This window comes from Mustela lutreola, chromosome 10, assembly GCF_030435805.1.
Source record: "Mustela lutreola isolate mMusLut2 chromosome 10, mMusLut2.pri, whole genome shotgun sequence".
Classification (NCBI taxonomy): Eukaryota; Metazoa; Chordata; class Mammalia; order Carnivora; family Mustelidae; genus Mustela; species Mustela lutreola.
Genome location: NC_081299.1, coordinates 45625976 through 45770154, shown reverse-complemented (window position 1 = coordinate 45770154; position 144179 = coordinate 45625976). Strand labels below are relative to the sequence as shown.

The 144179-nt window shown below is 44.1% G+C and overlaps 2 protein-coding genes across 2 annotated transcripts; one reads left to right on the top strand and one right to left on the bottom strand.

Annotated features, from left to right (window-relative positions):
* Nucleotides 1–24964: 24964 nt before the first annotated feature.
* Nucleotides 24965–67636, top strand: C8B (complement C8 beta chain). The gene is made up of 13 exons (XM_059137381.1): nucleotides 24965–25272; nucleotides 25364–25531; nucleotides 32766–32922; nucleotides 35714–35855; nucleotides 37630–37771; nucleotides 43802–43934; nucleotides 45932–46129; nucleotides 50313–50553; nucleotides 52357–52485; nucleotides 55127–55290; nucleotides 62279–62432; nucleotides 65064–65132; nucleotides 67320–67636. Exons 2-13 carry the CDS (start codon nucleotides 25440–25442, stop codon nucleotides 67469–67471), a joined length of 1773 nt encoding a protein of 590 aa, XP_058993364.1. The 5' UTR covers nucleotides 24965–25272; nucleotides 25364–25439; the 3' UTR covers nucleotides 67472–67636.
* An 8659-nt stretch (nucleotides 67637–76295) lies between these two features.
* On the bottom strand, nucleotides 76296–142935 carry C8A (complement C8 alpha chain). The gene is made up of 11 exons (XM_059137464.1): nucleotides 142769–142935; nucleotides 125822–125924; nucleotides 120341–120485; nucleotides 119203–119350; nucleotides 114958–115147; nucleotides 112332–112532; nucleotides 110164–110404; nucleotides 87518–87649; nucleotides 85972–86129; nucleotides 81760–81982; nucleotides 76296–78035 (listed from the first exon to the last, which is right to left on the bottom strand). Exons 1-11 carry the CDS (start codon nucleotides 142843–142845, stop codon nucleotides 77884–77886), a joined length of 1770 nt encoding a protein of 589 aa, XP_058993447.1. The 5' UTR covers nucleotides 142846–142935; the 3' UTR covers nucleotides 76296–77883.
* Between the last annotated feature and the right edge of the window lie 1244 nt (nucleotides 142936–144179).

The following is a 144179-nucleotide window of genomic DNA, read 5'->3' as shown; positions in this document are numbered from 1 at the left end:
CTCTGTCAAATAAATAAATAAAATCTAAAAAAAAAAAAAAGTTAGATTCCTACCTCATACCATATTGTTAATGAAATTCCATATAAATGAAATATCAAATGTATATAGACGTGAAAGTGTTTGGGAAAACATTAATATTTATATAAGGGTAAGAGAGCTACCATAAGTATGCAGAAAATTTAAAAAATGAATATGCAGATAGATTTAACTTCATAAAAATTTATACTTATGTAAAATAATGCCATAAAGAACATTAAAAGACCTTAGAAAATAAGGAAAATATTTATACTATAAATTATAAACAGAGCCTTATTGTCCTGACTATACAGAAAGTTCCTAAAACATTTAGAAAGAGTTTATAGAAACACTGGTAAACAGTTTGAACAAATAATTCCTAAGGGAGAACTACAAAGGGCTCATAAACAATAGCTAGATACAGAGAGCAACTTAATGTTTCAGTAGGGAGCCCATTAACTGGATGATGGTATTATGCAGCATTTTTTTTTAAAAATGAAGCAAGTCTAAATATATGAAAAAATGTCAAATATACATAAGAAGATTGGGTTTGGTAAGTTCCTGTTTCTATTAAAATATAAGAAGTATGCATGTAAGTGCTTATGTTATCCATAGAAAATATTTATTATGGTATTCAGGAAACTTCTCATTTATTTAATATATATTGAGTGCCTGCTATGTGCTAGGCATTGTTCTATACACTGGGGAAGCCAAGCCCTCACCCTCATCTAGCAATGTTAGGCAGATGCTAACCTGGGGCGAGGGTGGCAGGGGGCTGGGGGGAACTTAAGGGGAAGAAGACAAACTTCTCATCTAAACCTAATTGCACTTTTTGAAATGTTATATTACTAAACACTTTACGTTTCCAATATTGCTAATGGTCAAAAAGTGTGTTTTAAATACACACATTTTTGTAGTAAAAGAAATTCAAATTAAGTCAGGTTCATTGTTGGCTATCAAATTAGCAGTGACTAAAAAGGTGATTGGTAAGGGTATGAGGAAACAGACACCCTCAAATACTTGGAGTGCTTAATTCAAAGATATTTTTAAATCGAAATCAACATGGTAATGTTCCACATGGTAATTCCGTGTGTGAAACTGGAATTTTAAAGATGGGAATTCCCATGGTAATGAACAAATGTGTATGAAGATGTTCTTCATTTTTGTAATATATAAGGGAGAAATACTGGAACTCTAAATCACCAGTGCTATGAGACTGTAAATGTTATATATGCCCAATGGGATGCTGTTCCCAAATGATCAGTGATAAGCTCCTTGAAGACAGGAGCCATATTTCTTATCTTCAACATCAGTAATTAAAAGTTTATGAATATGGACTGTGCAGTCATTAAAATAATGTTATAGAACCTGTATTTTGTCCTAGGGTTTCCCATGCCACCTTTTTTATTAACAATTCAGTATAACAGAGTATAAAATCATCTATACATTATGATTCTAATTTGGTTGTATAAGTATATGCATTCACATACATTCATAAAAAAAAAAAAAGACAGCCTACAAAAACGCAGGTAGTAGGACTACATATAACTTCCATTTTATCCTTTGTGCTGAATGTTTTTGTTTTATTTTACATTTTCCCGATGATGAATATCTCTTACCTTTTTAAGGATAAACAAATAAATTTTAAGAAACAAGGAGACAATATGTGTTAAAAGCAGGCATCACCATAATGGGTACTATTAGGTACCCATTTTTGCTTTTGTTTTGTTTCAGAGACAGAGAGAGAGGGCAGAGGGAGAGAGAGAATCTTAAGCAGACTCCATGCCCCGTGAGGAGCTCAATCTCTTGACTCTGAGATCATGACCTGAGCCAGAATCGAGAGTCAGACCTTAACCAACTGAGCTACCCAGTCACCCCATTTGTGAATTTTTACCTTGTGCCAGATACTATGTGAAATGCTTTACTTAAATGAGTCCATCATCCTCACTAAAGCTCTGAGGTTTAAATTCCTATTGTTTGCATCTTTCAAATAATGACAGTAGGTTTAAAAAGAAAGCACCCAGGTTACAGAAGCAGCTGTGTAAAATTCACACCCAGAGTCTGACTCCAGACCTCGAGCTCTTAGTGATACCAGCTTGACCCTTCACTTAGCATCAGTACAGAAAGTACCCACTGGACTTTTCAGAGGTGGCTTGGTGATGTTGGACAATATGGAGGAATAAGAGGGTTTGGAATCAACACAACTAAGTCAAGCATGTAAGCAATCTTTCACTCTATGCTTCAAATCACCCTAATGAAGTAGTTGCTTACAATCTGTTCATCCTGTTCTCGAAGAAAGCTGATCTTTGGACAAGGTTTGAATGACTCATGATCATCCTCTGAACAGGTTCAAAGATGCCATAAGAATGACCCAGCCCTCTGCCCTGCATGCATTCTTCGAAAAGGTAAGAACAGTTTGGGGAGGACTGGGCCAATGCGTATGTAGCCAGCCATGAGTGCTAACACAGCACACACAAAATTCCACTGTGAAATTCCTAAGAGACGGCAGCAGTGGGTGAGTTGGAAGAGGATCCAGAGGTTTCTATTCCCAAGCAGCCACCATCTGCCTTTCTTCTCATGGCTGTCCTAGTCCTACCACCACCTGCCTCCCCCCACCTCAAAAAGCCATGCCACGATCAAGGGAAAACATCTAAGTCAATCTATGGAACCCATAATTTATGATTTACAGTTTCTAACAACATTCTCTTTCTTTAGCATATACTCTTCATTTTAGTAAATATAAAAATGAAAAACACAGTAAAGATAAAATATGTAACTATAAAGCTTGCTTCTCACCTGCGCTCACTGCCACCCTGTTTTGCTGTTTGTTTGTTTTTTTTTTAAATTTTTTATTTTTTATAAACATATATTTTTATCCCCAGGGGTACAGGTCTGTGAATCACCAGGTTTACACACTTCACAGCACTCACCAAATCACATACCCTCCCCAATGTCCATAATCCCACCCCTTTCTCCCAAACCCCCTCCCCCCGGCAACCCTCAGTTTGTTTTGTGAGATTAAGAGTCACTTATGGTTTGTCTCCCTCCCAATCCCATCTTGTTTCATTTATTCTTCTTCTACCCACTTAAGCCTCCATGTTGCATCACCACTTCCTCATATCAGGGAGATCATATGATAGTTGTCTTTCTCTGCTTGACTTATTTCGCTAAGCATGATACGCTCTAGTTCCATCCATGTTGTCGCAAATGGCAAGATTTCATTTCCTTTGATGGCTGCATAGTATTCCATTGTGTATATATACCACATCTTCTTGATCCATTCATCTGTTGATGGACATCTAGGTTCTTTCCATAGTTTGGCTATTGTGGACATTGCTGCTATAAACATTCGGGTGCACGTGCCCCTTTGGATCACTACATTTGTATCTTTAGGGTAAATACCCAATAGTGCAATTGCTGGGTCATAGGGCAGTTCTATTTTCAACATTTTGAGGAACCTCCATGCTGTTTTCCAGAGTGGCTGCACCAGCTTGCATTCCCACCAACGGTGTAGGAGGGTTCCCCTTTCTCCGCATCCTCGCCAGCATCTGTCATTTCCTGACTTGTTGATTTTAGCCATTCTGACTGGTGTGAGGTGATATCTCATCGTGGTTTTGATTTGTATTTCCCTGATGCCGAGTGATATGGAGCACTTTTTCATGTGTCTGTTGGCCATCTGGATGTCTTCTTTGCAGAAATGTCTGTTCATGTCCTCTGCCCATTTCTTGATTGGATTATTTGTTCTTTGGGTGTTGAGTTTGCTAAGTTCTTTATAGATTCTGGACACTAGTCCTTTATCTGATATGTCGTTTGCAAATATCTTCTCCCATTCTGTCAGTTGTCTTTTGATTTTGTTAACTGTTTCCTTTGCTGTGCAAAAGCTTTTGATCTTGATGAAATCCCAGTAGTTCATTTTTTCCCTTGCTTCCCTTGCCTTTTGCGTTGTTCCTAGGAAGATGTTGCTGCAGCAGAGGTCGAAGAGGTTGCTGCCCGTGTTCTCCTCAAGGATTTTGATGGATTCCTTTCGTACATTGAGGTCCTTCATCCATTTTGAGTCTATTTTCGTGTGTGGTGTAAGGAAATGGTCCAATTTCATTTTTCTGCATGTGGCTGTCCAATTTTCCCAGCACCATTTATTGAAAAGGCTGTCTTTTTTCCATTGGACATTCTTTCCTGCTTTGTCGAAGATTAGTTGACCATAGAGTTGAGGGTCTATTTCTGGGCTCTCTATTCTGTTCCATTGATCTATGTGTCTGTTTTTGTGCCAGTACCATGCTGTCTTGATGATGAAAGCTTTGTAATAGAGCTTGAAGTCCGGAATTGTGATGCCACCAACGTTGGCTTTCTTTTTCAATATCCCTTTGGCTATTCGAGGTCTTTTCTGGTTCCATATAAATTTTAGCATTATTTGTTCCATTTCTTTGAAAAAGATGGATGGTACTTTGATAGGAATTGCATTAAATGTGTAGATTGCTTTAGGTAGCATAGACATTTTCACAATATTTATTCTTCCAATCCAGGAGCATGGAACATTTTTCCATTTCTTTGTGTCTTCCTCAATTTCTTTCATGAGTACTTTATAGTTTTCTGAGTATAGATTCTGTGTCTCTTTGGTTAGGCTTATTCCTAGGTATCTTATGGTTTTGGATGCAATTGTAAATGGGATTGACTCCTTAATATCTCTTTCTTCTGTCTTGCTGTTGGTGTAGAGAAATGCAACTGATTTCTGTGCATTGATTTTATATCCTGACACTTTACTGAATTCCTGTATAAGTTCTAGCAGTTTTGGAGTGGAGTCTTTTGGGTTTTCCACATATAGTATCATATCATCTGCAAAGAGTGATAATTTGACTTCTTCTTTGCCAATTTGGATGCCTTTAATTTCCTTTTGTTGTCTGATTGCTGAGGCTAGGACCTCTAGTATGATGTTGAATAGCAGTGGTGATAATGGACATCCCTGCCGTGTTCCTGACCTTAGCGGAAAAGCTTTCAGTTTTTCTCCATTGAGAATGATATTTGCGGTGGGTTTTTCATAGATGGCTTTGATGATATTGAGGTATGTGCTCTCTATCCCTACACTTTGAAGAGTTTTGATCAGGAAGGGATGTTGTACTTTGTCAAATGCTTTTTCAGCATCTATTGAGAGTATCATATGGTTCTTGTTCTTTCTTTTATTGATGTGTTGTATCACATTGACTGATTTGCGGATGTTGAACCAACCTTGCAGCCCTGGAATAAATCCCACTTGGTCGTGGTGAATAATCTTTTTAATGTACTGTTGAATCCTATTGGCTAGTATTTTGTTGAGTATTTTCGCATCTGTGTTCATCAAGGATATCGGTCTGTAGCTCTCTTTTTTAGTGGGATCCTTGTCTGGTTTTGGGATCAAGGTGATGCTGGCCTCATAAAATGAGTTTGGAAGTTTTCCTTCCATTTCTATTTTTTGGAACAGTTTCAGGAGAATAGGAATTAGTTCTTCTTTAAATGTTTGGTAGAATTCCCCCGGGAAGCCGTCTGGCCCTGGGCTTTTGTTTGTTTGGAGATTTTTAATGACTGTTTCAATCTCCTTACTGGTTATGGGTCTTTTCAGGCTTTCTATTTCTTCCTGGTTCAGTTGTGGTAGTTTATATGTTTCTAGGAATGCATCCATTTCTTCCAGATTGTCAAATTTATTGCCGTAGAGTTGCTCATAGTATGTTCTTATAATAGTTTGTAATTCTTTGGTGTTAGTTGTGATCTCTCCTCTTTCATTCATGATTTTATTTATTTGGGTCCTTTCTCTTTTCTTTTTGATAAGTCGGGCCAGGGGTTTATTAATTTTATTAATTCTTTCAAAGAACCAGCTCCTAGTTTCGTTGATTTGTTCTATTGTTTTTTTGGTTTCTATTTCATTGATTTCTGCTCTGATCTTTATGATTTCTCTTCTCCTGCTGGGCTTAGGGTTTCTTTCTTGTTCTTTCTCCAGCTCCTTTAGGTGTAGGGTTAGGTTGTGTACCTGAGACCTTTCTTGTTTCTTGAGAAAGGCTTGTACCGCTATATATTTTCCTCTCAGGACTGCCTTTGTTGTGTCCCACAGATTTTGAACCGTTCTCTAGTGCACATGGAACATTCTCCAGAATAGATCACATCCTCGGTCCTAAATCAGGACTCAACCGGTATCAAAAGATTGGGATCATTCCCTGCATATTTTCAGACCACAATGCTCTAAAGCTAGAACTCAACCACAAAAGGAAGTTTGGAAAGAACCCAAATACATGGAGACTAAACAGTATCCTTCTAAAGAATGAATGGGTCAACCGGGAAATTAAAGAAGAATTGAAAAAAATCATGGAAACAAATGATAATGAAAATACAACGGTGCTGTTTGTTTTTTGAATATGACAATAATTTTAACATTATGGAGAAAACTAACTCTTGACCATGCCCTTCCATCCTTGATCCTTTCCCAGAGAAAACCAATTATTCATTCAGCCTACTCTTCTAGACTCTTCTAGGTATTTATACTCACAAATGTTGACTATAGAAACACATAGTTTTATCTCATAGGTGTTTGCTTTTTAAATATGTAAATAGTATGCTATGCCTGTAACTTGTTTTTCTTCACTGAGCCATGGATTTGGAATATCACCTTTCATGAACACCTAGATGAATAATGATAAGTGCATACATATATGTGTGGGGGGGAAACTGAGGCACAGTGTTCCTACAGTAAAGCACACAAGTCTTCAGTATATGACTCAAGTCCCAGCTGCTCAGATCTGTCACGTAGTAGCTCTATGACATTGGGTGAGTTAACATCTCTGAGCTACCATATTGTCATCTGTACAATAGAGATGGGAATAGCGTTCTAATGAGGAACAAATGGGCTGGTATCTGTCAAGGGCCTAGCATATGCCAACTCTACGTTCATGCCTGTTATGTATTAATGAAGCACCTGAGGTCACGGTGAGGAGCAAAGGTCGATTTGTTCTTGCAGCCCTCCCTGGCTGCTGGTGCTCCTTATGCTCCATTAAAAATTCTCTCTCAGAAGCAGGAGTGGTGACCAAGCTCACCCTTCCTATGGGAAGCAGGAAGTGGCTTGAAAATCAACTATGGAGTGAGCCAGTGTGATCTCTCCCACCCTCCTTCCAAGGCTCTGCCTGGGCCACCCCATGCGGCCTGCTTCTCAGCCTTACCCCTTCTTACAACCCCAGTGGGCTTCTCCATTGCAAGGAAAAGTAGGGTGGGGATAGCAGGCCAGCCTTTACAGGAGAATTCTGGCAATTCTCCTTGAGCACTTGAGCACATGTGTCCTTCTGTCCCTTCTCCATCCCGCAACCACGGCAGGATATGCCTTCTGAGTGGTCACCTTGTCTTTCCTTCTAAACAATGTCTGATACATGTTAAGTGCGGCTCTGCCCATTGAATCCAGTCTTCTAAGAGCTTCCGTGGTTCCATGTTGTCTGTAGGAGTAAGTCCAGAGGAGTCAAATATTTCCACCGAGGCTTTCAAAGATAGAAGAATTAAAATCACCATAAGCGGTAAGGTTTCTGGAATTTCAACATGAAGCTATACCCTGAGCCATTGCTGAGTCTCCTCCTCAGATGTCCCAGAAGCTCCCTTAGCACCACCCTGCTGGGCACTCAGCCCGTTCTGACCACAGAGGCCTGTTTATTAGGGGTTTGGAGCTGGCTTTGCTATCCAGTCATAATGGATCCCCTCAACCCCTTCTTAGTCAGGTCCTGGACACGAGAACCCATTGCCAGTAGTGGGGTTTTAGTTCCAATATTTGATGCCTACACCAGTGCTGCAAAGAGACTGGAGTCCTGCCAGGGTGGCAGCCAGCCTGCTTAGTGTCCTGACATGCTTACCCGACCCAAGCCTCTGATCCCTACCCCCGAGAGACAGGATCCCATCCTGTCAGGATGGAGGGCTGCTTCAGGTCTCTCTTCAGTCCCCTAGAAATCTCCCTCTAACTCATTCCGAGGTAGGGCAGACCCAGTTGTCCGCTTCCCCTAGATGTGGTAATTTGACCTCGGCCATCAGCCCCTTCCAGCTCCTCACCCTTGAATGTCAGCCCGGAGTCTCTTCCTTGGCCAGTTTGTTAGTCATCTCTGACATCCATGTGTCCCCTTTACCCCAGCCCTTCTTCCCTACTCCTCCTTATGATCAAGTCTTTTTCGTAGACACCGGTATTTGGGACAAGGGTTAGCCTACCCACATTTTTGTTTTGTTTCCACACAGCTCTCTCAGATGAGTGTTCTTCACTAGCATTTTATAAAGGCAGAAACTGAAATTCAGGGTCAGGAAGCACCCCTTCTTATACATAGAGCAACCGGGATTTGAACACTGCCCCCACAGGCTCTTTCTATCTATGCTTCCCGGGGAAAGTGAGAGTGAGGTGACTGTCTTTCCCCTTCACCCACCTGGCTTTCAGGAGGCTCCTTGGCCATGGTTGGCTCTGACACCTTTCTCCAGTTCTTTCCCATTTACCTGAACAGAGAATGGGAAGAGCTTAGCTAGTAACTGTTACACTCATATGTGAGATTCACCACTAACAAGCCAGGTTCTCTCAGTGGAAACCTCTGCCTTATGGATCATGAGGAAAAGGTTTTATCAAACTCTGCACAAGCTTACCCCAAAAATAATATTCTACAAAGCCATCCACGCTCTACCCTGATAGCGTTTTAGGTAGAGCAAGGATTGCATTTTGCAAATGGTGCTCTAATTTGCAAACCAAGTGCTGCACTGGAAACCATCATCTCAAGAAAAATGTGCCGTAGCAGGTCTGCTTAGCAGAATCCTCGCAGATTCATTCTCCACTAAAAGAAAGCTGACATTGCCAGAGACACAAAGAAAGTGGCCAATGAAAGTATCTCTGCAACTGTGCCAATTTCAAGTTAATTTCATTTTGTGGATGCTAGTGCTATCCCAAGAAATAGGGAGGAGTGTGGCAGGGGGAGTTTGTGAGGCTGAAAACTACAGGAGGGAGCCTTTATCAAGAAAGCAAAAGACAGATTGAGAAGAGCCTCATGATCACACAGGAAAGCTTGGGTACAAAATGTCAGGTGGAAGAGTCAGACACTCCAGAACAGGGGGCAGAATGTGGACAGAAACAACTGTCAAAGTCAGAATACAAAGTGTTGGGTTCGGAATCAGGGGCATAAGGCAGCTCAGCACATGTGAGGACAGAGGAGCGTTCCTGAAGGAACATCTGCCGGCCTCTGTGACACTTTGGAGATAGTACCTTGGGGGATCAGTGGGGAATATGTTTTCATGGATAGTTAGATGATGTGGGGATGTGGCTTTGCTCTTCTACTAGACTGTAAAGCTGGTGGAGTAGGGCTTGGGAGAAGGAGCCATGGCATGTTAATTCCATTGTCCTATACATAGCAAAGCCCAGCACATAGTAGGTGAGCAGCAAAGGATACCAAAGAAGCAGGACCGAGAGAAAGGCCCAGGACCCAAGTAGGAGTCCTGAAGTTGATGTGTAACTCTCTGTCTGCGCCACCGGCTCGCCTTGGCTCAATCACTGTAGCTCTCTGAGCCCCAGGTTCTAAAATTAAGCACAGAGGTTGGATGGTGAATGTAATGTGTTTCCATGTTATACCATAGTCCTAGTCTCTGAAGAAATCCGTCTGTGGATGACAAAGGCTGGTTTGATAGGGTTGTTACCATTCTTACCAACAAGGCAGTATCAAAGCCAGACTGCTCTATAAGTGCTCCAGGTATCAAGTGAATGAAGACATGTGCCTCCCCTTAAAAGAGTGAACAGGTGGAGGAAGGTGCAGCAACAAGTAGCTAAGGAATTCCAATCCAGTGTCCTAAAACCTGTTCTAGAGATAGGGCTGTGGGGCCAGAAGAGGAAATGGTTTCTTTTCTTGGGCTAGTCAGGGAAGGCTTGGCAAAGGAGATGACCTTGGAGGTGGATCTTGAAAAAAATGGACCTGAGCTCCGGACAGAGAATGAAGTTCTGAATAAAAAGTCAATCTGAAAAACAATCCGAGGGTTTTGAAGGGGCGGGGGGTGGGAGGTTGGGGTACCAGGTGGTGGGTATTAGAGAGGGCACGGATTGCATGGAGCACTGGGTGTGGTGCAAAAATAATGAATACTGTTATGCTGAAAATAAAAAATAACTTAAAAAAAAAGCCAATCAGACAGAAGGCACCAGGATTCAAGCCAGAATAGAAAGCATTTTCTCATAGAAGGAAGGGAAGGGAGGGGTAAGAAAATGTCCTTTGATGCCATGGGTACATTTGTTTTTGTCTTACCTACATTGTTGAGTAAACTGCAAGAGCTGAGAAAGTCATCACAGAGCATGGCAGTGAATTTCAGTTCTGGTGCACTAAAGCTATAGAATATGAGTTCTGGAAGAAACTTAAAAATCACCCAAACTAACATTTCCTAACATGAGCATTTCTTCTTTCTTCTGTGCATCCTTCTCCCGCTGCCTTCTTCTTCCTCACCCTCATTTTTGAGATTAGAAAATGGGGGGCTGGAATTTAAGTAGTTTTTTGTTGTTGTCATTTTTGTTTTGTTTTTGTTTTTATTTTAGTTTTTTAGTTTCCAGCTAAATTTGGGCTGTGAAACACAAATTACAGGTGAACGCTTTCAATTTAAACCGGAGAAAGCTGGTGCCTGATTAAAGGAACTTACTTTCTCAAGGCCTCAGAAGTAGTGAGTGGCAGGGCTGGGAAGAAAGCCTCAGACCCTCCACTTCCTTGGCTCAAGGCAATGATCCCCATAACTTCTCCAAGCTACAGTGAGAACATCTGCACTCCTCACCAGCCTTTCACAATGGAGGGCACTAGTATGGGGAGGATGCGTCCAGGGTCTGGAACTGTACCACTGTAGGCCAATTCCCAGACCAGTGGCTGGAATCCTGCTCTAGAAAGATTCCAGGATATTCTTACGTATCCCATGGCTCTTTTTTTTTTTTTAAGGTTTTATTTATTTATCTGACAGAGAGAGACAGCAAGAGAGGGAACACAAGCAGGGTGAGTGGGAGAGGGACAAGCAGGCTCCCCGCTGAGCAGGGATCCTGATGCGGGGCTCCATCCCAGGATCCCGGGACCATGACCTGAGCCAAAGGCAGACACTTAATGAATGAACCACCCATCCACCCATGCGACTCCTATGGCTCTTGTTCTTTACCCTTTGTTTTTTACCCAGCGCCCAAAGAAACTACCCAGGTGTTCCCCGGAAGATCCTTTGGTTTATCGCCATTCCCTGGGGGTTTAAAAGTTGGGGAAAGAAATGAGAGAGAGGGAAAGAAAAACCAGACCCTAGTTTCTGTCCAGCAGAGGAGAACTGAGATTTGGCATAAAGCTCTTGGCTAAAATCCTACCTTTATTTTATAATTAATATTACCATCATTTTAATAGTAATAGCTAACATGTATTGATCTTCTGCTATGTGTCAGGTGCTATGCAAGTGGTTTACCCACGGCATCTTTAATCCTTACAAAGTCCCAGGAAGGTTTCATCATCTCTGTTTTGTTTGTGAAGAAAGGAATGGGCCACGGCTTGCTTAAAACCCTCAGCCAATGGTGAGTGCTGTGAAGTGTGTAAACTTGGCGATTCACAGACCTGTGCCCCTGGGGCTAATAATACATTATATGTTAATAAAAAATTTTTTTAATTAAAAAAACAACAACAATAAAACCCTGAGCCAAAGTTACCCAGTGAGCAACTCGGCCGTGTCAGGATTTGAGTACAGAGGCCCCCGACTCCAAACCTTATTTTTAAGAGTGGTGTGACCTTGAACGATGCAGGTTCCTCATCTGTGACACAGTGGGTAATAATAAAAATTCATGTGGTGGAAAGACTCACAGAACAAATAAATCAAAATAAATACAATAACTCCTACCTATCAGGACTGCTGTCGGAATTAAATGAGTTGATATGGGAAAGTGCTTTGTAAACTGCGATACACCATACACATTTTACCAGTATTATTATTTCAAAAAAATATGGCTGCTCCCATACAATAAAGCAGTCCACGGCATATATTTATGACAACATGCCGAAGAAACAATTTCCATTCTGATGGGTTGCCTCCCTATCATGTTATTAAAAGGTTAAGGAAAATGAACAACAGAGGATTAAGATTAGATCTTTCACACATGAAACCACAAAATCAATAGAGCCCCGGTAATCCATCCGGTGATAGGAGGAAATATACCCGAGGCGCCAGGAACGATTACTCAGAGAAATGTCAACAGGTATTGACAAGAAATCTGGCAAGACAGCCTTGGCCTGGGCGTAGCCCCTGCCTCCCTCACTCTAGCACCCTCCTGGCCACCGGAGCCTCAGACTCACCTTCCGGAAGCAGAGCCCTGAGGGGACTGGGGGAGAGGGGGTGCTATTCCTGGTTCTGCAGAGTTGGTTTTTCTGCAACTGGGTCAGAGCCGCTTGGGAAAAATGACAGCCTGAGAAGCCGCGTGGGGACCATGTGATTACACCTTCTCCTGGTCGCTGGGAAGCCCAGTTTTTGAGCCTGCTGTGATTATCCTGACGCTTTGGTGTCATTATCACTATCATTCTTATTCAGTCTTTAGAGGACAGCGGCATTCTTCCTGGACACCTGTGGGATTCGGGTCCATGGCCGGAAACTCAAAGCAGCAAGTTCTCTCCAGAGGGTTTCTTCTTCCTGCCCAGCTGCAAAGCGATGCCTGGAGATCGAAGGAGAAGATGGAGTTCTGGTGAGTGCTGTGGTCAGGTTTTCTGTCTAGTCCGAGATTTGGCTGAGTGGCCGATCGAAGTCTGGTCCCGGGGTACCCTACGGCAGGGTGACCTGTTGATTGACCTGTGTGGCTGTAGGATTCCGCATCTGTGTGAGCCCCCTTGCACCGTCCTGGTGGAGGATAGGTCGTTGTAGATGGTAATTTAGTAATGGTTCCAGTAGGAACAGCAGCAGCGCGTACTGAATGCCTCCTGCACATCCAACACCGCAAAGGAAATTTACTCAGATTGTCTCAACCCTTTCAACCCCCGTACAAGTACTGTCCTCTCTCCTTTATGATGGAGAGGGCCAGAGAGGTAAGGAAAGCTGCCCACAGTCACATAACCAGTGAGTGACAGATCTGAGATTCCAGCTGAGACCGTTGTGCCTCCGACAGCCACCCTTTGCCTACTCTTTGGCACTGCCTCTCAAGAGTACAGATCCTCAGAACAGAAGCAAGTGCTGGGACTGGGCTTCGTACCTGGGCAGAACTGACCTCTCAGCAAAGGGACAGCAAAGCTCACGTGTCCGTGGGCAGTGGAAGTAACAGGAACAGACGCTAAAAAGAGCAGAGGTTGAGAGCAGATTGGAGAGGCCTGGGATGATTCTCGAGGGCTTCAGAAGGAGCCCTGCTACCGAGGGCTGCATGGGAAGGACAGGGCAGACTTGGGGGCCCGCTTACTAACCCTTAGAGCCCACTTGCCAGCTGTCCTCTCAGCCTCTGGGAACATAGTCTGGTGGATGTAGGGATACAAGACAACCGAGGCACTTGCTCTGCAAGCCTGTGAACACAAGACAGCTGGTGGCCAGCCTCTTTATGGCTTTGTGTCCCTTGGGCCCCATATCTAGTGGCTGGGCTCCAGACCTCACCTACTTTCAAGTTTCTAAGGGAATCCAGGGGACTCTGGCTCAAATGCCTGGACAGGTTTGCCCCACCTCGGTGAGTCTGCCTGGATCTGCAAAACCCAGGTGTCCTGTCCATAGGACGTTTCATACATACCGTGCAGCTGAGAACCTGAGACTAAAAAGGGACATGCACGGGGGCATGCAAGTGGCAGGAATGAGTCCCAAGTCCCATTCTCTAGTGCAAATCCCAGGACTTTCCCTCCCCCTCTGCTCTGCCTCATAGAAGAATCTCAAAGCTGGGGCTGGCCTCTAGGCATTGAATGGAACTCCACCTCTGGAAAGGGTCCCCTTGCTGTCCCTTTCACACGTCTCCAGGGAAGTCCTTGGAGTTCAACGTCAGGGTCCATACAGGGGAGGCCTGGGGACTGGGGTAAACCCCTACATTTGATGTAGAAGCTGAATAATAATAATGACTAATACATATAAAAGGTACTCATCACATGCCATGAATTGTTCTAAATGTTCTACATCATGTTAACTCATTCACCTTCAGAAGGGTCCTATGAGGGAAATACAATTAGCCCCATTTTCCAGACAGGAAAACTGAAGGGAAGAAGCATAGCTAGTAGGTACCAAAGTCCACTGCCATAGACTGAACGTCTGTGCCCCCGTCCCCCCAAAAAAGTAATATGCTGAAAGCTAATCCTCAGTGTGTTGGTACTTGGAGCTGAAACCTTTGGGGCATGATGAGGTCATGAAGGTGGAGCCTTCTGGAATGCGATTAGTGCCCTTACAAAGGAGACCCCAGAGTGTTCCCTCATCCTTCCATCATGTGAGGACCCATGAAGCTGGAAAAGGGCGGCGTGTGATCCAAGAGGGAGACCCCCATCAGACGCTGAGCCTACTAACACTTGATCTCAGACTTCCAGCCTCCAGAACCGGGAGAAAGAAATTTCTGGTTTTTCTTTGCCACCCAGCCTGTGGTATCTTGGTTTGAGCAGCCCAAGTAGTCCAAGACCCCCGATGCCCCACTTTTGCCCCAGGCAGGTCTCTTGCAGAGTCTGTACTTCCCACTGCCCCACAGGGCCCTTTTCAGGAGACAGGGTATGCCCCCACCCCTGGCTCACATGTTGGGACTGTGACGTCAACAGCCGGGGTCCTGGGAGCGTCTGAGAAGGGACAGTCACATACCTCAGGGAATGCAGCTATTCAATGTGGGTCCAGAGCTAACAGTCTCACGTACTCGGATGCATAGAAACTTGCAAAGCAGTATCTGGAATCATAATCAAAGCCGTCTATCTACATTCACATAGGATTCCTAAAATATCTTATTTGTACATCAAACCAACATTAAAAAAAAAATGTGTTGGGTTAGTGAGTCGGTATGACTTAGATACCCAGACGATTCAGCCTTGACATCGACCCTGGTGTTTATCAGCCCTGTGCAGGCAGCTGAGCTCGCGAGACCAGGCTTTTCCTGTTCGGTAAATGCCGCAAGGTTTCATGCCGGCTGTACGTTGACAGGTATTCCTGGCCCCTTCTGAAAAGAGGGCTGCTATTCTGCTTTTGCCCCTCCGGGTGCTAAAATCTTCACATCGATGGGCAGATATGGTGGCCCATCCAAGTCAAATAGCTAGCTGGGAAGATATATAAATTGGAAATTATGAAATTAACAATATGAATGTTAGCAGTAATGATAGTAAGAGATAACATTTATCAAAATCCTGTTCTATGTGGTGCTATGCTAATAAGCACCTTGGCAGAAAAGGGAGGTAGCTTGACACAAGGCCACTTACCCGGTGAGGAGAAGAGGCAGACTTTGCACATTCTCTTTCTTAACATGGATAGAACGGGAGCCTAGGATTCCATGTCTTGTCAACTATGCAGTTCAGTGAAAATATGTAGAAATGACTATGGGGATGCTAGGCTGGAGTTCTGATGATGGAACAGACATCTTCCTCAGCTAGGGGTCCAGTCTCTGTCCAGGGAGGACCAGGTCTCCTGCTTTGATTTACTTTTAATCTGTTGATTCACTTCGGAGTGTCCTTGCTCTTCTCCCCCATGCTCTGTCTCACGATTGGCATCATTTCCATGGATTGGGGTCCTTAAACCCTTTGAAGGAATATCTTGGCCTTTACACCTGCCGATTCTCAAAAGCCAGTGTAAGCCCTGATCCCAAATGAGACTGGAGACAGTGTTTCCCTGTGGGTGCTGTTACACTGGTGTATTTAGATCTTGGTTCAAAAGCTCTGCCTATTTCTAGGAGCTGTATTTATTTTCCTAACAGGAGTAGTTAAAGAAAGGTACTTCCAGACTCTTTGGGGGGAGAAAGAGGCTCTTCCTCATTAAGACTTCTGTTTTAAAAACAAACAAACAAACACCTCATTTTTTCTTTTAAAGATTTTATTTATTTGAGAGAGAGAGAGAGAAGCATAGGGAGAGGGAGAAGCAGACTCTGTGCTGGGCAGGAGCCTGATGCAGGACTTGATCTTAGGACCCTGGGATCCTGACTTGAGCTTAAGGCAGATGCTTAACTGACTGACCAATCCAGATACCCCCCAAACCAACCTCATTAAACAATGTCACTTCCTGAATATGGTACCTGGTCTCCAAAATGGTTCCCAATGAACCACACCTCCCTGTGTTCATACCCCTGTACAGCTTCCCACACTGAATCTGGGCCAGCCCTGTGGCTCACTTTAACCAGTAGAATGTGATGGAAGCAGCGTCACACAGCGTCACACCCAGCTCCAGGCGAAAGCCTCAAGAAGGTCTGGCAGCTTCTGCTTTTATGCCTTTGGGAACCCTGAGTTGCCACAAAAGAGGTCCAGCCAGGTGGTGGAGAGGCCTTGCTGAGTAGCCACCTGGGTAGGCAGAAACCCTGAGGAGGACCAAGGGCACAGTCACCCTGACCCAGCCAGCCCTGAGCCGTCCAGCTTCCCAGCTGAGTCACCAAACTTCTGAGTGGTCATCTCTACCACCCCTGTTGTGCCACCTTCAACTTCTTGCCCTAGAGTCACAGTAAAGTAATTGATATTTTCAGCCACGAGTGTTGGGGTTGTTTTGTGTGGCGATACTGGAGAGCAGAAATGCCCTGTGACCCTGTGTCACTTCAGCAACTCAGAAGTCTGACCGTGCCCTCACTTCCCCCTTTGGTTTAGGGCTTCCAAGTGCAAGGGAATTTCCCAGAGTTCCTTCCCTCCACCCCAGCCCCCACCCCCACAATGCCATCAGCAAAGTCTCCTTTATGACTTCAGGTTACTTAAGTCATCATTACAGGTGGAGGTGGGACTCCTTGTGCGTATTTCTTCGATGAAACCGGAAGCTGCACGAGAGCTGGGAGCCAAGAGCTGTATGTACCTCTGCGTCTCTCACTTGGGCACGGTCGGCAATGAAAATCTAGACATCCGAGTGAATACCAGTATTGGTGTGAAGTCCAGAGTAGCCGAGATTGAGAAGTCATTCATTCGCCGGGCTGAGGAGTTTGTGCGTGACCCACTAGGGAGGGAATGAACAGATGAGCGGCATGGCTGAATTGGCCTATTTGCCACAGTTAATCCATAATATCAATGCAACTACATAATCCATCAGGTTGTCCAAAGTCCCTCAGGTAATTAGTTGCCTGGCACATTGCCAGGTGGAATCCCGTTTCCCTGCCTCACGTGTTTCTAGCATTCCTGGAAACATCTGATGCAGAAAATGAGAACTCAACATTTTATTTTTAAAGAATTGCCTGCACTTGAATATCACAACATTTACAGCAACGGGCTGCTCCACGTTAAACTCAAGATGTTTCCTTGCCAGTGCCAATGAGACCAACAGGTGACCTGAGGTCAGTAAAAGATCCTAAGACGGCGAGAACCAAAAAAGGTGTTTACGAGAAAACATGATGGATAGACCCTGGGAACCACAGGTGACCTGTCACTCACCCACCTTGCCCACTGTGGCTTCATGGTCCATGCCTGAAAGCTTTCCCCGGTTTGGGAACTCTACTAAGAGCATGATTTTCACCACTGTCATGGCTTTCCTGTCTTCTGCTGTGTCTTCTTTACCCCTCTCCTCACACATACTGTGGGGTCCTCTCTGATCAGCACCCTGGTCAGTGACTGGGAGCCAAGGGACATGCCCACTCTAGGCCCTCAGTCACCAGCACCAAATCAAATGGCACCTGAAGGGCTCTCTCCCTGGTCTTCCCAGTTGTATTTGGCAACAGCCTCCCAAATGACGGAGACAAAGCCTGCAAAATCACTTCTCACAGCATGCTGGCTCTCCCTCCGTCACCTAGGAGCACACTGCCGGCCTCTTCTGCCGACCTCTCTTCACAGTGCTGGCCATCATCCTCGTTGCTGCTCAGCTGTTCCTGGTACTCTTTCTTTTTTGTCGTGAACTGCGTGCTGCATACTTAGTGTCCTGTATCTGTGCCTTCCAACTTACAGCCAGAGAGAAGTCTGTATCTTCAGACTGAACTTCAGACCGTACGCTATATGCATATGCCTGTACGACAGGAGAAACATGACACCTGCATGTCTCTGTGCAGAAATACATATCCATACTTGCATAGAAAGATACACATGATAGAGGGCATAGAATTCCCTCATCTGTCAACACAAAGGACAGACAAGAACTTGGAAGAGACCATGAGCCTCCCCTGCTAAGAGGATGCCGTCTCTCTGCTCCTACTAGCTGTGTCATACCGTGGGCTGCTTGGACGACTGTCTGGAGCCCCAATTCCTCCAGCGAATGCTGGCCCATTCCTTGGAGTAGGGAATGAAGATGGTGAGGAGGGTGTATCCGTGTAGATAGTGCTAGCTGCCATCACAGGGAGATGCTGGAATGTCCACAGCTGGAACACAGGAGAAGTCTAATTTTCATGGAGGCATGTTGTTCTGAGCAGGGAGTGCAATGGACTCGGCTCCACATGGTGATGCAGGAGCCCAGGCTGCCAGATGGTCTGCCCTCTAGACACCAGCTTCCAAGGTCACCCTAGAGTCCCCATTCAGCAGGCAGACTCGGGGAAGAGAGGGTCAGATGGACAGGAGAAGGAGTAATGGCACACCTCGCTTCACTTCTCCCTGTATTCCACATGACTTTCATCACAGGGCCAACTTGAATCACCGGGGGTGCCTTGCAGGAAAGGTTAGGGACCCCAGGACAGTTATTCCATTTACCACAAAACAAAGAGACTTTTCATTCATTTTGCTGGCTCTTTTCCCCCCTGTGTTATTCCTCCCCTTTGGAAATAGAGGTCTTCTTTTCTCCTTTGGATTGTTTTCTCCCACTTAGTCCTCCAGAGACCTTGCTGCCTGTGCAACCTGCCCACCTTCTTTCTGGCCCATTTTTTAAAAATTTTTTATTTTTTATAAACATAGAATATATTTTTATCCCCAGGGGTACAGGTCTGTGAATCGCCAGATTTACACACTTCACAGCACTCACCATAGCACATACCCTTTCCAATGTCCATAACCCCACACCACCCTCTCCCAACCCCCCTCCCCCCAGCAACTCTCAGTTTTTTTTGTGAGATTAAGAGTCACTTATGGTTTGTCTCCCTCCCAATCCCATCTTGTTTCATTTATTCTTCTCCTACCCCCTTAACCTCCCCCCATGTTGCATCACCACTTCTTCATATCAGGGAGATCATATGATAGTTGGCTTTCTCTGATTGACTTATTTCGCTAAGCAGGATACCCTCTAGTTCCATCCACGTCATTGCAAATGGCAAGATTTCATTTCTTTTGATGGCTGCATAGTATTCCATTGTGTATATATACCACATCTTCTTTATCCATTCATCTGTGGATGGACATCTAGGTTCTTTCCATAGCTTGGCTATTGTAGACATTGCTGCTATAAACATTTGGGTGCACGTGCCCCTTCGGATCACTACGTTTGTATCTTTAGGGTAAATACCCAGTAGTGCGATTGCTGGGTCATAGGGTAGTTCTACTTTCAACATTTTGAGGAACCTCCATGCTGTTTTCCAGAGTGGTTGCACCAGCTTACATTGCCACAAACAGTGTAGGAGGGTTCCCCTTTCTCTGCATCCTTGCCAGCATCTGTCATTTTCTGACTTGTTAATTTTAGCCATTCTGACCGGTGTGAGGTGATATCTCATTGTGGTTTTGATTTGTATTTCTCTGATGCCAAGTGATGTGGAGCACTTTTTCATGTGTCTGTTGGCCATCTGGATGTCTTCTTTGTAGAAATTTCTGTTCATGTCTTCTGCCCATTTCTTGATTGGATTATTTGTTCTTTGGGTGTTGAGTTTGCTAAGTTCTTTATAGGCTTTGGACACTAGCCCTTTATCTGATATGTCGTTTGCAAATATCTCCTCCCATTCTGTCAGTTGTTTTAGGTTTTGTTAACTGCTTCCTTTGCTGTGCAAAAGCTTTTGATCTTGATGAAATCCCAATAGTTCATTTTTGTCTGGCCCAGTTTTGAACTGCAGCGGTGCCCATACCCTGTCCTGGGGAAGGAGCTCCAGTGCATATAGCCTCCTCCAGCGAGGCTGTCATCACAGCAATTCTGCCATGGGCTTTTTGAAATCAGGCTCCCAGGGCCTAAGGAAAAGCCTGCAAGTGAAAATCCTAGAGATCAGGGGATCCCAGACACTGACTAGGACTCTGGAACAGTAGGACACCCCAAGCGGTCCAGGGAAGGTGAACCTGGAATGCACTTTAATCCACAAGACCCTGAGTGACAAAGAAGGAAATGGGTGGCTATGTGCCTGTTGAGCAGCTGCCAGGCTCAGCCCTGGGGACTTTATAGACCTTCCTTAACACAGAACCATTATATCAGTCATAATGACCCCACCCGTGCCAAGCAGCACTGTCCACAAAGCCCTTTACAAATAGCGTGTAATTTACTTCTCTGGACAGCAGAATGCAGACATTAGATGCATGCCTTCCTCCCTGGTGGCTGCTGTTGCCCAGGGTCAGCCCCCAGCTCCCTCAGCAGATGGTCAGAACCACCTTCCAGCCAGGCTCTCTGCTCCAGTTCCCTCCCTGAGACCCATCCTCTGCACTGCAGCAAGAAGCAAGGGTAATCTTCCTCCCAAAGAGAACTGTCCCCTTCCCTCCCCTCCCAGAACTCTTCAGTAGCTTCCCTGGGCACTTAGGATACAAATCCGTATCATTAGCACTGCCCATGTGGCCCTTTGTGCCCTGACTCCTGCCGGCCTCCAGTCCCATTGCCTCCTGCCGCTCAGGCTGATCTCTGTGCTCCCACGACACCATGTGGCAGATGGTTCCCTGAACGCTTGTGTCTTGAATTTGCTGGCCCTTCTCCCTGGGAGAACAAGTGCCTTCCTTTGGTTTGCTGACTTGTCCTCACCCCTGAGGGGCCAGCTCAAACATCACTTCTGAGAATTCTTTCCCTCTGACCACACACATGCACACCCCCACACTCAGATGCACACACTTGCACATGCTCATCCACACACACTGTCCCATGTCCATGCATGCACACATTTGTGTCCATGTTATACACGAGGGGCTCGAGCACCACTTTCATCGCACTGTGCTGCCCTGATGTATTACTGTGTCTGTTTCTCTCGCCACGCTGTCAGCTCTTATGGGGAAGGTTTATTACGTATTCATCTTTCTACCCGGGCACCTAGCATTGTGCCTGACATGTAGTAGGCTTGCAATAAATGATTATTGAAGCATTATTTCAACAAGCCTGCATTTTAAACTAGGGAAACTACTGCTTGGAGGGCTTAAGGGATTTGTCCAGGATATAACCTCATAAATGGGAGAAATGAAATGCTAATCTAGGTCTGGCTGATGCCTCCAACACTTGCAAATGCTCCACACTCCCTCTAAAGGGAACACATGATTCTGGGAGCTGAAAAAGTTATCTCTCTTGAGGGAATTTTGCCTTTTTGTCTTGTTTTTACTTCTTTAGAATCTCAGGTTTGTTTGTTTGTTTGTTTGTTTGTTTGTTTGTTTTTTAATATGAGGAGACCTGTGGACTTTTTTCCTCAGAAAATGTACATGCACACCAAATTTGGTGAAACAGAGGAGTGCTGTCAGTCAGAATAGGGTAGCTATTGCTGCAGTAACATACAAACCACACAACGTCATTGACATAACACAAGAAAAGTTTAATCCTCAGTCCTAAAGTTCTCTGTAAGGCAGCAGGGGCTCCTCTCCAGCTCCCTCAAGACACTTACCTCCACACATGCTTCCAAATCACAAGGACAAGAGAAGAGAGAAATGAAGAAGTCGCAGCTTTTGTGGGAAGTCACCTCTCTGTGGCAGACTGCAAAATAGCCACAAATTCCCTCCAAGCTTGTCTGCACACCCCTTTGCAAAGTGACTCTGCTCTTCCGCCTATCAACGGTATGATCATTGTCTCTGTCTCTTGAGTGTGGATTTGGCCATTGCTTTGGTGAATGGTACATTAAGAAATATAATTCAAGCAGAAGCTTACAAGTCACTGTGCCTTGGCATCTGTCCTTTCTTGCTGCTCTTTGGAACCATGAGATCACCATGAAGAAGGCTGAATTAGTCTATCTGGAGACCTGTGGCTCCTTGACGCAATCATGTCAGTCAACAGCCAGCATGGTAAACAGAACGGAGGAATCCTCAAGCAGGTAAGGCCATCCTGTGTCAGGCCAGCCCCCTGTCAACACACCAGCTGGCTGAGGTTGCATGAGTGAACCCAGCAAGCCCAGCAGAACCAGCCAGCTTAGCCAAGGCCTACTTGATGACCCAAAGAATTTTGAGCCAGTAAATGACCATCAATTTATGGTACTAAGTTTAGGATTACTTGTCATGCAGCAAAAGCTAACTAATACAAAAAAGGGTACAGGCTTGGGGGGTAGAAAACTGCCATGATAAAACCTAAAACATGTGGAATTGATGATGGAAATAGAGGATAGGAAATTAGTTATCAAAGACTGAAAAAAGTGATGTCTTTTTCGTGGATCCATAGACCTAAAACTGCGGATATTTTTTCATAATCATTTTTGAAAGCTCTCTCTTGCTCAGAGAAGAAAGCTATGGCCAGAGAGTGGTGAGCTATGGCTATGGTGCTGATCCTGAATCCATCCTGGAACCTCCTAAGAGGAGGGCAAAGCCTTGGAATTACAAACAGAAGAATTTGGGAATCAGGGGGAAAAATTGTATATGCCCATAGATTTGCTACTTAGCAACCTTGGAATCAGTTATGGAACCCCATCTCAGAGACATGAAGGATGACCCTTAGTTTTTAGCTTATTGTCAAGCTCAAACAAGATGATATATGGGAAAAACTGTTAGATTCTAAGAACTGCCCATGAAGAACACATTTTATCATTGAGACCTGAGGCCACTGTTCTCCTGGCCTGTCGGCAGGTGAGCCACACCTGAAACCACCAGGGGGCGCCATGAGGTTGGAATGCCCAGAGATGGGTTGGAGCCAGTCAATAACTAAAGAACCCCAGGAGAGTCCCTTGGGAAGGCATTCTTGAGAAAGTGACATTAGTATGAAACATGAGTAACGAGTCCTGTTTAGCCAGGTGGCACCCGTTCCGGGTGGAAGAAACAGTATGCACAAAAAAGTCTGGCAAGAGAGCACCCAGCCATTCAAGTAACTGCTCTCTCCACGTGCAGGTTCCTCTATGAGCCCAATAGGTTGAGGAGTGGAAGGGAAGCCTTATCTTAAATGAAGGCAGGTAAAGGAGAGGACATGGATCTTTCTTTAAATGCAATTTTCTGCTTGTTTACCAATGATTAACTACCACAATCAATTGTGGCAAAGTTCAGGTCCCTGCATCCTTTGGGACAACAGCGAGATCGTGCCTGGTGCTTGGGGTAATGATAACTGGGATGCGCCCGGGAGGGTCTGACAGCAGGGTTTGTGTTCTGTGTTCTGGACTCAATCAACGGGAAGGCATGGCCGCCCTCTGTGGCTTTGCAGCCATCCTCTCGCTGCTCTTCCTCGTCTGCTTTTCCAGCCCCAGCCAGGCTCCTAGGGCAGATGTGGCAGGAGGGGCGGCAGGCTGGCCCTCTTGAGTACACCGGCCTGTGTCAGGAGGGAGGTGAAAAGGCTTAAGGCTTTATACATTCAAACCAGAAAACCTTATGAAGTAGATATTCATGAGTGATTATCCCCATTTTTCAGATTAGAGGACAGTCTTAGAAAAATTGCGTAGCTTGTCTAAGGAGACAAGTGCATTCTTTCTCCCAGCCCACCCTCAAGCTGCCTGCTGCCTGTCCCCCCCAAACCACCCCCCCCCCCGGGTGCCTTCGTCTACACCGGCAGCATTAGCAGCAACAGGCAGGTCACCCACTATGTTTATCCAGTCTTTCATGGGCTGCAGGTCGGTTTTGTAAATGCCAGCTTGGTCAGTGCTGTTTGGACTTTAATCTGTTGATTCTGAGGAATCAGGGATGGTTTTCAGCGAGCTGTGTTCAAGAGCTTGGTCATTTGCACATTGCCTCCAAGTGTGTGCTGGGCTGCTCCCCACCCGCCCGCCCATGTCTGTGCTCCTCACCACCCGCAGGGCAGGTGCCTAGCCAAGAGGTGCCCCTGACCTTGGGTTCACACTGGAGCTGAAAACCTGAAGACACCCATCCGACATGGGGTCACGGGGCCTCTGGGAGTCATTTCTGGAGGTATTGCAGTGCCCTTTTGCTTGGCTTAGACCATTTGCAAGAGAGCCTTGGGAGGCGTTTTCCTTTAATCAGACTTATGGGGGAGACCACATGGAAAGGACAGGGCAATTGGCACACTCTTCAGAATAATAAAGAGTTCGAGGCCAAACACCCATCGAGGCTCAAGGCAAACGTTGGTTCACCATACAGGAAGGGCACCTGCCTTTGCAGTGTTCAACCTTAGCGGGAAGACAGTGAGGCCCCCTGCCCTGTGATGTGGGAGAGGCGATCGGTGAATGGGTATGGTGTGGATGGAACTCTCTCCAGGTTGCTACTGACTGTGTTTGTGTAGGGCTCCTAGCAAATATGGGAGACGTAAGTAAAGTCGGCCAGTCCCAGTCATCTACCGCACTTCCCAACGAGCTCAGGGAAGCTCTGCTTCCCCCTAATTACAGTCAAGCTCCACGTAGGTTATGCAATAACAAAACCACGTATTTGGATGATTATGCTCTTCCAGTTATCATTTTTAGAATGCCTACTTGGAATCAGAGACAGTCAATAAAAATACCAGTTGGCTCATAGAGAAGGCACCAAGGATGTGCCAGGAACTGTTCAAAGTGTTGTAAAGATTAAGATTTATTTAGTTTCTGCAACAACCTTGTGAGTTGGATACTATTATTATTCTCATTTTATAGATGAGGTTAAGTCGGCCTCAGAAAGGTTAATGATTGGCCATGCATGGCTCACACAGCTAGCGAAACACAGAGACAGTTGCAACTGAGGCAGACAGGTTCTAGAGCTCTTACAGCCTCTTGTGGGCCTGGCTGGCCTTCCGACCCTGCCTTCCACTTCACAGTTAGAGCTCACATCTCTGAGGGTTTAACAAGGGCCCGTTCTGCTCACTTGGGTTACTTTACTTAAACCTACCCACTTTGCAAGTGAGGAAACTGAGGTGTGGGGGTAAAGTGACTTGCCCAAGGGGACAAAGTGAGCAAGTGGCAGAGAAAGGATTGAATGAACCCAGCATCCTGGACCTCAAGCCCATAGCCTTCACTAAACAACCTGTCCTCTTGGTTGATCCACACTTAGGATTTTCCACTGTTCCACCTGGTGTCCAGAGTTAGAGGTAAGTACCCATCCGTGCAAAGTCTAAGGCATTTCCCGGTCACTGCTGGCTCTCTGTTGACTTTGCTGAACTGTTTGCTCTATGGGGACAGAAGCTGAGGGCAGTGCTCCCTGTGCAGACCTTTCGTGGACCCAGGAGTCCCGGAGGAGCTTGGTCCCAGACTGAAAATGAAGACAGCTGGGCCGCAGGCATGGAGGGCCCTGGCAGAGCTGGTTCTTCTCTGTGCTGCTCTGGGTGCTGTCGGTTTGCCTGGCTCCAGGTAAGTGATGGCTACAAATGATTCCCCAATCAGTAATGTGACAGGGAGGATCATGCTGACCGCCTCTTTGTTGCGGGCCTATGGAATAAGGAACAGCTTTCAAAGCAATTTGTGTGCATTTGATAAACGAAGATCAACAGCTGTCTTCATATTATTGTGGAACCAAGCATCTGACTTAAACAAACGTTCCCACAAGAAACTGACATGTTTAAATGTGTTTTGTCACGCTGAGAAGAATGGGACACTTGTTCTGTGTTCTGAACAAAGGCCCGGTGTGACTCTTTATGCAAAAGAAGGTTTGTTATGTATGGAAAAAAGAGCCAATTCATGTCAATGATTTTAATTTATGAGAGGGATCCACTGTACCTGCTCATCAACCCAAATTCTTTGGGCTCTCGGGTGTTGTCAGGCTCTCTCTCTCTCTCTCTCTCACACACACACACACACACACACACACATACACCTACAGCCACACACACACACACACACACACACACACACACTTGGTATGTTCCCAGCAGATAAATGCTAACTGATTTATTTCATCATTTTTTGTATTGTTAGTAGGATATAAAACAGGCTAAAGAAAATATCTGAGTTAAAGCTCAGAATTGGGCTCCAAGGAAGAAAGCGCCAGTGATTTGGCCATGGGGGAGGGGAGTCCTCCCCATACAGAATGCTCCCCTACCTCATGGTAGGGTCCTCCCCTACCACAAACGCTGAAACACTCAGGTATCCCAGGTCACTTTGCAAGCAAACGTCTGGGAAGAAGGACTGTTAGGGCCATTCCTTTTGATCATTCCATAAATGTTGTCTGAGTACAACCTCCCAATACCCAGTGGGTACTGGCGCTCTATTGAGCCCCCAACTGTCACTGGGCACTGCCCCTGAGACCAGGATGGCGCATGTTCTCAACAAATTGGTACTCAACAAATTGATAATATTATGATTATCAAGATTATCAAGAACCTCAACTCGGCCCCAAGAAGAACCAAGCTGCCAAGGCCTGCCTTATGTGCACACACTATGTATATGCAGAGAAGGAAAAAAGACCCATGGAACTGTGTCTGGAACACAGGGTGTAAGGGGCTCATAGCAACCCTTTGCATAGCAGTGACGCCTTCACAAGGCTCCTTGTCAGGCTCTGAGGCTAGAGATGAGTCAGACACAGAGTTCGTGTTCCCATGGAGAAAGCCAAGCTGTGAGCCCACGCTGTATGTACTGTTGCGAGAGATGAAACAGGGACAGGTGGGAAGCAAGAGAGGGAGTGACCAGCTCTACTAGGCAGGCAGGGGGCCTGGAAAGGCTTCTAGAAGAGATGGTGTTTGAGCTGAATCTTTCTATAGGAATAGGTGTTTGCCAAATGGCCAAGGGGGTGAAGGATGTTCCGGACGGAGGAATCACCATAGACAAAGGCACAGAAGGAAGAGAAACCTGGTGTGTTTCTGAAACTTCGAGTCTGTTTCAGGAGGCCTTGAGCACAGGCCAAAGTGGGGTGCTGCCAAAGACAGGATCAAGTGGGAGTAAAGCAGGATCAGAGCAGGGAGGTGCTAAAGAGCCCTGGGGTGCCATCCCAGGAGCTTGAACCTGACCCTCTAGGCAATGGGGAGCCATTGAAGGGTTCTAAGCCAAGGAGAAACACCATCATATTTATGTATTAAAAGTTCACTCTGATGAAGGAAGTGGAGGTAGGAGTGGGTAAGTAGAGTGCCTTGTTCAATCCTCCATCCCTGTCTGGAGATGGGTGTTAATCTCTCCACGCTATGTAGAATAGTAAAATAGCCTCAAAGAGAAGAAGAGACACCCTCAGGTCTCATCAGTCTCAAACCCATGCCTGGATCCAGGTTTGGTGTTCTAGCATCTCCCTATGATTTCCCCTGGGATGTCCCGAGCACAGCATGGATTCGAATTCCACGCTTGCAGTGGAGGAAGAGCCTTCAGCTCTGGAGCAGGAGAAGCTGAGAGCTCCCTCCTGTTAGCTGAGGAAGTTTTTTGTCTTTAGTTCTTACAATCAAGTCAGATGGAATCATCACTTTGTCAGAAGACCGGTTGTTGATTTATTGCCCCTCTGGGCTAGGTGCTTAGAAACATTAGTTCTAATCCCCCGCAACTATTTGAGGTAAGTGCTATTGTTTACGGTTCTACAGAGACAGAAGCCAAGATGGGAATATAGTGTAATTCACAAGGCTACTCACTTCATCTGGAACAGAATATGGATTCACATCCAATTTTTTTTTTTTCTGATTCTGGGGCTCCTGGGTATCCCTGCTCTGTCCTGCCTGTCACACGCATGATCCCCTCCTGGGCTGCAATGTGTCCCTGACTTGCTGGGTCCCTGTGCCGTTTCTCTATCGCTGGACCACACGTTTGTTGCCTTCAGATGTTGCTTTAAATTTCATGACTACAACCACCACTGACAGAGACGGGAGAAATTGAAAACCTGCCACCCAGAAGCTGTCCCTTGTAGCAAGGAGGAAGGATGCCAGTTGAGGAGGGAATGAGGCTGCCTAACAAATTGTGTGTGACAAGAAAGTTGTTGTGTCAGGGGATTTCTACAGAAAGCCAAAATATATTGACACACCCCATCTATATAAGCTGATGGCTTGCAATTTACTGCTGACCTAATCCTGCCTTACTCGATGGATCCATCTTTATTTTGATCAGAGACTCTGGTTAGAAAGAGACGAGGAAGACAGGGATCTGTGAAATACGTCCTGATGTCAGCCATAGCCTTCTATACACCTCGAGGAAAGGTGCATCCCTGCCACGCCTTTTGTAGATGGATATGTTCCAAGGGCTTGGAGAAGGGTGTTTATTGCAGCATTGTTTGCAACTGCAAAACACTGATCAAATGCAAATGTCCTTCAAAAAGAAAAAGAATAAATTGGATGCAATTTATGCCCTTTGATAGAAGATCTAGGTAAAAGAAATGAACTAGCTCTCTTTATGAATCTGCAGGCATTGGGCTCAAGACCTAGAGTGTTGGCTGGCAAACGCAACTTGCACAGTAATATACACGGTATGAGGAAAGCAGTGCTATGTGTTGTGCATACGTATGCATATGTAAAAATATTTAAAGGACTCGAGGGATACATGGAAATTCCTGACAGCAGTTTCTTCTGCAAAGGAGGAGAAGGAAATGGAACTGGGGCTGGCATCTCATGCAGATGCGAAATGTATAGGGTTATTTTTTATTTAAAAAAAAGAAAAGACTAGGGGCGCCTGGTTAGACTGGTCGGTTGAGCATCCGACTCTTGATTTCGGCTCAGGTTGTGATCTCAGGGTCATGAGATGGAGCCCGGGGTTGGGCTCTGGGCTCTGTGCGGAGTCTGCTTGTGATTCTCCCTCTCCTCTTCCTCTGCCCCTCCTCCACTCTTGTTCTCGCTTTCTCTCAAATAAATAAATAAATAAGACTTGAAGATAATACTCCAAAACGTTAGTAATTGGCAGTCTTGGCCCGTGAGTATGTGAATGTTTTTTATTTTACTTTCTGTACTTCTCTGGGCATGTTTAAGTGTTCAACACTAAAAAAAAGCCACATTTTGAATGACAGAGTCAATTCAATGGGTCAAAAGGTCCATCTGGTTTGTTTCTGTAAAAATCCACAGGCGTGAAAGGAACATGCTGTATCCCTACACAGAGGCTGGGATGTACAGATGTGACTTAATGCCAGCCTTTCTTTCAGATTTGCATTCTGCAGTACTAATAACCCACGTGCATCTTAACCGATGTAACTGACAAGCATACAATTTATTCAGCTGATTACTTCATTAGGCTGCCACCTCCATAATGAAAATGGGGTGCAAAACGGAGAGATCTGGGGGCTATCACCACTTTTTAACCAAGTCCTCTCTATAAACGATAATCTTGCCTATTAACGGGCTTTGAAATCTTAGAGAGGAAAATAATTGTGACGCTTAATAGTGTGTGTTTATGCATTACATATCTACTCAGTCTCAACTGTGGCCCAGAATTGGGTTGATAGTTGCAGAAAACACAATGTTAACGGCGTCTGAATTGGAACAGGAAAGGGGTACCCTGCTGAGCTGTCAAATATATACTTAGGAGAAGCTGAATCACAGACAATATTGTTTGTCAAACCTGGGCAGAATAGTAGGTAAGAGTGCATTCGGAGCCCCCCCACTGGTATGTGGCATCCTGCCTCAAGTAACCGTTTTATTTTTTATTTTTTTTTTTTTAAGATTTTATTTATTTATTTGTCAGAGAGAGAGCGAGCGAGAGCAAGCACAGGCAGACAGAGTGGAAGGCAGAGTCAGAGGGAGAAGCAGGCTCCCTGCGGAGCAAGGAGCCCGATGTGGGACTCGATCCCAGGACGCTGGGATCATGACCTGAGCTGAAGGCAGCGGCTTAACCAACTGAGCCACCCAGGCGTCCCTCAAGTAACCGTTTTAAAGCAGCCACCTGTGGTTTCCAGGAGAGTCTTTGACCTTTCGTTAAAGATCCAACTTTACTAGGCAATTGATTTTTGCTGGTCTCTGGGGCAGTTGTGGAGATGGATTTCACTGTAGTTAATATTATCCTCTTTTTAGGACTTTTGCCAAGTGAGAATGTATTGTTAATGACCTTGTCTGGAGTGATGTACAATGTATTTGAGTCGGTGGAAACTATGTGATGCTCTCCCTAATGACTCAATCTTGGACACGGGCATGGAAGAAGCCCTGCATAAAGAAGGAGGGTACCAGTGGAGTGGGTGCTGGCCCGGTTCCTTTGTGGGCAGCATGGGGAAATGCATACAGAGGCTCTAGAGTCAAACCGTGAGCTCAGACCCCACAATCACCCACTGGCTATGTGACTCTCAGGCATTTCGCTCATCTGTACAAGTGGGATGTCTTCTCACTTTGCTGTGAGAACTCAGTGGGTCAAATAGCTCTCACAGGGCTTGACATGTCCTGGGTGCTCAGCAAATCTGTTTTCTTTCTCCTCTCTCATGCCTTGAAAAGGAACACAGATTACTAGGGAATCTTATTTTGTTATACACTCTTCTTGGTGGAAGAAAATTAAAATCATAATACACCCATCATGTTATGCATGGGGGAAATGGGATGCCTAGACAGATTCACTGCTGTGTTCTTTTATTCACCCTTTTACTGAATGTCCCACTAAATGCCAGGAACTCAAGAAAAAGTGTTGCCTTACCTTTTAGACATATTTCAGTTCTTCTGTCACTTGACTGTTCTGCAGATGTGACACTGTCTGTCTCCCTCCCCACCCCCCCACCATGGCCTCCCCGACATCCCCACTCACGGCTCTGCACTACCCATGCTCAGGACTGGAAGGGCACCCGTCTTTCTTGGTCTGCTGGTGGTGTTGATGTTTCCCAAGTACTTATCTCTGGCCTGCCTCTCTTCTCAAGAACAATCTTAACCTCTGCCATAGCTTGGTACGATCAGATCTGTATCTCTGGTGAAAATCTCTCTTTTGTATATGAAACCCACATGAGAACTAATTGCTGAATTCTCGACATAGGTGTTCCACGAGCACCTGGACCTCATCCACATCTTCTCCAACAAGCTCTTCTGCTCCTGTGTTCCCTTCTCATGCACACACTCACACTGGAAACAAGCATCAGCCCAAACCCCTTCCTCTCTAACCACTTCCTCTCACTTTCTATTTATTTCACCCGAGCAGGGTCTCATATACCTGACCTCTTCATGTGTTCTCCCCTAGACACTGCCAGAGGTCAGGCTCACATCACTCCTCAGTGCCACTGCACGGGCCTCCTACATGCTTGTCCTACATTCAGGCTCTCCCCACCCCTGCCCAGTCTCCACACTGTAGCCCCCAAAACAAAACTCTGACCATGGAGCCTGTGTACTTAAAAATGCAGTCTACTGGATAAAGTCCCAAACAGCTAAGACATGAGATGTGTCTCTGTTTTCCTATCCTAAGACAAACTGTGAGTTCTAGAAGGCAGAACCTGTGTTCTATATTTCCCTGGGTCCCCTCTAACACAGTACCCTGAATGTTGTTGGTTCTCAGCAAATGTTCCACGGACTCTTAAAGACCATCAAGACCAGGGCACCCAGGTGGCTCAGTTGGTTAAGCATCTAACTCTTGACTTCGGCTCAGGTCATGATCTCAGGGTTGTGAGATTAAGGTGGGCATTCTGATCTGTGTTCAGCATGGAGTTTGCTTAAGATTCTCTCTCTCGGGCGCCTGGGTGGCTCAGTGGGTTAAGCCGCTGCCTTCAGCTCAGGTCATGATCTCAGGGTCCTGGGATGGAGTCCCGCATCGGGCTCTCTGCTCAGCAGGGAGCCTGCTTCCCCCTCTCTCTCTCTGCCTGCCTCTCTGCCTGCTTGTGATCTCTGTCTGTCAAGTAAATAAATAAAATCTTAAAAAAAAATGATTCTCTCTCTCTCTCTGCCCCTCTGTTCCTTCCCCTTCCTCTCTCTTTTAAAAAGAAAAAAAAAAGAAAAAGAAAAGAAAGGGAGAGAAAGCAAGAAAGGGAGGGAGGGAGGAAAGGAAAAGGAAGAGAAAGAAGGAGAGAGAGAAAGGAAGGAAGGAAAAGAGAAAGAAAGAAAGAGAAGGAAGAAAGAAAGTAAGGATAGGTAAAGAAAGGAAGAAGGAAGGAAAAGAAAGAAGGAGAGAAAGAGAGAAAGAAAGAAAGAAGAAAAAAGAAAAAGAGGGAAGGAAGGAAGGAAGGAAGGAAGGAAGGAAGGAAGGAAGGAAGAAAGAAAGAAAGAAAGAAAGAAAGAAAGAAAAAAGAAAGGAAGAAGAAAAGACCATCCAGTCCAACCTCTCCTTTCCCAGGGCATAATGCAAAAGTGCACAGTGACAGGGGAGTTGCTTAAAGTCCTGCATCCAGCTGTGGCTTTATTTCTTGTATCTCTATAGCAGGTTAGAGTTTATAAAGTGATTTTACGTGTCCTCTCTTAGATAACCCTAGAAATAGCCTTGTGAGATAGGCATGACTCTCCCATTATAGAGATGAGGAAAGTGAAAGTCACACAGGTGGACAAAGCAGACCAAGGGGTCCCCGCTGCTGACGGACCGCCTTCTGCTCGGAGTTCAGTTCTCTTTCAGCCGTAGCTAGCCAAAGTGCAAGGCACTCAAGTGTTCAGTAACGGTTTGCTGGATGAATTAGCCGATACTTGAATGATAAACGAATAGCCTCGCACAATTGAGCACATACGTGTTTACGGAGTAGTGGGGGAGGTGGTGGTATGTGTTCTTAATTCTCTTCTGACCCTGCCCTCTCATGATGACCCCTTAGAGGTGAAAGGCCACACTGTCTGGAGTCGAATGCAGTCAACGAGAGCCTTGCCAAGAGCCGACAGACGCGGAGTGTGGGTGTTGTGCTGATGCCTCTTGATTGTGAACTCTCTAGCTGGTCCTCCTGGACCACGTGTGATCCCTGTCAGAAGAAAAGGGTAAGTACCCTGGCCTTGGGGTAGCTCTAAGCTTCTAGAACCCCTAACTCTCAGCAAGACTGGCTGAGGCAGTGCTGACAGTGCCTGGCACATAGTAGGACCTCAATAAATGCTGGCTTATTTAGTTAATGCATTAGTTTCCTCTGTGCTGCCTTTCTTTGACCCTTTCTTCATCCTTCCAGTTATTCTCCTGGCACACCTCTCCTTGCTCTTGTTAACAGCCTCCTAGGCAGACTGCTCTCTCACTCCATCTTCATGGCACAACCAGGGGAGCTATCAAAACAACAGAACACTTGTCTCTCTCTGACCATTTCTCATTCTTTCTCTGCCTTTATTCATGCTCTCGTGACCCTTCCCACTTCCATCACTGACCAACACCTACTCGTGATCTGAAACTCTACTTATAAGCCACCTCTTCTGAGACCTTCCTTGACTTCTCAGCCCGTTGCACGGTGAGATGGGCAACCCTCTGTGGGCTGTAATAGCTCCCTGTTCTTCCTGTCGTTTACTTTCCTTAATTATTTACCTTTCTGTGAAATGAAGGTTTGTCCAATTCTGTTTCTTCAGGGTAGTCCCAATTTCGGGAACTTTTTAGGTGCCCCATAAATCTGTGATGTTTGATCTCATGATATTTTCGGACAACTCTAAGGAAGGGGAAGGCAACTGTGACACTTCCCATGAGGCAAGTGGGCAAACAGAGACTCAGACCCTTCTGGTGGTTCATCAGATTCACCTGGTAATAAGTAACAGGCCTTGAACTCCGGCTTCTGTCTTCTTGTCTAGTGTTCTCCCACCAAAATAAAATAATAATAATAATAATAATAATAATAATAATAAGCCACGAGGTCTCTGTAGTATTTGTCCTTCAGGTTCCCATGTCCTAAGAGGGCTGATCCAGGATCCCAGCTCTGAGCACAGCAGACTTGTCAGAGAAAAGAGAATGTCATTTCCCCAACTCCTCAGGACATCAAAGCAGCCATGGACTAAGACCCTAATGAAGCTGTAAAAGTGGGTCCAGGATATTTACACAGTTAAAGGGATCTTTATGGAGAGCCGTGCAGGAACCTTCAGTTCCCAAAGTGAGCTTTATTGCTGAAGTTACCAACATCGATCCAATTATCTGTAGAATTGCTTCATCTGCACCATAAACCAGGACGACTCAGCATGAGTCAGCCAGTGAACCAGCCAGAGCTCTTCCCTCGGAGTTCGCGACACACTTGCCCGCAGTGGGTGACATCACTCTCTGCGGGGTCACTGGCTGGCGGCTGATCAAAACCTTTCAACCGGAATTTCGAGATGTCTCCCTTCCATCATTTCTGCACTCCTCAAACCCATTTTGTCTCTGGAGCCTGGGGCTGGTCTTCTAGCTCTCTTCTTTGCAGACCTCACTCTGTCCTGCCAGCCTCTGTCTTCCAGGAAGAAGGACCCTCTGGAAATGCAAAGGGACATGGGTGAATGGTTGTCTGCATTTTGCTGGGTGGCGGAGATTGGATTTCCAGATGCCATACAAGTAATAACTGTGGTTGGTTAACACGGCATTCTTCCAAGGGGTTGCTATCCTGGTTTGTATCCTTTCGTTGCACCAAACTCTTACCTACAACTAAGATTTGAAAGCTGCTAACTCTGCTAATTTTCCCCCCATAACTGTTTCTCATTGCCTCATAATGAAACACTAAATCTAACCTCATTGAAGCTTGGGAGACCCTGCATGACCTGTCCCCCTGCCTATACCTCCCCCTAGCTCTGGCCACATCTGCCCTCATATACTCATCTCTCCAGCCATGATGAATTTTTTTTTGTTTTCTGGAATGAGGCACACTCCAGTCTCTCAGGTTTGGTATAGCAATTTTCTCTACCCAGGTGACTCTTCTCGACCCTCCTCACACCACCTCTTCCTGTTTACCTGACATCTCTACTCATCTTTTGGGTCTCAGCTTAGTTGTGACTTCACTCTCTCCTGAGTTTGCATCGGGGGTGCCCCCTGTCAACTTACAGAGCGCTCTGTCCCTCCATCATGGCGGCCATCGCACCGTGTTGTCACTGCCTGGTGCTTACCATCATTACCACCACCATCTGTGACGACCTCCTTGAGGGCAGGCTAGAGGGCAGGACTATGATTAAAAACAAATAAGCGGTTATGGAATGAATGAGTTATGGGGATGAAAGGTAGAGCATAGGGAGTATAGTGAGTTGTATTGTGATAGTGTTGTATGGTGACTGATGGTGAGTATGGTGACTGACTCACACTATGGTGAGCATAACATAATGTACAGAGTTGTGGAGTCTCTATGTTGCACACCTATACACCAATGAGTAATGCTGTCAACTATATACTTCGATTGAAAATAAAAGGAAGGCAAGGGTGAACACCTACTCTGTTCAACATTGGGTGGCTGAATTAAGGTTCTGGAAATTCAGTTTTTTTGGAATAAGCAAACAGGAGGTTAGAGAAATATGGACTGCTAAAAATTATCAATAATAATAAAGAAAAACAAGTACAAGAAACCGTGTGCCAACTATGTACCGGAAAACATCATGAGATTTCATATAGAAATCATATATGTAATTGAAACTCCGTCATTGTACATTTAGGTCATTCATTACCCCTATTTTGTAGATTGATAAATTGAGATCACAGAGATAAGGTAACTTGCCAACATCATGTCACTCCAAGGTATCAGAGTCAGGTGTCAAGCAAAGCCAATTGCAACATGGACCCTTGAGTGTATCCCTCAGTTCCTGAGGCCCCTGAGGCTCTGCCCTTGGTTCACCTTGCTCCTCTCTGCCATAGTACAGACATGTCTACTTGCTCCAGCCATCTCAGTTCTATGGGGAACCGTGTAACTTCTCTGACAAGGAAGTTGAAGACTGTGTTACCAGCAGACCATGCAGAAGTCAACTGCGTTGTGAAGGCTTTGTGTGTGCACAGACAGGTATAACGGGCTGCAAGAGTGGGAGGGAAATGTAGCAAATGAGGTGATGACACCTGATGATGGGGGGACCAGCCGTTACCTAGTGCTCAAGGTCAGGGTCATGTGTCAGGCCGAGAGGCCTCCTTGATCCCCCTTTATGGGTGTTATTTCACAAAAACAGCCCTATAAATTAGGTGTTCATATTATTTCCATTTAATGAATTGGGAACTTGAGACTTGGGGAAGTTACTTGCTCAAGATCAGACAGCAGGTAAGTAGAAGAGCTGTGATTAGAAATTGGGGAATGCACATTACATCCATTGACATGAAGGCCACCCAAAGTGTATGTGCTGAAATCAGTAATCCTGAGTCAAGTCTTCTTCTGACTTTGTGGCCTATGAGAAGTCATTTAATCTTTCTGCATGTTGGTCCTCTCAATAGAAAGTTGGAAGTGATGTTAACACCTTATAAGCATGCTCTGAGCAATAGTAAGTAAAAATTTTTGATTAAGGGAACGAAGGAGAAAAAGGACAGATGGATGGACAGAGGGAAGGACGGAGCATACAAATGAATAATCATCTGCTGTGAAACTAAGTAAACACTCGTCTTTCCAACTCATTTATCTTGCGAATTCAAGCGAACCTATGTCTCTCTATTTTTCCAAGTCTCCAGCAAAAATATGAATATTTTGATCCAAATTATCTCAATGGGAGATGCAGCTCTCCACATTCACTATACCCATGTGGACTGTGCTTTGGGGGTATTTAAGAAAGAGTTAGAGATTTTTAGAGCTATTTCCAGGGCTTATTGCAAATGCAGAATTGTATGTAATAAATCTGAAAGATTTTACAGCGTGTCCATGGACTCATTATGGTCAGTGTTCCATGATTCTGACCGAAGCCATAATGGTTATTCAGGTAGGCTTTAGTTTAAGTGCCTTGTAAGAAACATTTGAAGAGCAGATTGACATTCTGCTTTTAATATTGGTTAAAAGTGATCAGACACATCTAAGGAAAGAGGGTCACTTGTCTTACAGGCTTTATCTCACAAGAATATACAAATAAAAGAGTCAAATCGGGGGTGGGGGGAAGAGAAGCCTTTGAAGGAAGAAAAGTGTTACAAATGTTGAACATAGAGTCCAGATATTTTTGGAGTTTAAAAATAAATGGCTGTGGTGTTGAAGGCAGTGCTATTTAGTGGGAAGCATTTGTGATTAGAAAGTTATAATTTCTAATCCTGCTGCAAATGTTTACCAGTCTTGTGCATTTGGCCCACCAAAACAATAAGAAGAGTATTCACACTTACCTAGAACTTACCATGAGCCTTTACTCTTCCACTTATTCATTTAACCCCCCAACAACCCTGGGAGGGTAGGTATGATGACTTCCCCATTTTACAGGTAAGCAAACTGAGGCAAGGAGGTCAGGTAAACTGTAGAAGGTCACCCAGCTAGCACTACTTGTAGGACCTGCCAAACCCACCTCACCTCACCAGCCTCAGGGAGAGAAGTCTAGACTTCCCTCCTGTCTGGCCATTTCAATCCCAGCCAGGCAGACACCTTCCCTTCCTCCTCCCTTAATAACCTCCCCTTCAAGAGCATTTAGAAGTGCAACACTGGCTTCTTGTGGGGGGGGATACACTGTTAATGCCTTTACTGATCCACCCTGATACACAAGGACTAATCAAAATGGCCTTAAAGGTCCAGCGAAATGTCTGGCACATAGTAGGTGCGCACACCATCTTTGTTCCCCTCTTGGCAGCCACAGGACTATGGGTAACGCCCTTTCTCCTTCCAGGGAGGTGTGTAAACCGTAGACTTCTCTGCAACGGGGACAATGACTGCGGAGACCAGTCTGATGAAGCGAACTGTAAGAAGATTTTAAAAAAATGTCAGCATGAAATGGAGCAGTACTGGGCAATTGGCCGTCTGGCCAGTGGGTAAGTTACTATCCTCCTGTTGTGTAGATGGGAAGGCACGGAATCAAATGTAAGTCTGGCAGGGAGGAAGGGAGCGGATATTAACACGATTCTTTCCTTTCTGAAAAAAGATTGTAGTGGAAGTGGACATTTGTAGTTGCTCTCTGAAGAAGGTTCCAGGGACCTCCAGGAGCACGTCCCAGGGACACATAGAGGCCACACGGAGGGCTGGGTTAGGAACATAGGTGAGGAACAGTAGCTGTGCATGAAGACCATATGGGCTTTATGCCAGGGCTGGGGATGAACATTTATGTAATACTTACTGTGTGACTGTATTACGTGCTTTCTAAGCATTACCTCTGAATCCTACTGACAATGTGTAGGGGAGACATTTTGTGTGGTTTTTTTCCTAAGATTTATTTATTTACTTTAGAGAGAGAGAGAGAGAGAGAGAGAGAGAGTGCACTCATGCTGGGGAGAGGGGAAGAGAGAAGGGGAGAGAGATTTTTTTTTCTAAGATTTTATTTATTTGTCAGAGAGACAGAGAGACAGAGAGCACAAGCAGGCAGAGTGGCAGGCAAAGGCAGAGAGAGAAGCAGACTCCCTGCCAAGCAAGGAGCCCGATGCAGGACTTGATCCAGGGACCCTGGGATCATGACCTGAGCTGAAGGCAGCAGCCTAACTGACTGAGCCACCCAAGCATCCTGAGAGAGAGATTCTTAAGCAGACTCCGTGTGGAACCCATTGTTAGGCTCGATCTCATGACCCTGAGACTGTGACCTGAGGCAAAACAGGAGTTAGACACTCGACCCACTGCACCCCCCCCCCCAGGCACCCAGACAACTTGTAGGGGAGGTTTTATCTCTTTCTGTATCTCTAGGCCCAGCATAGGTTCTGGTCCAGAGGTTGGGTTCCTAGGTAGTTAGTGAAGAAATGGATCTCTGAGATGGGTTTTCAGTCAGTCAGGGTTTCAAGCTTCTGGGGACCTCTGAGTTGCTCAGTCCTCTGGAGATCAGAGAAGCAAGGTCAGAAAGGACCAAAGTAGCCTGGTGTTTGCCCTCCCTTTCTGCCACATTCTACAGCTCTTAGTCTCCAGGAGGAAACGTGAAAGCCTCCCCTCACATGCACTAGAAATCATTGTATATGAGGCAGCCTGGGGAAAACAGTAACCCTGAGAGGAATTCACCCTCTTCTTAAGCAAAAATCAAATCTCACTGCTTAAAGGTTGCCATTAGAGAGAGAGAGAGAGAGAGAGAGAGAGAGAGAGTCTCCTATGGATAAGACCTTCTCTCAGCACCATCTTATAAGCTAGTTATTATAATCCACACCTCCTCAGTAAAGAAACTGAGGCCTGGAAAAGGTAAGAGAGTTCCTGGGGGTCACATAACTGAGAGGGTGATGGAGCAGACATTCCAAGCCCAGGAGTAGAGCCACAGCGGACCGTGTAGGAGGGGACAGAATGACTGCTCACTGGCCATGGGACCTCAGGTGAGGCATACCTCTATGTGGGACTTTGGTTTTGCCATCCGGAGAAGGAAATCAACAATACCCTTATCTCAAGTTCTATGAGGATCAAATAAGCTCATGGGATGGTAGCAGACAAGTGAGAGGCAGCTTGTGCAGGGGGAAGGATGCCGGCTGGCAGTGAGACCTTGGCAGGTTAGTTACCTCGCTTTCCTCCTCTGTGAAATGGGAATCATCATCTCCATCACTGTCTCGTAAGGACTAATCCTTATAAGGAACCAATATGTGTAAGCTGACTACAATGGCTGCCTCCACGAAGTAAGCACCACACTGTACTGATTAAATAAAATATAGACATTATTACAGTACATGAAACTCTGTTACAGGAAAGAGAGCCCAAGACAATTCTGTTAGGACCAGAATCGAGGCCAGTGCACAGAGCTGAGAGAAGACAGAGCTCTCAGTAGTAATCTGAGCTGGTCAGGAATGGAAGCCTGCCTTCAGAGGCAGTGAGAAATAAGGCTACAGACTGGATTTTCATCTCTTCTAAATTGACATAATGACATCTGCCCCGGGCTTGGTGGGATGCTCTGTAAGGTGATCCGTACGTAGCATTACCCACTGCTGTGTCTGTTTCTAGTTGGCTCCTCAGTAAATGATGATTGTTTGGTGTCTTGTGATGGAGATTGTATAAAGTTTAAGATGGAAACCACCACCCTCAAGGGCACTCGAGGTACCATGCTGTCTTGGCAATCACAGCTTTGTATTATAGCTTGAAATCAGGCAACATGCCCCCAGCTTTGTTTTTCTTTTTCAACATTTCCTTAGCGAGTTAGGGTTTTTTCTGGTTCCATACAAATTTTAGGATTATTTGTTTCAGCATTTTGAAAAATGCCATTGGTAATTTGATAGGGTTGGCACTGAAAGTATTGATTACTCTGGGCAGCATAGACATTTTAACAAGTTTATTCTTCCGATCCATGAGCATGGAATGTTTTCCCATCTTTTTCTGTCTTCAATTTATTTCATGAGTGTTCTATAGTTCCTTGAGTACAGATCCTTTACCTCTTTGGTTAGGTTTATTCCAAGGTATCTTATGGTTTTTGGTGCTATGATAAATGGAATCGATTCTCTGATTTCTCTTTCTACAGTTTCATTCTTAGTGTATAAGAAAGCAACTGCTTTCTGTGCATTGATTTTGTATCCTGCCACATTATTGAATTGCTGTATGAGTTCTAGTAATTTTGGGATGGAGATTTTTGGGGTTTCCATATAGAGTATCAACCACATCATTTGCGAAGAGAGAGATTTTTTCTTCTTTGCCAATTTGAATATATTTTATTTCTTTTTGTTGTCTGACTGCTGTTGCTAGGACTTCTAGTACTATGTTGAACACCAGTGATGAGAATGGGCATCCCTGTCCTATTCCTGATCTCAGTGGGAAGGCTCTTAGCTTTTTCCCATTGAGAAAGATATTCTCTGGGTTTTTCATAGATGGATTTTATGAAGTGAGGAATGTTCTCTCTGTCCCTATAATCTGGAGAGTTTTAATCAGGAAAGGGTCCTGTATTTTGTCAAGTGCTTCTTCTATATCAATTGAGAGGACCAGGTTGTTCTTGTCTCTTCTCCTCTTATTTATGTGTTCTATCACATTGGCTGATTGGCAAATGTTGAGCCACCCTCAACATTTAAATCCCACCTGGTCAAGATGGATAATCCTTTTAAGGTACTGTTGGATCCTATTAGCTAGGATCTTGTCAAGAATTCTGGCACCCATATTCATCAGGGATATTGGTCTGAAATTCTCCTTTTTAATTAAAAGCTTCTGCACAGCAAAGGAAACAATCAACAAAACAAAGAGGCAACCCACAGAATGGGAGAAGATATTTGCAAATGACATTACAGACAAAGGCTGATATCCAGATCTATAAAGAACTTCTCAAACTCAACACCCAAAAAACAGATAATCAAGTCAAAAAATGGTCAGAAGACATGAACAGACACCTTTTCAAAGAAGACATATGAATGGCTAACAGACACACAGGAAAATGTTCATCATCATTAGCCTTCAGGAAAATTCAAATCAAAACCACATTGAGATACCACCTTACACCAGTTAGAATGACAAAAATCAGCAAGGCAAGAAACAACAGATGTTGGAGAAGTTATGGAGAAAGGGGAACCCTCTTACACTGTCGGTGGGAATGCAAATTGGTGCAACCACTTTGGGAAAACAGTGTGGAGGTTCCTCAAAAAATTAAAAATAGAGCTACTCTATGACCCAGCAATTGCTCTATTGGTTATTTACCCCAAAGATACAGAGGTAATGAGAAAAAGGGACACATGTACCCCAGTGTTCATAGCAGCAATGTCCACAATATAAAGAATGGAGACTCCCTTCAACAGAAGAATGGATAAAGAAGATGTGGTCCATATATACAATATAATATTAATCAGTCATCAGAATGGATGAATACATCATCATGGGTGGGACTGGAGGAGATTGTGCTAAGTGAAATGAGTCAAGCAGAGAATGTCAATTATCATATGGTTTTACTTCTTTGTGGACCATAAGGAATAGCATGGAGGACATTAGGAAAAGGAAGGGAGGAATGAAGGGGGAGAAATGAGGGTGGGAGACAATCCATGAGAGACTGTGGACTCCAGGAAACAAACTGAGGGTTTTAGAAGGGAGAAGCATGAGGGTATGGGTGAGCCTGGTGATGGATATTAAGGAGGGCATGGAATGTGTGGAATAGTGGATGTTATATGCAAAATATGAATCATGGAACACTACATCAAAAACTAATGATGTACTGCATGATGACTAATATAACATAATAAAAAAAGCACTCAATGTAATGGGACAACAGATACACAAATAATATCAAATATTTATCATAGGCTGGGCAGTGTTGAATACCTAACAAACATGGGCATATGTAATCCTCACAACAGCATGAAGCAGGAATTGTCCTTGTGTGAATTTTTAAAAAGTAACACACAAAGTATTTGCCCCAGGAGTACAAGTCTGTGATTCATCAGTCTTACATAGTTCACAGCACTCACCACAGCACATACCCTCCCTAATGTCCATCACCCAGCCACCCCATCCCTCCTACCCCTCTCTCCTCCAGCAACCCTCAGTTTGTTTCCTGAGATTAAGAGTCTCTTATGGTTTGTCTCCCTCTATGGTTTGGTCTTGTTTCATTTTTCCCTCCCTTCCTCTATGATCCTCGTCTTATTTTTTTTTTAAAGATTTTATTTATTTATTTGTAAGAGAGAGAGAGTGAGAGCGAGCACAGGCAGACAGAGTGGAAGGCAGAGTCAGAGGGAGAAGCAGGCTCCCTGCGGAGCAAGTAGCCCGATGTGGGACTCGATCCCAGGACGCTGGGATCATGACCTGAGCCGAAGGCAGCTGCTTAACCAACTGAGCCACCCAGGTGTCCCGATCCTCATCTTATTTCTCAAATTCCTCATATCAGAAAGATCATATGATAATTTTCTTTCTCTGATTGACTTCTTTTGCTTCGCATAATACCCTCTAGTTCCATACACATCATTGCAAATGACAATATTTCAATTTTTGATGGCTGCATAGTATTCCATTGTGTGTGTGTGTGTGTGTGTGTGTGTGTGTGTGTGTGTGTACATTCCACATCTTCTTTATCCATTCATCTGTCATCTAGACTCTTTCCATAGTTTGGCTATTGTGGACATTGCTGCTATAAACATTCAGGTGTACGTGCCCCTTTGGGTCCCTGCATTTGTATCTTTAGGATAAATACCCAGTAGTGCAATTGCAGGGTCGTAGGGTAGTTCTATTTTCAACTTTTTGAGGAACCTCCATGCTGTTTTCCAGAGTGGCTGCACCAGCTTGCATTCCCACCAACATTCCTTTCTCCACATCCTTGTTAACATCTGTCATTTATCTCACTGTGGTTTTGATTTGTGTTTCCCTGATGCTGAGGAATGTTGAGCACTTTTTCATTTGTCTTTGGTCATTTGGATGTCTTCTTTTCAGGAAACCAAGGTACAGAGAGGTTAGCTGGTTTGCCTGAGGTCACATTGCTAGGAAATGACAGAACAGGGATTTGACCCCAGGTATCTGACCCCAGAGTCCCTGTTCTTACATATTTTGCTTAACCATTCTCATATGGAAAGTATACACATATAGGGTAACCCCTGCTTGAGGGGACAGGCACAGGGTCTTAGGAAGGCCTCTAGCTTAGTGTTGGTCGAGGCTTCCCATGAGGCAACAACAGAGCTCAATCTTGAAAGACAAGTAAGAGACAAAACACTGAGCAGCTAGAAGGGCATTCTGGGCACAGGGAGCAGAAGCTCCACAACAGAGAAGGAGCAGAGCAGATTGAAGGAACAGCAAGCTTCTCCCAATGACTGGGAATAGGGTATATGATCATGGTCTGGAAGGGCCACGGATGAAGCCAGAAAGCTGGTTTGGACCACCTACCAAGGACCTTGAATGCTATACCAAGGAGTTTGGGTTTCCTGCATTGGAGTCCGCCAGTGAAGATGACATAGTCTGATGACCCTAACCTCCTCCCCCTTTCCATGCCTTCCCTGCAGGATAAATATGTTCACCAACAGATTTGAGGGCCCGGTCCTGGATCACAGGTATTACGCCGGTGGATGCTCCCCCCATTACATACTGAACACGAGATTCAGGAAGCCCTACAATGTGGAGAGCTACTCCCCACAGGTATGTGAGAACCAGGGAGCCTTTGCAGGGCAGTGGAGGGAGCACATACAAAGGAACCAGAGGATTAGTGAGACTCCATGTGTCATTGCGGAACACACACAGTCAGCATGTGGCTTCCTGGGGAGAGGGAGCATGCTCAGCACGGATAAACTGCTTTCCTGCGGTTACTGCCGAGCCCTCACCTATCAGAACCAGCATTCTGCTAAGGTTTTGAAGTCATAACGTGCTCTGTCCATCTAAGCCTGCGTTCCTACAGACATGCCCACTTCAAAGTAGAGCTCACAGGCAGTGGGAGGCTGGGACAGGCTCTGACCACACCACGCATGCGTGTACACACACACACACACACACACACACACACACACACACACACACAGGAGATCAAGGGAAGGACGTGGGTTCCAGGCCTGGCTCTGCCCCATCCCAGTCTTACTTTAGGCGGAGCTCCTTCTCCACACTGGGCCCCAGCTTCCTTGTCTGTGAGATAAGCAGGCTGGACTACATATGAGAGAGTAGTTTAGGAGAGTTTCTACTTTTTTTTTTTTTTTAAAGATTTTATTTATTTATTTGACACAGAGAGAGAGAAATCACAAGTAGACGGAGAGGCAGGCAGAGACAGAGGGGGAAGCAGGCTCCCTGCTGAGCAGAGAGCCCGATGTGGGGCTTGATCCCAGGACTCTGAGACCATGACCTGAGCCAAAGGCAGGTTAACCCACTGAGCCACCAGGCGCCCGAGTTTCTACTTTTAAAATCATGCAGTCCTGAGGGTTAGGTTACTACTTCCTCCTCCTCCCACTCTTCCTCCTCCTCCTCTTCTCCCCACACATACTTACTGGCCGAAAAAGAGACATAGACAAGCACAGCCTGCCCCAGCATGCCCACTGCCACCCACATGGTCTCTCCTTTCAAGGGAGGATCTCAGAGCAGCCATTTATCATCCTGGTTAAAGTAGCCCCCGACCTGCCAGGACACATGTCATAAGTTTCCTCTCTGCAGAGCCCGTGTCTTCTGAGGGCCGTGTCAAATGAAGTGTGTGTTTTCCCCATGTAGACTCCATCCCCAGAATGCGCCAATGGGAGGAAAAGCCATCGTCTCTGTGTTACACATGAAGAAACTGAGGCATATGAAAGTCAAGTTGTCACCCAAGGTTGTTCAGCTGGAAAACACGTTCTACCCCAGGCCATGCTGGGGATCCTTTCCTCAGCAGCTGAGTGTTTATGCAACCAGAAGCTGACATCTGGGGGGTGGAGTCCACTGGGGACGGGTCCCTCCAAGGCCATCCAGGCAGTGTCTTTGGCAGCTCCCCTATGCACAGAGCAATGAACACTGATTTTTGAGCAAACAGCTCTTCTACGTTCTCTGGAAGGCTCTTTCCCACCATGTCACTTCATTCCCACCTTTGACCAGACTTTGTCGGCAGTCGGCTGCTCTCTCCTTACGGCCTCCTCACTGGCCTGTCTCTCTGACCCCAGATTCATCCCCTCCAGTCCAACCCCTGTGTTTTACCAAAGGGAATTTCTAGAGGCTCAGCTATGCCCCTGTTAGCTCATCTTTGGATCAAGTCCAAATTTCAGAGCAAGTAATGCAGACACCTCAACATTTTGATGCCAGCACATTCCCTCACAACGCCTGTCCCTTCACATTCACTGTTGCATCTTCTGGGTCGACCACACCAGAATCCCAGCACTTTGTAGAACACATCCTGTTCATTTCCACCTACGTGCCTTTGCCTAAGCCATGTTCCCAAGCCCTCGGGAGAACCCAAGTCGAGCCCCCACCTGAGTTTTGCCCATAGTCTGTCTCTCCTCCTGGATTGGGAGCCATGGGGCTAGAGAACACAGTCAGCCTTGAGGTTTCTATATCCAGAGCCTCCAGTTGAGATCCTTACCATAAGAATATATTCTTACACCATAAGAATGCAAAGGGTATCTGTTGACTTGTATGGAACTGATGTGAGTCCAATGAAATAGAAAGCATTTTCTTTTTTCCTCCTTTAGACCCAAGGCAAATACGAATTTGCGCTGACAGAGTATGAATCGTACTCAGATTTTGAAAAAAATGTCACAGAGACCGAAGAAAGCAAGTTTAGTTTCAACTTTGGTTTTAAAATACCTGGAATAGTTGAACTTGGTATGAACTTGAAAGATGAAAATAGCAAACAATTTATTAGAAGAATCAAACGATTCTCTCACACTGTAAGTACCCTTTGTTGTTCTTTAATTTCTGTATATCTATTTGAGTTTTCATGCCTGGATGTGTCTTTATTCCCCATTACTACCAGACCTAGCAACGAGTTGTATTTTTGATATCTTGAAAATCTTCCCACAAAAAAAAAAAAAAAAACCCCCCCCCCCAAAAAAAACCAAAAACAAAAAAACAAAACAAAACAAAAAACCCAAAACAGCAAGGTCTTACATGAACTTACTTTTTAGAAAAGCCAGGCAGTGGTCTATAATTATTTTCTTCTATATTTGTGTTCTCTCACTTTCTAATAGAGTTTACCCCATGGTTTTCCTTTTTTTTAAAAGATTTATTCATTTAAGAGAGAGAGAGAGCACACAGTGGGGAAGAGGGAGAGGAGCAGGCAGACTCCCCACTGAATGTGGAGTCCGACGCAGGGCTCGATCCCAGGACCCGGAGATCATGACCTAAACTCAACGGACTGAACCACCCAGGCTCCCTTCCCCGGGTTTTCATTAAGGTTTAGATTGTAGCTTTTCCAGATCAGATAATCTCTGGAGGTGTTTCAGCCCCCAGCACTTTAACTCCTAAACGTTCTGTGGAAGCTCCCTCCAGAATGTCACCCCAGAACTCTTCTTCTCTGACTTCTCAGAGCATTTGTTGGGGTCAACTGCGCCATTGCACACCTGCTCCTCCTGCGTGTTTGCTGCTCCTTATCGCTTCCCTTTCCGGGTTCTAATCTCCCCACCTGCTCTTTATTTAATTCATGGCCATCTTCTCTTCTTATCCCTCGACCACGCCGGGTGATGACGACTTCCATTCTCCTCCCCTACCCCCATCCCCACCCCCCTGCCACCAGGGCAAGCTGCACGCCTTCCTCACTGTTTCTGACCTTCCTGTTATGCTTTAACCTGCACCGCACACTCTTACAGGCCTCATTACCTGAATTCCTCATGGACACTCCAGAGCAAGCTCTTCCTCCCCTATTTTCTCCATTAAATAGCATTTGTTTCTTTCCAATTTCCTAGGCAAAGCATTGCAGAATCATGGTTTGCTCTCTCTCTTTTCTTCATTTCCACATTATTGGCCACCAAATCCTTCGGTGTCACTCTCCCATATTTCTTTTTTCTTTTTTTTTAAAGATTATTTTCTTATTTATTGGCCAGAGAGAGACACAGCGAGAGAGGGAACACAAGCCTCCAGGGGAGTGGGAGAGGGAGAAACACGTTTCCTGCTGTGCAGGAAGCCTGATGCTGGGCTCGATCCCAGGACCCTGGGATCATGACCTGAGCCGAAGGCAGATGCTTAACGACTGAGCCATCCAGGCACTCCGACTCTCCAATATTTCTCAATCTAACTCTGGTTATATCTTAACTAGCCCGGACCTTGGCACCTCTTGCTTGGGCCCCCTGAAGGGTCTCCTTCTCCCGACTTCTCCTTCAGATGTATGTGCTGCCAGAAAGACGTTTCTAGGATACTAATCTAACCCTGTCACCTGCTCCCTCTTGCCTGTAAGATGAGGGTCAGAGCCCATGAGTTGGTGGAAGAGGAGTAATTGGACCAGGAAGTAATGGGATATGATGTCGGAGAAGCAGGTGACAGGCAGCCTTGGGGAACCTCAAATTCCTCAGCCAGAAAGGTGCATTTTGTTCTCTTGTCCCCGAGCGTTTTCAACATGAGTGCGATATGTTAGAAAATGGATCTGAGCTGACCATGGAGGAGATCAAGTCACCTGTGATGCTTCATAGGAGGAAAAAGTGGTGAAGGGAGCTCAGAAAGGTCTACCGACCAACAGAAAATGAGTAGTAAACGTTAACGCGATTGTTACAGTCTCTGCACGTTTTTCCTTACCTTCTAGGCTCTGATCCACTTGGAGGCACAGGCTGTTTCTTTTATTTTTGGGCTTAGGATGACACTTAGTAGGTGCCTAAGATGGAAATAGAGTGATGAAGGGTGGAACTGATGAGAAGGAACGTACTTCGTTGGGGAGCAAAAAAAGGGTGCCATCCGTTTACTCCTTTTCTCCTGCTCCCCACCGCCCCTCCCGCGTCCACCTCCCTGATTCAAACAGCCAGTTACAGTGTGCTTACAGTATTCTGGGTGTTAGAGTAGACTTGAGGCCTGGAGACAGATCCACTCTCATTCTTGCCTTCAAGCTCACAGTCTAGGGGAAGAGGCAAACATGTATGCAGGTAACTAATGATTAATATATGCATCGGTTGTAATACAGGAGGGTGCGTGCTCTGAAGGAAACAGCAACAAAATGCAGTGCTGTCCTGGAGAATGGAGTGCATGTCTGGGAAATTCAGGGATAGTGTCACACAGGCAGCAGCTGCTGAGCAGTTGCTTAAAAATATAAGTAGATGTGCATCCGGCAGAAAAGGCAGGGAAGAGCATTTAAGGCAGAAGGAATAGCATGTGCAAAATTGTGTTATGAAGAGAATGGCAGATTTGAGGAACAGTGAGAAGTTGGACTGATGCTGATGTAGGGTGTGGTGGTGGGAAATAGGAAGGTATGTATGGGGAGGCGTACTCACTACCAGGGGACAGAGTGGGAGTTCCTGTGTTCACAGTAAGGGAGCGGATTTTATTCGGAGACAATAATAGAGAGCCAATGCAGGGTTTTGTTTTAAGTCCAGAGGTACCTCATAACCCAGGCATACCTCAAAGATACTGCAGGCTTGGCTCCAAACCACTGCAATGAAGTGCATGTAAAGTGAGTTAAGCAAAGTTTTTGGTTTCCCAGTGCACACACGAGTTATGTTCACGCAATACTGCCGTCTCTTAAGTGTGCAATAGCATTATGTCTAAAATTACAATGGACATACCCTAATTAAAAATACTGCTAAAAATGCTAACCGTCATCTGAGCTTTCAGCAAGTCACCGTTACTGATGACCGTACCAGAATCATAATAAAGAAGATGTTGAAGTATGGCAAGAATCACCCGCATAGGGCACAGAGACACAAAGTGTGCAAATGCTGTCGGAAAACGGTGCCGACAGCTTTGCTTGACACAGGCTGCCACATACCTTCAGTTTATAAAAAAAACAGAGCATCTATGAAGGGCAATGAGACAAGGCATGTGTGGAATACTCCCAGAGTTTTAAGACATCAGCTCTGATTGGAGCAGGGGAGGCATGCTCGAGAAAGAAGGGAGATCCTCGGGAAGGCTTTTATCAACATCCGAGCAGGAGAGGACACCTACGGTATTTAGAGAAATCCCAGAGCACGGCTCCACTTGGAAGGGTAAGGAAGAAGGGAGAGTTGTGAGTCTCTGGGATAGGACTAGAACGAGGCGAGCGTCAGGTAGGGAGCAATGAGGAGCCTGGGCGGTTGGCACCACGGGAGCTGGCGTGGCCTTCTAGAACTGATAGGTCAAACTGGCTGTAAGTTTGAAGACTGGGGCAGAAGGTGCCTCGTGAATGCGACCTCTCTCTCGCATCGTCCTCCGCCTACACATCAGTGTAGGAACCTCTCACCTCGGATCCCTCGTACCTTCTGCTGCCTACGCTTCACCGAGCATCACCCTCTTTCAGTCTGGCCCCCACAGCGGGGGGCCGCAAATATTTCCTGTAAAGGGCCAGATAGTAAATAGTGTAGGCTCTGTAGGACCCTAGGGTCTCTGTCACAACTACTTACCGTTCTGCCATTGGGGGGTGACAGCAGCCGTGGAGAGTATACGAATGAAAGGGCGTGGCTGTGTTCCAGTGAGACTCCATTCATAACCCCAGTCACGTGATTCGGGGTGCAGGCTGTAGTTTGCTGTCTTGTCGTACACTACAGTGTCTCGCCTTCCTAAAACACCTCTTTGACTCACTCTCGAGAGGCCTTTCTTCAGAATCTGAAAAGAGGCTGCCTTGGCAGGCAGGTAGACCCCCCCTCCCCCAGAGTGGTCCTGGGTGCACTTGCTGCTCCTCTCCATGTCTGCCTCTGGCCGCTGACCCTTCTCATCGCCGCTTTGCCGCTCTGAGGGGGGTGAGTTAAGGGCAAGCTCTCCCACGCTGAAAGGACATCGAAATATTTACGAGAAACCAACCCTTGTCAAATAGGCCCATCTTCCCCCAAGTATCCTCAAGGAATCGTAAGAGTGATGACCCCAGGCCAAGAACGTCGGATGGCATTTGCAAAGTTCATCTTCTCATTCCAGATTCCTAACTTTAAAGGTCTGGTTTTCCCTTGTCGGTCTTTCATTTAGAAAAGCTCATTTCTGCATGCGCGCTCTGACCTTGAAGTAGCACATTACAGGCTGAAAGCCAGAAGCCTGATGCTCCATTACGAGTTTCTTCAGAGAGTCAAGCTGCTGCCCCTGGAGTATAGTTACGGGGAGTACAGAGATCTCTTCCGTGATTTTGGGACCCACTACATCACAGAGGCTGTGCTGGGGGGCATTTACGAATACACACTCATCATGAAAAAGGAGGCCATGGAGAAAGCAGGTACACGGCCCTGGGGACTGAGATTTTCCTGCTGGGGCCCATGTGAGCTCTGCAAGGTGGTAGGGAGAAGCTTCTCTTAGTTGGTGGGAGAAGAGGTACAGACTCTGCTTCTAGTTCACTTCTCCCTCTCTGCCTATAGTTTCACTAGCAGATCTCCCCTTTTTAATAACCTATTCCTGTGGGTCCTCTTCTACCCAACCCTCTGTCTGGGTGGTCCTCTTTTCTGTAACTATTGTCTCTAGACAGCATCCCCCTAGCTCTTGACTTTAGATGCCTCCAACATGTGGAACCCCCCCCCCCCATGTCTATTTCCACCCTGGCCCTCCTCCCTGAACCCAAGAGCTTACATCCAAACGACTCCTTGATGTCACCATTGAGACGTCCATCATCCAGCCCCACCTTACCATGCCCCAAAAGTCAACTTTCGCTTTTCTTTCCCAAATTTGTGTCTTCCATAGTCACCCACATCTCAGAATGGTTTTACCATCCATCCAGTGGCTCAAGCCAAAGACCTAGGAGTCAACCTTGACTGTATTTCCTTCTAGTCGATTAGCAAGTCCCATCAGTAAGTTTGGGGTGAAACCCAGGATTCTGCATTTCAAACAAATGTGACATGATGTCAGTGCTGTGGATCCATAAGCCACATTTTAAGTAGCAAGTTCCTAGATTATTACACTAGGCTCCAAACTAATATTCACCGCCTATTGCCCCCCTGAAGTCTCTTCTCCCTACACATAAAATTACAGGACTTTCGAACAATGGCAGGCCTAAGGTGTGACTCATGCTTCCCAATCCCATGTTCTTTCCTCCAACATGGTACTTGACAGCTGAGTTGCCCTGGGTCACACAGTTCACAAGGGCAGGCAGAGCCAGGGTTTGGTTATAAGTCCATTGTACTTGCAGGAGGACACATGGCATATGATGTATGTAAATTTAAGCCAGCGTGGCCCCAGTCCCACAAAGGTCAAAGAGAGCATCCTCCATCCCACTGGTTTCCAATGCACTTTTCATATTTCTGCAAATATGATCCTGATACAACATTGGTCACACTTACTTGACCACAGAAGCATTTTTTCTTGTAATACTAGTACAAAAATTACAAGAGATATTATCAAGAGATTTGTATTTCAAGGAATGTGTCTGGGGGAATACTGATGAACCCTAACACCACTAGAACAGCCCAGGCATAGACTTGCCCTCCTCTCCTTGCCTGGCCTCCAAGTGCCAACAAGTCACACCCAAGTTCTCAACAAGCCCAGGAGGGGAGGATGCCTTGTAGAGAATTAGGGAGGAGCAAGTGGGAAATGAGCCAAAATATGAATAAATAGGAGAAATTGGCCCCTTCTCTTTGCCAGGTCCTAGACTGACACTTTAAATGCATCACCTCAATTAATAAATGAGCAAGCTCTCTTTTCTATAGCCAAGCGTAAAAAAGAGAGGGTGAGCAGAAGTGGGACAGATGGTGGCAACCTAGATTCATGGAATCAGTCCCTAGAGGGTTGCTATCAGGAGCCACAATTTTAGAAAGCAACTGAGCGCTTCTGCTCTTTGGAGAGTGACAATGAGCCTCAGAGCCTCCAAGGACCCTGAGGGGGAAGTTGCTGTCCATCTCTCATGAGGTCTCCATGCTGATGTTAGCCTCTCCTCGCATTGAGGTCACCAAGCTAGCCACCCTTTTATCTGAACCTGATTCCGTGGGGCTCCCCTGACATCCAGGAAGGGCAAGGCCTTTGGAATGGACAACAGGAGAAGGGACTGGGTGAATTACCTCTAGGTCACGGGCCTTTCTCGTGCTTCCTTCAGATTACTCTCTTAAGCATGTCCACGCCTGTGCCCAGATGGGTTTTAGAGTCGGCGCTGCTCTTAAGGTGGCCTATGTCAAGCTCGGTGTGTCGATGGAGCTATGCCAGGATATTCTGAGAGAAATAGGAGGTAAGTGGCAGGCGTATGTGACTTCCATGGTCATCATCTTTCCCTTCCTCGCATCCCCAAAACTGAGTCACTCTCTAAGCCAAACACCGGATATTCTAAGACATTTCAATTAAAATAATGATTCATTCAGTAAAAACTTATTCAGCTCCTATGATACGCTGGACATACAAAAATGAATAAAATTGTATTCCTATCCCCAGGGCGCTCACACAAAGCGGGCGAACGCTTAAAGCAACAATGACAAGGCGGCAGTAAGCACCAAACCCAGTCTGAAGCGTCAGGACAGGCTTCCTAAGGGAGGGAGCTTTGGGACTGCCGCTCGAGGAATAAAGCAGGAACGTTGTTTTTAAGGCAGGAGGAAAATGACAATGGAAACTGACTCCGGGGGGCTGAGAGTTGGCCTATCTGGAGGTTGGAGGCAGGGGTGTCGGGGCCAGGTAGAGGAGGCGAGGGAGCAGGTGAGGATACTGGCCCTTCCCTGAGACAAGGGTGGGACAGAGACTAAAAGAGCATGTGAAGACGTAAGTCATGTAGCAGAGCCCACACGGCAGGGGAGCCCAGATTGGGGGCTGGCGTAGGGTCCAGGATGTAATGCCAAGTGTCCGGAAGCAGGAAACCTGGAGGTCATTCAAGGGAACTGGGAATCAGTGCAGCAGGTGGAGTAGGATAGGCCGATCCGCAAGGACTTCGTCCGTGACCTCCGCTGCATCCCGAGGAGCAAGCCTGCACCGGCTCTACTTCCTGAGCTTTGACCTGGGATGGAACGTGGAGAAAGAGTTCCCCAGCTACAACAAAACAAAACAACAAAACTGTAACTGCTGGTCTAGGACAATCGCTTGCACTGGTGACTGACGTCTGGTTGATACTGTTTATTTGCTCATTCTGGTGGGCCTGGGTTGGAAGAGACGTCCGGCCAGAGACGCATGCGTAGAACACAGGTGCTCTTGAAAAAAGACTTACGCGGTGCACAGCTGGCTCGTTCAGTGGGCCTTGCCCCTCTTATTCTCGGGCTTGTAAGTTCCAACCCCACACTGGGTAGAGAAATGACTTAAAACTAAAATCTTGAAAAAAAAAGTAAAGAATTAAGAAGACTTGTAAATTAACCCTCTTTCCCTCTACCACCCTGCATGGGTCCCTTGATAGAACATTGCCCAGGACCCCGGAACCCTTGCTAACTACAGCTGCTCCGTCCCTTTTGGTGAAAACACCATTCTCACTTCCGTGTTAAACTCATTTTTCCTGTCTTAATAGTTTTACTGCCATATGTATCCCCGACAAATACAGCTTAGTGTTGCTTGTTTTGGTTTTATTTTGTTTTAAAGATTTTATTTATTTATTTGACACGCTCACACACAGAGACAGAGAGAGCACAAGCAAGAGAAGCAGCAGAGGGAAAGGGAGAAGCAGGCTCCCTGTGGAGTAGGGAACCTGGTGCAGGACTTGATCCCAGGATCCTGGGATCATGACCTGAGCCCAAGGCAGACGCTTAACCAACTGAGCCACCCAGACACCCTTGTTGCCTGTTTTTGAACTTTATATGGATGGGATGTGATCTTTTCAGTTCTGGGTGTTGGTTGTCTTTTTTTCCCATTCATCGTCATGTTTTTGTGTACAATGATAGTCTCTGTTGCTGCATAGTATTTATTGTATGAATACAACACTTTGTCCATGCCACTGTTGGATTTGGGTCACTTCCTGTTTTGAACAAGTACAGTCACTGGGGCTTTGAACTTTTTTCTGCAGCCGTCTGGTACACACATGCAAGGGTTTCCCAGAGCATGCACTGCAAGTGGGATTATTGGGTTGTAGACTGCGTATTTTTTCTGGACTAGTTCCAGCAAAACTGTTTTCTGCAATGCTTGTACCGCTGTGCACCCGTCAGTGGTGTGCAAGACTCCCTGTCTGTGGTCCTCAGGTGTGGTAGGCTCAGGGCTGAATGGTTCCTCGACACCACCTCTTTTGGCATTGGGTCCATGGACAGATGAGAATGCGAAGATTGAATGATATGCTTGAGGGCTTTCTGGGAAACTCTGTGAGAAGTCAAAATAACCATTTCCTAGTAGACACTCTCTAGAGGGTATCTATCACATATGAAGCCCAGCCTTTACAAATGTTCCCGCCTCTGTTATCGCATACACAGAAACACTTTAGCTAGAGCTCTGCAGCATTACCAGGATAAACCTTTTTATCCTTAATGCCTAAAATTTCTTATCTGCAAGTAAGTGAGTAAATACATGTACAACAATTAGATTACAGGCTGACACATGAATGATCACTAACTCATCTCCCTGTCGACCTACATACCTATCTATGACCCATCTATCCATATATCTGTATATATATTTATACACGTGTGTATATATTTATCTGTCCATCAGCTCTCTATCTCTCATAGACTCAGTGACATTTATAGATGTCCCTTCCTTGTCCTGCCCCCAACTTAGGTCCAAAAGATTGAAAGAGCTGCCTTTTGCCCTTTGCGCCATGACTTCCTCTGCTGGTAGGAAGCCACCTTGTCCACCGGCACCTGCGGGATGAGTTTAATAAATATTGCGGTAATTAGGTAATTGATTGGGTGGCAGTAAATTCCAAGGTGCTGGAGTGGGTCCCTTGACATGCCAGTTCTCTGTGTCCATTCCAGAGAGAAATAAGAGAAACACCATGGTGGAAGACTTGGTGGTCCTTGTGCGAGGAGGGGCCAGTGAGCACATCACCACTCTGGCCTACAAGGAGATCCCGAAGGCAGAGCTGATGCAGGAGTGGGGAGATGCGGTGCAGTACAACCCAGAGGTCATCAAAATTAAGGTACAGCTGGGGACGCCTGGGTGGCTCAGTCGGTTAAGCATCTGTCTTCAGCTCAGGTCATAATCCCAGGGTCCTGGATCGAGCCCCACATTGGGCTCCCTGCTCAGTGGGGATCCTGCTTCTCCCTCTCCCTGCTGCTCCCCCAACTTGTTTGTTCTCTTTTTCTCTCTCTGACAAATAAATAAATAAAGTCTTTTGAAAAAATGCCCGGGGCTTGGGATACAGAGCTCAATAAGACCCATGCCCTAATCTCGAGGCACACACATTAGAGTGGATAATTCATCTGGATTGGACCAATAACAATACACTGTTCAGCACCAGCTAGAGACCCTTGAGTCCCTCCCACTCAGGCCACCCAAGTTGCTAAAGGAAACTCACCATTGGCTTCTAATTCCAGCCCTCTGAAATTGATAGGGTTTCCATTTCAGCAGAGAGCCACCCTTTCCGTTATTTATTTTAGCTTTCATTCATTCAGCCAACAAATAGTTGTTAAGTTCCTGTGATGTGACAGGAGTTAAGACACTGGAGGAGAACACAGGAAGCTGTGAGGACAAAGCCTGTGGCACATGCCGAGCTGTAGGACACATCCAGGCACGGCCGTCTGACAGGACAGGGTGGTACCTCATGGTGATTGCTGACATTTCGAGCACCTTCTACATCCATGACGCTCTGCCAGGGGTTTTAGGAGTATTATCTCATCAAATCCTCATGCCTTTGTGGATTGCATACGCTGATTTCCATTTTGTGGTGGATGAAATTCAAGGTCACAGAGGTTGCGTCTGTCTGTGGCTGCTGGAAAGCCTCTGTGAGGTCTGGACCGGAGACTTTGACTTCTTCCCTCCCCTCCAGATTTTGCTGTGGGTTTGGTGAATAGCAATGAATGATCCCAACCACCTGTTGCCCACATAGGAGCAGTTTTGCAGCCTTAAACTAAGAAGATGTTTGCTTGAACAAGACTGTCATACACCTCAGTGGTTGTGAGTCCTTGCCTATGGGAACTTCTGCACAGGGTCCACGTTCTATCCTCGGCCAAGCTTTTCTTGCTGTTGTCTGTACAGTCACTGGTTGTCTGGCATCCACCACACCCCTGCCCCACGTCACTCCCAGAGGTTTAGTCTTGCTGCCAAGGAGAGGTGATGAGGGACTGGAGCTCCTGACAGGAAGCTCTGTAGTTCCCAACCCTGGCAGCTTCCCACAGTGTTTTTACTTGTATGTCAAATGTACAGTTTCTGCAGAACAAGAAGTCTGCCATTCAGATCCTCTGCTTGGCTATGTGCTCAGTAGTGACACTTAGGGTATAGCCGCTAACAAGCACCTAGGAGGATAAAGTCAGCCAAAGGTTGTAGGCAGCTCAAGAGAAATCTGGGATTGGCAAGGTTGTGGTGACATTGCGTGGTATCACAGATGGGCGTGGGAGTGAACAGAGTTCAAGAGAAAAGTAAATCCCTGGCCTTTACATGTCACTTATAGTTGACTTGCATCTTTTCCCTAAAACTGAGAATTAATGGAGTTTTCTTTGGTTATCCACCTAAATAAGTTGGGTGTGTCAGTCTGGGCATTGGGAACATCAGGTGCCAAGCATGTGATGTGATTATGGGACTGTGGGGGGAGGGGAGAGAGAGAGGGAAGGAGGAAGAGAGGTAGGGCGGGTCAGCATGCTAAACACCTGAGGCAGACTGGTACGTTACCCTCAGAGGTGCCGCGCTCTACCGAAGGCTAGTGGCTTCCCAGTCTGCGTGTGATACAGGGAAAAGTATCATAGCCACTATCAGTGTAGTGCTGGGAAGGGCTGTGTGGGCGGCCGAAGAGAAAGATGAAAGACTCAGAGATGTGTTCAGGAGCTGGAGAGGAGAGATGACTGGAGGCTCTTAAAACCTTCCTTTGTAAGTCCCGGACCTGAATTAGAAATGTACGATCTGGGCATCCCACTCTTGCACACACTCTTCCTGTCAGGAGAAAACTGCAGATGCCTTCACATTATCCCCCCATAATTCTCTGCGGAGTCAACTCACCAGGTGGAGCAGCGATTACTTTCCAGGACAGCAGAGGCCACTAGGTCAGCAATTCCTAGACACCAGCGTGTTGGCTGGGGCTTACAGCCATAAACCGTGCTTGAAAGATCAAGACCCGAAACACGATTCCTGTAGGAGCTGGGTGGATGGGGAAGAAGAACACGGAAGAGCCCATTCCCACTGTTTACTGGTAAAAATCCATCCTCAGAGAAATGGCTCTTTGCTCAAAGGACTAAAAAAAAAAAAAAAAAAAAAAAAAAATAGCAGTGATACATAAAGAGAGTCCCAAACACCAAAGGTTGAAATTACGTTCAAGACGTAGAAGAAGAGCCTCCATCGAAAAGTGGGAAAATAGAAGTCAATTGCCTTTGCTTTGTGTTTATAAGAAGATTTAAGAAAATGAACTAAGGAAGTCAAAAAAAAGGAAGCTGAGCTATTGAGCCCTCATCAGCTGAGAAAGGTAGTGGCTGACTGTAGGAAGCCCCAGGCACAGTGGCAGATGAAAGCCTACATTAGAAACTGTAAAGAACAAATGGAGTCATTGATGTGGAACGCACTGTAAAAGTGTTCTTATGCAGAAGCAGAAGACCAAGAGATGAAAGCAATGACGTAAGAGAAATATTATGGAAGGAGAGTACAGAGGGAGACGCCAAAAGCCCAAGGACTTCTTCCTGAGAAAGCAGCATGATAAGAAAGTGAAGGGTTGACAGATTGGGCAAGTGAAGAGGCAGGACGTCCAGTTAAATTTGAATTTCAGACAAATAATAGGTAACTTTTTACTAAAACCATCCCCCAAATATTTCACAGGACATCCTTGTACTATACACATATTTGTTGTTTATCTAATATTCAAATTTAGCTGGACATTTTTTATTTGACTGGCAACCCTAGTCACCTACTCTACCATCCATGTACATTTCTATCAGTAGTCAGGGTGGCTGAGTTGCGGTTTAAGGTCCAATGGCTGGTGGAGAAGCCATTGTACAGAACTCGGGCATTGCCCAGGGTAGAAGGAAATGATATAGTGAGTGATGCTCATGTAGAGGTCAGGAAGGACTTGGTTATGCTGCAGTAAAAATGAGAAGTCCCAAATCTTAGTGGCTTAGTACATCAAAACTTTATTTCTCAATCACACAACATGTCCAACGCATATTAAAGAGGAGGTTATTGGCAGTGCTCCTCAGCCCCCAGGTGATGGAGGCTTAATGTGGTCATGTGCTCCCAAGATCACCGCAGCGGTGCTAAGGAAGGGGAAATGTCATCTCACTCTGTCCTAAAAGCTTCACCCAGGAAAAGACCCTTCCTCTGCTTACTCGCCACTACTTGCAAACCTGCCCTTCAGGAGGTCAGGGGATCTCAGCCCTACTAGGTACCCAGAAAGAAAACCAGCTCATCATTAGCTGGTAACCAGTGATAATCACACCTTTCTAATGGGGTGATTATCTAAAGCAACGTACTCAAAGATTCTAGAAAGACAAATGATTCTGACTGAGAGAAGGTTTAAAATACAGAGGTTGTGGTCACCTTGCCTGGTAAGAAAATGTCACACTTGGGCTGCTAGATCTCACCCCCAAAATAAATTGTGAATTTCAAATAGGGAAACCATGAGTATAAGTAAATGACAGCTAACACACCAAAAAAAAAAAAAAAAAAAAAATTGCCACAAGTGAAATTCTTAATGTACAAGGAGTGATACAATTTGTAAGAAAGACACATCTCAAAAGAAATAGACAACTTTCAGAACTATGATGGTGAATATATAGGCAAAATGTTTCACTTTTCTAGGAATAAAAAATGAAAATCAAACTAACAACATGTTTTACCCATCAAATTGACAATGATTAAAAATCTATAATACTCGATGTCACTGAGAGTGATGAGATGGACACTTTTATAAAATGAGTTGAGAATAGAAGTTGATATAAGAGTTTAGGCGAAGAATGTAACCATCTATAGCCAAAACATTAGAAATGTTTATAGCTTTTGATCCAAAACCTCAAATGCAATGATCAACTAAAGGCATCATTTTAAAAGTTGGCAAAGATGTATATATAAAAAGATACCTTCTTTTATGTTATTTGTAGTAGCAAAAGAAAAGAAGAAAAAGGAAACAAAAACCTAGTAACAAGAGAAGAGATGAATACCTTGTAGTTCATCTGTACAACAGGGTTCTAAGCGGTCCTAAAAAAAAAAATCATTTTATCAAAGAATATTGAATGGCATGGGAAAATGCTCATAACAGGATATTAAGTGAGGTAAGTGGAAAACACAGCAGCCCTTCTCTTATGCCACCAACCTGTTATAAATACCTGCCCATTTATCCAAAAATATACACTGACAGGACACAACCCACAATGCTAACAGTTCGAATCCTTTTCTGCCACTTACTGACGTGTGACTCTGGTCTATCTGTTTAACTTTGCTGTGCCTCAGCCTTTTCCTCTGTAAAATGGGGAAGGCAACCTTCCTCATGGGATTGTGGTAAAGACTAAGTTAGATCATGTATGTATTTAGTTAAGCACCTAATAACTGCTGCCAGTATAATAATTAAGTGTTATCATTAAGAATGGTGATCACCTGGGGCTCCTGGGTGGCTCAGTCAGTTAAGCATCTGACTCTTGATTTTGGCTCAGGTCATGATCTCAGAGCCATGAGATCCAGCCCTGCATCGGGCTCTGTGCTGGGCATGGAGTCTGCTTGAGGATTCTCTCCCTCCCTCTCCCCCTTGCCCTCCCCACTCACCCTCTCTTTCTCTCTATCAATCAATAAAATAAAGAAGGAGAAGAATGGTGATTACCAGGGTCTATTACAGGGAACCATGTGAAATTTAATAAATTTTGAGCACCGTCCCTTTGCTACAATATGATAAATAAAATTTTCACAAGGGCAAGTGTGCTTAGGACCCAATGATCAATATGAAGAGGGAAGACTGTGTATTGGGGGGAGAAATAAGGGAGAAAGAAGGAAAGAGAGAGGAAGAAGAGAAGAAAAGAGAGAGAAAGAAAGATGGGCGGGGGTAGGGCCATCAAATGAAAGAAGGGACAATACTCCCTACTACGGTAGAACAAAAAGGGAGGTGTGGAATCCAGGGGTCGCTGCTGCATCCCAAGGCAAACCGTGGTCTGCAAACTTTGGAGAACACCAGCACAGAAACAGGAAATAGGAATAATGAAGCCATTTTTATCAATAATGATCATGAACTAGTAAGAAAAACAAAAGCTTTGGTTCAGATTCCTGGCTGTGACGTTGTTCAAGTCACTTAGCCTCATCTGAAAGCAGCGCTAACCATTGCTACCTCGTGAGGACAGAGTCAGATCACGTCAACCCCCAGCCCCAGCTGCTGGTGCGCAGTACACGTCGGAGGTTTATTCCGGCTCTGCCTCTGACTTGCTCTCTCTCCTGGAGCCAATCTCAGTGCTCATAGGAGAATGCCTGGGGGGTTAAAGGCAGCCTTTCAGGCAGTGAATGCAGATTGTCGCAGGAGCTCACACTGGTGAACAGCAAACTCCCCACTCCCCCCCACCCCGCCCTCCCCAACGTGTGGCCAGCAGGCTGGACTGTTTCGCAAACCGCCTCTGGATCAATTCATTGACCACAAAACGGTGAGACAATGGGACCACCAAGGGGCCTTGCTTTGCCCACTGGAGCGAAGGTCAGCATCAGATGCATTAAGAAATGGAAGCAATTTTCTTCCCACTGGAGGCTTCTATTAGGCATGATTGCCTGCATTTAGACAGACCCTAAACTCTCCAGTGCAGGATTAGGGCAGGATCACAAACGAAATCTGGAGAGGAACCTGGCCCTGGAGCTGAAACTAGGGGCAAGAGGTTCCAAAACATTTTTAACTACTCCTTTGCACTTTGCCTCAGACTTTTCCTAGCCCATCAGCACCACCACACTGGTCTGTGGCTTCCACTTGTGAAAACACTGCCATGTCCGCAGGAGACCAGCAGTGCTCTCTTTTCATCTAGGTCCCTGCTGTCCACCCCCTCTCGTCCTGGCCAGCTGCTGTTGCCCTGGTGAGGCCTCCCATCCCCCATTCATTGGCCCATCCACTTTTTTTTTTTTTTTTTTAAAGATTTTATTTATTTACTTGAGAGAGAGAGAGCACACGGAGCCCAATGCGGGACTCGATCCCAGGACCCTGGGTTCATGACCTGAGCCAAAGGCAGACACTTAACCAATTGAGCCACCCAGGTGCCTCTCCCACCCACTTTTATTAGCTGTTCTCACAACCCTTGGGGCTGGACCCCAGAGATACAGAGCTGAGAGTATAGAGCCCTGATTTTCAGCAGCTTATCTTCTAACTCAAGAAGGAAAAAGGGAGATTTCAACTCATTTAAAAAAATGAATGACTGCAAAGGAGCAAAGAAATAGAATGTGTATCAGTTGAACAGGGGGTTGTATGCTGAGCACTTCATGATGGGAAGGTTTTCTGTGAACTTTGGAGCTCAGGGAAAGGCTTCATAATGGTGGCTCTTGCACAACCTGAATGATTTTGCCAGTTTTGTTAGAGGAGGCGATGTTGGGACAAAGCTATAATAGTTTCAAAGAGTGTCTTGAAAAATCACCTCCTCTTCCCCACCAAAGACAGATTAACTGCCTGCTCCTCCCCCCACATTCCAAGTTTGCACAAGCCCTGTAATTGCTGTGCTGTAAGCACCGGTTACTATGTATCTCTCTCTCTCTCTCTCTCTCTCTCTCTCTCGGGATTCCTGTGGATTTCATCTTACTCATTACTTACATTTAATGCTTGGCACTTGGGAGGTATTCGGTAAGAGTTGACCTGAACTTGAGTTTATTGGTGGATATGTGGTGGGATGGGGCATCCATCTACACACTGGGGCATCCGTCCAGTGCCAGATGAATCCAGGCATCTCCAGGCACCAACTCCTTGCTCATTCCTGTGGAACCTTGCTTCTGCCTTCTATCTGATGAACGTTTTCTGTTGAAACGCCTGCCTTTCTGCTCCCCAGACAGAGCCTCTGTATGAATTGGTGACGGCCACAGACTTTGCCTTCTCCAACACAATAAAGCAGAACATGAAGCAGGCTCTGGAAGAGTTCCAGAAGGAAGTCAGCCCTTGCCACTGTGCTCCCTGCCAAGGGAATGGATTCCCTGTCCTGAAAGGTACCATTTCCCCGCAGCTGGCGTCCCTGTGGACGACATCATCTGGAGGGGTCTGTGCCAGGGCCAGAACATATCATCAAATCAGCATACCCTCCAGGGTATCTCAAGAAGAGTTCTAGGTCAATCCCTAGTCCTCTTCAGAGGCCCCAAGGACTGTCATAAAGCCCTCTTCATTTTCTCAGAGGGAAAAAAAATAGCCCCCCAGACATTTAGAGCCTCTTAAAACTGAGCTTCTCCACTCTGATCAGGCATTAGAACTCCCTGAGACCTGCAGAGCTACTGACGTTCAGGCCCCCACGTGGATCATATGAGTCTCGAGAAGGCCCTTCGTTAGGATGGGTAAGACTTCTCCAGGTAGTTCTAATCTGCAGCCAGGCTAGGACTCGCACCTGCCCAAGTCCCCCCCTCCCCGGAGCACAGTGAGGTGAGATAGGACCCAGGGGCCCCCTGGGCTCAGGTGCAGTTCCTAGGTGGAGAGCACAATGTCCCTCTAAGGCAGTCTCAGCCCGGGCTGCAGGGGAGAATCCTGGGCCTCAACCTGGAACACTTAAAGTGAATCACTGGGATTGGCCTTTGAAAAAGCCCGCCAGATGATTGCCCTGTGGAGTCGGGGCCGAGAAGCCAATCTACAGCTGAATTCACTAGCCCACAGGATCCATGACTTCATGAGCTTACAAACGAGTGGGTGGGCTAGAGCTGAGCAAAGAGTTACCCTGAAGTGTACCGAGCATTAGAACAAGGGTCAGTCTATCTCCCAAGAAGTCAAAATAGGCAGCTAAGTCGTGCTCCTCTGGCCACCTGAATACCTAAGTTCTAGCAGCATAAAACTGAAGGACCAGGCTGAGAAGGTGCCATCTGGAACGAAGGGGAGGGGATGGACTTGGGGCAATTCTCTGGGCCAAAGAAGAGGCCCTGGGCTCTGCACGTCCTGACCTACACATAGTGAGGAGATTGGGGATGGAGGGAGTGACAGCAAGGATGGGTCTCTTGAACTTGATCCCTAACTTTTGAAAGGGTCCATAGACAAAAGGACGAGACGGATACAAAGCGGAAGTTAAGCAGGGCTTTATTTCGCGCCAAGCATCGAGAATCAAACTGACCCACCAGGGCCGTCTCTTGCAAAGAGGCGACCCCTCCCAGTCTCACAGACTAACTTTGAGTAAAGGCCATGTGGTTGAGCCTGGCCACACACAGGTGGCCAATTGAATTACAATTCACCCCATGATAGTCATTTAATGCAGCCTATGATCTTGGCTGGAATTGGTGCCTTTGTAGGGCGCCGGATAGGCGGGGCTCACACTCCTTGGCAGGTAATCCGTGCGCTTTCCCTTGATTGGACGTTTCCACCTGGCCTGGCTCATCCTTGGCAGGTAGGGAGGTAATACGTACGCTTTTACTGATTGGACATTTCCACCTGGCCAGACACGTCCTTGTATGTGGGCTCCCTTATCAGGGGCTGGTCAGTCATATTTCACCAGTTCTGTTTCTAAGCGCTTTTCTCTTGGGGGGAAGGGAAAGGTTCAATCTAAGTTTATTGCATAAACAACAAAATGGCTCGCTCTGGCTAAGTAGGGCCTTACACTTTAAGGATCATATCTGGGGCCACTGCCATGGGCAGAGCAAATTTGCAGTTGGCTGAGGCGGGGGATCTTATGCACTTGTGGTGATGGCTGAGGAAAAATCCAGTCCAGCAGGAAGCCAAAATAAGGTATACAGAGCAACTGGGTACAGCAGATCCCCACCCAGCGGGGGAGCCGCCTGGAGTTAGGACAGAGCCAACTCAACAAAGGGGACACAGGAGAAGACTCACTCCCAACAGATTGAGGAGTATGTGTCTAGCTTCTTGGACAGGGTGGATGGAAGCAAGGCAGAGATAGTGAGAGCCTAAGGTTGGGAAGTTCTGCCATCAGAATGGGGACCCCCCCAAGTGGGGGAGTGGTCAGCAAGAAGTGGGGTCAGCCCATCAGCTCAAGGTCTTGATCTAGAATTGCTGAAATCCCCATGCCTTTGTGTGAACCCAGAAATTGGAAGCCACCTGAAGATGTGCACTGGTGTGAGGGAGACTATGAAGCCAGAGACTGGGGTGCTTCTGGGCCTAACTTAAGGTGATCCTATGAAGGGATTCTGTGGGACCCAGATGAGAGTAACTCCCAGGTGACAAGTTACAGGTTAGCATACGGAATAACTTCCAAAGGATCAGAATTGGCCAAAGGTAGGATGAGATTTCTAAGGACAGTGAGTTTCCCATCACTAGGAGTGTTCAAGCAGAGGCTGGACAATTAAATGCATGGGGGCGAAATTGAACACCAATGACCAATGGCCCCAGTGACCTGTAATGTAGCTTCTAGCACTGGAAACTTACAAGGCTAGGTCAAATGTCGGCTCAGAGTAATTTTCCTCAGGAATGCTGTGTGAATCTTCATGATGGTAATAAATACCCTTCGTGAGCAAAGAGCCCTTAAGGAAGGAGTAGGTATTCTTGGCCCTGAACCTTTTTCTCTGAAACCATTCAACTAAATGTTTCTCCTATTTTAATCTAATGGCAGTGTCACCACTGTAATGAGGAGGGCTGAACTCGGGAGTTCTGTTTCACATGGTGTGAGTCACGTTCTCTCTGCATTGTCTTTCCAGAATCCCGCTGTGAGTGCATCTGTCCTATTGGAGTCCATGGCACAGCCTGCGAGGTCACCCATGAGAAAGGTAAGCAATCTTTGAGAATTGGTCAAAAAAGGGAAATCTGGGGAATTCCAGGGTATAATTTAAAAGGGCATAAAGAGCACTGGGGATGTCAGGTTGGGAGCTGGGTACTATGAAATTTCCATCCTGGCTCCTGATTTTATAATTCATTATTTTCACACCTAAAAGTGCTTTGTGTCATAGGACTATCAATGCATGGAATTTGCAGGTTATTTCTTTGAATCATTCTGGAATGCTTACCTTCCTTTTTTTTTTTTTTTAACTGAACTCCTATTCAGCCCTCAAAATCCAGCACAGATGCCCTTTTTTGGTAGAAGTTCTAACTCTCCACCCCTGAGTAAAATTAGTTAATTCCTCCCATGTACTCCTTAGCACTTTAAACATATGCCTATTATAGCTCTTAGCATATTATATTTTGCATTGTGTCTGTCTGCCTCCCCTCTGTGTGTAAGCAGAGATCATGTTCCATTTATCTCTGTGTCCCTGTGGCCCAGCATAGTTGCTCAGCAGTAGGGGCTGAATTAACAAACAAAAGACTAGGCTATCATTAAGATCCTTCCCAGCTCTCAGATTCTTTGGCCAGTCTATTATCTGAGTTCTCTACATGCTCGCAGCCCTGACTCCTCCTTCCCTTCCCTTCCTTTTCTTTTTGGTGATACCATTAAAAAAGGAAACGATGCATCCAGTAAAAACAATGTACTACTATGTATTGGGCACCTTGCTGAGTGCTCAGACTCAGTGTGGGTTCAAGTTTCACATCTGTCATTCAGTAACTGTGACCTTGAGCAACTTATGTGACTGCTTGGTGCCTCAGTTTCCTTATCTGTAAAACGGGGATGATGGAATTAACTACCTACTAGAGCTGTCTTGGGTTTCACCTGAAACCTCTATAAAGCCCTTGGGAGGAGGCCTAACACATTGTAAGGGCAAAATAACTGTTGGTTAGTTTGTTTCAGAGCAAAATGAATCATGTCACTTCGTATTTGACATACATTAGATCCTCTGGTCCTCACCATAACATCACAAAGTAGGTACTATCAATATCCCCATTTTACAGATGAAGAAACTGAGGTGCTTTGTAGGTCACTAATGAACTTGCCCAGTGGTCACACGGTAAGAGCAAGACCACAGGTTCAGGTCCAGTGTGCCTGCCACAGCCTTTGCTCTTGACTCCTGCCTGCACTATTTCCCCCAGTGAAATGCGAGGATTGTTCTAACCCACCCCACCCCCTGCCACCACATTGCAACCAGGCCCCACACAGGGCTATGCCCCCAGCAGGTAGTGCACAACCACAGGATTTCTCCTGGTTGGAGGAGACCCTGGACACCTCCTACTGGAACCTTCTCATTTTATGAGTGGGCAGGCCCAGAAGTACTAAGCAATGCATGGGGAAGGATAACTGCCCATCAGAGACTCCGACAGATGCCTGATACATTGTGGTGGAGAGAATCAGTCACTTGTCAGTGTCATCAACAACTAAAAAAATCCTCAAGGGGAAGGCAAATAACGGGAAGGGGAGAGTGCCGTGTCTGTTATTACTTCATATAACACACGATGCTCGCCGATCACAGAGCTCCTAGTTTATACATTGACAAGAAGCAAACCACCCAGCATCCTGTCACTAAGAAGTGACTAAGCTGAGAGCCAGTCATGCAACAGACGTTTACCAAGGCCTCCTATGTGCCAGCTTAGGTGTGAGGGTTCAGTGGTGAGCAAATCAGGTAAAGAGCCCACCGTCATCGAGACTGCTGTTCAGCAAGAAAAGACCTACATCATTTGAATTGTCCCAGAAACACATTTAAAGTTTTGTTTAAACAAAACAAATGTGTTTTGTTGTAACTGCTATAAAATGGCCGGCGAGAGCTTAAAATATGAAGAATTGGTGGGGAGTTAGAGGTCAGGGCAGTTTCCCTGCAGAAACAACCCTCTACCTGAGATCTGAAGGCCGAATGCGATTGACCAGATGAATAGAGGAGGAAAGAGTATTCTGGACCAGGGAAACAACATCTGCAAAGGCCCTGTGGCAGAAGGGAGTGTGGCAAGTACCATGGTGTGCAAGAAAGACAGCTCACTGAAGGGAGGATTTGAGAGCTGACTCCCAAAGCCTTTTGGCTTCTACCCCCTACCCCTCCATAGGGCACCAGGTCTAACAAGGGCTAATCAGTGTTCACTGACCTTCTTTCTTCTAGATGTCCCCATTGATGGGAGGTGGAATTGCTGGTCAGACTGGTCTCCATGTTCTGGAGGACATAAAACAAGACAAAGGCAGTGCAACAATCCACCTCCTCAAAATGGAGGCAACCCCTGTGTGGGCCATGCTTCAGAAACACTTAAATGTTAACAAAGAAGTGCTTCTTCCTACCGTGGGCTGCCCCCTGTGAGAGCTCTGAGCCCTTAGGAACTCAGGCCCAGTTACCTCCTACCCACTCCCACCGGGGGCCAGCCCAAGGGTAGAGGGCGGTGCCATTCAGGGGGATTAAAATAAAAATGTTATTTGCAAGATGTACATGGATTGAACTAAGAGTGAGTTAACCATGAACTACAGGTTCCTTAAAGGCGTAAGAATCTCGGTCATGCGCCCTTTGCTCATCTGTCTACCTTTGTTCCACTCACGTGCACTTACCAGCTAGGAACCGTGTTAGGAGCTGTTCCCATGGAAGTCCTTCCGTCTAGAACAACTGGCATAGAGTAGGTGACCAGTAATGAATCAGTGACTAGATATGAAGTTGTTCCTCCCTTAAGGACTCCCTGGACTCATGCGGTGACAACGGCGGTGAATATGTATTGAATGAGGACAACGTCCACAGTGGGGCTCAGTGTGTTCATTCAATCCAGCCTCATGATGACCATACAAGGCCAATGCATATCAGGCCCATCCAACAGCCTCGGGAGCTGGGGTTTAGAGCAGTTACGTGGCTAGTCCGGGGCTGCGCAGTTAGGAAGTGATGAGCTGGGCTGCAGACTGGGTGCTTGGGCTCCAGAGAGTTAGACTTTTACTGTCGTGTTGTCTTCCCCTCAGTAGTTGGGCATTTACTGACGAAGAATTTTTTAGGAACTAAAATGTAGAAGAATGTTGGTTGTGTGTGTGTGGTCTTGACAGCCTCTACCACTGCATCCTGAGGACAATGGATCCTGGTTCCTCCACTCCCTTGGAGGCTGAGCAAAGGAAAGGTGAGGTTATGCATGTCAGAAGCAGGAGTTGAATGACTGTGACATGAGTAGGTGCCCAGAGAAGGTCCTGAGCTGGAGAAAAGAGCAAGGGAAATTAATCACTGAATGAGAGACAGAAGGAGGGAAGGAGGAAGGAGGAAAGGAAGATGCAGTAGCTGGAAGAGGAAACATACCAAGGTGAAGTTCAACTTGATGGCTCCAGGCCAATGTGCAATACATACCTTCCCCTACCTCTGTACATTGTTCCACTTTGTTCCCTCCTGCTTTTGTCCACATCCCATCTGGGGGAGGGGGCTGCTTGAGGAGGGAGAAAAAGAGGGCACCTAGTTGATCTTTGGTTACCAAAATCCAAAATGTTTCGATTTTTTAGATTGAGTTGAGTGATCCTTCAGACTTTAGGGCTCTCATTCATCCCATCACCTAGAAACAACCCATCAGATTTTGTTTGCTCTTGGATGCTCCCCATCTGGTTGCAGAACTTCATGTGAATTTGTTGAAATCAAACTGAGGGTGGGGGAGGGGAGAAGTGGTTGAAGGTGAACTGGTTTTGTTCATTTTCAACCAATTTGTTCTCCGCCGCATCAACGGCGTCGGTTTGCCTCTGGGCTAGGTGCTGGGGCCTGAGCCCTTCACACATCCACCACGCCATGGCATGGGTCACCGCCACCTGCCAGTGTGGCCCGCCCAGCCATCTGGGATGGAGTCAACAGAACCACCCTGGGAAGGAGCCGGTTCAGACGGCTGGGGGTTGGGGCGGCAAACGCGCTGGTTCTCGGGCTGCCCTCGCGGGTCCCCATGGCCCTCCCGCTGAGCCGCGGGGCCAGGGGGCCCTTGTTTGCTCTGATATTATTGCTTTGCCGTCTGCTGTTATTTCAACAGGCTAATCCAATAATGTTTTATCTCTTTCATTATACCGAAGCCGTATAATTTTCTTGAGTTATCATCTATCTTCTTTTAAGGTTCCCCAGAGACGGGGAAGAGTGGTTCTGTCTTGGGTTGATGGGAGGCTCCCAGGAAGCCTGCACGGGCACGTCGAAGCCAGCTCCGCCAAATTAAATTCCGAATCTCAATCACAGCCACCGCTTCTAATGGGAAATTTAAGTTGATTATGGAGATGACAGCCCAGGTTCACGTTTATTGCATTTAGCAGAAATTGTTTATCCTATTAAATACGGTCTTGAAGGAGAAACAATTGAGTTTCGGAGCCCCGGTGAATACCCAGGTGAGGCCCAGGTACTGCTAAACTGTGTAATAATTATATTCTTATTTGTGGGCTGAACTTCCCCTCGTGGCTCTTTTTGCAAACAAACCCATTTAGGAGGAGGCTGAAACACGGCGTTAAGAATTAAGCAAGATAAATGCAGGCTGGGGTTTTGGCACATCTCGGCGCCCGTAGCTCGCAGTGGCGTGTCTGGGAGGGGACTGCGGGGTCTGTGGGGTGCAGTCCAGGCAGGGTAGTTTGGCAATGGTCCTGGAGGCTTGAACACACCACAAGATACCTGCATGAGGGAGGGTTTTGCATCTAAGAGCATGAATCTCTGAAATGCCGTGGGCTCCACCATGTGTTTGATGGGAGGGGAGGGGAGGGGGTCTCTCCCTCTCTGTTCCTCCCTGCATGACCTTGGGCTAATCACATACCCTCTCCAGGAATAATAATTATTATAATGATTTTAACAGTAGTAATAATAATAACAGCTGCCGATTAGCGAGCTCGGTCTATGGAGTCTTTCAACCGAAATGAGCTCAGTTCTTTAACTGAATAGGACGGGGGAGAGAGATTCATACAGTCATGGGGTGACTCGTGGAGAAAGCTCCACGGGGAAACACGGTCCTTCCTGCGAATGGGCTCACTGTGCAAATCAAGGTGAGATGCCAAGGCTGGGGGAAACGGCCCCTGCTGGCCCAGAATCCAGAGGAAAATGCCATCTTTGTTTTAAAGAAGAGAACTTTGGCCTGTTCCCAGGCGCTGATTTGAAAAGCTCTCAGGAAAAGAGTGGGCCTGCAGCAGAAAGCCCTTGGGACACCAGCCAGGTCTCCCTGGGGACCTTCTGATTAGTGTCTTGATAGAGAAATATTTTGTTTTACAGACTGAAGATGTCCTTAATGACATTATGTCTACTTGCCGGCGTCTCTGGGCTCTGAGGGCATTGTGTTATAATTTACTCATTTACCATCTTTCGTCTCACGTATCATGTCCTGGAGGAAGGCTAGTGTCTACTGCACTTTTATGTCTCAAGAACCCAGCGTCCTGTTTGGCACAGCGAGCAACTGCAAATAATTATTGCATGAATTCATGACCTAACAAAAAGGAACGTGACAGGGCAAAGGGCAGAACTTTTGCAGGCCGGTGAGAAACTCGAGTGAATTAGTAGCACATGATGGTAGTGCCATGAAATCTGGGGTACAGCAACCCTAAGTAAGAGGGGCAACGCTCATAGCAGGGGAGCTGGGGGAGGCACCTTCAGCCAGCTTTGAGGGTAGCATAATGAGCATGAGTGAAAGGAAAGAGACAGAAAAACAACCAGTGTCGGGGGGAGGGGTTGGGGCTGATGATACTTGGGGAGGGGTGTTGGGGACACCCCCAAGGGACCACCAGAATTCCACAGAGAAACATTACAGAGGAAGAGAGCAGGAAACTCTGCAACCATTGGTGGGGGGAAACTGAGAAGCATGTTTACAAATGGACGCCCACAGCAAGGCCCCAGAGGATAAGGGCCAGCCCAGTCTGTGGCAGAGGTAGGAAAGGAACAAAGAACCCCTTCCCCCCTCAAATGTTGTCTCCTGGCATTCTGCTTCCGCCTTCTGTTTTCATCTGCTGGTTCACTCGAAACCTGGAATGCCCACCTCAGAACGCAGCCCCTGGAATAGTATACCGTAAGCCTTGGAGATTCCCTCTTCATTGAAGGCCGCCGCCAGGAAATCAGATTTTTTTTTTTTTTTTTTTTTTTTGTACAGCGTTTTCCTCTTGGAATTCTCTTTCTTGAACGGCAGGCCAGATTCCATGCTGAGGTAATCAGAAATGTAGGGTTTACTGAGCCATCCAGGGAACATCACAGCCTCCTGGGCTGACCTGGAAACCTGGATGAAGAGAAGCCAAGGGGCGGGTTCTTAGGAGCAGGTGCTTTGGGGCCATGAGGCCTGTGTGTGCAACGTTGTCTGGCTTTGTGGCTTGTTAGCTTTGTGGCTTTATGCAGGCGCCGTACCCATCTGTGCCTTTATTTCTCCATCTGTAAGAGGGGGACGGTTACAGTAGCAACCTCCTGGGTTTGGGGAGCACACCAGAGCCGATTCACTGATGTGGTTTCTGGGGATTCTCAAAACATCAACAAGAACAGTGGTTTGTTGGTTTGTTTGCCGGTTTGTTTTGAAAAGTCACTTAAGACTACTTTAAAAACATTTCAGTGCTCAACCCGCTATAACCATGAGAACAAAAAAGACATAAAATAGCTGAGCTCCTAGGAGATGTCTTCATAAAGGACATGGAAGGCTTTTCTAGCCCAAGCTCTGGGTTATTAAGGGAAAATGTAACAGCATAATAACTAATATTTGCAGAGGGCATTACCAGCTACAAAGAACTTTCACACACCTAATCCGGCTTAATCCTCTCAATGGCTACAAGAGGAAGGGTTTATTATCTGCCTTTGACAGGTGATGAGAAGACGCCTGGGACAGACTGTGCCATTTGCCCAAGACCACACAACAGGAAAGGGGCAGCCCTGCCTCAGTCCCTCAGACCCTAGTGTCCAGCTACAGTAGAAGCAGATCCAGCAGGATCATACAGCCGGTGTCTGCTCACCTGCCCCCTTGCATAGAAGAAGCAGAGGGAGGGCCCCAGTCTTACATCTCTGCAGCAGGGAGACCGAGCTGTTTCAAAGGACTTGCAGGCAGACGGATAGAGGTGTAGGACCCAAGGTCACCACTTCCTAGCAGAGTGGTCTTGATCAAGCCATGGATCCTCTTTGTGCCTCGGTATCCCCATCAGAATATGGGGCCAGTCGTCCTCGCGGCACAGCGTGATGATTGAATGACATGACAGACGCAGATGGACGGCTGTCACCCCAAGGGCCTGGCACGCGGCGGCTGCTCGACTGCCTTTCCACTCTTGGGTGCTGAACGATCCAACCCTCTCTACCATCTGCCTCTTCTCACCCGGCCTAGCATCTGTCTCTTTCGGGGCATGTAGATTGCCTTGTACAGAAAGGAGAAGGAGAAGAAACGGGGATTGTATTTACAGTGGGAAATCCTTGGAGGATTGTCAAAGGGAGGCCAGTGGCTGGCGTGACATTCACCTCTGTGCGGGAGACCGCCCTGGAGCCCGGGCGCTGCCATTATCGGCGGCGGCGCCCACCAGTTATCTCGCGTCTCCACCTTGCAACCCCAGGTGTTCCTTCATCCATCACCCGCCCTCGTCCTGGGTCCACTCCCCCTTCCCCCTGCCACCTCCTGCCTGACCGGCCTCCTTGTGAATAAGCCGGTTTGTTCATATCCTGAAAACTATTTGATTCTGGCCCCTTTTACCCCAAACACCATCCATCCATCAACTGCTCGCTCTTGCTTGGTTAGGAAAATGGGAATGGGGGAGGGAAGCAAATAATAAAACTTCTCAGCGGCTATCTCTAAGGAAACAGAATGGATAGATAGATCCGTCAGACGTGTATCCTGGCACTGGACAGCCAAGTCCATTTGTTACAAACTGGTTAGGCAGGAGGATTTATCTTACATTTTAAGCTGCTACTATAGAAGGGAAACAGTTTCCTTTATCTCTCCCAGGAGAGTTGGGGGGGGGGACCCCTGAGGCCACTGATGCAGAATTTTTAACTCGATTTGATGGGCTTTCCTTCACAAATGTAGAAAAGGGGGTCTCTCTCTCTCTCTCTCTCCTAAGTTTACACAGCCTCTTGGAAGGGGGTGGGCTGTCCTCTGATGCATCAGGAAGACTGCAGGATTGGGAAGTCCTGTGAAAATATCTTCCGTGGGGTTCTCTCTCACAGATCCCTGACCCTGCATGCTAAGGCCGCTTCAGACACTTTGTTTCTAGCACGGAGGGAGGGACCCAGAGAGAGAACAGCAGCCGACAAACTTTTATCAAGAAGCTCCTATGTGCTGGGTGTTCTGCTAGGTATTGGGGCTCCAAACATGAGGACAAGTTTCTGTCTGCTCTGCAAAAGTCACTAGGTGTGGGAGACAGACAAGTAAGCTATGGTGGTAGACTAGAAAGTGCTGGAATACAGAGCCATATGAAGGAGTGGCGCCTGACAAAGTATGAGCTAACCAGAGGGGTTAAGGTTGACACCTAACCTCTTGCCTAAAGATTACTGGCAAAGAGCTAAGAGAAGAGGAAACAGCTGGGCAGGGCCCTCCTGGGCAGTATGTGCAAAGGCCTGGCGGGGACAAAAAGCCTGACCTATTTGAGGAACTAAACTCGAAATCGTTCATTCAACAAATATTTTTTGACCCTCTATAAGGCACTGGGGATCCAGCCATGAAAAAGTTTGCATAGTAACAGGGGGAGGCACACCTAGAAAAATAGAAGAATAAACAAATCTATAATCTCAGTGCTAAGTGCCATACAAGAAAACTAAGTGGGAGTAAGGCCCTTGGAGGGGTAATATTTGAGCAGAGACTTGACTGAAACCAGAGTGTAAGTCTTGGATGTGCTCATCTAGAAGATGAGCATTTCAGGCAGAGGGTTCTGTAGATGCAAAGGTCCTGAGGCTTGATATGTGTGAGGAGCCACAAACAGCCTTTCATGGCTAGAGCAACACGATTGAGGGAAGGAATGAACAGAAGGAAATGGAAGTCGGAGAGCCAAAGGTAGACCACAGGGCTTTGTACATCCTGCTAGGGCAATAGATTTTTAGTTCGAGTGCCTCATAGAACCTAAAAAAGAAGCTGAAGTTGGAGTGGCACATTGGCATCCAATTCTAGAGAACCTTGTGAATCCAATTAAAAACCTTGGGTTTTCTAATAACGGCTGTGGGGTGTTGAACCACCAGGAGAACCTGAGGTGAGCAGGAAAGTGGCATCTACAGAAGTTTCCCCAGTTCCAAGCACCAGCTGCCCTTAGGAACGTCTTGGGGACCAGACCAAAGGTCTGAACTCAGCAGTTCCCAGCCTGAGAAGGACCAGCACTCAAACCCAGGAGCCGAGCAGTGAATCACCACCCACACCACCTGACCCCATGCTGCTTCCTCTGCGGTGTCCTGCCCCTTCTCCGCCTTTCCTTCTTTATCTAACTCCACTCATTTCCTAGACGCCAGTCCATCCTCTCCTCTGGGCTGTTCCCCACGCTGGGGTAGCCACCCTCTGGGGCTCCTGCTGGCATGGGATCCCTTGTCATCCCCGGCCCCCACACTCTCATAGGGTCAGAACCACGTCTGACTCCTCTCTGTGTCTCTGGCACCTGGCACAGGAGCTCCCCAAGGGGCTTTGCCCACTTCCCAAGTGAAGGGGAAGCAGTCCCCATGGCCTTTGTGAAAGAGAGGTGTCCTTCCACTAATCCGCATCAGAGCCCCTTCCTGTCACGACCCCCAAGAGCTTCGTTCTGCCATCTCTCATTTCTGCAGCATGGTTTTTGAAGCCTGCCCTTTCTCTGTGTCCATTCTCTTCACCCTAAAGGGAAATAGAGTTCAGAAGAGATTCATTGAGTGAACTCTTTAGATCTTCCTCTATCTCAAAGAAGAAAAAAAGCAAAAAAGCCTCTCCTTACTGCTTTCCCTTCTGTCGTTAATTTACTTTCCGAAAGACACCTTGTCAAGCTGAAGATTCTATCTTTAAGCCGTGTTTTTACACCCACTACCTACAAAGCCTTAGATGATAGGTCTCCCGAAAGGACCTGAGGGAGAATCTGTTTGACGAGCTTTATGCCTTTGCTTGGCAAGAGAGCCAGGCATACTCGAAGAAGGAAGGGCACTGATCTGGAGAAGGGTTGCTGCTTCTGAAACTGTCCCTGCCACTGTATTGTGATTTCTGAAACTGCTGGGGAGGCAGCATCGTTGGAGGAGCAGGGCAGATGCTGGCGCTGGTTCCCTGGCTCTGGCGACAGGAAGACAATGGCATGGCTCAGGTGGTGGTTGGGGCTTACAGGTGATCCAAGCAGTAGCTTAACCCCAAAATTCTCATCTCCCACCTAGATGACTAGTTTTTTTTTTTTTAATTTTTATTTCTTTTCAACGTAACAGTATTCATTGTTTTTTTTTTAAAAAATATTTTATTTATTTATTTTACAGAGAGAGAGAGAGAGAGAGATCACAAGTAGGCAGAGAGGCAGGCAGAGAGAGGGGGGAAGCAGGCTCCCTGCTGAGCAGAGAGCCCCATGTGGGGCTCGAGCCCAGGACCCTGAGACCACGACCCAAGCCAAAGGCAGCAGCTTAACCAACTGAGCCACCCAGGCATCCCTTCTTCTTGTTTTATTGAAGTATAGTTGATAACAGCTTTAAAGCTCCCAATATCTGGCTTGTACTTCCTGACATTTGGATTTCATGGGTCTGGGATACAGCCTCTGGACATCAAGGTTTTTTAAAACTCCCCGCCCAGGGGCACCTGGGTGGCTCAGTGGGTTAAGCCTCTGCCTTTGGCTCAGGTCATGATCTCAGGGTCCTGGGATTAGGCCCTGCATCAGGCTTTCTGCTCAGCAGGGAGTCTGCTCCTCCCACCACCTGCCTACCTCTCTGCCTACTTATGATCTGTCTGCCAAATAAATAAAATCTTAAAAAGTAAGTAAATAAATAAATAAATAAAACTCCCCACCCAATTCTACTGTGCAGGTGAGTTTGAGAACTACTGCTTTCATGAAGACTGAGCTTGAATGTCCTCTGTAAATTGCGCACTCGACCTCCTCCAGTTACTAGCATGTAACTACCACTCCCTAGTGAATAATGAATGGAAATTAATTACATATGTAAATTAACTTTTAAAGAAAAAGCAAGTTAATGACAGAATGAGAAGGAGTGAAGGAGTCTTCTTTCAGATGGAAGATCTAATGAGTTCAGAAATGAAACTTACAAACTCTGTTTTAATTAATAATAGTTACAATAGTAATAATAAGAGTGATGCTAATAATTCCACGTGCCACAGGCACTGTGCTGTTTTATATGACATATTTACTTTCACCTTCTTCCCCACTCTCCATTCTTAACACGTGCACCTGCGCGTCCCCCCTCCGAGGTTCTTTCTCACCTTCAAATTTTGTTACGTGCTGAATTTCTGTCTTAAAGGGCTCCTCCTTCTTTGCCTAGCTTAAAAACCTTCAAGGTCCGGATCAAGCCCCATTCCATATATAAAATGCACACACCACCCAAGGAAACTAAATCTCTCTCCCACCTGGCCTCCTTGGACACTTATTTTGGCATTAACTCAGCAATTAATTCCCTGTGTCCCTAAAACCCCTTCTTGTTGTTTCATATCTTTATGTCTTATGATTACTATAAAAAGACTGAGGATCCTGGGAAGACAGGGAACATCAATATATATCAATCAACAGGTTTTGTTTTTTTTTGTCTCTATTGGAAATGCAGAGTCCACCACCAAGGAGCTCTCAACCTATAGGAGAAAATTAGAGGTAAACAGAAACGTCAGTGAAACACAACTCGTTCTCTATTTGAGGCATGACTGGAGTGCTGTGGGAATACCAAGGCAGGCTGGTGCTCCTGGCTTTCCCAGAGGTGACAGGGAAAGTACACTGATCAGCATTGGTTGGCCCTTCTGGATCCCGCTCCAGTCTCGGGATTTGACCCATTTGGACCGCATGTCTGAACTGACTCTTGAGGTCAGCCCCTCACTTCATCCTAAGGTCGCTTGTTAGGTCCCTCCCAATTCAAGGCGCAGGGCTGGCCTCTCCAGATACAGCGCTCCAGCCAACAAAGCTGATCACTCACAATTACCGTCCCAGGGGAGAAAAGGCATAAATAGTAACAGGGCATAATGGCAGTTGGTATAGAATTATTAAGTGTGAAAAAATGCAATGAAGGAAGAGGGTAGTGTGCCCTGAGATGATGACTGAGGGAAATCTGTTATCTGTGGTAAGAACTTAACCAAGAGAGATAAAGTGACGGAATAAAGGAAGATACTGTTGAATCCGGGTGAAGGAAAATCGAAGAAACTCAAGTCAGTCTTCATTTTTTTCTCATTATTTTAGTGTGCCTGCTTATTCTGTCAACTAGGAATGGTTCTACGAATGAACAAATATTGTACTTAAAGAACTGAAACAATTCTCATCATACTTTGTTTTATTGGCCATTGACGGTTTCAACCACACCTGCTGGCCTCATACCTCTATAACGTCCCATAAATCCCTCTAAGGCATGGATTGAGATTTCTCCCTTGCTGTTTTGGTTTTCTAGAAGATCTGAAGTGCTGTGAGCAGGACCCAACCCCTAGTTAACCCCCAGCACCCGGTTGTCTAATGACTAGAGTAATAGGACGGTTAGTGGCTTGTAGATGGTGCGGTCTGGTCCTGGGGTCAGGAGTTGGCAGAACAGAGAAAAAGTTCATGTCGATTTGCATTTTCCCTCAGCTGAAGGAAGTCTTTATCCAGCAGTCGGTGCAGGGGGTGACATCAATGGCATCGGTGCGCAGAGGCCCTCAGCAAGCCCGGGTCTGCACTTTTCCCCCCGGACACGAAGCGCCTCCGTTCTGGGGTGCGGGGTTGTTGCACTCTCTCCTCCTCTCCTGGGTGCCTGCTCTACAGGCAGACCAGGAGCTCCAGCAGCTCCAGCGACCATCCGCCTTGGCTCCTGCACAGATAATTTCCCAGGGGAGGAGGAGGTTAGCCTACAAGAAGCAGCTGGGACTATCAGGAGGGCAGCCCAACCCATTGCCCTGGAGTGGTCGGCAATCTCTCCTTAGGGAGATGCCTGGTACAGCCAGCCCAGACCTCTGTTTTCGCCACCTTACACTTAATTTGAAACTCTGGATAGAGTAAGAAGAGGCCACTGAGAGTGGTTCGATGGAAGATAGATAGGCGAGTGAGCCGGGAAGGCGTACTCCTCCAGAAGAGTGGCACAGAACCACTGGAGGGTGAGAAGAGCAGGGACCACCCCCCGGCCGGGGGTTCACAGATAAGGGCTAGCCTGACAGCCCAGTGGAGAGGCTTGCTGGGCTTTTGTGAGTGTTGGCAAAGCAGACCTCCTCCAACTCTGATGGCGGGGGCACAGTGGGTAACAGGGGCTCTGCGTAGAGCATGAGAACATAGGCACTGATCATGGGTTGCCCCTGGAAATCCAGCTCGTGCACCCCCCTGGCCTGGAGCTGCTGCCTCCTACTGGCTCTGTGCCTTAGGGAAGACCCTCTCTCAACCTGAGTTTTCACCTCCGTAAATGAAATAGCTGAACTAATCTGGTGGGGTTTTTCCATCATTTTTTTCATTACTGTTTCTCCCCTACACCACCTCCTGCCTGCCCCGTAAATGAAATCTCATACAGCCCCAATATGGCAGCCAGATGAAAGTCAGGCTGTTTTATTTGAAGCTGGGGTGTCTGTCAGGTTTGCTCTGCTCCCCTGGGGCAGCCCCTAAGACTGCAGGTTTCCTCAGATCCCAGTGTGAATATCATTGGATTAGATTATCTTCAGGTCCCTTCCAGCTCTGTAATTATACTCCCTGGTGGGACAGACACAGTGGACGTCTATGTCTCTATTTTTCTCACTTCTGTGACTTGGTCCCCATAAGCAAAGGTTTGCAGGGAAAGTCCTTGGGGACCAATGTCAGTGGGTGTCCATGGTAGCTGGCTTCCCAGTCTTAGATTTCCTTACCAAAGTAAGCTTTGTCAGGCTGAACTTTAGTCTGGTGCCCCCAAGGCTACCTGATGTCCACACGGGGCTTGTAACAAGGTTGATGGGATACCTGTGTGCTGCCTGCAATTGACTGAAAGTAGTCTTCAGGAGAAATGGGCTGTGAGGAGAAGGACCCGTCCTCTGTGCCCTGCCATCAGCCCCCCAGATCTTTGGCATCATGTCCACCTTCCCCAGGGCCCATGGTGTGTACATATGACTCAGCATGGCCACAACTGAGCCCAGCACTGAACCACTGAAGAGGCATAACTAGGTAACCCCCATTCCCTATTCCCTTATCTCTGTGGTCTCAGACAGGGATCCAAGGAATCCAAGCAAGTCACTGGGACTGCGGGCCCATGCTGTAACTGTAATTAGTAAGGCAGGACTCTTTGAGTCAGGATCGACTGATAACCATGTTCTAGGACATAGCTTCCCTTCTCTCTCCCCAAACATAGCTTCCCTTCTCTCTCCCCAAAATAATAGTCAATGCAATCATCTCAGGCCCTCTGCCCCCATCTCCGAAACTTCCCGACTCTTACAATGTACATCAGTAGAATGTAGGATAAGAGCTTGGGTCCTGGCATGGGTCCAACCCCCTGGGTCCAAATCCTGCCTCTGACAGTCGCCAGCTGGATGGCTTTGAGCAAAGTATGTCTCCTTCCTCCTACCCCAACTTCTCATCTGTGAATTGGGGCTAATAATGGTACTTATAAGATTTTTGAGGGAACATAGGAGTTTATGCCCAGGGAGTATTGAGATAGTGTTGGCTCAGAATAAGGATGGTATTCTTTCTGTCCACTGACCTGTGGTCCCTCTGGAAAAGCTGCCTGGCCAATGGGGAGAATGAAGGCTGAAACCCAGCCCACACTTTGCCTGAAAAGTTAAGAAATCCCAGGACCCAGGAACTGGTATCTGTCAGCCCTGAGAAGTTTCTTTGTTTTTTTCCCCATTTACCCGTCCATTATGCAGTGCCTTTGTTCAGTTTCCATGAGGGAACTGTGCCAGTCTTTGCCCTGGTAATGAGCCTACTTGTTTTTTATCTCTGCACTCTCCTTCATAAGGACCCTGGGATTCACTCACCATCTTGGCTCACCATTCTCAGAATTCCTCCTACAAGAGACAAGGCAGCTCTTCCGGGATTTAATTAATTAATTAATCCCTTCAACCAGCAAAGGAGGGTTTTAGGCAAGGCATCAAACCAAGACAGACCCTCTCTTGGTGGAGTGGTCTCTTCCTCTTACGTATTATAATAGATCATTATTATTTGCCACGTGTGTTAGTGTCACGTCAACACAGCCTGTGAGGAAGGTGCTGATACTCTCCCCACTTTTCAGGGAATTCTGGGATGAAAGTTGGCAACATTGGTATTCAAAGGCCTATCTGCCAACAGAGCTATGCCATCTTGCTTCCCATTGAGAACTACGCCCCCAGTGAGGAAATTATAACCCATCATCGCCTCATTTTAAAACAAGGCTCCCACCCCATCTACTATGGGCATCAACAGTTTCTCTTATGGACCTAAGAGTAGTACCTTAAATATACCTATCCAGACTTTCTTTTTTTCCTTTACATTATCTTCATTGCGCTTGCCAGTGGAGATGGATCTATGTATTAGTTGGGCAACCCATGTGTTTTCGTCATCATTCCATGCACGGCATAGGTAGCTTTGTATGGGCAGAAAATTGAAAGCTTAGGGATTTGAGCTAAATTCTTGGAGTAGAGATTCTTGAAGCTCCAAGGAAATTTAAATGAGTGAGATGAGCCCCAGAAAAAAAGAAATGGTTTACCGGTGTCTCACAGGAAGTTAGTGAAGTGGTTGCAACGCACATCTAAGTCCTCAGACTTGTTCATCTGTGAAGGATATGGATTCCTAATCCTTGTTTGAGGGCTTTCCTCCCCGGGACCAGTCAGTTCATGCTATACCACAGTACTTTGAAACCCGTCTTGCTCCAGCCCTTTTGAGTTTTGGCCGTAGTTCTGAGTACTTTAATGCCAACTATTTAACTCTTGTCATGAGTTGGATTGTGTGCCCCCAAAGGTAGGTTCAAGTCCAAATACCCATCCCCTGTAAATGTGACCTTATTTGGAAATAGGGCCTTTGCAGTTTATATCATCTTAAAATGAGGTCATGATGGAGTAGGGTGGGTCCTGATCCAATGACTTGCTTTTTTTAAGAAGAGAAAACACAGATGGATAGTGGAGAACACTGTGTGACGATGGGGCAGAGATTGGGATGGCACATCTCCAAGCCAAGGCCTGCCAGGGATGGTCAACCACCACCAGAAGCTAGGAGAAAAGCCTAGAATAGAAGTACCTTCAGAGCCCCTGGAGGAAAGCAGCCAATATACCTGAAGTTTCAACTTCTAACTTCCAGAAGTTTCAGACAGTAAATTTCTGTTGTTTCAAGCCACACAATCTGTGGTAATTTGTTACAGCAACCCTAGGAAACTAATACATCCCTCCAGAAATGAATCCTACTGTCCATACACACCTTGGCAAACAACAGATCTCATCTGAGAGAGGGTCTTGGTAGCAGGAAGAAAGCAGAGGAACCATTAAAGAGGGGAGGAGGAGTCAGCCATAAAGCAAGAGGTCACAGAAAAAAAGAGGCTGGGAACCCCAAGGTCTTTTCTGTGCTGGCCCCCCTGAGCTGGGCCAGGTTTGCAACTGAGGATGCATGGGCCTTACCCTCTTCCTCCATTTTCTCACAGGCAGAGCCCTTGCGACCCATGGGGCATTGGCACTTGCAGCTGGTGCCCTGGAGGATGGGCTCCCCATTATTGAAGCAGGGCCCACAGCGGCAGGCGTTGAATTCCATCATGTACTGGTCCAAAGCTAGCTGCAAGTTCCGGCGTTTGGTCTCCAGGGGCCCCAGGGTAGTGTGCCTCAGCACCTCATGGATGGGCTGCATCTGTGGGTGCAAAAAGAACAGAGAGCCTCTCCCTGGGCCTCCAGCTTCCCAGAGCCCAGCCACTGGCCATCAAGCCCCTGGAAGGCCTGCTATGTGCCAGGCACCGAACTAGACACTCAGCTCTACCCCACTGCATTGGATCCTCATTACCACCTAACTCCAGAGACTCCGAGTGTTCAAGTGACTCACTCAGGATCACATAATTAAGTGTAAGAGCTGCTCTGGACATGAGCCTGCTTAGCTCTGAAAGCTGTGGTCCCCCAATCCCAGAGGAAGAGAGCTCTGTAGCAATCTACGCCAACTCTTCAGCCCCCCTCCCGCACTTTTAGGAGGCAGAGAGAGGGTAAAGTATTATGTGTATTTATGTGGTTTTTTTTTTCTTGATTGCTAACTTTCAAAGCAAGAATTTAAATTAAAGTCCGTGATAGGTAGCTGTGGGGGCAGTGCTGAACACTTCTCCTATTGGTATCAGCTTGGAGAGATGTGGGCAGGAGGGGGTCATTTGCATTTGAGGCCACCACCACCCTGTTCCAGGAATGACTATAACCCAGGGTTTCCCAACCTCAGCAGGACTGCATTTCCGGCTGCCCTGGGGGAGGGCAGTCCCAAACATCATAGGATGTTTAGAAATATCCCAGGCCTCTACCCACTGGATTCTGGTAATAACTTCTGGTTGTGAAAACAGAAACTACCTCCTGACATCGCCATTTGTCCCCTGTGGGGCGAAATTGATCCCAGGATGGAAAACAGTAAATGTGGTAGAGAGCCATGAATCTGGAACCAGAAAATCCGGCTTCGAGTCTCAGCCCTACGAGTCCCAGCTATGCGATCTGTCTGGTTACACGGGAGCCTGCCTTCTTTGTCTCTAAAATGAGAACAATCCTCTTGCCTTACTTTTACTATCACAGAGTAAAAGTTTAAAAAACGCTGCTCCCATCCTAGTTATGTGGTCTTTCCTGTCTATCTCTAAACCTCAGCCTCATTTTCTATAAGATGGGAACAATAACCTACTTCCTGGAATTCTTATGAGGATCTAAAGAAGTAATGAATGAGAAAACATTGCAGAAGGGAAGAACAATATAAAGTAAAGCACCATTTTTATTCGTTAGATGTGATGATGGAGGTGGGGAGACAAAATCCTTTATAGGGTTGTCTTTGGCATGATTTTAAGGCTATATTTTAACTCACAGTTATACACTGAAAGCTCCTTTACTGATTTCTTATTTTATAGAACTGTAACCCAAAACCCTGAGATGGGAGTGATTTGCCAAGGTCACAGGGCAATTCAGAGATAAGACTGAGCCACACTTGGGCAATCTCTCTTCTCTGGAATCAAGAGTCAATAGAGGGCACATGGCACTAGCCTCGAGTGGGTTCCTGGAAATGCGTACAGAAAGACCCGTGACCTTGGCTTGTGGTCACAGGTTGCAGCAGAGGTCGCAAGCCATGTCATTTCAGAACTGGCTGGGCTGCTAGCCAAGGGCAGATGACCACTTACTGGAAGCTCAGAAAATTTGGCCCTGTTATTAGGAAGTTAGTGCAGGATGTGCTGCTCTCTGACCCTCATTACAGATAATTCTTAACTCCAGGGAAGGTAGGACCATTGGGCAACTTCCCTGTGACCTTCTAGTAGGGCTCAGCACTCAGTCCCCTGCCTCTTACTCCTCACTCCCAGAATCCACGGGAAATGGGAAGGAAGCATTCCTTAGGAACGGCAGGTAGGAACTTAAAGGAGGGAGGAAGGATGGAGAAAAAGAATCTTAGAGCTTGAAAAGATATTGGCCATGGTTTTGTTCCCATTTTATAGATAAGAACACAGATTCAGAGAAGGCATGTGGTATGATATGAGCAACTCAATATAACCTAACACATAATAATATATAACATAGCACAACATCAAAACATAACATGATCTCCATATTCACTCAGTCTAAGGACTTGCCAAAACCCAGTAGTACTAAGCTAAAGGGCCATGCAAGTGAGTAAGCTATTGTCTCCACTCTGAGTGTCAGGTTCCAAATAACCCTGGCTGGACTCCTTGCCCATTGTTTGTCTCTGTCTCTTTCTCTCCCCCCAGCCCTTCAATGCATCCTTCATATATCTGTAAGCATCCTTTTTTAAAAACACAGCTTGAGCTGTGTCACCTTCCTGCTCTGTAATCTATTACCACCTTAATGCATCAAATCCAAACTGTTCAGGGGACAGCCTGTGATGTGAAGAGACCATGGGTATTAGCATCTATTGGACACAGCTCAAGTTGGGCTCTGCCATTTACCGGCTATGGTATCTGTCCAGCTTCCTTAGTTTCCATCAACATATCTCTTCAATTGACACTCACTAAGTACACACTACTCTTTCCCTAACCTTGTGATGTAACATTTTATTATCCCCATGTTGTAGAATAGGGAACTAGGGCTCAGAAAATAAAGTAACTTTATGTCCAAGGTTATACACTGAAAAGGTGGCGAGCCATGATCCAAATTATGTCTTTCTCATCCCAAATGTAGGCCCTTTTCCCCAAAGACAATATTTGGGCTTCTCCAAATCATTAATATCAGACTTCCCCTTGGAGGCTTTGCTCAAGGAAAACACAGAATTCAACTTTTGCCCATGAAAGTTTATATATTGCCCCTGATATCAATTTTACACTTTTTACCCAAATGACTAATAGCTTGATGATAGCAATTTTCAGACCCTATGTGAATTACAGGTGCGTGAAAATAGTCCCTTACTTATTGGAGAAGAAATGAAATCAGGGTTAATCCATCTGACCTCTTTCTTCATGGAGAGTAGGGTATTATAACAGACTTTTAGGTTCAACTCTTGATATATATTTTAAGAAGAGGAATGTATCTATACCTTGGATTTTAAATATACTCAGAAAAAGGACAAGAGACAAGAGAAAATGGGCAAGAAAACAATAATATTTTGTTTTAAAGCCCCAAAATACAATTCTTTCCTTAATGGACTACCCTTGCCTAGGAACAGAAATAGTTTGACAACTGGTGGAAGAGTCTGTTTCCTTTGCACTTTGAGTACACTCTCACTGCCTTTGTGAAGTTAGGGATTTAAGGCAGGGTTTCTCAACTTCAGACATTTCTTTGTTGTGGGGTCTGTCCTGTGCGTTGAGAGATGTTTAGCATCATCCCTGGTCTCTACTTAGTAGATGCCAATAGCGCCTTCCTAGCTGTGACAACCAAGAACCTCTCCAGATGATGCCATATTTCCCCTGGGGAGTGAAGTACCCCCCCATACTTGAGAACCATGGCTTTAAAAAAAAGTGCTAGGGTAGAGGGGTGTGAGAACAGATTGTGAGGTCTGAAGGCCTGAAATCCAGGCAGCTACACATGAGCCCTGTGACTATAAATGGCTCACTGGTATCTTAAAACCTCAGGTCCCTAATCCTTTCCATGGGAAGACTCACATCTGGACCAGAGGTTCATTGTGATGAGGAGATGGGATCCCTTAGAGCAAAGACAGCAAAGACAGCTGGGGAGCACAGCTCATTCTTGTATGGCCTGTGAGCTAAGGATGATTATTTCATTTGTAAAAGTTTGTAAAAAAGAAGGAGGGGAATTTGTATGATAGAGATTGTATGTGGCCCACAAAGCCAAAAATATTTACTATCAGCTCCTTTACAGAAAAATTTGTGAACCCCTACCTGAACAAATGTGATTTTAAAGTCTTTTCTGTATAAATACAAGTTCCCATTTTTTCATGTGGCCTAATCCTGAAGAAATTCTGGGACTACTGGTGTAAAACTAGGCTCTGCCCAGATATTAAGCTTCTGCTCCCAGCGGTCCTGTGGCCCCGGGGTTTGAAGTCACGCACTCCCTACAGTCAGGCGTGGGGAAGGCCACCAGATCACTGTGCTGTTACATTTAATCTTGTTCTTTGATGGGCTCATAATAAGAAATATGAAATGATCTGGTCTGCTTCACTTTCATTCCTCATGGACGTAGAGTTTCTTCAAGTGCGAAAAGACTTACCTCAAAATCAATAACAACAGGATTATACTTTAATGACCTCCCCCAGGAACGATATGTAATGGTGCTACTGTTTTCAGACAAGCCACCGCCCCAGCCAGAACTGCCACCTCGCACCCGAGAAATGATGTCTTCCACACCCATGGCCTTCAAGTTGTTTACTGCCATCAAAGAAGAGAACTGCATTAGTTCATTTTCCAAAAAGCCAAAGGACTGGTTGGCAAGCCCCACTAATGAGATCTGGGACAGAGTTCCTGCACTCCCCTTAGAGCTGTCTCCCACACTTCTACCTTGCTCAGTTAACTCAGGACAAAGCAGAAGAGAGGGACCAGAGCCTAGGAATAGACTCATCCTCTGATCTAGAACAGATACTGGGATGAAAGCCCAGCCCTGACCAGCATGGCAGAGGGAGAGGATGGGAATGTGGAGGATTCATTCATGCATGCATTTATTCATTCAGATGCCCTGTGCTTACTACCTGTCTACTAGGCTCAATTAAATATCATTGTGGGGGGCGCCTGGGTGGCTCAGTGGGTTAAAGCCTCTGCCTTCGGCTCAGGTCGTGATCCCAGGGTCCTGGGATCGAGCCCGGCATTGGGCTCTCTGCTCGGCAGGGAGCCTGCTTCCTCCTCTCTCTCTGCTTGCCTCTCTGCCTACTTGTGATCTCTGTATGTCAAATAAATAAATAAAATCTTTTAAAAAATATATCATTGGTACTAACAAAAAATAATGATTATCATAGGTGCGGCAACAGGTATCTCTGTGGGGCTCAGAAGGGGCATGGAGAAAGATCTACAGTAGAGGAAGGAAGGTGGTCAGGGTGAAAGGTGAGTTGTCTAGAAAAGTGATGAATATTTGGAGGTAAATGGCGAGAGGAGGGAAGAACGTCACAGAGAAGAAATCATTTAACTTAAGGCCCTGGGGCATGAGTAGTCTAACACAATGGGAGTAACTTGAACCAATTTTATGTCTACTTCATCCACTATATTGTAAACTGTTTCATCATCCCTGTACCCTCAGTATCTCCCACCTGAAAGAAAAATACCCCGCACATTTGATGAATGAATGCATGCATAAATACTCACACTAACTTGTTCAGGAAATGCCACAAAATATCTGTGCGCAGTCTTTCTCTAATAATTGTTCCTTGATCTTGGTAACTATGTTCTTCTCTCTCAGAAGACTTGTCTCCTCCCTCTGGACTATAAACTGAGAGGCCTTCATCTCGATAGTCAACTACCCAGCTTCTGTCTACACATTTTTTTTTTTTTACACATTCCTTTTATCCCAGGTCTTTCTTTGATCTTTATCTAGTGCTCAAAATCTAGAAGGGAGCACTTTCTAAAATCACATCTTTCTAAGATGACCTTAGCCCATAGTGCATTCAAAGTAGAGCCACAATCAGTCATTGGTTTGGGTATTTAGTACCTAGACAGCACAACCATTGACTGAAATGGAATCAGCTGAGGGGGAAAATCATGTCCGTGCCCTGAGTGTATGTCCAGGAAAATCTATCTTCTCTGTGGGAGACCCAGTACTCAATACTTACTCTCATTGCCTTCTCCGAATTTTCTACAGTGGCCCCCTGATAACTGCCCTCCAATGCTTAAACGGTCTGAATAGTCATATTCAATGCCCACAAAACCTCCAAAGCATGTCTTGATATCTGTGATGGTAAGATCTGCAACAGGGAGACAGAGACACAAAATGCTGAGATGCTTTAAGACCGCGAATGTGGTTCATCTCCCACTCCTAATTCTCCCCCTTCATTTTTCCCTTCTAATGGGAGATGAAGCATGAGAAACTATGGACTCCAGGAATCAAACTGAAGGTTTTTTTTTTGTTTTTGTTTTTGTTTTGTTTTGTTTTGGTGGGGGTGGTGATGGGTGAGCCTGCTGATGGGTATTAAGGAGGGCATGGATTGCATGGGGCACTGGGTGTTATACGCAAACAATGAATTATGGAACATTATGTCAAACACTAGTGATGTACTGTGCAGTGACTAATGTAACACAATTAAAAAGAAATAAAATCTATTTTGATAACTCTGCCAAAAAAAAATCCAAAAAAGACAGTGACTATAGAACAACTCCCTCATAGCAGTTATAGCGTGCTTTAATTTTGGAGTCCAACAGATCTAGGTTGAGATCCCAGTCCTTTAACCCAATTTCAATTTCAATAGTCTCTTGTATGAGGTTCAAACCCAAATAATTCTCGAAATGAGAAGGAACGTATACTGCACATACTGGTTGCTCAAAAGCTTGGTTTCCTTTCCTTTGCACATTCTCCTTGAGGCTCCTTGTGGCAGGGGTTCTGCCTCATCCATCTCCATATACTCCTCACACAGAACCTGGCCTGTGACTGGCACCATCTTCACTCTGCCATTTTGCATACAGTACCCCTTCCTTTCTCCCTTTTTTCCATTGTTCCAAGGTCTACTCAAGCTCTAGTTCAAATATGTTCTGCATGATGCAGATTTGGATCAGAATACTTCCTTCTTTCCTCAGAGCTACCAATGTGTTTTGTGCAGACATGAACAATCATATTTGCACAATTCTTTTTTGCCCAGGTTCTCTTTGTACCCCAGAAAGGCCAGAGTGTTGTTATATGACGGGGTCTCCATGGGCAGTCTGCCTGCCTTCTGGCCCCATAATAATAACTGAGTCCCGCATTAGCAGTCCCCATATTTGTCTACATCTGGGGGCCCTTGGAGGAACCTGAATCTTGTAGATGAGGAGCATAATTCTCAAAGCAGTAAAGTCATTTTGTCACAATCCCTCACTCTGTAAGTGAACAGAGCTGGGCTTCCAGCCCTTCACTGGGCTGGCAAGGTAAGGCTAGAAAAGTCAACTAGGGCAGGGTACTGACCATTGCTACAGAGTCCAGCTTTATCTGCAGCTCGGGTTTTCTGAAGGTTTTCTGAAGGGGTTTGTATTTTTTGAAATGTCATTATTTTTTTTAATTTAAATTCAATTAGTGAACACATCGTACATCATTAGTTTCAGATGCAGTGTTCAACAATTCATCAGTTGCATAAACACCCAGTGCTCATCACATCACGTGCTCTCCTTAATGCCCATCACCCAGTTACTGCATCTCCCACCCACCTCCCCTTCGGCAACTCCATTTGTTTCCCATGTTTCAGAGTCTCCCAAGGTTTGTCTCCCTCTCTGATTTCCTCCCATCTAGTTTTCCCTCGCTTCCCTTATGGTCTTCTGCACCGTTTCTTATATTCTACACATGGGTGATACCATATGATTATCGTCTTTCTCTGATTTACTTATTTTGCTCAGCATAATGCCCTCCAGTTCCATCCATGTCAATGTAAATGGTTAAGTAGTCACCATTTCTGATGGATGAAAGATATTCCATGTATCTATATACCACATCTTCTTTACCCATTCATCTGTTGAAGAACATCTTGGCTTCTTCCACAGTATGGCTCTTGTGGACATTGTTCCTATGAATAGGTACCTCTTCGGAATCACTACATCTGTATCTTTGGGGTAAGTACCTAGTAGTGCAATTGCTGGGTCATAGGCTACTCTATTTTTAATGTTTTAAGGAACCTCCATACTGTTTTCTGGAGTGGCTGCACCAACTTACATTGCCACCAACAGTGTAAGAGGATTCCCCTTTCTCCACATCTTCTCCAACACTTGTTGTTCCCTGTCTTGTTAATTTTTGCCATTCTGACTGGTGTGAGTTACTTTTAACTGCAATTATACAATAATTATTACCAGCCCTGTATTATTATGGCAACCACAAGGGAAAAATAATTTTCATTGTTTATTCAATTGAGCTATGGATTAGATCTAATATTTTCAAAGAAGTATCAAGTAACCAAGTTACTAGTCTGTGTCACTGTCAAACTACAAACTCTGTGAGGTCAAAGATTTGTTCTTTATTCACTACTTTCTTGTCAGCATGGCAGCACAGTGTCTCCTGTGGAGGAGGCGCTCAGTAACCATTTTCAGAATAAGTGATTGATGAATGAAACAAGTGAGCGAATAAATATATACCAGCAGTCCTGTGGCACAGGCTCCTGACAGAAAAAAATCTCAGAAGTCAGGAATCCTGAATTCAAATTCCAGTCACTTGGATAAATGGATGAAGAGGTTATAGTGTGTGTGTGTATGTATGTGACTATTATGTGTATAAGGTTATTATATATGATATATATATAGATATATCTATATCTATCTATCTATATATATGATTATTCAGCCTTAAAAAAGAGAGATCCTGCCATTTACGAGAGCATGGATGAACCTGGAGGACATCATGCTGGCATGAAGTAAACCAGACACAAAAAGGAGAAAATGGCGGGATCTCACTTATATGTAGCCTCTAAAAATGCCAACTAAATATATGGGAGCAAAGACTAGAAAGGCAGTTGCCAGGGGTGCAGAGGTGAGGGGGCGTGGGGGGTGATGCTGGTCAAACAGGACAAAGTTGCAGTTTTGTAAGATGAATAAGAAGAGACTTTTGATGTGCAGCCTGATGAAGACAGTTCATCATATCATGGGGAGTACTGAACACTTGTAAAGAACGTAGATTCCCATAGACATCGGAAAAGGGAACTGTGTGAGAAGATAGGCTAACTAGCTTCACTTGTAGTCATCATTTCCCTTTGTATATGTATATCAATCATCGTGTTGTACACCTTCACTGTGGACCCATGTTCTGGTTTTAAAAAGCAGAACTAAACAAATCCCAGGCCCAGGCATGCTGTATGAGTTGAGAAAACTCCTGTGGTCACACTGGACTGCAGTTTTCCTATTTATGGAGAGAGGGGCTGGATTTGTCCGTCTCCAGGCCCCTCTGTGCCACTACCCGCTGCCCCCACCCCTGTGCCTGGATCTCTGAATCACTCCTGAGCTGGGAGGGCCTGGGAGGCGGGACGCTGTGAGGCTGCGAGCACCAACACTCAGCACTGAGCCCGGGGCTTCTCCTGCCACTTCTGTTTGAGTACTTTTAATCGTTAATGCATTACTAATTGAGGAAGATTTAGCATATTTAATTGTTTTGATTAAAAAATGCTTTGCCGGTGATAAACAAAAGTGGGGAAGAGCATTCACAGGCAGAAGCCAGTGGGATTACAAGGGGAATGGTGGTGGAGGGCTGCCGGCTTACGGTGACAGGGCAGGCTGATTACAGGGGTGAGGGGTAGCTGGAGGGCACCTCCAGGGCCCTCATGCTCACGCAGGTCTGCCACAGCCTGTTGATTTGAGCAGGACCACTTGAGTGCAAAGATTTTCCTTCCAAGAACACCAAAGTTGGGTACCAGCCAGCAAGGGAAGGTCTGCGACTTCAGAATCTTCAGATGTGAGAGATCTGAGAGCATCCTTGGACATCCAGCCCACCCTTCTCATTTTTAGATGAGATGCCTTTGGTTTATATAGATGACTTATCTTACCTAAGGCCACATGGCTAAGAAACGGTAGAGCTGAGATTCAAACTCAAGTCCATCTTGCTTAGAAGCCTGTGATATTTTCATTAATGCCAGCTATCACATCCAACTAAAGAATTCTGCTCTCAGAAAAATTTAGTGAACGCTGACTGGGTACCATCCCCATCACTTTGTGTTAGGCAGTGCAGACACTCTGAACTAAATAGGAATATGATGAAAATCTGAATAAGCAAAATCTCGTCCTTGAGAAGCTAGCAGGGTTGGGGTAAAAACTAAGGTGCACCCCAAGAGTGTCATTTTTCTATATAGGAGGGTTAGGAGAGGGTCTCACATCAGAAGCTATGGGGGGTGGGGTGGGACGCAGATCAGAGCTGTCTGCGAGGACCTATGGGAAACCAAGGCCAGTGAGCTTGGTGGGGGGTGGGCATAGGAGGTCAAATGCCGTGCCAAGATCCAAGACTTGAAACTAGTACTGAAAGCCAAAACACAGAACCATACACATCTTGCTTCATCCATCTAGTAAAAAGCAGAGGAGGGGGAGGGGAGAGGGAACAGAGAAAGGTCTGGAGCAATTGTGTGGCACTTGCCCAGATGGGTGTGTGGCCTGAGTGGTGGAGTGACTATACCAGCTGACCTTTGAACAACACCGGGGTTTGAGACGCTGACCCGCCACACTGCTGAAAATCTAAGTATAACTTTTCACTCCCCCAAAACTTAACGACTCATAGCCTACTATTGACAGGAGGCCTTACAGTTAACATAAACAGTGGATTAACACATATTTTGTATATTATATGTATTATATACTATGTTCTGAGAGTAAAGTAAGCTAGAAAAACTGGCATTATGAAAATCATAAGAGAAAATACATTTACAGTACTGTACTGTATTTATTGGAAAAAATCCACATATAAGTGGGCCTACATGGTTCAAATCCATGTTCATAAGTCACATGTATTTATAGAAGCAAACAATGATCAGCCATGGCTCCACCCCATGGGTTCCTTCGATGTCAGCTTGGACCATATCATACCAGCATTTGTGTTGGGGTCTTGAACTCAGTGAACTCTAGAGTTGAGGTTCCCAAACCCGGCTACACAGTGAGATCATCTGTAGCGCTTATAAAACATACAGGTTCCTGTGCCCCACCTCTATGCGTCCTAATGCTCTATTTCTGAGTCATCAGCAATCTTTATTTAAACAGATGATCCAGATGATTCCTTGTCAGCACATCTGGGACCAGATATTGAGTAGCATGGTTCTACAGAGAACCCTGGTGGCCTGTCCCAGAGCACCGGCCTCGGCCCTGTCTCAGTCAATGCCTTTGTCAATGCCTTCGATATGGACTCGGCAGGCAGGCTCATCTTCTCCACCCATAAGAGATAACTAGGAAAAGCCAAGGATCCTTCAGGTAAAGAATCAGGGTTGAAAAAGCCCTCAAAAGGTTTGGAAGGATAGACACACCAAGAATAGCAAAATGAGGCTCAGTTGGGAAAGCTATAACTTCCTTCCCTAGGGAGAAAATACCATGTGTGAACACAATAGGGAATGGGCACAGCTTAGAAAGCAAGAGAAAAGGTTGTGGAGTTTTGGATAACTTCCAGCTCAGGAAGACCATGAAACCAGGTAAAAAACCAGGGGAAAATTATAATCAATAAAGTAAAGGAGGGGATAATCTGCGTGTGTGTGTGGTGTGTGTGTGTGTAGCTTAGAGAAACCCAGAATCTGATACAAAGTTCTACAGTCCATATTTTTAGAAGGAAATAAGGAAAGACGACTTTCGCTCAACATTGTTTAGACTTAAAAAAGAAGGAAATCCGGCCATATGCAACAACATACGTGAATGTTGAGGACATTGTGCTAAAAGAAATAAATAAGGAAGGACAAACATGCATGATTCCACTTATAGGAGGTATATAAAATAGTCCAACTCTCAGAGTATAGAATGGTGGTTGGCGGGAGGGGGGAGAAGGGAAATGAATTGCTAATCAATGGGCATAGGTCTCAATTATGGAAGTTCTAGAGATTTGCTATCCAACATTGTCTCTATAGTTAAGAAGCCTATATTGTACACTTAGAAATTTGTGAAAAGAGTAGATGTCATGTTAAGTGTTCTTTTCAAAAAAATTATTTATTTGTTTGAGAGAGAGAGAATGCATGTGCAAACGGGGAGGGGACGGAGGGAGACAGAGAGAATCTCAAGCAGATGCCCCACCAAGCACAAAGCCTTAAGGGGCCTCGATCTCAGGACCCTGAGATCACAACCTGAGTTGAAACAAAGACTTGGATGCTTAACCAGCTGTGCCAGCCAGGCGGCCCTCATGTTAAGTGTTCTTATCACAGAAAGACTAAAGAATGAAAAAAGCAAGTAGGGAATGATTGGGGAAGAGTAGCATGAGGGTGAAGAAATTCAAAGCCATATCCTTTGGGAATGTTTGAGGGGATGGGGATGTTCACCTGAACAAGAGAGGAAAGTTCTCTCTCTAAGAGAGATCTGTGGAACTAGATTCAGCTCTCCAGAGGATTGTCTTGAGGAAGAGGAGTTAGGCTTACTTGTGTGATTGCAAGGCAAGAACTAGGACCCAGAGGGCGGAAACTACAGGAAGACAGATTTAAGCTCCTCATAAAATAAATCTTCATCATGGTCACAGGCCAAGGAAATCTGAATTGTTTCATAGAGGCAGTGAGCTCCCCATCCTAGGAGGGTACCAAGGAGAGACTATTTGCTTGAATGGGGCATAGTGAAAGAGTTTGAAGAGTTGACCTGTGGTCTCTGAAGGTTTCTTCTAAATCCATGATTCTGAAACTTTAAGAACACACCAGAACACCTGGAGAACATTTGAAACAAGCGTGATAAGTACTTAATGATGTGTGCCAGGCATCCGGGAAATAAGGATGAAAGAGCATTTGCTCTTCGTGAGCTCACAGGCAAGTGTGAAGAAGTGGAAGAGAACAAATACTGCCCTGTGCGAGGAGAGGTGTGAAAGAGGCCAGCATAGTCAGAGGAGCCTTCCTTGGAGGTCAGACGAAGGCTATCAGAGGCAAGTCTGAAAGGATGAGTAGGGATTAGCCAGATAAAGAGGGCACATTGGAAGCAGAGGGAGACCATGTGGAGGTCTTGTGTCTCTAGCAACAAGATTCTGCTCAGAAAGGCCAACCTGACCTAAACTCAGGAGTACAAAAGAGGGAGAGGGCAATCAGTGGGGCAGGTACTGGGAGCCCTTGGGTTCCTTCCCACTCTAGCCTGAACCTGAGAAGAACTGTTGGGATGTCCAACTGGCGGGCCAGGAACCGAGAGGACATGTCTCTGGCCACCGTGTCTACTGTTCCTTTCCACCGGGTCTTGGCAGTGCTACAGGTCTGAGAGCTGTTCTCACCCTTCTTTGGAGAGGCTCCATCAGTGTGGCTCAGAGGCAGAACGAGGAAGCTTGACTTCTGAGGTGCCAGAAGGCCATAAGTCTGTCACTCCTCAGATGAAAAGCATCAGGTGGAAAACAGCAGGTGTAATACATTATTTATCTCTTTGCAACAAACAAATGTCATGCAGGTTGCTGTGATCTATTTGCTTTGTTGCTTTGCTACATTGGTTACCTCCAAAGACAGCTTCAGAAGGAAAGGGAAAGACTCATATAGCCTATTTTATTCCATAACATTGGAAAAGATGGTTGTTGAGCTTGGAAATGTAGGCTAACTTCACCTGCTCCCTCTAGGCTGCTATTTATCTATTAAAACTCACGCTTCTTCCCAACCGCCCAAGAACAGCAGTGTAAGTACCTCTGTGCCTTTCATGTGCTTTTTCCTCTCCCACTCAGTTCTAGAAAGCCTTCCTTCTCTCCCAAGGGCCAAGTCTGTGTCCCCACAGAATCTTTGTGTGTCCCCCAGTGTATCCCTCAGCTCCCCTCCAGCATAGTATTTAGCAGACCTTAGCAATCGTCAGTTTCTTGGTCTGTTCTTCCAATTATCCTACAAACTTATAAAATTGCCTCTTGGGTTTACAGGTCTTGGCACAGAGCCTGGCATGTGACAAGCCCCCAGGAGTGCTCAGGGATGGGCTGATTCCACCCAATCTAGACAATGCCTCTGAAATGTTTCAGTAGTCCTAGATCTCCTTTTTGGCTAATGATACAAATCGTATCTTTGTAATATCTCACACTTGATTAGGAGATGATATTTTGTAAAGCATTTTCATCTGTATTATCTCATTGGAGGCTCACAACAGTCTTAGGGAGCCAGGAGGATTTCTCTATTTAAGAAAAAGCCGTAATTATGGTGGTTAAGAATCTGAACTCTGGAGTCAGGGTTTTACATTCACTAGTAGTACTGGATGAGTTACCTGAACCTCCTTGGGCCTTATTTTCCCCATTTATAAAATGGGAGTGATAGTTTCCCCACATGGGTCCCAGAAAACAGTGTTGGACACAATTAAGTGTTCAATGAATCTTCACTATTATTGTGAAGTTGGCTTGCCTCAAATGCCATAACAAACAGGCCCAAGAGTCAGGGTCGATGTACGGTGTGTTACACCCAAAGATAGTACATGCTTTAAGGCATCACAGCAGTGTTAACTGTGCACAGAAATGCTGCTCGTGTGGCACAGGAACAGTGGCCCCCCAAGCCCTGGGTTCCCTGATCACCCCATTGTACAAGGCTGCTCAGAGAAAGGAATCCATGCTCCCAATGGGCAATGTTGGGACTGTAGTCTCGTGTTTCCCTCCTGATTACTGACAGGTATCTTCAGAGACTCTGGCCCTTCTGGACGATTTTGGCCATACATATCTATTCAAATGGCTGGCTAATGGAGCCATGACAAGAGTCAGTAGAGCAGAGATTCTCAGTCTCTCTGGGACAGAGACTGCCTAAGCCAAATTCACTTCTGCACACTTACTATCTGGGCAAATTGTCTAACCTCTGTATTCTCAGGATTCTCATCCATAAGGTGGTAGCTTTTGTGGTACCTACCTCATAGGGTTGTTTGTGGTGTTTAAGTGAGTTAAGCTGTAGTGTGTACGATGCTTGGTGTGGTGCCTGGCTCAGAACCAGCAGTAATGGTCAAGCATTACTGTTATGACTACTGCCCTGAATGTGACAGTATCCATAGACTGGGCTACTGGTCCCTGATGCTGAGCCTGGAAAATCACGGAACAGTGGAACCTTAGGAGTTTGTCAAAACAGATATTTTTTTAAAAATATTTTACTTATTTATCTGACAGCAAGAGAGAAAGCACACATATGGGGGGAGGAGCAGAGGGAGAGGGAGAGGAAGGATCCCCACTGGGCAGGGAGCCAGATACAGGGCTCAATCCCAGGACCCTGAGATCATGATCTGAGCGAAGGCAGATACTTAACTGACTGAGACATCCAGGCGTCCCAAAAATCAGATTTTCTTAATCCACATTTCTGGAGTGTGCCATGAATAAGTGAAGATTGAGAAAACACCCACATTTGGTAAGTACCTATTATGTGCTAGGTAAATCTTTCCCATGTGCTATCCCGTTTCGTATTCACACATTTCTCCATAACAGGTACAATTTTTCCCATTTTTGAGATGACTAAACAGAGCCTTAAATAGTTGAAGTCACTTGCCCAAAATGATAGACTAAGTAAATAGAACCGGGATTGAACCAAAGTCTGTGTCCAAAGCCCATCTCCTCCATGCCACATTATATCACCTATGGGAGAGAGGCCAAGTGTGGCTCTGGGGGTAATTTTGACATGATCACACCTTTTTTTCCTTTAAGGCTGGGGCTGTTTCAGTGACAGAGGTGGAAATTCAAAATCAGGGCAAGATCAGGAGAATGGTGTCGAGAGTGTCTCAGTTCCATGTGTATGTAAATGACTTAGGGGGGACGGGGACAAAGCCAAGACATCAGGAGTCTGTCAGTCAATCAATACCATCCATCACTATGAAGTCTGGTTGTCATGGTAACTGCGGATAAAGCCTGGAGCCTGTTAGAATCTAGTGCCTGTCTGTTCAGGGTGACTGGTTGGTTAGCAGGCACAGCAAAAGACCCTCTGGGCCAGGCCAGACAGCTTAGCCATAAATATAAGACCGTTCACAATCAGATTCTGGCCCAGCTTACCCTTTGCACTGTCCAGTCCAGCCCGAGTCTTTAGAAATCTACCCCGACTCTGCAGAGTGCCGGAAAGCTCCAGAGAGGACCCAGCATAAATGGCTTGGATTCTCAGCCTCTCTTGCTAGGAGGACACTGAGCCTTTGCTGTGGACCAGCCTCCGCCTATGTGCAAAACTCTGGGAACACCTCGTTAACCAGATGCATGATGGAAACAGGCAGGGACAAAGTGTGGTGTATCTAGCTGAATCCCAGGTGCACTGAAGTACCTAAGAAGCCTCCCGACCCAAAACTATAGAGACAGAAAATCTGCCTGGAAGGGTCCTATCTAAGCAGAGACCAAGGATGGATAAGCCCTGGCCAGGTGGAGAAAAAAGGGTATGGGGGGGGGGGGGACAGAAATCCAGGTAGAAGAAACAGCACATTCATTCTTAGAAAGCCCCAGGGAGGAGGAGGAGGGTGCGATTAGGTGGAGGGACCACAAAAGCATAGTACAGCACAGCCCAGTGCTGAGTAATGGGGCTAGAGGGCTGGGCAGGGCCAGAGCATGCTCCCTTGAATACTGACCATCTTATCCAGGGCCAGGAACCCTCCTGTTCTCAACAGTCACCTCCGCTTGGCTCCAGCAACTTGTCATGCCGGAAACTGCATTCTCTCTGTGGCTCTCTGGAGCCCAACACTGACTCCAATTCCAGGTTACTGATATTATCACTCTTCCTGCTCTAACTCAGCCACAGGATCGCTGTCATTGACACACTGGCCTCACGGGCAAGTCCTCTACAACAGAGTGCGACCTTTGGGTGAACCCGGACACACGTCTCCTACCATCCACCCCCACCCATTTGCTGCTTCAGTCACGCTCATGAGACGCTCTGCCCAGAAAGCCCTAGCTCCCTTCTGTGTTAGGCAAGCTCCTACTCCTAAATTTTGGAAGTTCAGGTTTGAATGTCTTTGGAGTCTAGAAAAAGGGAGGGCAGGAAAGGGAGGGTTGCTTTCTCCCTTGTGCTTCTACTGTATTTATTTTCATTTGAGCATTTTCACATTGTATTTTTCTGAGTCCCCAACTAACAGTACATTTCTCCAGGGCATGGAGCTGTGTCCTTCATCTCTTGATCATGGGTTCTCGTTGACTGGATGCGTGGTTGGAGGGATGGATGGATGGATGGGTGGGTGGGTGGGTGGGTGGAGATTAGATTAGGAGAAGGGTTCTCCTCAGACATTAAGTGTTTCCTACCTCCTATTTTGGATAAGAAGGAAAAATGTTGTTTTCTACTCAGTACCTTTCTGAAAGGGAATTATAGGCAAGAAACAGCAATAATATATAAATGTGGAAAACATGAGAATCTGAGGGACTTGAATTGCACATTCATCCTACCCCAGTGACTATGCGTACACAACTTAATCATCTGGGCTGCGTTGTCTCATTCTCTTACAGGAATAAAACATGCACAGCCCACATTACCTTGTTCCCCATCACTAATTGATCACAGCACTGTTGGGATGAGCACCTGTCCTGGGTCATAATCCTATTAGCATCTGCTATTGAAGCCAGCTGCCATTACTGGCTTAGACCATTTTTCTGGCCATCAAGGCTCTGAAGTTCACCTCTTTGAGTGTCATACATGCCAGCACACTGAGCTTGTTCCTAGCCCCATGATTGTACCTAAGCTTCAGAACACACAACCACAAGCTGGGCAGGGGAACCCTTCACAATTCTGTCAGTAACAGTTCCTGATCAGCAAGTCAAAATGATCCCAAACTGCGTTTAGGAAAGAGTATTGAGTATAATCCTCTTCTAGTAATTTTTAAAACCTGATTTAAATAATTTCAAAGCCATCACAACCTATTTATTGTTTCAAAAAAAAAGAAGTGAAAAAATAAAAAGGTAAATGAAATAAAATATCCAGATAGACCCCAAGAAGCATGGAGCTGGAGTTAGAAGTCCTTGTGTTGGACCTCACCCTGCTCCTAGACAGTGGTTTCACCTTGGACATGACATCATAGCTCTCAGAGCCTGGTTTTCTTTGTTTGTAAAATGGGGATGGCCATAAGACAAAAAATAGCATTGCCAAGAAGCACGAGTGAGACGATATTCATGGCAGCACTTGGTGCTGCCTACCACAGAGCTCAGTTAGAACTCCCATCTCTCACTGCCATTTGGATAAACTGTCTCAATAGATGAGACTTTCCAGGCCTGTCTTGGCAATGATTACTTACATCTCCCTCTAACTTTCTACATTGTCTGCCTTCCTGTGATGGTTACTTTTATGGGTTGATTTCACCAGGCCATGGTTATGTCCAGATATTGAGTTAAACATTATTCTGGGTGTTTCTGGGAAGGTATTTTTGAATGAGATCAACGTTTACTCAGTAGACTGAGTAGAGCAGATTGTTCTCCCTAATGTGGGTGGGCCGTACCCAATCAGTAGACATTCCAAATAGAACAAAAAGGCTGATCGTCTCCTGAGTAAGAAAGAACTCTTGCTATCTGACTGCCTTCAAGGTGGGACTTCAGCTTTTTTCCTGCCTTTGATTCATACTGAAACATCAGCTCCTCCTGGGTCTCAAGCCTACCAACCTTTGAAGGAAATAAACTGTCAACTCTCCTGCATCTCCAGCTTGCCAGTTACAGATCTGGGGACTTGTCAGACTCCCTAATTGTGTGAGCCAATTCTTTAGAATAAATTTCTATCTCATATTGTTCTCTCAAACCAGTTAGTTAGAACTTCAACTAATAAACCTCCTAATGACTTCCTTATGGTTACTTGTGATTTTTCCTTTATTTAAAGTAATGAAGTATGTATCTATAGTCAGTGGAACATACTAGATGGTATTTTTAATGCTTTCTTTACTATCCTGGAAACTAAGCAATACTCGTTACTCCATGATCCAGTCCACATACATCCAGATAAAACAAGTTGGTGCAGCCTCTTTGGAGAACAGTGTGGAGATTCCTCAAGAAATTAAAAATAGAACTTCCCTATGACCCTGCAATTGCACTACTGGATATTTACCCCGAAGATACAGATGTAGTGAAAAGAAGGGCCATCTGTACCCCAATGTTTATAGCAGCAATGGCCATGGTCACCAAACTGTGGAAAGAACCAAGATGCCCTTCAATGGATGAATGGATAAGGAAGATGTGGCCCATATACACTATGGAGTATTATGCCTCCATCAGAAAGGACGAATACCCAACTTTTGTAGCAACATGGATGGGACTGGAAAAGATTATGCTGAGTGAAATAAGTCAAGCAGAGAGAGTCAATTATCATATGGTTTCACTTATTTGTGGAGCATAACAAGTAGCATGGAGGACATGCAGAGTTCGAGAGGAGAAGGGAGTTGGGGGAAATTGGAAGGAGAGGTGGACCATGAGAGACTGTGGACTCTGAAAAACAATCTGAGGGGTTTGAAGGGGCGGGGGGTGGGAGGTTGGGGGAGCCAGGTGGTGGGTATTATAGAGGGCACGGATTGCATGGAGCACTGGGTGTGGTATAAAAACAATAAATACTGTTAATGCTGAAAAAAAAAAAGAACAGATCGGTGGTTATTTTCAGGTGAGGAGCAAAAATGGTTGAGGTAAAAGGTACAAACAATTATAAAATGAAGTACAGTGATTTTCGATGATAATCTATATTGCATATTTGAAAGTTGTTAACAGAATATCTTAAAAGGCCTCATCATAAGCTACATATATTTATAAATACATAAGGGGAGGGAAGGCACCTAGATTTGTTGTGATCATTTTGCAATATATACAATATCAAATCATTGTTATACACCCAGAACTAATATATATCAATTATACTTCAATTTAAAAATATAAAACAAAGATATCTCCAAGTATTTAGAAATTGAAAGAGTTTTAAATATGCAGTGGCCAAAGGGGAAAGTCACAAAGAAAAGTAAAACATATATTAACAAATTGAAAATAAATGTCACATATCCAAAAGACAAAAAAAACAAAAAAACAAACAAGTTTCAATACTTCATCTTACTTTGAAGCACTCAGATATTTCCCAACCTGTTTTACTCTGTTTTGTTTTGTTAAATGCTCATCGTGACCCACTAACTTTCTTTTACAATCTACTACTGGGCTATGACCTGAAGTTTGAAAAATCCCAGGAGAAACATCTCTGAGACACAGCATGTTGGTTAATATCACAGAGTTTGACCCTTGGTTCCACCAATGAATAGCACCATGACCTTGAGCAAGTTATTTAACATCACAGAACTTCAGTTCTTAATTTGTAAATTGGGGATTATAGGATCTTCTTCCGGTCTTTCCTGAGGATTAAATGAGACAGTATGCTTAAAGTGTTTAACTCCGTGTCTGCCACACAGTAAAATGCTCAGTTAATGTTGACGGTCTTGTCACCTCTGCTGGAGCCTGAGCCTCTCGTATATGGTATCAGAATGAATGATAGAAAGTGTGAGAAAACGTGAGCGGGGGAGGATAAACATTTGGACAATATACAAACTCTATGCCAGAAAATGTTGATTCAATACTGACTGAATCCTGTTGATTGATTTACTTAGGCTTTTTGGATCTCAGCTTTCTCTCCATAAAATTGGGGAAAATACTAATACACTTCCTCATATGGTATTATGAAGATTATCTGGAATATTAGATGTGAGTATTTTACCAATATCAGGAGTTATTATACATAAATATATTTTATTAAAACCAAATATTTCAGGGGCACCTGGGTGGCTCAGTGGGTTAAGCCTCTGCCTTCAGCTCAGGTCATGACCTCAGGGTTCTGGGATCGAACCCCACATTGGGCTCCCTCCTCAGCAGGGAGACTGCTTCCCTCTCTCTCTGCCTGCTGCTCTGCCTGCTTGTAACCTCTCTCTCTGCATCAATAAATAAATAAAATCTTTTAAAAAAACACAAATATTTCAGTTAGCTCTAAGTACAATAAAGTTTAAAAATTAACTCATTTTAGGTGGCAACCAATTTGGTTGTCTACACAATAAATCATTTCTGACTATAATTGGATGATTATGACAAAGAGAAGCACTGTTACCTTCTATACACCCTTGATGAGAGCAACCATGTGGTATCTAGACAGCGCTTACCATGTTTATGTGCTTAATAAATGTTGAATGAAAAACTGAAGGAATGAGTAAGTAAAGGAAGGGGGGAGGCCGGGAGGGGGAGCATGTGGAATTATAACTGACATCAACTTCAATGCTCACTTTGGCATCACATGTACTAGAATTGACATGAACTTTAGTGAGCTTTAATTGTGTTTCTGTGGCTTTTTCTACCCTGTGAGTTAGGTGGTAGACCAGCTAGCTGGTCCAGGGCCCCTGGCTGGAAGGGGATGCCACTCACAGTGGCAGGAAGAATGTACTGTGCTCTTGCTGGAAGGGTCTTTCCCAGGGTCACTGTTATCTGGCTTCCATCAAAGGGAGGAATGATGGAACACAGGCACTGATTTGGGCCGAGTTGTTAACACTTTGAAAGATAGTGATGAGAATTCAAAGTGACCTTGATGAATGAGAGAGGCAGTCCCTCCAAAACAGGATGAAGTACCAGGGACATAAATGAATGACCTTGATCCAAAAAATGGGCAGGTGGGGGAGAAGGCATGATTGCTGAGGCTCCAAATGTACAGCAAAAACATTGGCCACTGCAGGCTGGACACAATGATAATGATTTCCTTTCTATTTGAACAGTGTTTCAGAGCTGACCAGTTGCAGGGCCTATGAGACAGGCGATCTTATCCTCACTTTACAGATGAGAGGGCAGTTAACATTATAGGGTTAATAACTGAAAAGCTGGGAACAACATAAAGCATGTGGTAATGAAACCACCGTAGTACAACAACTACTGGTAATGTCTTTTTTTTTTTTAAGATTTTATTTATTTATTGACAGAGATCACAAGTAGGTAGAGAGGCAGACAGAGAGAGTGAGAGGGAAGCAGGCTCCCCGCTGAGCAGAGAGCCTGATGTGGGACTCAATCCCAGGACCCTGAGTTCATGACCTGAGCGGAAGGCAGTGGCCCAACCCACTGAGCCACCCAGGTGCCCCTGGTAATGTCTTTTAACTCTTACTATATGCCAAGTGCTGGGCCACATGCTCACATAAATAGTTTCATTTCATATTCACAAGAATCCTATAAAGTAGGTACTATCACTGTCTCATCTAAAAGAACAGAAAACTAAGGCACAAGGAGGATAATGAATTTGTCTGAAGGTCACTAGGCTAATAAATGGTGGAGATGAGATTTGAATCCAGGTAAAGGTTCTGAAACAGAAACTTTTCCAACAATTGATATTTATTGGGTGCTTGTTAGAGGCTGAGCACAGTATTAAATATTTTCTGTGCATATGTCCATGCATTTTTCATAACTATTCTGTGAGTTAAATGCCATGAATTCTTCCAGCTTAACAGGGTAAGAAACTGAGACTTAAAATGATTAGATAACCTGCCCATGATCACATAGCTAGTAAGTGACAGAGCCCATGTGTTCAACCACGGTGCTATGCTACTATTATCCTTCATTTGAGGGGAGATGAATATCTAAATACTAACATGGAAGATGCAGTTAGAATTTTGCTTCGACAAACCTTGATTATCATTCCTATTGGGTCCTGAAAAACTGAGGTTTAGAGAAGTTGTGTATCCTGATCAAGGCCATGCAGCTACTAACCGGTGGAACCAAGATGTGTACCCAGATGTGTCTGACTCCCAAGTTTAGGTTCCTTGTTACCATGACACTAGCATGTGTTTTCCTTCTGTAGTTCTTGATCACATGACTTTACAACTTGCTGACCCCACCTGGAATCTGTAATAGTAACTACTTGGCCACATAGTAACTCCTTGATCACATGACTTTACGACTAACTGACCTCAACTGGAATCTATAATAGTAACTACTGTTTGGACCGTGTTTTACTTATCAGTGCTTTTAAAAAATATTACCTAGAGTAATTCTTCTAACAGCCTTTAGAGTAGTTTATTGTCCCATATTAGTGATGGGAAAACTGAGACTCTGAGACATAAAGTATTAGCTTTCTGATGTCAGTGCCTACATGAAAAGCAAAGTTATCTCATTTGGAAAAAATATTTTTACTTCCACGCTGTCTGCTTTCATAGGTCCAGACAGTGCTGCTGGTTTCCTTCATAGGCAAAACATCAGCAGAAGTCATTTTCCTTAAGGTCTTTGCAGAGTCTTGCAATATGATCAAAATCCATATAATCATGAACCTTAGAGTCTTGAGGACCATTCATTTACTGTCTAGTGCATGCATGGTTTCCATTACAGCATCCCTGATAAAAGTTTCCAATCAGATTTACTTAGATTCTTTGATATTGATAAAACACTGTATTTCCTGTTACATTTTGAGAAACAAAGGGCACAGAAGCTGAAACAGATGTGTTAGGACCTATTTACATTAGCCACAAAAAAGGAGTCCAGAGCGGACCACTACCATGTTTGTTCCAAAGGTGTTTATGGAATATCCGCTAATCTCTGATACTTTTCTCATTTTATGTTGTCAACATGGATAGAGGGAACTGACAGAGAAAATATGGCATAACCCAGTGAGCAATGACATGAGGCTGGAAAGGAAGACCCAACGCGTAGGTACCGAGGAGGTGACTAAGGAGACGTGTGAAGAGAGAGGAAGTCAGAATTATTCCCAGATTGTGAGTCTGGAAAAAGGCAGCTTGGATAAGAGGCGAGAAGCCTGGACTATAACTCAAAATAGCTCCTGTATTTTTCACTTACTAATGATAGAACTTTTCAGCCTCATTTCCTTCATCTGTGGAAGTAAGGAAGCCTCTTCTTGCACAGATCTTTGGAAGATTAGAAGATACACAAACAGCCAATGGCATGAAAAGATGCTCAACATCAGCCATCATCAGGGAAATGCAAATCAAAACCACAGTGAGAAATCACCTCGCACCTGTTAGGACATCTATTATCAAAAAGATAAGTGATCACAAATGTGGGTGAGGATGTGGAATAAAGGGAACCCTGTATGCTGTTGGTGGGAATGTCAACTTGTACAGCCACCATGGAAAACAGAACGGAGGCGCCTCAAGAAATTAAAATAGACAATCCATTGATTCGACTATTGCGAACACATGCGAAGGAAATGAAATCATTATCTAGAAAAGATATCTGTACTCCCATGTCCATAGAAGCATTATTCAGATTAGCCAAAATATGGAAACAATCTAAGTCAACAGATGAATGGATAGAGAAAATGTGGTGCAGATATACAATGGAATATTACCCAGCTTTTAAAAAGGAGATGCTGTCCTTTATGATGACATAGATGGACCTGGAAGACATTATGGTAAGTGAAATAAGGTAGACATAGACATACAAATACTGCATAGAGGAGCCAAAAAAAAAAAAAAAATCAGCTTCATAGAAACCAAGAGCAGAAAAGCGATTACCAGAGCTGAGGGTAGGAGAAATAAGAAGAAGTTGTTGAAAGGGTACAGACTTTTAATTATAAGATGACCAAGTTCTGATGTATAACATGGTGACTGCGGTTGATAACACTGTATCATATCATTGAAACTTGCTAAGAGAATAAAACTTAAGAGTTCTCATCAAAAAAAGGTAAATATGCAAAAATGATATGGGGTTTCCTCCAAAAGTAGAGTTACCACATGATCCAGCAATTCCACAACTCAGTATCTATACAAAGAGAATGGAAATACTAATTAAAAAAGATAGAGGCACCCTTATGTCTTTTTGATAACAGCCATTCTTACAGCTATAAGGTGATATGTCATTGTGGTTTTGACTTGCATTTCCCTAATAATTAGTGATGGCAAACATCTTTTCATGTGCTTGTTGGTCATCTGTATGTCTTCTCTAGAAAAACGTCTTCAGATTTTCTGCCCACTTTTTAATTGACTTGTTTATCATCTTGTTCTTAAGTGGTATCAGTACTTTATATAACTTGGATATGAACCCCTTATCAGATATATTTTGCAAATATTTTCTCCCGTTTAGTAGGTTACCTTTTCATTTTGTCAATGTTTCTTCACCGTGCTGAAGCTTTTTAGTTTGGCCTAGTTCCAGTTGTTCATTTTTGCATTAGTTTCCCTTGCCTTTGGAATTAGAGCCCCCCAAAATTGCCAAGACCAATTGTTTCCTGCCTCTATTTTCTTCTAAGTGTCTTATGGTTCAGGTCTTACATTCAAGTCTTTAAACCATTTGTGCTGATTTTTGTATATAGTATAAAACAGTGGTCCAGTTTTTCCCACACTATTTATTTTTTTTAAAGATTTTATTTATTTATTTGACAGACAAAGATCACATGTAGGCAGAGAGGCAGGCAGAGAAAGAGAGGAGGAGGAAGCAGGCTCCCTGCTGAGCAGAGAGCCCGATATGGGGCTCAATCCCAGGACCTGAGATCATGACCTGAGTTGAAGGCAGAGGCTTTAACCCACTGAGCCACCCAGGTGCCCCCCACACTGTTTATTAAACAGAATTTTCTTTCTCCATTGGATATTATTGCCTCCTCTGTCATAAATTAATTGTCCATATATGTGTGGGTTCATTTATAGGCTCTTTATTCTGTTCTGTTGATCAGTATATATGTCAATACTATGCTGTTCTGATTACTTTATCTTTGTAGTATAGCTTGAAGCTAGGGAGTGCTATGCCCCCAGCTTTGTTCTTCTTTCCCAAGAATGTTTTGACTATTTGGGGTCTTCTGTGGTTCTACACAATTTTTAGAATCATTTGTTCTAGTTCTCTGGAAAAAAATGTCTTTGGAATTTTGATAGGGATTGCATTGTACCTGTAGATTGCTTCAGGTAGCATGGACATTTTAACAATATTCTTTGAATTCTGCGAGCACAGAATATCTTTCTATTTATTTGTATCTTCTTCAATTTCTTTCATCAGTGTCCTGCCATTTCAGAGACTTTTACAAGACCTGTACACTAAAAACTATAAGGCATCCTTTTATTTTTGATGCATGGTTTCACTCTGCCTTTGAGGGAGAAGCATTTTATCTAAAGGATACATTAGAAGGAAACAGCCTTGTAAATCCTCTGGGATGAACCCAGAGAGGATCTGAGGCAAATCCAAGGACAAAAGATTCCTCCAGAGCTAACCAGCCAGTGTGTTCACTTAAATCGCTCCATACCAAGCTCATCTCTTTGAGGACATGCATGTACACCACACGGTGTGTTTCTTAGAGACAAACACTTTAGAGAATATAAATATTATTATTTGATATGGATCAAAGATACACAGAAAAAGACAGTAACAAAGAGGACAGACAGAGAAATAAAATCACCTGAAGAGAAAGGATAGACGGAGGATGACAGAGACAAAGAAGAAACTAGACAAATATGAAACATGGAGAGAAGGGTGTTCATGATTCTATTTGTCAGAGGGAAAGAAGGTAGATATTTTTGTTCTTGGTAGGTTAATATGTAAATGGAATTCTGATTTATTAGCGGTCTCCAGCAGATGAGGTGATGATTAGCACATTTCCATATTTATAGAAAAGCAACACTAACTTTCCGGATTTATAGAAAATCAGCTCTTCACAAATAGCAAATTGTGCTATTATCGACATATGGTTTTCTATAAACAGAGCTGAGGTAATTATCCTTGGGACAATTTGTTGGTGGGCTCCTTTTGAATATTAACCACATTGGAAGCCCATCTCTGCCTCACAGATTTTAAAGAGGAGGGGCCATGAGAAACCCCAGACAATTAATTAGTAATCCAACACCAAAGACAGAGCCCAAATGAAAGGCTCTATCCAGGACCACATGGTGGAAAGACCATAGGTCCAGGGTTCTGATGCCAGCTTCCTGCAGCCCTGGGCAAAGTAATTAACCTCCCTGAGGAGCCCCAGCATTTATGGGCTAAAACTGGGATAATACCGACCTCCAAGTGTTGTCAAGAAAACGAAATGAGAATGTATGCAACAGCACTGGAACCTAGTAGGTCCTCAACAAATGTGTACTGTGCTTCCTTTCTTACATTTTTGAATGATTCTTTAAAAAGTTGATAAAACTCCTTTTTTATATTGACCTATCATCCATGGTTTTGTGTCATGACTCCATATGGGTATAGCTGGAAAAGATTCCTTGAAGCAATAACTTCTATTCACTACCTGTAAACCTTTAGGATATTCTCTAGTCTCTTCTTTGTTGTTGTTGGGTAAAATGTTGTTAGTGATCCAGACATTGATTTTAAGACCTGCTGTTAGGAAGGAAGTACTCTGCTGCCGGAGGGTGGGGACCATGTTTGAATTTGCTCACCATCGTATCTCCAACGCAAGTACATAATAGAGACTCAAGAGATACTTGAATTATAAAGAAATGGATACATGGATAGATGGATGAATTAACAAATGGCCCCACCAGGAATCTAAATGAACGCCCCCTTTCAAACTCCATGTCTTGTTTTATACACTCACTACACACTTAATGTTGTGCTGAGAGTTAAAGAGATAAATACGTGTCAGACCTAATCCTTACTTTCAAAGATCTTGCTATCTAGATGAGAAAAATATTATAATTTGGAAAATTTTCTTTTGAAGATTAAAGAGTGTGGAATTTATGTGAATGTGCTAAAGGAAAGAAATGGACAGCCTGGGCTGGTGCAGTCAGGGACCCTTCTTGAAACTGGGAATTTGCTTTGAAATAGGTATCAATTTCTCAGCCTTCTACTCACTCATTGACGAGGTCAGTCATTCTCAAACCGTAGTGAGCGCCAAAATCACCGGGAGGGCTTGTTAAAATACAGAGCCCTGGGTCCTCCACCCGTTTCTGATTTAGTAGATTTTGGATGGGGTCCTGAGAATTTACATTCCTAACAGGTTCCCTGATCCTGATGCTGCAGTTAAAATCCACACTTTGAGAATCACCTTTCTAGCCATTTGGCATAAGACCATGAAAACTCCTGATGCCATGCTAGGGAGTTGAACCATTCAGCATTTTAGGCAAATAAGGGATATCATTGTATCCATAAAGTAGAAAGATCCTTCTGGGAGCAGTTTTGAGAGTGGATTGCAGAGGTGGGCCCTCCCCTAGATTTAAGAGCCAAAGCAGCGGGAAGTGATAGGTGGGAATCCAGTCGAACCCTGTAAGAGTGAACAGGGAGGAACGGGGCGGGGTGAGGGCTGCTCTGGAGCCATAACAAAGGCTCTTTGAGATCTGCAGGGTACAGGAAGGGGAGGGATCTGGGATGGCTCCAGGTTTCTAGCATCACAGACCGATTATATAGCTGTTCCGTTAACCAAGAATCTATATTTGTAAGTTTTAACATTTTAAATAACAAAACCCCAAATGCCATTTGTTATCAAGAAGGTTAACAGTAGTGTCATTGAAAACACACAGTTTTGGGGAACCAGACAAGTCTGAGTTCAAATCTTGTTTGTGATACTTCTTAGTTAGTCTTTGCGCCCTTCTGGACCTCAGTTCCCCGTAGGCAGTAATACTCTCAGCTGGGATGGCTACCTCAACATTCTTCTTGGTTCTTCTCTCCCTGTTCTGCCCTCAGTCCATTGCCACCTCCACATATCTCCCTTCTGTAATTGCAGCACTGCACTGTGCCACCTTCTACACAAGTATTATGCCTGTTACCTTACCCTGCTGTCCCCCAGGAGATCATGCACGGCTCCTACGCAGTGCTCAGAAAACTGCAAACCACATCCTGACGTATGCATTGGCTGCTGTTTGCATAAAGCTTTGTTCTACTTACCATGTGATTTCATTTTCTCTCTGTTAATTACCAGGATATATTCATAAACGCCGCCCATCGATCCAGACGTTATGTAATGAGTGCCGTAGTCATTGATGAACTTGGCATACATGCCATAATTGTACTGCTCTGGGAGCTCCATTAATGACTGAAGCATGCCTTCATCCAGCATAATATTGTCCCTCCTCATCTTAAAATGAGCAGTCTGCACCTTTGTGGAAATTCTCATGAAGCTGTATGTCTGCCAGCAACCACCACCATGGAATAAGGGAAAAGAAGAAAGAGAGGCCATATTTTACTATATAACATAACGTGAAAGGTAGCATTTAGTAGCTGTGGGAAATATGTATATTTACATATAAACACATGAGCATAAATACATTATTAGTAGTCTATTTTACAAGCATCTGTGAAACACTGAGGTGTGCCTGGCTGTCTTTCCCATGCCTATGTCTCTGTTCTCACCGCCCCTGTTCAGGTGCCCTTCTCCTCAGCTCTCATCTGGATTGGTCCTTGCAGTGTGGTTCATGGTGCTGGTCACTCTGTTCTAGCCCCAGTCCATTGTCACCTCTGCATGCCTCCCTGCTCTAATTATGGCACTGTATGAAGCAACCTCCCATGCAAGCATTCAGTATCCAGTTACAATTATGCTTAGGAGTATTTTTGATGACATGGCAGGAAGCGCCAGCCTTATCCATTGATGTAACTTACTGAACAAATACATGTAGGAGCCTGTAGTCACTTGCATTGTGCTAGGAGCAGAGAATGTGATCTTGAATGAGAGAGAGGTCCCTGCCATGATGGATTTTATGTTCTAGTGGGAATCTTGCACTGTTAAGGAATAAAGTAAAGCAGGCTCCCAAGATAGTAAAAAAGAGGCAGGACTTGGGTCATATTGAGTTGGTTTAAGAGGCAGGGGATTGGGACACCTGGGTGCCTCAGTCACTTAAATGTCTGACTCTTGGTTTTGGCTCAGGTCATGCTTTTAGGGTTGTGAGATTGAGCCCCACGTCAGGCTCCACACTGGAAGTGGAGTCTGCTTAAGATTCTCTTTCTTTTCCTCTGTCCTTCCCCTGCTCAGGCTCTCTTGTGCGTGCACTCACTCACTCTCTCTCTCTCTCTCTCAAAACAAAAACAAAAATGATTAAGAGGAAGAGGGCTGTGTATGGGCATTATTTCCAAGTAAACCTTAATCCCAATGGATAGTGAAATTTTGAAAAGACCATCTGCCTTGAAAAAAGTCCCCATGACCATGTGATAGTCGGATCTCAGAACAATACTTTCCCTTCAGAGTGACAGCTGACTTGTGGCAAAGCTCCAGAACGTAATTTATATTGTTAAATAAGTTAACTTTCATAAGTCCTTCATTTTCATCATCCAGAATAATTTTTGAGCCCCAGCTAAATCCACAGTGCTGGTATCAATATTGCTGCGGCTTTTCGGTATACTTTGAATCAGTTCAGTAAATACCACTCGGGCTCCTGACGATTCCTCCATCCTCATTACTCCCTACGCTTCCTTCCCACCCTATGCATCCGCTGGTTGAAGGCCTTGCTATCCCGTTAGTGTGAGGCAATCTGTCATCTCCAGGCCTTTGCACACTGCTGTTTCCCAGGCCCAGAGCACCCCTCACTGACTCCCGCCTCTCTTCGTCAGGACAACCTGTATTAGTTGCTAGACCCCAGTCTAGGTGGATGGATGTCCCTTCCTCAAGGAAGCACTGCCTGGTCGCTCAGATTAGTAGGGAGTTAGTGGTGAACATTTGATGAACCAATGGATGATGGACGGAGCATACCAGTCCTCTAATCTATTCCAAAAAGCAAGGCTTGCTTCCGAGTTCTTCCCAACCTAGTTTACATGGCCTGGCTGTTTCTCTTTAAGACATTACTATTCTAAGTATTTCCCTGTTTGCTCCAGGTAACCATGAAAAAGAATGGGGTGAGGTGATAAGAGTTCTCCTCTTATCATTCAGTTTTATTCCCTTTGTGATGATTCTGTGTGTGAAAGCATAATAAGAAAAACAAACATGATTACCACTGATCAGACATTTCCAATTACCCAGGCAAATGCAGGTTCAATTACTACTGTACTTTTTAATACAATTAAGGTAATACATGTTCCGTGTAGATTATGGAATACTGTTTGACACAGGCATTATGCTGTAATACCTTCTCATTATACTTGTTTAACTCCTTCAAGAACAAAGAGCCTCGTGACCCAGATGCACCCACATCCACGGTCACAGGACTGCCTACGGGGCCCACACCTGCAGTCACTCCGGCCGACACTGATATGTCATTTTTTACTTTAGAAAGGAGGTCATGTGCATCTTCGTGCAGCTCTGAGGAGAGTCTGGTGTCTGCCAGAGCCTGAAAAGGAGCAAACAGATGTTAGCTTTGTACACACGGTTATATTCTGATTTGTGCTTAGTATTTAAATCTTTGCTCTGTAAAATATCACAAAGCAGATTATCATCGATAATTATGTTAAAAGGCTACTCCAGGGGCGCCTGGGTGGCTCAGTGGGTTAAAGCCTCTGCCTTCGACTCAGGTTATGATCCCAGGGTCCTAGGATGGAGCCCGCATCGGGCTCTCTGCTCAGCAGGGAACCTGCTTCCCTTCCTCTCTCTCTCTGCCTGCCTGTTTGCCTACTTGTGATCTCTGTCAAATAAATAAAATCTTAAAAAAAAAAAAAAGGCTACTCCAGGCATCCGACTGATGCTCACTCACGAAAATGCTGAAAATACGGCAGTTAGTTTAGGTATCGCTTAGTGGCAGTGCTGAAATATTTATTTAAATACGCACACACACACTCATGATTCTGATAAAATGCTATATTGTTCTGGGTATGGATTTTTTCCAATTGATTCGTCCTTCCCGTAGAGAAAGAGGCCCATCTCTGCAATGGAGGCATCCAGAAAGCCACATCTGGGTGCAGATCTGGGAGATAAGGAGCAAGGAAGCCGAGCCGGTGGGGGGCGCTCTAGGCAGACTTATGCTCTCATGTTGCCCCATATGTGGGATTCTTTCATTCCAGGCAGGCAGTAGGCTTGTATGTCTCTGCCAGCTTGGACTGAGGCATGGTCCTGTGGCTGGCCTGAGCTGAGAAAGCAACGGTTAAGCACATGAGTGGTTTGCTTGGCCATCACAAGAGCATGTGTCTAGATGGAGCCTAATTAGTTTGGGTCCCAAGTGTCTGTGATGATGAGCTCCCCTTCCACCTTGGGACGGAAGCATAGCATAGGACTCTGTTGCTTTAAAGCGCTGAGATTTTGGAATCCTTTGTTGTGCAACATAGCCTCGTCTGTCTTGCCGGACACGTAATCCCCAGACCATCCTTGGGTTTAGGGGAATGGCGATGTCTGTGTCTTTCTCCTAGGCTTACCATAGGCTTGATGATAGTAGTGGAAGCCCAGTGGGTGGTGGGGGGACCCTATAAACCTGGCCTTGGCCTTCCCTTGAGAAAACTGGGGGAGGGGGAGTATGACTAATAATTGTCCATAATCCTTGAATCCTACCATCTCTCTGTAAAGATAGAATGCATATGACTACATGCGTGTAATGTGTATAATCTCTCTTCCCTTCTAAACGACATAGAGCTGGGCTCTGCCGAGCTAGATCTGGGTTTGAATCTTGTCTCTGCCACTTAGTGCAGTCCACCTTTCAGCCTGACACTTTATCCCTCTAAGTCTCTGTGTGTTTTTCCTTTCTAAAATGGGGCGGTGATCATCTCCACCTCCTTATATTGTTGTGAGATTAAATGAGAGGCTTTGTATGGAGGTATACGATCTGGGGCATAGTAAGCACCCAGGGATGTCTGTGTGTCCCTCTCACCCAGAGGGGAAGGGACATGGGAAGGAATGGTCTGGAACTGGTCATGAGCCATGGGGTGCTCTGGAACTGGTCATGAGCCATGGGGTGCTCCGACTGCCCAGGAAACCACAGAATTTTAGAGATGGAGAAGATTTAGGGATCATCCACATCTTGCAAACACTTCTCAACAGCAGAACCGTTCTATAAACAAAATCCCATATGGAAAACCAAGATAGGAAAGTTATCAGAGAAAGACAAATACCATGTGAAGCATACAGGAAAAAAGAGAAAAACAAAACAAGATTCTTAAATATGGAGAACAAACAGGTGGTTACAGAGGGAAGGTGGGGGAGGATGTGAAGAGAATTACGAGTACACTTATCATGATGGGCACAAGGTGCTGTATGGAGTGGTCGAATCACTATATTGTACACCTGAAACTAACTAACACTGTATGTTAACTGTACTGGAATTTTTTTAAAAAAGAAAGAAAGAAAGAAAGAGAGAGAGAGAAAGAAAGATGACCAGTGGGAAGCTGCCCTTGATGAGATGGGGACCTTGGGCTCAGAGCCCTGCCCAGCTACCTTCTATCCTGATCCCCAATTTATACAGCGGGCCCAGGGAGGGACAGGGAGCTGCTCAAGGTCTCAAATCCTTCTATTCTAGCAAAGCACAACTGGAAATAGGACTAGCAGAGAACTGGACCTCGAATCTGTTTCATTGATTATGGAATGGAGCCAAGATGTGGCAGGTGGGCGGCCACACTTCGGTTCTGCCTCTCGTCGGCCCCGTCCTTGCCTGTCAGTGACCTTCAGCATGGAGCATGTGTGGGGGCAGACAGAAAGGGAGCTTCAGCCACCAGCAAACTCTGCAGGAAATAGAATAGAATCTCCGGAAGCTAGCAGTCCATGGCCAGCAACTGGCCTCTCTCCCTCCCCGCCCGCACCCTGCAGTGGCCTGCAAGCGCCCTGTGCAGACTTACCACAAAGTGGTACATGAGGATGTTGTACGGTTTCCGGAAGTACTTCTCATCCTCTCCATAGTAAAGATGCTCACAGGCGGGGTCATATCGAAGCTCCCTCCATTCCCCATTGTAGACTGTCTCACACTGGCCCCCAAAATACCTGGCATCATACACGCTCTGGGCTTCTTCCTGGATCAGGATATTGTACCTAAATCGAAAAGGCAGGCAGCTTCTGGGAAAGAACACTGGAAAAGCAAAGATGGCATCCTCTGGAAGATGTTACTGCTGGTCTAAGCTGTGGCCTCTCAAGCTGTGTTCTGCAGACTCCTACGGTTCCTCAAAGTACCTTAAACTTCATTTTGGTAACACTGGAAACCTGAGTGGGCTCAGCCAGGCCCCCCATTTCCCTTTGACCAAAGCAGCAAGCAGCTCCATCAGCACCTAGAACAGTGCTCCCATGAGAAGCTACTCTTAAAAGTGTGTTGTGTGAGTTACAGAGGAATGAATATGCATCATTATCAAAACTCCAAGCACAGAGCCCAACAGCCGGAGTCCATTTCCCAGTTTTGCTACACATAGCTGTGTGACCTTGGGCAAATCACTTAACCTCTCTGTGCCTCAGTTTAGTCATTTGTAAGAAGCAGTTAATGCTATTGCCTCAGAGAGTTCAATGCAAGTTCAACATGGAAAGGAACCAGAAAGCTCTCAGTATATATTAAGTACTGAATAAATGTTGCTTTGCTGTTTTTGTTTGTACTGTTTCAGAAAAAGGCTCTGTGGGTTAAAAAAAAAAAAAAAAAAAAAAAAAAAAAAAAAAAAAAAAAAAAAAAGGTTTAACATATCGACTCTCCGTGCTAAGGTAAAAAGCTAATCCACAGAAAGGCCATTGTCTCCAGGACAGCATGGAATGTCAGAGGGTGCAATTTGAAAATCGTAGAGACTCCTGTTTAATTTCTAACTCAGTCACGTACTAGCTGTGTGAATCTGGACAGATTCTGGATGCATTCTGAAGCTTGTTTTCTGCATTTGAAGAAGAGAAATAATAAAACTACTTCTTGTGGGTTTTGTGACATCTATATGAGAGTATTAAAGTGAAATGGAAGTGAAGTTGTAGTACAGATTAGGCGCTCCAGAAATGATACTTCCTCTCCCCTAGCCCAGTACTCTTCCAGAAACACTTTGCCTTGCTTCCCCCTCTAGGGTATTTCATATCCATCTGCCCAAGAATTGCATTTTAGGCCATAGATGGTTGAACGGTATTTAGGTACAAACAGTGTCACACAGGTGAAATACAGCTTTAATATTCTAAAAAAGAGGTTAACTAAACAAAAGCATTTCGATTTGGTTAAGAGATCCAAGGCCTAATAATCAAAGCCTCTTATGGTATAGATAATAAAATGATTGCTTGTCTCTGCCTCTCAAACTCCTATTCAGCCTTTAAAACCCAACTTAAACATTGCCCTCTCTATCTGACTTTCTTTGATTAACCTGGACAAATAGTTGCTCCTTCCTCTGTATTTACATGGCATTCAGTGATTACCTGTTATATTGGTTCCTTCCTTCCATGAAGAGGCACAAAGGCAGAAGATAAGCAGGAGGTTAACTATGAATAAAACCTGCCTTTGAAGGAATAAATGGATAATTATAGAGCACCTGACATATAGTACAAATTCAAGGTATGTTACCTTTCTTCTTCACCTCTTCTCTCCGTCTCTTTCTTCATATTAATGGAAGTGACGTAGTAATAGCTATGGTGAATTGAATACACACTCTACCAGACATTTAGCATACATTAACTTTCAACCTCATGACAATCTTACAAATGCAGAAATTGAAGCTCAGAAAAAATTAGATAATTTGCCTATAGTCACAGCTAAATTTTCTTTGACACTAAAATCTGGGTTCCTTCCTTTCACTTTTCCCCTTACTTTTCTGTCTTTCTGCCCATTGAACATGTTTCTGCCTTTGGGTTATAAATACGGGCTCTCTGGTGGGCCAAACAAAAAGTCAAAGGAATAATTAGTCCTAAGATTATACTCTAACCTCTAAGCATAAAAGGTTATTAAGCCTAGGTACTCTTAGTAAAGCTGATTGCGGAACCCACCAGACTGAAAATGGAAAGATATAGAGAAATTCCACTTTTTGGAAATCTATGCAGAAATATTCAAATGTACAAAGATAACATACAAGGATGTTCATTGCAGCATTGTTTATAAGAGGAAAAAATGGAGAAAATCTAATTATCCTTCAATAGGAAGCAGCCAAATAAATTTTCATGCAGTTATACCTTGGGAGAAGAGTCAGCAATTTTTTTTTAAAAATAAAGGACAAGATATTAAATATGTTAGGCTTTATAGGCCATAGGTCTTTGTTGCAAATACACAACTCCTGTCATTGCAGGGTGAAAGCTGTATCCCAATAAAACTTTAATTACAAAAACAGACAACAGGCTAAATTTGGCCTTGAGGCCATAGTTTACTGACCCCTGTTATAGAACACTGTGTTGCTTAGAAAAAGAATAGAAAATGTGGGGGGAAATCTTCAAAAATATATTATTAAGTTAAAAAAAAAAAAAGCAAGTTACACACCATATGTATAGTATGATCCCATGTATGTAAAATAGACTTATGTCTATCATGCACAATACCTATGGGCCTATCTTCCATACAATATATATTGTCAGTGCATCGTTTACATGATATGAAAGTCCTACACCAAACTGTTGACAGGGGTCAGTTCCAGGGAGAGAAGTGGGGGGCGTGACAGAGTGGAGTACAGGTTGGGGATGGCGAAGGAAGAGTTTTGGTTTTTACCTCAAACATGTATTCTTTAAAAAAAAAAAAAGATTTTATTCATTTATTTGACAGTGCACAAGCAAAGGGAGTGGTAGGCAGAGGAAGAGGGAGAAGCAGTCTCCCCACTAACCTGGGAGCTCAATGTGAGACTTGATCCCAGGACCTTGGCATCATGATCTGAGCTGAAGGCAGGAGCTTAACCAACTGAGCCACCCAGATGCCCAACATGTATTAATTCTATAGCAATAAATAAAAATCTAAAAACTAGAACATGCTTAAATTAAAAAAAGAAAAAAAAAAAAAGGACCAGGAAAGGCTTCTGAGATCTTGAGCAGAATGAAAAACTGCCAAGTGTCAGCTATTGGGAGTAGAGACGGGACCATCCTGCTGGTCAAAGCACACTCAGGAAGTACATTTCAATGCTCCTTTGACTCACATGAGAGCAAGGTCATGGTCTGCGATCTTTTTGCCAATAAAGAGGGAATTCTTTTTATCAAGTTAACACCTCACTATTTCATACTTCTATTCTGTTTAGCCCACATTCACTTTAAAAATCAACAAAATTCCCTTTTATTAGTATTAGGGGCTGCATTGTGTCCCCTTAACATTTAGATGTGGAAGTCTGGGACTCCAAAACCTCAGAATTTGACTGTATTTTGGTGACATGATTTCTATGTAGGAATTGAGTTAAAATGGGACCATTACTGGGCCTTAATCTAATATGCTCATGTCCTTATAAGAAGAGATTAGGGAGCACCTGGGCGGGGGGGCTCAGTCAGTTAAGCAGCTGACTCTGGATTTTGGCTCAGGTCACAATGAGTCCCGGGATTGAGTCTCCACGCTGGGCTTCACACTCAATGGGGAGTCTGCTTAAGGATTCTCTCTCTTCTTCTGCCCTACCTCTGCTTGCATGCACTCTCTCTCTCCCTAAAATAAATAAACCTTTTTTAAAAAAGAAGATGATGATGATGATGATGAAGAGGGACGCTTGGGCAGCTCATCTGGTTAAGCATCCATCTCTTGATTTCAGTTCAGGTCATGATCTCAGGGTCATGAGAAGGAGCCCTGCATAGGGCTCTGTGCCCCTCCCCCTGCTCTCTCCCTCTTAAATAAATAAAATCTTTTAAAAACAAAGAGAGATTAGAACCCAGACATCCATAGAAGGAAGGACAAGCCAAGGAGAATGGCATCAGAAGAAGCCAACCTACAACCACCTTGACCTCAGACTTTCAGCCTCAAGAACTATGAGAAATCAATTTCTGTTGCTTATAAGCCACCAGTGTGTGGCATTTTGTAATAGTTACCCAAGAGATAGTCACCTGAGTGGACCAGTATCCCACCTCAGGGAGACAGTGGGAGCTGCCTCACCAGACACATGGCAGTAAGATCTTCTTCTGTCCTTAAAATAATACTCGTGATTAAAGGGCAACCATTCCCTGCTCCCAAACAACCTGAGGGCAGGACTCACCCCAAGGCCACTTTCTCTGATCCTGGAATGGGGTCATACAGGGAGCAGTCAAATTCAGGGACCCTGGCATCTTCACAGTCATCCTCGTCAGAGCCGTCAAGGCAGTCATTGTCTCCGTTACACACCAGGTGGCGTTTCAGGCAGCGACCTGAGAGAAGAGAGGCTGTAGATGCTTCCAGAGCCTCCAAGACTCTCCCTCTCCTGGTGACCTGTATCCTTAGTCACCAAATCCATCCCACTTCTGAAACAGCCCCTCACCCCTTTCCATGATCATCTCTCCATCCTCACTCCCTCTTCCTTCCAGCCTCTCTGTCTCCCACCTGTAGCCTCGCCCCCAGCTCAGGCTCTGCAGCAGTCTCCTCTCTAAAACTCATGCTCCACGTGGCAGCTCCTGTGATCTCTCTAAAAATGTCAACGTGGCCATGTCATCCCCCTACCCCATAGCCTTCTTTAGCTCCCATTCCCATTCTTCCAAATGCCGCAGTCTGGTCCCCAGTAACCTACCGGACCCATCTGGCCTCTCTTCCCAGAGCCCTGACCTGCAATCATTCTGCACCTATTGCCAGTCCTTAAATCCCTGGATTTGTTTGCACATTCTTGTTCTTAGCAAATTCATTGCTGCTTTCTAAGTCTCAGTTCAAGTGCTATTTTAAAGCCTGTTCTGACTTCCCCAACACAGATCAGGGCATCCCTGCCAGTGAGGGTCATTGGACCGTGGGCCTGTGCCCATTATACTGCCTATCACCCAATATGGCCACCGACTCTCTGTAGGTCTCTCTCCCAAAGAGACGAGGAGTACCTCGAGGTCAGGCACATTATCTTTTCATATCCGGGTCACCAGCAGTGAGCACCCTGCCTGGCACATACATGCGCAGTCAACATTTATTCAATGAATGGGTGACTGAGTGAATTGTACCTTTTCTAAACAAGTCAACAGATATTCTGACAAACTCACATCAAAATTACTTGGGGTACTGGGTTGGCTTAAAATGCAGATCCCTGAACCCCATTCCAAACCTACAGAATGACAACTTTCGGGGAAGGGCTGAGCAGTCAGCCCTTTAACAAGCTCCTGGGTGACTGTTTTTCACATTTGGTCTGGTGGGGCACAGCTGTTATCCCACTGGATGCCACTCACCTGTCTCCTTACACAGGAAATCCTCTCCACACTGTGCATGACTTACACAAGCTGTGGGACTGTGACAGCTGATTTGATCCCAGATGTCGCCGCTGCACATGTTTCCCCCAAACTTGTTGGGCTGCAGGAGGCTCCGGTGTCGGTACTAAATTGGATATTGAAGCAGACACTTGCATTGTCTATCAATCAAACAAGATTTGTGTTGGCGGATCTCAGCTCAACATAAGGACTAACTGTCTAATGATTGACAGCTGCCTAAAAACCTGTCTTCTGAAGGGATGAATGTTCCTAAATGGTGGTGTTCAGCCAGAGGGGGCAGGAATATAGAATAGAGCCTCCAAAGATCAAATGGAAACCTTGTTAGGAAGGATCTCCCCCCCCCAACCTTCAACCAGTTGGTACCTACCTATCTTTCATGACTCATTAGCGCACCTCCTCTACATATTCTAGAGTTCCGTGTGCCTCCTTCTCCTCTCACTTGTAAAATGAGGTTGTTGTTATCCCTGGTCTACTTACTTATTTATCTTTCTCACTAGTTTAAGAACAGTTTGCATGTAAGATGAAGAGTGGCGAAAGGAGGACCTTGTCTTACTTGGTTTCATACCCCTGACACTTGATCTATGGTCTATGCAGGAGGCACTTTTATAAGCTGTTTATTGCTTTCCCTCTATACCATTTCTTCTGGTCATGGCATCCTCTCTTTCCTTGGGACACATCTCATACGGTTCAGGTAGGGAGGAGCTCACCCCTCAAGTTATGGGAATGCGTAGGTTTGAACCAGGTCCAGCCAACCAGAGCACCATATCTGCCAAATTGCAATGATTGGTTTAAGGTTTGGTTCATAACTCAACCTTAGAGCAATAATTATTCTCCCTGAAGGTTTTCTTTCAGAACTATTGGAAAAGACCGTTTCTTTTTGCTGAAGTTGCTGGGAACGGTGGGCATCAAGTGGTCATCTAACCTACTATGTAGAAAGAGCCCATCCAAGAGATAGAGACAACATCTGAATCCCTGGGTCCAGCTTTGATTGCACACAAACAAACACCTGTTCAAAGAAGAACAGGACGAATAAAAATGCATACCCATCTTGGAGCTCTCTGGTTTCATGATACTGCTTTCTATATGGTGTACACCTTCAGGCACAGGTGTAGAAGGAGGAAGTTGAACCCTAAGATATGTGGAGATATTTCCCACCTTCAAGTAGCTAAAGTCTACTTGAGGAGATAAAATCGATAATAATAGGAAACATGCTGTGTGGAGAGTTCCATGTAGAGTGTCCACAAAGGGAACTTGCAGCACTATATTTTCTGCTCCTTCTTACCTTGGCTCAGCCCTGAAGCTCCTCCTTCAAGACTGTTCATAACTGAGCAGGAAAGCAATAGTTTGAGCAATAAGGAAAGTGGGTTCTTAGCCCAATCCACCCACCCGGCATTCCTCCCCCCACTCCCTTCCTTCCTTCTCTTTTCTTTCTTCCTTCCTTTCTTTCTCTTCTTTCTTGTTTTGTATAGTTGGTGCACAATATTAAATTAATTTCAGTTGTACAACGGAGTGATTCAACTTCTCTATGTTTTAATATGTTCATGAGCATAGCTACAATCTGTCACCATACTCTGCTATTACAGGACCATTGACTATATTCCCAATACTGTACTTTTCACTCCTATGACCTATTTATTCCATAACTGGAAACCTGTATCTCTCACTCCCCTTACCATTTTGCCCATTTCCTCCACTCCCAACCCTCTGGCAACCATCATTTTTTTCTCTGTACTTCTAGGTTTGGCCTGCTTTTTGTTTGTTTGTCTATTCCTGAATTTATTTCTTGCTTGCTATACAAAGTAGCAGTGCCTGGCACTTTGTGTCTCAGTTTCCAAATCTGTAGAATGAAGTGGTCAGCCGAGGCGACCTCACTAATTACAGTTACTAATGATTCTTTCACTTGTGTCCTGTAGACACAAGAGCCTGAGCATGAGAATTTAGACTGACTGGGTTCAGACCCCAGAGTCCCTTACCAACCAAGAGCAAACCATTTACATTTTCTGAGTTCCTGTTGTCTAATGGCAAGTGAATGTGATGACCCCACACTTTGAAAGGGTGTTGTGAGAACTGAGTGAGAGAATGTGTGAGGAAAGCACCCAGCCCCATGTCTGGCCTTTCACTGGTGCTCACTGAACAGAAATGGTGTCTGCATCATTATCAGTGGAGTCTCTTCCAGCGGATTCCACTGGGTGCGTGTAGAACAGTACAACGTGGCCCTCTCTTTCCTCTTGCCTACTTCTGTCTCCACAATTTCTCATTAGTGAAGAGACAGAAAGGTCGGCAAAAAAAAAAAAAAAAAAAAGGTGAAGAGCAAGCCTGTCTGTTTGCCTTTCCTGCCTCCCCGTTAATAAGATTGTAAATTCAATGGGAAGAGATTATAATTAACGATCAGTTTGGGAATATTAGGATATTTTCATTCTCTTCCCACATCTTGCCAAGATGCAGTACATAAAGGAGGCCTCAGCATACCACAGTAGAGCCATGTCTTCTCACTCTTTATAAAGTTCACCAGAGTTTTAAGACCTGCAATTACCAGTATGATGGTGATGGTATCTACCATTTTTTGAGGGCCTACTACTGGCTGGACACTTCACATTCTTTATCTCATTTAATCCTCACAAGTGGAAGAGGTTACGTGTCATTCTGAATTCCATTTGAAGCTGGGTTGGAACGCCAGTTCTGCTACTTACTGTCTGTATGTCACTGAGTAAATGACTTATCATCTCTGACCCTCTGTTTTCTCATCTGTGGAAGGAGAGATCTGAGAGTCTTGAGGAGACTAGTGATAAGGCATGTAAAAAAGTCAGCACATTGGCCTGGTTCCTGGAATGCACTCACTAATAATAGCTATAACATCAGCATCATTTTTGTAGCCAGCTATTGGGATACTCCAGAAGGATTTATGGCTGAGTGTGTGTGGGGGGGGGATTGGATTACATAGCCACTAATATCACTTACAACTCTCTACAGGGTTCATGGGGAGGCAGTGGAGTGAAATGGTCAGGCACATGGGCATTTGGGGATCAGACCGGCCAAGTATTGAGTCTAGACTGTGCCTCCTTCTTTATGGGTAACCTAACCAAAGGGACAATGGTTTCTATCTATCACAGTTGGCTATGAAAGTCAACTAAGATGATTTATTAAAGCAGGAGCACAGTGCCTGGTATATAGAAATCATTTAATAAATAGTAACTATAAATGCTATCATCATCCTTCTTGAGGTTTCTGTGTTGGAATGCTGGTGCAGACACAAGGTTCATTCCCAACAACTCTCCATTTCCTGGGTTATTATCAAATAATGAAGACATTGCTCTGCAGAGAGGCTGGTGCAACTACTCCCTTAGGGACTTCTCCGTGTTGGTGCCTCTGTTGGTATCATTAAGACATAATTTTCTTTTCGAGCTAGTCGATAATGTTTCTCTCTAGAAATGCACATCTTTGTTTGGGTGATTTTGAGAGAAGGGGAAAAAACATATTAATAAGAAGAAATTAGGGGTGGTCTTTTGCTTAAGTAATTAACAGAATTTAATGATTTTAAGGATTATTTTAGAGACACGCGCTTTTTCGAGTCACGAAAGGAGTAATTCAATTCTGATTTAAATAGTAAACCATTCACCTGTGCTATCTATGTAAACTGCAACACATGAGGAAAAAATATATATCGTTTAGATGTATAATAAGTTAAATAATGGCCATGCAAAGAAATCAAGTCCTAGTCCTTGAAAAGTGTAAATGTTACCTTATTTGGAAGAAAGGGTCTTTTGCAGATATTATCAAGGTTTTTGAAATGAAGAGATTATACTGAATTATCCAGGGAGGCCCTAAATGTCATCACAGTGTCCTTATAAGGGAAAGGCAGAGGGAGATTTAACACAGGCACACAAAGGAGACCCACGGAAGAGAAGGAGGCAATATGGCCAGAGAGGCAGAGATTGGAGCATGGAGATCGACCGCAAGGCAAAGATCGCCAATGGCCACCGGAAGCCAGAAGAGGCAAAGAGCAGATTCTCCCCCAGAGCCTTCAGAGAGAGTGTGGCTCTGCCAGACTTCCGGCCTCCAGAACTGTGAGAGAACACATTTGTTGTTTTAAGCAACCCAGTTTGTGATAATTTGTTACAGCAGATTCAGAAAATTAACATAGGCTATCAAAGCAAGATGAGATTTTGGGAGCTAGATAACTTTGCAGCGTGCAGTCTAGGATTCCCTGGTGTATCTCAGAAACAGGAGAGGCAGAATAAGTAGTATCACGCTTAGGAGCTAAATAGACTAGGTCCAAATTGTGTTTTCAAATTGTAGGTCCAAATTGTAATGATTTTGAATTCCATGTGATACTGAACAGCTCATCAGACCTTCACAGAGTAGCCCGGCCTCTAGCTGGGAAGTGGGCCTGGAGGCAGGAGAACCACCAGCACGCTCTGCACTGCAGAAGCTCAAGGTGAGGGAAGAGTAGGTCTTGAATTGGGCAGCAGGAGTTGGTTGGATATTGAACATTTATTGCATGCCAGGTGCATGAAAAAAAGAGCCCATTGCATACCTTACTCATTTAATACTCAAAATAACTATATGCTAGGAGTACCACTACTGTTTCCATTTATAGATAAGGAATCATAATACATGGATCAAAATACATGTCCAAAGTAACACAGCAAAGAAGGTGCACAGCCAGAATCTAAACTGAAGAATCAGAGCATGAACCCTTGGCCTTGACAGTAATGTGTCAATACACGTGGTTTAGGCAGGGGTCTACCAACTGGGAGAGGTGAGAGCCTGGAGGTACCTCACCCTGGATGCATCCAGTAAAAACATGTGTTGTCTGTAGAGATTTTAAAATAGTGATAAAATAGAATAGAAGTTGTTCTGCCTTTTATCATCACCCCAAGCCAGTGATCCTGAACAAGGTCAACTTGAATACCCCCTTTCTAGTATAGCAGAGTCCTCCCCAAGTCCCTCTTCCCTTGAGATGCCGCTGGCTTTAGTGACCGATTTGGACTATTCAAAACCATGTCAGCGGGCAAGATAGACTCATGTCTGTTCACTGGGTGTGCCAGTCTTTTCAATCCGTGAAAACAGAATCCTCAGGGACATTCTTGGGTTCATCTCAGATCCCCATGGTTCATTAGTCCCTCTCGATGACCATCCCTGGAGGGCAGCAGACTGACCACGACCCAGAGAGGCCAGAGGAAACAGTGTGCTCTTGTCTGAGCGGCCACCTCTCTGCCCACAAGCCATAGCATACGTATCTTTGGCAGTCTCGCCCAATAATGGCTTGTAAACAACATCAGAAAAAGTTTCACCATCCACGTGCCCATGGCTTCCAAATACCTATTTCTAGACCTGATTTCTCCCCAGGCCTCTAACTTTATAGACCTATTTATCTCCATTTAAATGCCCAGTATGCCATTCAAATATTACATGGCCCCAAACTGGTCACAAATGTCTTACCTTTTTGTCCTGGCATGGTAGGCAGTCCGTCCACTCTGACCAGTGACTGAGCTGGCAGCTAACGGCTCTGGGACTGGAGTTCTGAACAGCCCGGCTTACTCTCCTAGAGACAGGGGAGACCTCTGCTTCAATTTTTAAGGCTCTTATCATGGTGCTTTTTAGTTTTGTTATAAATTGAAAAAGATCTTTTAATGTGAAGGTATCTTATTAATATGAAAACAGATTAATTTTTCCCCAGCTTTGTTGAGGTATACATGACAAGAATTGTATATATTTTAGATGTATGATGTTATGGTTTGGTATACATTGTGAAATGATTACCACAAGCAAGCTAATTAACACAGCTATTCCCTCACATAGTTGTGTGTGTGTGTGTGTGTGTGTAGATCTAGAGATCTCCTCTCTTAGCTAATGTCAAATACACACTACAGTACTATTAATCATAGTCACCATATTATACATTAGGTCCCCTGAACTTATTCATTTACAACTGAATATTTTGATAATTTGACCAACCCCTCCCCCTTTGTGGCCACGATTCTATTCTCTAGTTCTATGAGTCACACTTTTCTAGGTTCCACCTATAAGAGAGATCATGCGATATTGGCTTTCCCTGTCATTCTTATCTCACTTATATAATGTCCCCCAGGTTCATCCATGTTGTTGCAAATAGCAAGAGTTCCTTCTTCTTTAGAACCCATCAGATGTTGAATTTTTTAATCTTTTAAAAAATTTTTAAAAAAATTTTAAAATTCAAATATAATTAACGTACAGTATTATATTAGTTTTAGGTATACAATATAATGATTCATTAATTCTGTACATTACTCAGTGCTCATCAAGATAAATGTACTTTTAATCCTCTTTATCTATTTCTCCCCTCTTCCCCACCAGCTCTCCTCTGGCAACCACCAGTTCGTTGTCTGTATTTAAGAGTCTATTATTTTCCCTTTTCCTCTTTTTTTTCTGTTCATTTGTTTCATTTTTTAAGTTTCACTTATCAGTGAAATAAAATGTATTTGTCTTTCTCTGTCTGGCTTATTTCACTTAGCATTGTATTCTCTAGATCCATCCTTGTTGTTGCAAATGCAAGATTTTATTCTTTTTTATGGCCAAGTAATATTCCGATATATACACACAACATCATTATCCATTTATCTATTGATGGACACTTGAGTTGCTTCCATATCTTGGCTGTTGTCAATAATGCTGCAATAAAACAAGGGTGCCTATATCTTTTCAAATTACTGTTTTCATATTCTTTAGGTAAATACTCAGTAGTGGAATTACAGGATCATATGGTAATTCTGTTTTTAACTTTTTGAGAAACCTCAAGACTGTTTTCCACAGTGGCCACACCAGCTTGCATTCCCACCAACAGTGTACAAGGGTTCCTTTTTCTCCACATCCTCACTGACACCTGTTGTTTCCTGTGTTTTTTATTTTAGTCATTCTGACAGCTGAGAGGTGATATTTCATCATGGTTTTGATTTGCATTTCCCTGTTGATTAGTGATGTTGAGCACCTTTTCATGTGCCTGTATGTCTTCTTTGGGGGAAAAAAAAAGAGTCTGTTCATATCCTCTGTCCCTTTTTAATTGGATTATTTAGTTTTTTGATATTGAGTTGGTGTTGGATATTAACCTTTATCTAACATATCATTTACAAATATCTTCTCCCATTCAGTAGATTGGCTTTTTTGTTTTCTTGATGGTTTCCTTCACTGTGCACTTTTTATTTTGGTGTGGTCCCAGTAGTTTCATTTGCTTTTGTTTCTCTTGCCAAAAGAGACATATCTAGAAAAATGTTTCTACAGATGATGTCAAAGAGACTGCTGCCTATTTTTTCTTCTAGGAGTTTTATGGTTTCAGATCTGGCATTTAGGTCTTTCATCCATTTGAGTTTATTTTTGTGTATGGTCTAAGAAAGTGGTCCAGTTTTATTCTTTTGCCTGTAACTATCCAGCTTTCTTAGCACTATTCATTGAAGAGACTATCTTTTTTCCATTGCATATTTTTGTCTCCTTTGTTGTGGATAATTGACCATAAATGCGTGGGTTTATTTTTGGGTTTTCTCTTCTGTTCTGTTGATGTAAGTGTCCATTTTTGTGCCAGTACCATACTGTTTTGATTACTGTAGCTTTTAGTATATCTTGACATCTGCGATCATGATATCTCCAGTTTTGTTATTCTTGATCTGAATTGGTTGGGCTATTTGGGGTCTTTTGTGGTTCCATAGAAATTTTAGGATTATTTGTTCTGGTTCTGTGAAAAATTATCTTTTGTATTTTGGTAGGGATTGCATTAAATCTGTAGGTTTCTCTGGATAGTATGGACATTTTAACAATACATTTAACAATTTGACAATACTGTATGCAGGTGTGGTGTGATGCTGGTGGGTTTATATATATTACCTATTTTAATTATCTCTCTTAATTTTAATAGATTTCCAGTGGAGTCTTCAAGGTGTTCTATGTATACTATCATGTCATCTGAAAATAATGACAGTTTTACTTCTTTCTTACCAATTTGGATATGTTTTATTTCTTTCTCATCAGATTGCTGTGACCAGAACTTCCAGGACTACATTGAATAAAAGGAGTGATAGTGGACATCCTTGTCTTGTTCCTGGTCTTAGAGAAAGAGCTCTCCGTTTTCACCAGTGAGTATGTTAGCTGTGGGCTTGCCATATATGACCTTTAGTATGTTGAGGTATGTTCCCTCTAAACCTACTTTTTGAGAGTTTTTATCATTAATGGATGTCAAATTTTGTCAAATTCTTTTTCTGCATCTATTGAGATGATCATTTTTATCTTTCATTTTATTAATGTGGCATATCATGTTGATTGATTTGTGAATATTGAACCATTCTTACATCCTTGGAATAAATCCCACTAGATCATGGTGAATGATCCTTTTAATGTGTTGGTGGATGTGGTTTGCTAATATTTTGTTGAGGATTTTTGCATCTGTTTTCATCAGAGATGGCTTGTACTTTTCTTCTTATGTGTTGCCTTAGTTTTTTGGTATCAGAGTAAGGCTGGCCTTATAGAATGTATTTGGAAGCTCTCCTTCCTCTTCTATTTTTTGAACTAGTTTGAGGAGAATAAGTATTAACTCTTCTTTAATAGTTTGGTGGGATTCATCTGTGAATCTGTCTGGTCCTGGACTTCTGTTTATTGGAATTTTCTGATTACTGGTTCCATTTTGTTAGTAATAATCTGTTCAGATTTTGTTAGCTTCTAATTTAGTTTTGGAAGATTGTCAATTTCTAGGAATTTACCTATTTCTGCTAGGTTGCTCAATTTGTTGTCATATAATTTTTTGTAGTGGTCTTTTATAATTCTTTGTGTTTCTGTGGTGTCAGTTCTCTCCTTTCTCTTTGGATTTTATCTATTTTGGTTCTTTTTCTTGATGAGTCCAGCCAAAAATTTACTATTTTTTTTATCTTTTCAAAGAATCAGGAGAACTAACAATTGTTTTTGAAGACTCAGAGTAGCAGAAATCCCAGTGGTTAAGAACATGGGGTTTGGGGTGAGAGGACTAGCTTTGAATCTTGCCACCTGCTGACTTGGAAATCTGGTAACTTAACATCTCTTAGCTACAGCTTTCCCATCTATGGGAAATTTTTAACTATGCTAAAAACAACATTACCTGATGGAGTTATTGACAATATGTTAAAATACTTATGAAGTATTCGTTAAAGGTTGGCTTTTGTTATTACATGTTAGGATGTTCCATGAATTACCTCATCATTTAATTCTCTATAATGATCCGAGGAGGCAAATATCATTAGCCCCATTTATATATAAGAAAGCTGAGATTCCTAAGAGCTAAGTAGTCCCAGAAGCCACAGCCCAAGGGTGACAAAGGCAGAATTTGACCTAGCTGGTTTGATGGCAGAGCCCATGTTCATTTCCTCATCATGCTGCTACTTCTTCGTTTCACAGACCAGCCAACAGAACTGAGAGAGTGAGAGCCTTGCCTAGGGTAGTGCAGGTAGAAGGTAGAAACTGGTCTTTCTCCAAGGCCATGTTCTTCCTGGTACCCCATGCTGTATCCTCAGAGGTTAAAGAGCTTGCCCAGGTCACACAGAGTGAGGTGGACAAGCCACAAGCTTGCTCGGCTCCAAGCCTGAGCTTCTTCCCACAACATCATTGCTGCTACTGCAGGGTTAGAGCATGGTCAGCCCACTGAGCAAAGATTGTAGGAAGACTGTCTGTTATCTCCAGTATTACTATAATTTCGGAGAGCTAGGCAGCCTCTGTTTTGACGAATGGCATAATTATCACCCTAGCGTAGGAGAAAGGGTGCTTCACATCTCATACTAGTTATTCCATGAGTCACTAGTCGTGATGAATGATGACACCCAGGTTGAAACCCAAGACAAGGAGCCTTGGGGAAAGCAATGTTCATCTTTAACACTGGTTTTCAAACTTGGGTCCCAGGACTCTTGTACATTCTAGTATACCATGGAGGACTCCAAAGAGCCTTTGTTTAAGTGGGCTGCATCTACTGATACTGATACTGATTCAAAATCTGAACAGAAATTTTAGCAATATGTATTTATCGATCTATAGATAGGTACATATTTAGCAATATATACCTATTTTTTAAAAAAGATTTTATTTATTTATTTGACAGACAGAGATCACAAGCAGGCAGAGAGGCAGGCAGAGAGAGAGGGGTAAGCAGGCTCCCCACGGAGCAGAGAGCCTGATGCGGGGCTTGATCCCAGGACTCTGGAATCATGACCTGAGCTGAAGGCAGAGGCCCCAACCCACTGAGCCACCCAGGTGCCCCAATATATATCTATTTTGATTTTAATATCAAACTCATTACATGTTACAATATATGCTGTAATTTTATTTGAAAACAGATTTCCTTGAAAAATAATTAGTGAAAAGTATGTCATTAATCTACATGTTTGCAACTGTGTTTTATGTTTGAGTTAGTAGAATGCAGTTCGAGTCTCATTTCTGCTTCTTCATTCAATCTGTTGCTTTATGTTGTTTTGATTGAGAGGTCTTTGAAGAAAATCAGCCTCTTAGATGTATATAGTTGAAAATATTACACAGTTGAGGGGAATTTTAACAGTCTTTTCAGATCACTGTGGGTATTCTTTTTTGATACTACACCACAACTTTGACAAGTGGTAATTTTTTAAAATGTTAGTTGTAATATGGAATCTGAAATCATGTCAATGAATTTTTTTGCACCCTCTTACATTAAAGTCCACTGGTCTCTGTGTATTTTGAATGGATCTGGCACTCCTACATGATTTTTGTAACACCGGGCATTGGAAATTTGGAAAATAATGGTTCACTATGCATATCTTAACAATGTTAACACATTTTACTCTCCAACATAAATTAGTCAAATTTGTTAATATCAAATATCAGTGATCTCATCAAGCTCAGTGGGTATGTTTTCCAAAATTTAGATTTTTGTTTGAAACCTCAAAAATTTTTATCATTGATAACAAATGCTATTATTTGGTTTCCTTGAAGCGATGGGCTCCCTGTTCATTTTTGAGACAATGCCTGCCAAATAAGTAAGCCTGAATAACGATAACTTGGCAGCTATTTTGTTGAGAAAAAACAATGTTCAAGGGAAAAAAATTGGTTAATTACTTTTCCTTAAGACAAGCACCAGACTTCAGGATAACAGAAGTTCATAGTGCATTCTTCCCCATTTTGTCACATCGAATATTTAAATAACTTGTATTCTAAGATTGAGGCATTTTTCTCAGAGATTCAAATTTACTAACATTCATGATTTTTATTGTTGCAAGAGGGACTCTCTTAAGTCAGACTTAACTTCTTTCCTGTTTGATACACTGCCAGTGTATCATTTTTGTATTGATACAAACTGATACACTGTTTGATATCACTGTCTTGATTTATACTAAGACCACAGTATTTTTATCTGCCATAACTTTTGCACCATCAGTGAAAATATTAATACAGTGGAAATGGCAAATGTCTTAGTGTTATTATGATATTATTGTGAACCCACCGAGCCCCTCTGAAAAGATCTTGGGGACTCCCTGGAATCTGCAGGCCACTGTTTAAGAAACGCTGATCTATAAAATGATGTTGGTATGTAATACCAGTGCTCCTGTCCTTCCAAAAGCTTCAGCACTCGGCTCACAAACTTCCTCTGTATTCCAATTCCTTCCATCACCCTGGAAACCCTGTCAGCCCCATAAATGAGTTATTCAACACTTGCCTCTCAGTCACTCCTTTTCCTCATCTCCATGGACCTTTTTCCTCACTCCACTATCTTCTATGGTCAATCCTGGTCCTTCTCACTCTCTGAAACAGCTTCTTCTCCAAATCACTAGTCCATGAGTCATCTGTGAATGGTTATTTGGGGGTTCTTCTCCTTCTGTATTAGATGCTCAAGGATTCTCAGTTCACTTTCATTTGAACTTCTTTGGAACTTTTACTCTTGTGACACCTAAGCTTTCTGTCAATAATATCCCCTCCTATTTTAATTTCCCTTTGTAACTAGTTTTGAGTCCATGATCTATCATTTTAAAATCATAATTATGTCCTAAATGTCTGGACTCTACTGCTCCTTTAATCATGCCTACCTCTAAAACCCAATACTGAACTAATCCAACTCTCCCTCTTGATCTGGTTAACGCCTAGGTATCTTTCAATGTCATCCTAAAGTTCATTTCTCTAGGGAAATATTTTTCCTCCCTTCATCTGGTTTAATGAGTCTCTGCACATTTTCTCAACACTTAATGATCACCTTTGTAATATTTGTCTCATTTTTGTCTTCATCAGATTGTAAGCTACTATGAAGGCAGAGACTGTCTGTATGTTTGTTTACTGTTCCTATCAGGGTGCCAGACCCAATGAAAGTGTTCAGTGAATATTTAGGAAAGGGGAAATAAAAAAGAATGAAAGGAGGGGAGCAGGGAGGGTGAGGGACAAAAAGGGAAGAGAGGAGGGAAGGGGGAGAGAGGGAGAGGAAGGAAGGAAAGAAAGAAAAGAAGAGAAAGAATGAGACCAAGTTACAGGAAATAGAGTGACATTGTTTAGAGACTTACTTGAACCTAATCTAGGGTTAGAAGCTAATTAATGAATCCTGATAACTAAACATTCAAATGGCTCAAGATTCTGTCTATGTGTCATTTTTCTGATAGACCATCCTAAGAATAAAAGTTTGAAGTATGGGGACATGGAGAAAGACAGGGTTCTAATCATCAAAAGAAGGGTAGAAGATACATGGTGAAGGTTTGGGAACAGAAAATGACTCCAGGATTAGTTTTGCATCTCACTATGGAATTGTCAAGATAATGTCAGTGTAAGCCCACAGAGACTGCATTATGATGTCAAAGTGGAAGGAAACACTATTAATGGAAGGAAGCAGAAGCCTAGACAGAGCAGGGCTGTGTTGCTGTAGTTTTTAAAAGCTTTGTGACATGATGTCTAGACAGAAGCACACATAGTAATGCTATCACTGAAGCAAGAGTACAGAAAGTATGCAAGGACCATTCATTAAGTCATTATAGGGCTCCAACCTTTTAGCCAATATCAATATGTGCAGTATTTTCTCGTATCATTCCAATGAATCTTTAAATGGAGTTTATTTTTTGCTTATTATAAAAGTAATACATTCTCTTTAAAGAGAACATAAGAAAAAAATGCCTCTGACCCTCCCACGATTAATATTTTGTTATATTTCCTTCTGCTCCATTTTCATAATATAATTGAGGTCATACTGAATATTACATTTTATATCCTGATTTTCCACTTAATACCATAGCAGAAATGTAAAGTATTTATGATGGCTACACATGGTTCCACTCATCTAACAGCAAAATATTAGATTATTGACCACCCAGTGTTTCCATATTCTAAGTTCCTTCCTGAAGATACTTCCTGTAGAATGGGATGGTTGGGTTGAAGGATACAGGTGATTTTAAGGCTTATGACACTGTGGCCAAATGGCTTTCCAGAAGAATTATATCATATTTTTAGGAAACCATGGATAAATCTGTGATCTAGTAAAGCTCAGCAAATAGTTTTAAAGCATCACCAAAAAATAAAAAAAAAATAAAAAAACAAGAAAAGCATCTCCTAACTGCTGAGAATGTACTCATGCAATAACACTGAGAGTCAGGAGGTTTTTTATTATAATTTTTAGTTTACATCTACTTTGTTATGCTACAATGAGCAAGTTTCTTTACCTAACTGGCTTTTAGGTTTTTTTGTTTTGTTTTGTTTTGTTTTTTAATCTATAGAATCACCACAAGTCAATATAGTACTATGGCAGGATTTCTCAAAGTGGTCTCTGGGGAGTGCTCAACCTGGGGTTCGGAAGGAAGAGAAGAAAATATACATGTCAAATTTGGATAAATTGCATACAACATGCTACTCTTAGAAATATAAAATGCAACCTATTAAAGGCCCTGGGAAGTTCTGCATTCTAATTTGCACAACCCAGCATTTCCCCAATTTCTTTTTTTTTTTTTATTTTTTTTTATTTTTTTTTTAAAGATTTTATTTATTTATTTGACAGAGAGAAATCACAAGTAGACAGAAAGGCAGACAGAGAGAGAGAGGGAAGCAGGCTCCCCGCTGAGCAGAGAACCTGATGCGGGACTCGATCCCAGGACCCTGAGATCATGACCTGAGCCGAAGGCAGCGGCTTAACCCACTGAGCCACACAGGCGCCCCCATTTCCCCAATTTCTGAATGCATCATTTCTTGTTTCATGTAACATCTGTAAGATTGTGTAATGCAATTGAGGGCATACTGATCTAACAAAAGTGGTTTGAATTCCACCAAGCATGTATTACAATCCAGTTTCTGCTATCTACTGAACTTTGATTTCCTTATAAGTGAAAATAGGATACTAATAATTTGTGAGACTGTTTTGAATATGGGCTAAGATCATGAATGTAAAGCCCCAAGCACAAGCCCAATGTACATGTCAATTCCTTCTCAACCGCATACATGCTCATCAAAACTCTCCATCTTTATCAAAATGGTATTGAATGTCTACACTGGATAGGGCTGTGAACTAGTGACATGCTACCCATCTGGCTTTTTAAACAGGGTGGCACAGAAGGCAAAGGGCCTAAAACCTGGAGTTGAACATGCAATCTCTGGGTCAAATGCTTGCCCCTGCAAAGTGTCTACCTCAGCAATTGAGATCACATAATAATTAATTGTCTAAAAGGTTAGAAGGCCTAACCCTGATTATTGCCAGAGGATCATCCTATTACGTTGGCTCAGCTTATATTTAAGACTGATTATCACTAATTATATCATCTTGAAGCAGATCCATTCAGTTATTACATGGAAATTACATCATGAAACTGAAGTATTTTAAGTTGACTTTGAAAGTTGGCTGAGTCTCTGGTGACCTCCATGTTGCTAAATCCGGTGGAAAGTTTTCTGACTTGGTCTTACTTTCCTCTGTTAGCCATTGTTCCCTTCTTGATATTGGCCTGTCTTAGACAGCTTCAGCACCACACTTCCTGCCTCCCTCCTGACCTCTGTGGCCAGTTCTTTTTGAGTTCTCTACGAACTAGAATGCCTCAGGGTGCAGTACTGCCTTTCTTTTCTCTTTCTGCTTCTCTCACTCTTAGGAAGGTGAGAACATTTCCTGGGCTTCCCATGACTTTATGCTAATGCCTCCTCACTTTAGATCTTCAATCTAGACCACTCCATTAAAATTCTGTTTTCTTTATCCAAGTCAGTGCCTCCGAGGCATGGCAAACTTTCAATGGCTCCAAATATCAACTTTTTATTTTCTTCTTCTTCTTTTTTAAAGGATTTTATTTATTTATTTGACACAGAGAGAGAGATAACAAGTAGGCAGAGAGGCAGGCAGAGGGGGTGGGGGGAAACAGGCTCCCTGCTGAACAGAGAGCCTGATGTGGGGCTCAATCCCAAGACCCTGATATCTTGACCTGAGCCGAAGGTAGAGGCTTAACCCACTGAGCCACCCAGGTGCCCCTTAACTCTTAATTTTCTTCTAACCAGATTCTCTCTCTGTTTTATCCACATCCAAAAGTGGAATCACCGTAACACACAGTTGCTTAAGCCAGATACCTGGCCATGGTCTTTAACTACCTCCTTCCCCTAACCTCTATATCCAATCCTTTGGAAATTTCTGTCATTTTACTTTCAAGATATATGTCAAATATCTTCTTCCCTTCTGTCTCCCTTTACTGCTACAACTCTAATTTAAGGTACCGTTATCTCTCACCCAGATCACTGCCATGGCCTCCTTTGGGACCTCCCACTGCAGCTTCCTCCCATTCTTCTCTGCACAGCCACCAGGATGATTTTTATTTTTTTTAATTAGAGAACAGGTAATCCCTGCCCCCCATTATAAGACCTTCTGGTGTTTTTTGGCTGGCGGGTTGGTTGGTTTTTAGTACACAGATTCTTCATCAGGATCCCAAGGTCCCCTGTGATCTGGTCTCTTGCACATTTTGGACATCCTTTCAGGGAACAATCCCCTACTCTCATGCTGTTCCCATCCTTCAGGGCCAGGAGCATGATGGGCCATTTGCCACTGGAAGGTCTTCACCGAGGCTGATCTCTCCATTCTCCCTTATTCTTCACGTGGCCTCTCCTTACTGTCCTACATCCCTCAGCTTAAATCCCACCTCTAGGACAGCCACCCTGTCCTTACATTACTATAATACCCTCTATCAAAAGGCCTTATTAGTTTCCTTCATAGTACTTAACATAGTTTTTTACTGTAATGTTTTGTTTACATGTTTATCGACTCCATCACTACACTGTAAATTCCATGAGGGTAGGAACATTATCTGTCTAGCACCTACCATACCTAGAGTATGCACTGAATGAATAAGTGGACAAACAAATGAATAGATGGATGAAATGAACAAAAGAAAAGTATCTTCTATGTGCTGTGTGCATACAGAATTCCACACAGAACTTCTGGTTCTAGGCACATGCCAGGTTTTCCTGCAGTGGGTTCATAATGCTGTTTCCCCTGCATGCAATAATCACACCTCATTCATCTGGCTGAAACTTCGCAGTTCAGTTAAGCCTCTCTTCCTCTAAGTAGCTTTCTTTGACCTGCCTGCCCTATGTTAACATCATGCCATATACATAGAGTTTCTCATACTTTATTTCCATCTCTACACTGCAGGATCTATAAGGCAGAGGTCACAACTATATTGTTTGCAGGCCAGTGTTAAGTGTGTACTTTGCATATGGTAGGAACTCAGAACAAATGTTGGGTATAAATATATTACCTCATTCACTTTTATATTATTTCATTTAAATAATAGAAGAACCCTGTGGGGTGGGAACTATTACACCCATTTGATAGGTAAGTAAAACAGAGTCATAGGGAGATGAAATAAACTTGCTTAAAGGTATATAGGTAGTAAAATGACAAAGCAAGGATTTATATGAGGGGTGCCTGGGTGACTCAGTGGGGTTAAAGCAAGGATTTATATGAAGGTTGTTGGACACTAAACATATGCACTGTATTAGCATTCCAAGATATGCTATGAAGGATTTTTGACAAAATGGAAAGAGAGTAATAAAAATAATATTTAAAACCTTACCACGTGCCATTTTTGTGCTAAGTACTTAGTATGAATTCTCCTAACTCCTGAGAAGCACTCAGTTAAATATGTATCTCTGTTTTATAGATGAGAAAGTTGAGTCTTAGTTTAACTTGCCCAAATTCTGGAGCCACTAAGTGGTGAAGCCAAGACTTAAACCCAGATTGATCTCCCTCCAAATCCCATACCCGCTGCCACTTGAAGTATAGTTAACGATTAGTTAACCTGAACAAAAGTGTCCACATTCACATGGCTCACTTCTGAGTCACACCCACTACTCTGACTGTTCAAAGTATTTAAAAATGCACATAGCTTGAATACATACTGATTTCCAGTTATCTGGACAACCTTTGAAAATAGTCACATGGCCTTAGCCCAGGGTATTTTGGTAAACACACTCTGATGCCTGGTGAAATAAATAAAACAGAGAAGGATCATGATTTAAACTTCTCAGAGTCCATGACCTCTGTGTCTTATTTAATGAAACAGAGGTCATCCTCCATGTTTGATGTTCTTACTCATGTTTGCATCAGTCCTTCTAAAGGAATTTTGTTCATTCTCCATCAATGGAAATTTTTTGTTGAAAATGTTATATTTGCATTACTTACCAAAATGAAAACTTTTTTGGTCTTTTTTTCTGGTGGGTGAGGGTAGTAGGAATGGTGGAGATAATAGCCACCTGATTGTTCCACTAGGTGGCCAAGGGATTTAGAACCTGTAAGACTGCTTTCTTTCCTCTCTGGCTCTGGTCCTCAATCAGGAGATAATACTTAAAACAACCCTTAGGAGGACATGATGAGGCTTAATTGGCCAGTATTCTTAAGATGCCTGGTAGAGAGGTCTGGTTGTTATGTAATATGCTCCTTCTCTCTCCCTCTGGGGCTCAAGTTTTCTCCTTGCCACACAAGTGGATGGATTAAACCTGATGTTGTCTGTGTCAATCCTAATTCCAAAGGTCTGTGATATAGAAATGATGGAAGCAGCAGACAAGAACATTAGAAGAGTTACTGCACATATATCCACGTATGGAGGGAGACTCATGAACATGATGATAAGTGGAAGACACAAAAGAATACCAAGGAAACTTTTAAAGCTGAAAATCATTACACAGAAATGAAAAAACTCATTGAATGGCTTAACAACAGATTAAATACTGTGGAAGAAAAGATTAGCAAACTTGAAGAAACAGTGACAGAAACTATCCAAAATGGAAGAAAAAGATAAACAGACTGCAGACAACAACAACAAGAGTAGAGCCTCATTGGTTTGTGGGATATCGAGCAGTCTAACCTATCTATGACTCTACTATCAGAAAGAAAAGAGATTATGAGACAGAGAACATATTTAAATTAATAATGGCAAAACTTTTTTACAAATTTGCTGAGAACTATAAACCTATAGAACCATACCAAGGTGCATCATAATCAAATTGCTGGAAATCAGTAATAGAAAATTGTAAAAGCAGTCAATTTTTTAAAAATGACATATTACACAAAGAGAAAAGCAGATTTTTCCTCAGAGACTATGCAAACCGAAGATAATGGAATGACATATTTAAAGTGATGTGATAAAGGCAAAATAAAGACATCTTCAGGTCACTGAAAATGGAGAATTCATCAGCAAAAGTCATTCTGCATTGCAAGAAATGTCAGAGGAAGTTACTCAGTGAGAATAAAAATACCAGAAGCTGTATCATATTATTTGAAAGTAGGCTATGATAAATTACGGATATATATCGTAAATCTAAGAACAATAACAACAGCAACAAGAAAGCAGAATAGTTAATAAATCATTTGGAACTAGAAAAAATATTAAATCTAAAAGATAAAAACCAGAATTAAAGAACAAATGGGACACATAGAAAGCAAATAAAAATGTGATAAGCAAATGCAGAGTTGTCAGTAATTACAATTTATATAAATGGTATAAATACTGTGATTAAAAGACAGTGATTGTTAGATTAGATACTGAAGCAAAATTCATTTATGGGCTATCTACATGAAGCATACCTTAAAGTACGAAGAGTCAGATAAGTCAAAATAAAATAGTAGAAAAAACTCACCATGCAAACAATAATCATAAGAAAGCAAGAATAGTTATACTAATAATAGACTGTAGAACAAAACCAATTGCTATGGATAATGAGAGCCTTTCATAATGATAAGGAGGCAAGTCATCAAGAAGACATAATTATTCTAAATATAGATAGATGATAGGTAGGTAGATAGATAGAGAAACAGAGTTTGAAAACACGTAAAGCATAAACTGCTTCTTTTTGCTTTCAGGAATTGAAAGGAGAAATAGACAAATCCACAAAGATAGCTGGAGACTGCAACATCCCGCCCTCAGTAATAAATAGAACAAGAAGATGAAAACTTGAGCAACATTAACCAGCTTGATTTAATTAGCACTACACCCCAAAACACAGAAATACATGCTTTTGAGTGCACACAATATATTCACTAAGAGATCATATATTCTTTATTATAGAACAATCTCAAGAAATTAGAAGGACTGAAAATTGTTTAACCTTTTTTTTTTTTTTTAAAGATTTTATTTAGTTGTCATAGAGAGAGAAGCGAGAGCGAGCACAGGCAGACAGAGAGGTAGGCAGAGGCAGAGGAAGATGCAGGCTCCCTGCCAAGAAGGAGCCCAATGTGGGACTTGATCCCAGGACGCTAGGATCATGACCTGAGCTGAAGGCAGCTGCTTAACCAACTGAGCCACCCAGGCGTCCCTGTTTAAACATTTTTATCTGATGCATTACTATTTTATTTAAGAATGTGGTTTTCTTTCTTTCTTTTTTTTTAAGATTTTTTTAATTTGACAGAGAGAGAGAGATCACAAGCAGGCAGAGAGGCAGGTGGCAGGGGTGTGTGTGTGTGGGGGGGGACTGGACTCCCTGCTGAGCAGAGAGCCCGATGTGGGGCTTGATCCCAGGACCCTGAGATTATGACATGAGCTGAAGGCAGAGGCTTAACCCACTGAACCACGCAGGTGCCCCAATTTTCTTTAATTTTCATACAATCATTTTATACATAAGCTTAAATGTATTTTACAAATAACATGATCAGGCATATATTACATTTTTTTAGAATTAGATTATTTCTTGCCCAGCATTATAATTTAATATTTGGAATTTTTAAAATTATTATTATTTTTTATTATGTTGTGTTCGTCACCGTACAGTACATCACTACTCCTTGATGGAGTGTTCCAAGATTCATTGTTTACATATAACATCTGATGCTCCATGCAATACATGTCCTCCTTAAGTTGTTTAAACTTTTTAAGGCAACACACATGCTAAAATGTATTATTTATATAAAAGATGTAATGGAGATCTATTGATACTTGAGACTGGATATTACAACTGGTTTTCATCATCATGATTTTATTTTATTTTCTTAAAGATTTATTTACTTATTTATTTGCCAGAGAGAGAGCACAAGTTGGGGAGCAGCAGGCAGTGGGGGAAGAAGAAGCAGGCTCCCACTGAGCAAGGAGCCCAGGGTGGGACTCAAACCCAGGACCCTGGGATCATGACGTGAGCTGAAGGCGGACACTTAATTGACTGAGCCACCTAGGTATCCTTCATCACCATTATTTTTAAATGTTTTTCTCAATCCCATATTTCTATTAGGGGTTGATAATAAGCAAATGGTAAAGAAGAGCTCATAAAAATAAAAATGTACCAAAAATTTTAAATTAAAAAAATTTTTAATTTAAGTGTACCATTGAAAACATAAATGTACATCATCTGTTTTTCTCACTGTTAGGTTTCATATAAGATTTTATTTGGAGCAAAAAGTGTGACACTTAAGTTTTGTAAATGTTTGAAAGCACTGACCAAACTTGCTGATCCATGCCGAGGGGCACATAATACATTTGTTCTACCTAATTCTTGTCCACCATCTGAGAGAATGGAAAGACCAAAATATGACAATAGCAACCACACAACACCGCGGGCAGTAGTTTCCACTGAATGTTTGCAAAGTACCAGGCATTGTCTTAGGTACTTTCATCCATTTGTTTCTCTGAATTTCCTTCCATTTTACAACTCCGAACACTTACGTAACTTGCCTGAGATCACACCGACAGTCAATGCCAGGGCCATAATTCTAACCCAGTAAAATCATTTTACCATGTAATCTTCCATTTTCAAAGCCTGGGTCAGATAAACTGGCATTAGACACATAAGACCTCATGATTTCCTACTTCAGCACTTTGTGAAGTATTTAATTGGTTCTCTTTTGCCTAGACTTCAAATTTGCCTCTTCACTGGTCTGTCTTCTTTGATAAGTTCATCAAACATCAAGAAGCTTTGTTCATTTTCAAAAAGGATTACAATGATAAGTTTTATAATTACGAGTATCTCAGCAGAGATTTCCTTTACCACTGTTCTCTTGCCTTTATCTTGTAATTATTAGAGGTGAATTTTCTGATTTTTCAAATGCATATTTGCTTTAAATACAAGTCGCAAATGAACTGCTTGTAAAAAATGCCTTTCCCCCTCCTGATCTGTTACATAAAGGAAATCTCTCTTGCTCTAGCATTTAAAAGCAATAATGATTCAAAATTAAATCACTCAACAAGAACTTGAATAAAATAGCTCAACTTAAAATCTTCAGTGTTTGGGAGACAAGGACTGCTTTCAAACTACCCCAAAGCTAAAATAAGGGGCTGTTTAAGCACCATTAACATATTTGATGTTAAGATATAAAAACCTGAAGCCAGGCTGGACCATTTAAGGAAATGAAATGAGCAAAATTGCAAAGTACCTATGAAAATATCACTTCCATTCATTACCCTACAGCAAAAGGTAAACTCATTTTAAGAATGAAATGACCCAGCATCTCTATAGTCTCTCGCCTTTCGCAAAATGATGTTATTAACATTACCTAATTGTATCTCCCCTCAAACACTATGAGATGGGAATTTTCATGATTCACAAACGGATGAGTAGAGGTTAGCTGTCTGACATTACTCAAGAGAATTATTATTTATTAAACCGAGTATACTTTATATCTGGGAACTTATTTCATATTCATCAGCTCTTATAGATGAGACATTATTTTTCTCATTTCCAGCTAGGGAACCAGAAGCTCAAAGAGATTAACTGGTGCCCTCCAGATTGCCCAACTATCGAGTATTAGATCTCAGATTAGATTAGACTGAGTGATTTGTATCTAGGTCCATCGGACTCCAAGGACATGCTCTTTTCACTGCCCTGCACTTCTTCACTGGATTGGTAATAATATGAAAAACATCACATTCTATCCTAAAATCACCTGTTGCAAACATGAAAGTGTCTTAGCGCCCCACTCGGTGATCCCTAGGTACAAATCTTGCAGAATTATGACCAACTCACCGGTTCACCTTCTCCTGAATGGTTACCCCAGGCTGACAAGTCATCAAAGACAAGATGAAGAAAGCAGCAGCAAACATTTCATCCACCCTATGTTACTTAGAACGAATAAAATTATTCAGAGAGCAGGAGTCAAAGATGTCTTCAGACTGGGACCAGTAAGATCAATGTAATGTTTGGAACCAACAGAACTCGCTCAATTCTCATTGAGATGTGGTTAATTAGTGACTAGGGTATTGATTAGCCAAACACCCTAAAATCTCAGACACCAAAGGCCACTGTCCTTCAGATCTTTTGAAAAATAATATCCATATGGTTGAGGAAAGGAGGATTTGCAACCAATACCAGTCTAGCAAAGAGATCTTTTTTTCAGAATGAGGCAAAGCCAAATTAAGAGAGAGTCGCAGAATTACTCGATCTTTCTGAGTGACTCTTGGAACTACTAAAGTCAGATCAATTTGCTTTTTAAGACTGAAACAAGGCTAACACTGGTCTATCAGCTTGGTCATAAACAGCTGCCCAAATGTAGAAAATTCTAATAGTTACATAAAGTTTCTACAATGTGTTGCCAAACATCGGGAGCCTGAGAGCTGTTGTAAATGAATGGACTTTCTGCTTTTCATCCAGCTATTAGATATGAAAACCCAGCATATTTGTGTCTTGAGGGGACCAGATGTCTTCCATAGACATCTCCAGAAACATTCTTTAGAATTACAGTGACAGCTACACAGCTGCACCAATGATCTCATACCTACACACATTCTCTTACTCTTCCAGACATATTCATAAATTAATTAAATAAGTAGAGGTGGAGAGACAGGAATAACTGAACATGTGGCAGCCCTGTCATATGTCTTATTTTACTGAGCCCTCACAAGTCGATGATAGAGGATTGATTGATTTCATTTTGCAGTTGAAGAAATGATAGTTCAGAGAAGTTAAGTAGCTTGTCTAAAGCTATCAGCCATCTTGATCTCTTTGGGAATACTTAAATTCTCTCATTAGCAGGATGACCTGGTAGTATCATTATTCATCTCAAATAAAGTTATGAAAAATTTTAATGAACAACTTGTATGCTTAAGAAATATTTAGTTGTGGAGATTTTAATGAGGCACTCAGTTGGTTTTGCCTCTATCTTTTCAGACATTTAGGCAAGCATTTGACAGAAGTGGAGACTGTTATGGGTCCTAAAAAAAACCCCTGATGTCCCTGATTTCTGCGTCTTTCTCGCATGTGTGAAGGAATTTTTGAGTGATGTGAGGAGAAAATCAGAGGCCCACTAGGAGTCTGTAGTGGTGTCAATGAGGAGTGATTTTGCCCTTGAGAGGACCTTTGGTAACATCCAGAAACATTTATGGTTGTCACAACTTTGGAGATTGTGCTCCTGGAACACAGGGTGTGCTAAACATCTTAC

Excerpts from the sequence above, each read along its gene's own strand:
- C8A (XM_059137464.1), bottom strand. The coding sequence starts at position 142,845 with ATGTTTGCTGCTGCTTTCTTCATCTTGTCTTTGATGACTTGTCAGCCT. Across the intron at positions 112,533-114,957 it reads TCCTCATGTACCACTTTGTG|GCTCTGGCAGACACCAGACT; the intron begins GTAAGTCTGCAC and ends GCTCCTTTTCAG. Across the intron at positions 78,036-81,759 it reads TGAGAAAATGGAGGAAGAGG|GAGCCAAGGCGGATGGTCGC; the intron begins GTAAGGCCCATG and ends TTATCTGTGCAG.
- C8B (XM_059137381.1), top strand. The coding sequence starts at position 25,440 with ATGAAGACAGCTGGGCCGCAGGCATGGAGGGCCCTGGCAGAGCTGGTT. Across the intron at positions 25,532-32,765 it reads GTCGGTTTGCCTGGCTCCAG|AGGTGAAAGGCCACACTGTC; the intron begins GTAAGTGATGGC and ends ATGACCCCTTAG. Across the intron at positions 62,433-65,063 it reads TGGATTCCCTGTCCTGAAAG|AATCCCGCTGTGAGTGCATC; the intron begins GTACCATTTCCC and ends TTGTCTTTCCAG.